Raw genomic sequence first — 132179 nt, forward strand, 5'->3', positions numbered from 1 at the left:
CATAAGTAGTAGTTATATGGAGAGGTAGGACACAGTAATTAAATCATAGGTTTTGAGTTTTGTATCTAGGCTTCATCACTTATCAGTGTTGTGACATTAGGAAAGCTTCTAAACCTTCTCGAATTCATTTCCCTCACCTGTGAAACAGGAATAAGAACTGCTACCTCATTCAATTGTTGTGAAAAGTAGATGAAAAACCATAGACAAAGCACACAACACATAACTCAGATTCTCCAAGCATGTTATTACCTCTGTAAGTGATAAATGTGAAAATAAAACAAGATAACTTACATGATGATAGAACAAAGTCATGACTGAAAACACTTTGAAGGAAAAATGCAAAGCAAAGAGAATGGATGAGAAAAAGAAGCAGACTGACTGAAAGTAAAAATCATTACTTCATTATAATAACTTACTAATTATTTTTGCTATTGAAAATCCATAGTATCATGAACCTAGCCCACTTCACATGAGATAATATAATGGGGAAACAATTGCAAAGGACATGAGAGTGGAGACAAAGAGTTGAGGAGACAGGAAACATACTTCAATTCTTAAAATGCCTTAGTCTTAGAATCATCTAAAGTTATTACAACTCTATATAAGGAAATTTAGCAAGAGGCAAAGACAAGAGAGAAGTTAAAAACACAAGGTTACCAAAGTGTGAGGGAGCAATTTGAGAGGAGTTGGGAAGAAAATGTTGACAATAAATTAAAGCCTTAAAGGAAGGAGATTTACCAAGCAGATTATGCTGATCCATCAAAAACAAGGCGTTACATCCACCACCTCCTTTTACTCTCAGGATCACTATCACTTATTAAAAGTGAGTTGGACATCTTTTACTGTGCAGCTATCTTTGTAGAAAGGTCTTCTCATTCTTTCTTTCCAGGAGAAGGTCAGATCTGTCTCCTGGATTTCTGTACAAGAGATGCTGAGCAGCCTCTGCCTCCTCCTCAAACTTCAAAATGGCCGTTGAGGACTTTTTCAGACTCCGTCCAGGTGGGCAAGATGGTTTTGAGAGGCCAGGGTCATTTTTAAGAACCACAACTCCACTAGTAGCATTATGATGCTTATTTCTCTCCAAGGCCTTTCCGGCACCTGAAGGAATTTTTCATATTAATTTTCTAATGATCTATCTTGGAAAGAGACAGTAGTAGGCTTCCTCTTTTGTACCGTTTCCTTCAAAAAAATGCCAGATAGTTTTAATGTATTAGCATTTCAATAAAACTAATCCTTTCTTTATAATAAATTATAATGATCTTGTAAGAGGCAGCATTGAGATATATATATATATATATATATATCATCAGTTCAGTTCAGTTCAGTCATTCAGTCGTGTCCGACTCTTTGCAACCCCATGAATCGCAGCACGCCAGACCTCCCTGTCCATCACCATCTCCCGGAGTTCACTCAAACTCATGTCCATCGAGTCGGTGATGCCATCCAGACATCTCATCCTCTGTCGTCCCCTTCTCCTAATGCCCCCAATCCCTCCCAGCATCAGAGTCTTTTCCAACGAGTCAACTCTTCGCATCAGGTGGCCAAAGTACTGGAGTTTCAGCTTTAGCATCATTCCTTCCAAAGAAATCCCAGGGCTGATCTCCTTCAGAATGGGCTGGTTGGATCTCCTTGCAGTCCAAGGGACTCTCAAGAGTCTTCTCCAACACCACAGTTCAAAACCATCAATTCTTTGGTGCTCAGCTTTCTTCACAGTCCAACTCTCACATCCATACATGACCACTGGAAAAACCATAGCCTTGACTAGACGAACCTTTGTTGGCAAAGTAATGTCTCTGCTTTTGAATATGCTATCTAGGTTGGTCATAACTTTTCTTCCAAGGAGTAAGCGTCTTTTAATTCCATGGCTGCAATCACCATCTACAGTGATTTTGGAGCTCCAAAAAATAAAGTCTGACACTGTTTCTACTGTTTCCCCATCTATTTTCCATGAAGTGATGGGACCAGATGCCATGATCTTCGTTTTCTGAATGCTGAGCTTTAAGCCAACTTTTTCACTCTCCTCTTTCACTTTCATCATGCACATATATGTGTATGCTACTGCTGCTGCTGCTAAGTCGCTTCAGTCGTGTCCAACTCTGTTCGACCCCATAGATAGCAGCCCACCAGGCTCTCCCATCCCTGGGATTCTCCAGGCAAGAACACTGGAGTGGGTTGCCATTTCCTTCTCCAACGCATGAAAGTGAAAAGTGAAAGTGAAGTTGCTCTGTCGTGTCCGACTGTTTGCAACCCCATGGACTGCAGCCTACCAGGCTCCTCAGTCCATGGGATATTCCAGGCAAGAGTACTGGAGTAGGGTGCCATCGTCTTCTCCGATATATGTGTATATGTGTGTGTATTTGCATTATACTCATGTTCATTATACAAAAAATACAAGCCAAATATAAAAAATAAAACAGAATTAATTGGTTGATTCCCTGACTAATGTGTGTGTGCTCAGTTGTGTCCAACTCTTTGTGACTGCATGGACTGTAGCTCTCCAGGCTCCTCTGTCCATGGAATTCTCTAGGCAAGAACACTGGAGTGGGTTGCCATTTCCTCCTCTAGGGGACCCAGAAATTGAACCTACATCTCCTACATCTCCTGCATTGGCAGGCAGAGGTACAACATAGATATTATGCCTGAAATTAAATTAAATGGCATCTGAGTTTTCAAAGTCAAGGCAAGGGGCCCGTAAGGGTACTTGCCAAAGGGGGTCTGTGAACACTATCTGACTTGGGCAGTCAATGCCATGACTTCAAGTTCTGCTAAAGGGGTCCCTACAATAGCCCCCTAAAGAAGGAAGTGTCCTTAACAGTGGCTGATGTACAAATTTCCATGTCTATAATTTGTAAATCTTCCCACTTGACGGCAACTTGCTGGGCTAAGATAGATACTTCACCAAGATCAGCCAATGTCTAAAATGATTCATAGCCTCTGTGAACTGAAGATGGAAATAGGTGTTCAGCTGAGGAATCAGAAAGGTAAACACAACAAAGCTGAGTTATATTAATGACAAACCATAATCCATGAATCATCCCACGTGGCTGGACAGAAAAATGGCGATTCTTTGAGTTTCTTTATCATCATGAGATTTGGCTGTTACTATGGTTTCTGGTCTTCCCTCAGAGCCTAGTAATTCCATTTCTCATGTATTTAAGAGGCCATATGGCCAAGATTTCTTATTTACATGTGTATCCTCTAACCACTTAGGCCTATTCCTTGGAAAGAAAAAAGCATAGTGAGCACAATGATTCTAAGAGTCTCCTCTTTTTTTTCTCATGGAAACTTTTAATTAGAAAACCTTGACTCTCTCAACACTCAACTAATCCTGCCACAATGACTCTCTGCCCAAACCATGGGTGTTTACCCTGGACTGCCTTCTATTCATCTGTATGCCTTGTCTCCCAAATCAATTATGAGTTTTTGGAGGAGAAAGAACTCTGTCTGGATCTGGTATAAAGTTGACCAGTCATTTTCAAAATGGTCTGGACTAAAGATTGCACTTCATCAACACTTTATTCAGTGGGTAAGCAAACACCCTCTTCCTCCAGGGATAAAAATGACGCAAGCGTGTTCTATTTCTTATCTTTTTTGCTTTTTTTAAATTAATCTCTCCCAGCAAGCCTACATTCCCAAACCATTTGCACAATATATTCAGTATGTTTAAGGGATCAGAAAGCTTCCTAGTCCACTTAGGGGTATGTTGACTGAGACTTGTTCCTGTATACTTCTAGTATATTTTTTAAAAAATCTTATCTTTTTATCTTACGTCTTTGAAAATCTACATTTCTCATGTAGATCTTAAACATGACACATCATCACAGATACTATATTTGAGCATTTTGGTCAAAATTCTCTTTGCTTTTTACCCCATGATTTGTATAACCTCAAATAACTGTGGAATCTGTCATACACTTGTTCCTGTAGGAGAGATAAAAGCCAGTGAAAGCAAACCTCACAGTGACCTCACAGGAATTCAGGGCTCCCCAGCACTCAGCATTCACAAGCTCACTAAGTATATCTCAGCTTGACTTCCAGGTGCAAAACAGCAGATCCAGCTCAGCATTATAAGTCAATTGTTTGTTCACAATATTCACACCTTCCTTGCACAACCAGTATGTGCCAGGTGCTTTCTAGCAACACTATTCCTCCATAAAGAGCACTGGCAGGAATAAAACATTCAAAGCAGATAATACTAGGTTTATAAAATAAATTGCAGCAAAGTACAGGCTAGAAATGGGGCTGTACCTATTTTTTTCCCACTATAACTGTTTATTAAAATATCCTGTTTACAATCAATACTAAAAACAGATTGAGGAAAAGAACTGATACATGTACATGTATAACTGAATCACTTTGCTGTATACCTGAAACTAACACAACACTATTAATTAATTATACACCAATAAAAAATTAAAAAAAAATTTTTAATGCTGAAGATTAAGAAAGATTGAATCCTAATGAAAGGTAATGTAAATATGTGTAGATATATGCTTTATGAGGTTGATTTTTATGTAAGATTGTATAAAAGCTGTGACTTGGATTTAGAGGTGGGTACTTTGCACCATAAAATACTTTTTGATCAATGTAACCCCACTTCTCACTTCTGATAAGTCAGGGGTCTGACTAGAGTCTTCTCTGAACTTAGAGTTTTTTGGGTTTGTTTGTTTGTTTGTTTGCAGAAAGGATACAAGTTTCTCTAGTCACTCTTACCTCATGCACAGCCACTAGCATTATCCAAGAAAACACTGACATTTTATGGTGCTAAGTACCTTGGTCAGTATCCCCACTCCTCTCTTCAACTTTTTACTTTCTTTCCTAACCCCATTCTCCAACCTCCATCTCCATCTTCCCACTCAGCAAAATAATTCTACTTGCATCTTTTTTCCATAAGGATGTGTTTCTCTTATACTTGCATTCTCCTACTGCTTAACGAATCAACTGCAGCTGGCCTTATCAAAAAACATAAGCCACACGCTACACATCAGAATGGTTTAACACAGTGTCAGATTCTGACCTGCGTTTAGCTTTGGCTCTGTAAACTTACCCTCGATGCCAAATGTCACGTTTGACGTAGAAGCAAGTGCTATGCTGTTTAGATGTTCCTGACAGCATCTAAATCCATTACTTCATTGAGATATTTTGCTCAATGTCTTCTTCCTTCTATGGATGAATTAATTGTGCCCAACACTGGCCATCCTCACTCCAGAGCCCAGCCAGCTATGACAACCCAGTCAACAACTCTGGGATTGAGTCCCCCTCCCTCTTGATTTATGGAGGTTCAGACAATCTGTACCAGCAAGAAAAGAAAGTTGCATTGAAGGGAAAGACGACCAGGGTAGATTTTACTCTTTTACTTACGGTAGCTTGACTCATAGGAAAGTGATGTTTTGTCAGTCAAACATGGTCAAACAACAATTTTGTGATTCAGTGCAATGCATAAAACAATGCACTCACAGTTCAACAAAGTCACAAACACTATCGTACTCCATGAGAGTGAAAATGAAAGGGGTCTTAAAAGATCAATGCCTGCTGTTATACATTAAACCCCACAAGTATGGAAATGCTCTTTAAAAGTGTATATGCTTGAAGGCTTAGCCTTCAATGCTTTTATTTTTAAATACTGAACAAGAGTGACAGAACCCCTGCTCCTCATCGGAGGAAATGAAAGCACCACACCCAGACAAGCAAGATGGATGGAAAAACATGAGAATGAAGAACACTTTTCTTATTTTGCTCCAGGATCCAAAGGACTGATTCAAGAGGGTGCTTCACTGCGGTTGATAACTCATCCAAACACGAACCTCAGAGGGGGCACCACCCTCCCACAGGGTATGGGAGGAGAGACTGGCCCAGAGAGGCATGACTAATGCAAGGTCATCCAGGAGTCCGCAGGCTGAACATGTCGTGAACCTCAACGCTACCAATGTCTGGCCTTTGCTTCACCAGGAGCTTCACTTCCTCTTTAAAAGACATCACCAAGGAATACAAAACCAAAGGCCTTCAGTGCCCCAGCCAACCCATTTAAGGAAGAAACACAGACACTCCTTTCAGCAGATCTACTCCTTTGAGAAATCCAGACATTTGATGGGCAATAATACATCTTTCAATTTTTTCCTTCCAAGGTCATCTTCAACTTCATATTCCCCAGAGTTTGCAATGTAAGAGTCTCTCCTATAAAACAACATATGCCTGTAAGCATATACACTAAGTATCTGAGTTCTATCTCAAATATAAGAATCAAGCAAAACTTAAAGCTCAAATATCTGTGGTGAATTAAGGGTACAGTTAAAAAGTTATTCCAATAAATGAAACTTTATTTAGACTATCCAGGGAAAATGCTACTATAAGGTTGTAATTATTATAGCACTGTATACTTTGGTCCCATTATTTCCAGACTTTTGCCCCAAAATATGGGTTTTAAATCAAAATGATATTCAGATTCTTTGAAAAAGAAATTCAGCTTAAATGATGGGCATGCTACACAGATACTGTGTGTGCATATCTGGAAAACATACATGCAAACTGGCCCCCAGAGCTGGGGCTCTATCCTAACAAACTTTTGAAGTTATTTAAATAGCTTACTTCAAATCCATTTAAAAAGAAAAACAAATGGGAACATAGAGTTACCATCTAACCAAATCTCTCACCTCTAAATAAATAGAACAAAAGGATAACATGCATAATTGAAACCCACAGGCTCCCAAATCTTATTTAAGGCACCACTTTTCATATTAATTTTTACCATACTTTGACCAGAACCCCTAAAAATAAGAACCATATGTTCAAATTCTCCTTCTCCACATTTCAAACTTTATTCCACTTAACAAATATTTATTGAGCACCTAGACGATGCACATCACAGGGCTAAATGCTGATGGAAACATAAAAATAAAAGAGGGAATCATCCGCTTCCAGGAAAATAATATCCCAAAGAGAGAAAAATCACAAGACCATTAAGTCAGTTTCTCACCGTGTGCTCCTAACAACACACACTCCTTGATTTAACAGTTTTTATATGAAAAACCAGTTCCACAGCCAAATAGATTTGAGAACTGCAACACTGAGCAAAGTTAAATAATTTTTTGTAGCACCTTTCAGAAGCTTGACTGGGCACATATGAATTATGAAGCTGTAAGACAGGGAGTCTGTAGGACTTCCTGTGTAGCTTGATCATGGGGCCGGTTTTATGTGCATCACCTTCCACCAGGAACATTTGGGGAGACATTGGGCTAAGTGATTCATGGCTTATTGTCTATTCACTTCACTTGGGAAGTCTAGAGGACAAAGACCAGGTGCAGTGTTTGGAGATCTCCTAGGGGAGAGTGAATCCTGAGGTGGACTCTGAGAGAATAGAATTTGGAAAAATAAAAGAGGAAAGGAAAGGAAGGGAAGGAAAGATAGAGATTTCTTAGAAGAGAACACATGAGTCCCACAAAGTCTAGAGCATGAATGAGCATGGCACATTTAGACGTCGACAGAGAGAATGGACTTCCTGGAGAGAAGGGCTCATGGGAAGGAATGAGGAATGGCAGCATAAGAATATAAAGGCTGAATGAATGAATCTGGTGTTAGCTAATTTTTCCAATTCTCCCAACAACCCTGAAAGATAGGCATTATTCCTGTGGTCATTTTACAGATCAGGAAACTGACTTAAGGAGAGTAAGATACTTCCCTAAGGTCTCATAGCCAGTATATAGCCAAGCTGTATTTGATCCCAAGTGCATCTGATCAGTGGAGAAGGCAACGGCACCCCACTCCAGTACTCTTGCCTGGAGAATCCCATGGACAGAGGAGCCTGGTAGGCTACAGTCCACGGGGTCGCTAAGAGTTTAACATGACTGAGAAACTTCACTTTCACTTTTCACTTTCATGCACTGGAGAAGGAAATGGCAACCCACTCCAGTATTCTTCCCTGGAGAATCCCAGGGGCAGGGGAGCCTGGTGGGCTGCCATCTATGGGGTCACACAGAGTCGGACACGACTGACGTGACTTAGCAGCAGCAGCAGCATCTGATCAGAAAAACAGTGGAAATCAGTTGGATAGGACTTCAAAAGCCAAAATGGGATGGAGGTGTATTTTCGTATTAGAGACATTAGAGGTTTCCAAGTACTGCAGATTTCTCAGAAGGGAATTGGCATGAAGCTGGTGTTTTAGAAAGATAAGCTTAACAATGGTGCCCAGGATGGATTAGAGGAGGAAGGAAATCGAATCTGGGATGCCATGTGGAGGTTGTTTCAGTGACTCAACAAAAAGCTGGAGGAGCCTGAGGCAGTGGAAGTGAAGTGAGAGGACCAGTTGCTTGCGAGTGTAGTTTGGCCATTCAGAGTGGGAGAGGGAGAAGGAGCCACATTTGGTGGCTAATTGAATGTAGGTGTCAAAGGAGAGGAAGGAATCTAAAATGATTCCCCCCCTTTCTTGATTCTCTTCACCCCCAAATGAAGGTTTAAACACTGAACAATTGGAAGGATCCCTGAGACAGAAAAAGAATTCTGATATTTGATGGAGCTACACGATAGGAAGTGGGGCTGGGTTATCACAGAGGAACCACATACACAGGTGCATATATGTGTTTCCTTAAACAGCGACTATTAAAAACCAGGACTACTATCCTTCAGAAGTTTTAAACTTTTGAGAGAAAGAGAGACTCTAGCAGGATAGACATTAGAGTCTTATGTAATGTAATCATATACACAGTTGTATACATCTCATCCCTTTGGCAAAAGAGAGTCATAAGTTCCACCCACATTCCAGAGGAGGGGAACACATAAGAGTATAAGCCCAGGAGCTTGGAATTATGGATGCTACCTTAGGAATCTGCCTGCCACAATCCTTAGCCAATTTGGACTATTTTTGCCTGTTTTTGAATTTATGTATTTGGGATCATACACCATGTATTTGTTGTGTCTATTTCACTTTTTCTTCTCTTTTTTGTTTATATGCATACCTACTTTTCTCCAATGATTTACTGTTTTTTAAGATTTATCTGTGTTTTGTATGTGGTTATGATTTACTCATTTTTATTTCTGTGTAATAAAAATGAGTACTTTGGCTACCTCATGCGAAGAATTGACTCGTTGGAAAAGACCCTGGTGCTGGGAGGGATTGGGGGCAGGAGGAGAAGGGGATGACAGAGAATGAGATGGCCGGATGGCATCACTGACTCTATGGACGTGAGTTGAGTGACTCCGGAAGTTGGTGATGGACAGGGAGGCCTGGCGTGCTGCAATTCATCGGGTCACAAAGAGTTGGACATGACTGAGCGACTGAACTGAACTGAACTGATGATTTACTCATTTTTATTTCTGTGTAATAGTCTATTTAATGAAAACCAATAAATTACTTTTTCATCCTAAAAAAAAAAAAAAGAAGACGTTCCAAACTTTCCTTTAAAGGGAGAGTCTTTATTCTCAAACTTGGTTGAGAATCACTTATTTCAAAGTCAAAGGGAGAGTATCCAGAGGTCTAGTTCTAAACTGAGGGACCTTGAGCAAGTTCCTTCAACCTTTTCAACTCCAGTCTCTCATCTCCAAAATGGAAATGATGACTTAAGAAGAGCATTCAAGGCAGTAAATCCTATAATTCTCATAATCAGGACCAAATGACAGGTCTTTGGCTAGAGTTAAATGTCTTTGGGATGAGCTGTTTTCTGGTGCTTCCCACCTCTCTTTTCCAGAGGACCTAGCATATGTGAAAACTTTCATAGTCCTGAGACACAAATCCAGTCTTTATTCTGAGTGGCCTCTGAGCCACACACGTGAAGTGACCAGTGAGAGTTAGATTGTGACCAACAGCTACACTTCCTTCTAACACAAAACGAGTTTTACCAAGTATTTCAGACATCTACTAGATGAACCAGTCTCTACAGAGAAGCCACACCTGTTGCTTTCTTATGGATATATGAATGAACTGAGACCCAACACACAGTAAGCGCCTAAATCTCAATTACAATGCCTCCATCCCACTTGTTTATTAGTTAAAAAAATAAATAAATAAACTTGTCCATGAATGTGTAATGATTGCACTAAAGGCATGTAAATTTTTCATGAAATGGTCAGACAACCATTGAAAACCTCGGTTCAAGTCACATTAATTTCTTTTACTGAGTTCACCTTTCTCCTCGTAAGAGAAACATAAGCCCTTGCTTTTTGATTGGCTACAAACAGAACCTTTTGAGAGTCCCAATGTGGAGCTAATTTCTATCTCTAGGATCCTACCAGCATTTCCAAAATTCTTCATCAGTTTATACCTTCACAAGCCCTTTCAAATAAAAGGTAAAAATGAGATCAAGAAAGCTATAACATGACTACAAAAGGTGAGAAACCTTGCCTGGGGAACCCACAGATTGTGCACAGAATGAGGACCGCCAGAATTATTGAGATGGACACATCTTTCTTGCTGTTTCCTTACATGAGCCCAGCTAGGTGCTGCTTTATGTCAATAGCATGGGTCAACTCCCACAGGCGTCTGCTCACATGGAAAACAGATAATGTACAGACCACATGAGCACTGCTTCACACTGTTTTCTCCCTGGAAATGAGAATGGGACTATGGCCAAGTTGGGGGCTCAATGGAAAGAATGAAAAAGCCCATTTTCTGAAACAGTCAAGGAGACTGGGGTCTGTCAAAATGGAATCCATCACTAACACTCAGTGATGGCATGCACTTTCTTTTGGAGTAAGGATGAAGCTGGAAGGATCCCAGAATCTAAAGTTGGTTTTGCCCAGAACAGATCCCAAGACAATGATTTGAGTGCGAGTAGATAAAAGAGATCCTTGGAAACACGGGAAGGAAAATGGGAAAGTAAGCAAGGGGAAAAAAATAATACAGAGGGAAGACGCTGTGGGTAGCTGAGGCTTAATCCCCCTGGGTACAACTAGGATACAGGATGGACTGCATCCCAGAGTTGTCCCACTGAAGGGTGAGGACACAGGAATATTTATCCTCCACCTCCTTCTTGTCACTGATGAGGACTACTACAGGCACAGTAATTCCCTGGCAAGTCCTGATTGCCCTCACATAAGCCAAGAGAAAGTTCTCAAGCAGGATCACTGTGCCTGCAGGGAACATTTGCTTCCTCAAGCACTGAAAAGACAAGCGCCAAACAGACACAGCGGGGGCTCCGAAAATGTTTGCTAAAGTGTGTTGAAGAACTTTTAGGTATAATTGAAAACCAATAGGAGAGCGTTGAAGAGGTGGCGCACAGAGGATTTTTAGGGCAGTGAAAATATTCTGTAGGATAATATTATAATAGTGGATTTTACATGTTATTATACATTTATTCGGAGAAGGCAATGGCACCCCACTCCAGTACTATTGCCTGGAAAATCCCGGGGATGGAGGAGCCTGGTGAGCTGCTGTCTATGGGGTCACACAGAGTCGGACACGACTGAAGCGACTTAGCAGCAGCAGCAGCAGCAGCAGCATACATTTATTCAGACACATAGAATGTGTAATACCAAGAGTGAACCTTAAGGCGGACTATGGACTTTAGGTGATTACCATGTGTCAATGTAGATTCAATAATTATCACAGAAGTACCTCTGTAATAGGGGATGAACAGGAGAAGCTATGCTCGTGCTGTGGGCTTCCCCGGTGGCTCAGACGGTAGACAACCTGCCTGCAATGCGGGAGACTCGGGTTCACATCTCTGGGTCGGGAAGATCCCCTGGAGAAGGAAATGGCAACTCACTCCAGTATTCTTGCCTGGAAAATCCCATGGATGGAGGAGCCTGGCAGGCTACAGTCCATAGGGTCGCAAAGAGTTGGACACAACTGAGCGACTTAAAAAAAAAAATGCATGTGCTGTACTTGATACCTCTGCATCCTCTTCCAGTTGTACTGTGAGCCTAAAACTTCTCTTAAAAAAATAAAATCTATAAACTAACAAACAAAAACTAATGAGAAGTTTGTGATTCCTTTAAATGTCATCCAGCTCCAGTTAGGATCACCTAATGGAGGGGCATTCTCTTAAAAATATGATGGCTGGAAACAGGGCTGAAACCAGCTGGGTGTGGTTACTGTGTTCCATCCTGTCTGCCTCTACACTTGATTCCTATAGTAGCTGTTTAAAGTGCTTTCCTCCTTCCAGGCCCACCTGCCTCCCACTCTCCCCCCAACACACATGTGCCAAGCCAAGCAAGTGAACACTAGGTTAATAAAGTACATTCCCTTAAATACTTAATTAAATGCAATACAATCATTGTACTCTTAAAATCTTTTGTGAAAGTGAATCTACAAAGCAGAAACAATCCTTTGTCATATCTTACACCCCAATCTGGATGCCACAAATTGTGACCATGCAGTGAAACAATTTCTAGAATATATTGTTAAGATAGAAAACAAACAAACAAACAAAACATAAGCAAACAACAACAAAAAACAAGATACAGACCAGGGTGGAATGTAAGCTGCTGTTTGTGTGAAAGAGGGGGATGGAGAGAGAGAGAGAAATGGACATATGAATGTATATGTCTAGACAGAATATCTCCAAAAGGGTCCACAAGAAACTAGATACAGTGACTGTCTTTGGGAGGGAGATTTTTCATCATTTGCCATTGCATATTATTTGAATTCTTATCATGTGCATGCTTTATTGTTATCTTCAACTTGTATGAGATAGATAAACAGACATTTAAGATGTAAGGTAAAGGAATAACGATAAATATTGTTCCAGTTTCTAGCCTGCACCTTCTGCTCCATCCAGACTTACCTCTGCTGCTGCTGCTGCTGCTGCTGCTAAGTCACTTCAGTCGTGTCCAACTCTGTGCGATCCCATAGACGGCAGCCTGCCTTCAAATGAGCAATATCTAGTACAAATATTTTAAGTCTGTGAGTCTAACAAGTGCTTTCCTCGTCGTGGCTGCTTCTTCATAGTATGTGCAGCTCAAGTGTCACTTGCTGTAAGAAATTTCCCCCTCATAAACCCAGACCAATAGGACCACCCACCCACAACACCAAATCCTACAGCCTTCCTTTATTTCACAGCAAGCACGTTTGATCTGTAGTAAAGAAGTTGCCTTATCAAGGACAGAGTTTGCCAGTCCAAGCAACTTTCAGCTAAACCAGGGAATTCTCGAGCAGTGAGGACCTTCTTAGTATCTTCCAGGTGTCAAAAGCTAACTCTAGACAACATACTACAAAGAGAGGATTGGCACAGGACAGGAGGTAAAGTGGGAAAGACCCCTGGTCTAGACAAGAGAAAAAATGCTGGTGACTCAAAGAAACAGCCCAGAAGTCACCCTCCATTAAGTACCCGCCTCAGCTAAGACATCTCCCAATTTCTGCCCTGGCTGGCCCTCACTGTTCTATCTTTTTCTTCACTTTTTCCATACTTCACATACTGGTGGTGTTACTTCTTTAAAATTCAAAGTCTTAGGATCCCAAATATTCTGCCTTTTGTTTCACTATTAGTGAACATACTTGCTTTTTTTATATAAAAGCAAATCTCAAGCTCAAAGTTCCTTCCTATAGATATAATTATTTTCCCTTCTCAATTACAACAGGCTATTGTTTCCCCTAGCTGGTTTTACAGGATAAAATTGGAATATAATTGAGAGCATTAGTCACAAATCAAAATTTATTTCCATCAAGTTTCATACTATCTAAACATGTCTAGTTTTTCTCTCTCTCTCTTTTCTCTCTCTGCTTTTAAGTTTTCGTTTTGTCCAAATGAAGCAGTTGGTGGCTCAGAAGCTGTTTCATGCTCAATATAAAGTTTACCTCTGTCTAAGTCTTTACTTTTCTGGCCTTGGTACTGGATTCACAGTTTCCGTAGAAAGAAAGCTATCCAACTACTTTTGGAAGAACAATGCCTTTTGGTAATCTACCAGAATGATTCCATGTTAAAGTTATTACAGCTTTTCAGATATCCAACTCCTTACACAAGATAGAGTGGAAAATTAAATAGAAATGTCCCTAGCTTGCCAAAGGCACTCTGTGCACCGTTATAATCATGAAAATAAGATGCCCATTTTAACTTTTGTTGTTTTTGTTTAGCTGCTCAGTCATGTTCAACTCTTCTGCGACTTAATAAACTGTAGCTCGACAGGCTCCTCTGTGCCTGGGATTTCCCAGGCAAGAATACTGGAGTGCGTTGCCATTTCCTTCTCCCTGGGATCTTCCTGACCCAGGGATTGAACCTGCATTTCCTGCATTGTAGGCAAATTCTTTACCACTGAGCCACTTAGGAAGCCACTCATTGAACACATATTGCCAACCGATTCAGTAGTTTTAAAATCTCTTTTGACTTTTCAGTCATCGTCTATCATTTTAGAGCAACACCCATTGTTTACAAAGATTGAAGCTTGAGACTTGTTAGGTTAAAATAAGTAATTTTTGGAATCTAAACAAGAAAATTTTCCAGGGCAACAGAAACAATATAAAATCACTTCTCAGTAATTTCCTTCTTCATCCTGTCAGTGATATTCTGTATAACATCTTCTTCCTTTGTACTATTAATTGAATAACTAGAGATGGGGAATTTTCTCAAGTAATAAAAATAAGAGAACTACAGCCTGGGGAAGTGGGGAAGGGCAGGGGATGTAACTGTCCCTGAAAGCACCGCATTTGGCCAAGTAAACCATCAGTAGTGTTTATTGAATCTAGCACAATGACAAGAAGGTAGAAAAGAACAACATGAGACATTGAATTGAAAAATTAAGAAATAACCACTGCTGAAAAGAACCTAATTGAACATAAGCATGCTCCCTTTCTGTTCTGGTTTCAAAAGTCTTTGAGCAGAAATAGGTCCTAATCCTTTATAGATGATGCTGAGTCCCCATCCCTCAGATCAGTCTGCAATCTCTTCTGGCCAGCAATGGGAGCTGGATGCAAGGCAGAGATAGAATGGCCAATGAGAGGTAATAATGTAGTTAGTGGTAGAATAATGGGACAAAATAGGATGCAGAGAAACTTAGGAGAAGACAAAGGCCTTTGGTTTCCAATTAAAAGATACTCTAGAATCCATGGTCCATTTGGATAAAAATACCCAGTTACTTCACGGCAAATAGATGGGGAAACAGTGAAAACAGTGGCTGACTTTATTTTTCTGGGCTCCAAAATCACTGCAGATGGTGACTGCAGCCATGAAATTAACAGATGCTTACTCCTTGGAAGGAAAGTTATGACCAACCTAGACAGCATGTTAAAAAGCAGAGACATTACTTTGTCAAAAAGGGTCCATCTAGTTAAGGCTATGGTTTTTCCAGTAGTCATGTATGGATGCGAGAGTTGGACTATAAAGAAAGCTGAGCCCTGAAGAATTGATGCTTTTGAACTGTGGTATTGAAGACTCTTGAGAGTCCCTCGGACTGCAAAGAGATCCAACCAGTCCATCCTAGGGGAGATCAGTCTTGGGTGTTCACTGGAAGGACTGATGTTGAACCTGAAACTCCAATATTTTGGCCACCTGATGTGAAGAGCTGACTCACTGGAAAAGACCTTGACATGGGGAAAGATTGAGGGCAGGAGGAGAAGGGGACAACAGAGGATGAGATGGTTGGATGGCATCACCCACTCAATGGACATGAGTTTGGGTAAACTCCGGGAGTTGGTGATGGACAGGGAGGCCTGGCGTGCTGTGGTTTATGGGGTCGCAAAGAGTCGGACACGACTGAGTGACTGAACTGACTCATAAATATTTTTTAAAAATGAAATAAAAATTCTGCATTTTCCACCATTCCTTGATCCCAGACCTGGAGAAGAATAAGTAAGTTCTCCAAATAAGGGCTGAGACTGGGTAGATGAGTGGACACTTAGAGCTCAAGTCTTTCCTTCAGACTCCGGAGAGTTGTAGCCATCCCTGACATATCCTTTGAGTCCTTAGAACAATAAAAACAATAACAAAAATAAAATAGGGAGGGAGGGGATATATGTATACTTATAGCTGATTCCAATAAGTCAATTCTTCGCATGAGGTGGCCAAAGTATTGGAGTTTCAGCCTCAGCATCAGTCCTTCCAATGAACACGCAGGACTGGTCTCCTTTAGGATGGACTGGCTGGATCTCCTTGCAGTCCAAGGGACTCTCAAGAGTCTTCTCCAACACCACAGTTCAAAACCATCAATTCTTTGGCACTCAGCTTTCTTCACAGTCCAACTCTCACATCTATACATGACTACTGGAAAAACCATAGCCTTGACTAGACGGACTTTTGTTGGCAAAGTAATATCTCTGCTTTTGAATATGCTATCTAGGTTGGTCATAACTTTCCTTCCAAGGAGTAAGCATCTTTTAATTTCATGGCTGAAATCACCATCTGCAGTGATTTTGGAGCCCAAAAAAATAAAGTCTGAGAAGGGGATGGTAGAGGATGAGATGGCTGAATGACATCACCGACTCAATGCGCATGAGTCTGGGTGAACTCCGGGAGTTGGTGATGGACAGGGAGGCCTGGCGTGCTGCAATTCATGGGGTCACAAAGAGTCGGACACGACTGAGCAACTGAAGTGAACTGAACTGATGATGATTCATACTGTTGTACAGCAGAAACTAATGCAACATAGTAAAGCAATTATATTCCAATTTTTTAAAAATACATAAATAAATAACAACACATGTACTGAGCATATGTTATGTGCCAGGCACTGGGACAACTACTTCACACGTAAATGCCTATTGAATCCTCCCAACTAGAACTAGGACCTCACTTTATAGATAAGAGCACTAAGATTCAGAGAGGCTCAGCAATTTGCCCAAGGTTATGTTTGTACAGCTACTAAGTGATGAAAGCAGGATTCAAACACAAGCTGGGAGATTTCAGATCGCACTTGACCTTTAATGGCCCCTCCCCACTTCCCGAGACGGGTCACTTGGATTATTCCATTTGACCCCCAAAATATATCTACAGAAGCTCCTCCCCAGGGATAACCAAGCGTCTGTTAGATTTACAAGTGCTCTGAACATCACAGGGAGGGGTCCTCTGAGGAGGGCCCTGGATGATATGGCTTGAGGCAGAGCTGGTGTTCTAACTACTCAGTCACTAGCCGGATGGTCAGTGGGAAAGCACTCTCATGTAGACCTGCAACACTGTCTCGTGATGAAGACTGGAAGGTCGCTGGGGAGGCCACAGGTTTAGAGCATCTTTTAGGCACTCAAACAGTGCCCCTCGGTGCAGGGGCGCTAACCAGGCTGCAGACCCACCTTAGGACAACGCTCTAGAATCAGGCCTCAGGCTTTACTTAGGCAACAGGGATCTATGATCCAGGAAACTTCTTTCTGATACTGGGGTCTCCTCCCATATGTTCTCTGTTCCTTAAGACCGTATCCCTGTTGGGAAGACTCTTCGTTGGAAAGAGATTAGGTTCCCACTACCCTTGAGCAAAAGCATTTGCAATCCTGCATACCTGCTAGAATACCTGGAGACCTTGGTGTTTAAAACCAGAGGGCCCTATTACCCCCCTCTGGATGGAAAGAGAAGCATTTTCATTCTCAAGGCAAGTGAAGGGTACTAGGAGACAAGAAATGAAAGAAAGAGGATTCATATTGAAAGCATAACCATTGCTTAGATTACCTCTCCAATACTCTGACTTTAAACTGATAAGAGCAAGATGAGAACCAAACCTCATCTTCCCATAGTCTGCAGGCATCTCTGTGCTCTCATAGCCCACCTGGCCACCTCCTTCCCAGCATGTACCCCAGGGCACTAGGCCACTAGTGGCCTGTCCGCCACTGTACTGCACAGGAACTGGAGAAAAGTGGACGCTCAGTAAATGTTGTGGAACAAGTGAATGAACGGGCAAGCACGCACATATCACAGAGAAAGAGCAGGAGAATTTCACTTAAATGCCTCACCTGTTGCCTAGAGTCGTTCCTTTCATGCTTGTGCTGCACCTTCCGCTGGATTCCACACCTTCCTCACAAACGTGTAGTCATCAATCCATTCATCCATCCATCCACTGAATAAAAGTTTTGAGTTGCACACCGCTGTGCTAGGCACGGGGAAACAATGGGCAAGTGAAACACGCGTGCTGAGGTTTCCGTAGCAAGCTTTCCCCCTCTATTTTTCACCGTCAAAAGAGAAAAACAAAAAAAAACAATACAGGAAGAAGCTAAATAATGTATTTAACTGTCAGAGGGAACACAAGAGATACACTCAAGACAGAAAGAAATGTCTTTCAAAGGTGATTAGAAAGACATGACACACACACACACACACACACACACAAAAGTCCAAGGAAAGATTAGAGAAAGCAGAGAGGTGTCTGGTAGCCCCTTAGCGGTGAGAAAAACCAAGTTCTCCAACCATTCTTATATGGCTGAGGGGAAAGAAAGGCGACCTGGCTTGCTTGCAGACTCTGAGGAAGTCCAGCTGTTCTCTGGGACAGTAGAATGCCTGCCTCGGGAGCAGAACTGAGCTTTGCAGACCAATTAATAAAACATGCACAGCTAGAGAATAAACACAAAGCTCGAGAATGCCCTGCTGTGTACTTTGTGGTCAGGGCAGTACTGTTGCTCTTCTAAGAAAGCTATCATCTGAAGCTGCTGACTCGTGTTCCTAAACTCTGTAAAAGCCATCCATGTTGTACTGCTCTTCTAAAAAAAAAAGCCATCTGTCCTTCTTGTGGAGGCTTGATTTGAATTTCCTGATAAAATGTTTAATGATACTCAAAGAGATTCTTTATAGAAGACTGGGACATGAAGAACAATTGCTTTTATGACATTCCACTTTTTTTTTTTTTAATAAGCTTTGGCTGATCCATGCATCCGCTGTATACTCCCATCCCTCCAAATCAACCTTCCAAGTTTCAAGCAAAATCGTTCCTTCTAATCCTCTTATCTTAACACTTAACTTAAAAGGAATGAATGCCAACTGGATGGCTTTAAGAGAACTGTTTGTTCCAAAATTCTCATAGTGGGATTCTGATCTGATGAAAAGAACAACAGTGAATGGTGTGTAAGACTGAACACGTGGGATATTTCAGAATGTTCTTCTGGTGTCTAGGTGTAGTGTTAACGTGGTGTGGATCTTGATCCTTAAGTCTTAAGTAAGCCACCTGTCCATGAAAGAGGTCCCTGAAGAGAAAAGAAATAGTGGATACTTTGACTGTTAAATGGTTGATTAACCCTGGATATTCACTGAAGGATGGATGCTGAAGCTGAAGCTCCAATACTTTGGCGAGCTGATTCATTGAAAAAGACCCTGATGCTGGGAAAGACTGAAGGCAAAAGGAGAAGAGGGAAGCAGAGGATGAGATGATTAGATCGCATCACCAATTCAATAGGCATGAGTTTGAATAACCTCCAGGAGATAGTGAAGGACAGAAGAGCCTAGAGTGCTACAGTCCATGGGGTCACAGAGTCAGACACGACTTAATGACTGAACAAAAAACTTTTTCTGTATTAATTAAGACCCATGTGAAAAATAACTGATAATAATAACTAGCATGTGCCTGTGTGTGTGTTAGTTGCTCAGTCATGTCTGACTCTGTGACTCCATGGACTGTAGCCCATCAGGCTCCTCTGTCCATGGGATTTTCTGGGCCAGAATACTGGATTGGGTTGCCATTACCTTCTCCAGGAGATCTTCCTGACCCAGGGATCAAATCCATGTCTCCTGTGTCTCCTGCATTGCAGGCAGATTCTTTAACCCCATAGTGGACTTTGTGCCTATAGTAAGAAGCTAAATGAATTGAATTTTTCTCCTTCTCCTTTCTTAATAGCTAGATTATTTAGTGTAGGTCACAAAATCTCCATGGGAAAGTTAAACTACATTAGGTTCCCTTGGAACACATTTGAAAAGCATCCAAGGATTTAAAAATTGGGAAATTCAACCTAAAATCCCAACCCCAAAATTGGGAAATTCAACCTAGATTTCTGACTTAGATTTAAAAATCTAAAACCCTAGGCCAAGCATTCCCACAGGGGATCCTAATCAGCAAAGGACACATATTCCTAAGTTGACTATCATCCCCATCACTCCCTGTGGTCTCCACCTGCAACACTTTTCTCGATCATGAGAATTTCCTGGTCTCTATAGTCATTTGAATTAAACCTCTTAGTCTATGGAGCTAAACTCCATTCCAGTGTTGACATTTTAAAACTCTACTGGGTATTTAAAAACATAATACGTATGACTTAGCAGAAGACACACAAATATTCACTAGTAACCCAGAAATGTAGTGGAGAAACAGGCCAGTATTATAAAAAAGTATAGAAAGGCATTTGTTAAGCAGAGTTTGCCTAACAACTTAGTAACTCAGCCTAGAATTGCCCAAGATACATTTGTTCAACTTTAATGATAATGTTTGCCTTAAGATTTTCCTTTTAAAAAAATTTTCAGAGTTGGGGAGAATGTTTTATTTGACTACTACTCTGTTATAAAACTTAACATTCCTGAAATAAAACTGAATATATAGAAGGCACAGTGAAAGCTAAAGATTTATATTATGTGACTCTTTAACTAGTATGAACTGGAGACAACCGGCTCTAGCTCAATGGCTTTAAAATAAATACATTGGATGTAGAATGAGAGAAATGGGGCAAGTTAAGAGAATACAGTGTTCAGAGTCACAGGCAAAGTATGTCTGAGTCTCCAAAGACATTTAACCCACACCAAAAACCACACCAAAACCCAAACTAATTCTAATTTGAGAGGGTAGTGCTTCCCCTACCCATTCCTCTCTTTCACCTTATTTTCTGTATATTAAGTTTCTGTTCCAACCTTTATTTAGAAATGTAGCAATCAACATACATTAGTATATAGTATAGATACCATGTAGTGTGTTTGTGCGTGTGTATATATATACTAGGGCTTCCCTGATAGCTCTGTTGGTAAAGAGTCTGCCTGCAATGCAGGAGACCCCAGTTCAAGTCTGGGTCAAGAAGATCCGCTGGAGAAGGGATAGGCTACCCACTCCAGTATTCTTGGGCTTCCCTTGTGGCTCAGCTGGTAAAGAACCCGCCTGCAATGTGGGAAACCTGGGTTTGATCCCTGGATTGGGAAGATCCCCTGGAGAAGGGAAAGGCTACCCACTCCAGTATTCTGGCGTGGAGAATTCCATGGACTGTATAGTCCACGGGGTTGCAAAGAGTAGGACATGACTGAGCAACTTTCGCTTTCACTTTCACATATGCATATGATTTAAAAATATATCTTTTTCTTATGCTACTGTGGCAAGCTCTGTAATCTAGCTATCCAATATTCATTCTCCCCACTCCTCCTTGCTAAAAGTACCTCTGTTTTGTTTGGTATACCTTCCCCAGAAAAGATGACTTTTAATCAAAAGTATTTCTTGAGTTTCCAGCTTCCCTTGCAGACAGGGGTGACCATGTCATGACTAGCAAGTTATGCAGGGAAGTCTGCTGGGGACCTTCTGGGAAATGTTTTATTTTTTCACTTAGGGAAGATGTGGTTGGCACCGCATTTCTAATTCTTCTATTTCTAGGCATCCACAGTTGCCGATCAAACCACCTCAAACATAGTGATAGAAAACAACCATCACTTTATTATGCTCAAAATTAATTCTGTGGGTCAGGAATTTATACAGAACATGGTGTGGATGGCTTATCTTTCCTCCATGAAGTCAGGGTCTTTATCTGGGGATATTTCGAAGGGCCAGGGGCTGGAATCATCTGGAGGCTTCTTCACTTCTTCTCTGCCACCTGGGCTGGGGTGACTCAAAGGCTGGGCTCAGTTGGTACTGAGCCATTGACCATTGACCATTATAGGTCAATCGAAGCACCTATAATGGACTTTCTGTATAGCCTGGGCCTCTCACAGCATGGAATTTGAATTTGGAAAAGGAGAATTCCAAGAATGCCAAAAGGAACATCCAGATAGTAAGTGTTCCATGAGAACGAGGCAGAAGCTACATGACATTGAAGATATACCCTCAAAAGTTACATAATGCCACTTCTACCATACTCTACTGGTTGAAGCAGTCACAAACCCCCTCGAGGTTGGGGGGCGGGGAGCATGGAACCCCTGCTTGAATGGGAGACGCATCAAAAGACTTGAGGCTACATTTTAAAACCATTATACTTGTCAATTTTCTCTTTTGAATAGAGGACTTCGTGCCTGGAACTGAAGCAGCTATCTTGCAATCCTGAAGGAAAAGCCAAGAAAATCAGAGACACACACCCTTTGGAAATGTTGTGCTAACAATCCAATCGGAAAACTGTCACCTCCAGCCTTTTGATAATGTAAGAAAAATTAACTCCTATTTGTTTAAGCCATTTTTAGATTTTTGTTACTTGCAGGCAAAAACCTTTCTAATCAATACACTACCTCTCCCAGAGATAGACTCAGAATGGTATTAATAGATGTGGATTTAGAGCAAGCATGGGTATAGAGTTAAGAAAGCTATATGGAGGTGTTTTGGTCTTTGATTATTATTTTCAAGTTTTCATCTGTTCTGGCTAAGCCTCAGAGTAAAGCATATTTTAATTAGTTGACATAAATTTTGTATATAAAACCCACATGAAAAATGCTTTATCCTTAAAAATTGGGGGAGCACTTAATGACTGCAAAGCATTGTACAGTCTTTATCCCCACAATTTGAATAGGTGGTTTACACTGTTATTCCCAGTCAGGGTCAACCCTCCACAGTGTCGGAAATGGAGATGTTAATCTCTTCCAGAAATTATACCCACAGAAAACAAAGCCTGTTAGAGAGGCAGCAGGGATTCTGAAAGAATGAAGAAAAGTCAAGCATCCTTCCAAATGGAAACTCGAGAAAAGGCATCTTTTCCCTACAGTGGGACCCATCTCTGCTCCGTTGTCTAGATAAGGAAACAGGAATAGAGAGTCCCCTACACACCCAGTCCCTCTAAGAATTATGTCCTGAGCTCACCAATCTGAGTTTGCAGTAGCCTCTTCTTAACTTCGGGGTTGAGAACCTTGCTTCTGACAATGCACGCTCATTTCATGTGGAAATGAAGTTCAGGAAAGTAAATGAGTTTATCTTTCAGACAGCAGCTGTCCCAAGATCAGGCTCCCAGCACTAGATTCTAAGCCTAGGTAGACTCACATCAACAGTTGCTCTAGAGGTTAATGAAGCTCTAATATATGCCATCTGCCTTTGAGACACACCGAAGGCTTTCAGCTTGGTGGTCACAACAATAGAAAATGCAGGAACTGTCCTCAGAGAGGCTTCTGCTTCCCATCAGATCCTGAAATTCATGATCCCCACAGACATGTCAGTGTGTGCTCAGACCTCACACCACACCATCCTCCTGGGGGAAGTTTCCCACATTGAATCAGTGAAAGCGCCGCTTGCAGGTCGTGCCACATCCACAGAGAGGCTCAGCTTTGAGCACATGGACTCTGTCCCAGCAGCCCTCCTTCCCAGCATGCAGCAGGACTGGCAGCTGGCATGTGAGAGACCTCCGGAATGGATCCGCCCAGAAAGCCCTCCTTCCCAGATTCCACAACAAACTACAGCATCCCTTATCAGCCCAAAGGCTAGAGCTGGGATCTTGTATCCCATGGGCTCACTGCAGGCCCTAAAAGACCTTCAAAATTCCTCGGCTCAGGCTCCTAAACCCCCCCCCCCCAACCAACAATTCTGTGTAATTCTTTGGACTCTGTAAACCCTAGGGCTGGTGTCCTGGGCATTCTAACAAAATAGTATGACCCTAATATAAGGCAGAGTCTTGATTTTTGAAAATAAATAGGGAAGCACAATTGCAGTGTTTCCAAAGCTTCCAATTTTCTCAAATTTTCCATTTGTATGGTATGCGTTAAGCCCATCCTTAGTGACCCCAGCTAGTCATTATCATTACTAACAACAAAATATAGCAGATGTTTATTTGGATAATGAAGCTGACTCAGTAGTCTAGAGGGAACACTCTTACAGAGGAAGGAGAAGCAATCAGCACTGTGCATGTGATCAGCATTTGGCCCTGAATGGAGCAGAACTGAGATTCACTGGGGGAATTGTACATGCCCCCATTCTAAGGTGATGCTGAGTGTGTGTGTCTGTGTGTGTTCACTTATGTGCATAGGTAAACACTTGTCATCTGTTCCCTTAAAAGAAATGGACTCTCTTATCTTGTGAGGCATTCTGTTTTGCTGCTTTTCTAATAACACATAAACCTTTCTTATTCTGAGAAAGTCAAGGCATCTTACAGACGTTATTTCAGCAGCCCATGTAAGAGCCTAGCAAAGTTCGCATGCTGCTGCTACTGCTGCTGCTGCTAAGTCGCTTCAGTTGTGTCCGACTCTGTGAGACCCCATAGACGGCAGCCCACCAGGCTCCCCCGTCCCTGGGATTCTCCAGGCAAGAACACTGGAGTGGGTTGCCATTTCCTTCTCTAATGCATGAAAGTGAAGTCCCTCAGTCGTGTCCACTCTTAGCGACCCCATGGACTGTAGCCCACTAGGCTCCTCCATCCATGGGATTTTCCAGGCAAGAGTACTGGAGTGGAGTATTATTAATTCCAGAATCAGTGTCCCGTTGCAGGCCCCCAAAGAGTTCTTGAATGATAACCAAAGCAGCCTCACTACTTCAAAGTTCATGCTTAGACTTGAAGGTGAAAGTTCAAGGAAGGTGGTTTCTTCCTTTCTAATTCCTGCCATCTGGTCTGAATTTGACTCCAGAGAGAAGCAGGCAGGCAGGTGACAGCTTAGAGCATGGCTGGTCTTTACAAATGCCACCCAACCCTCTTCTGCATAATTGGTACCTTAATTTGCATATATATGCATAAATTATACATCCATCAGAATCTTTTCTGTGCCCATTTAGGATTAAAATAAATTTTCTATTTTTACGGTGTCAATTCTAGGTGACTTTTTCTTTTTATAAAGTTGTGTTGCCTATGCCCTCTCTCAGATTTTTATCAGACATCTCTCTAGTAGGGCTCCCCCATAGCAACTGCTCTGTCCATGGCAAAGTCATTCATTCAATAAATATGTGTTGCATACATGAATGAAGTCAAGATCTTGGCTCTTGACCCTAGTTGTTGGTCCTGAGTCAACATCTGAAGGCTTTCTTGGGCTGGAGGGCATCTGAAAGCTTCGCAAGATGTGAGCAGCACAACAAAGGTGGGGACTGCTCACCAAGTGGCCACAGGGAAGACAGCAACTGCGGTGACCCCACGGCACATCTGATGTCCCTGAGCCAGAGGAAGGGAGCATGGTGTGAGGCTTCTCATGAAATTCCTTTCCATGTGCTGGAGCACTTTGAGCTCATTGTCTGTGTGTCTGTCTCCTCCTTTAGGGCTGAGATGGAAGAGTTTGGGAGTGATAAGTGGGATCAAGACAAGGTTGGAATTTGCCCACTGAGAGACAGGCTCCTCCTCCAGTTTTCAGGGGGTCTTGCTGGCAGTCGCTCATGTTGACACTCTGCTCTTTTCTCTGATAACACTGCTTTCTCCTCAGCTTTCTGAAGGCTTCTAGAGAAAAGCAAATCTCCTCAGGCCCACTCTCCCACATGAAAATGAGACTTTGCGTGGTTAGGGAGCTCTTTCTTTCTCCTACGCCTTTGTTGGACATTCTAGAAGATCCTGGCATGGAGCTCACACAGCCCTGTGCTTCCCTAACCTGAACATATATCAGCACCTTTTGGAGAAGCTCTGCCCTCAGAGAGTTAGATTAAATAGGTCTGGAGTGCATTCCAAGAATCCAAACATAGATGTTTCAAAGCACCTCAAGGTGATATTGAAAGGCAGTAGAGCTGAGAACCCCTAACTCAGTCAGTTTGCCCAGGAAGGAAATTTGGTTCAGAGAGATGTGATCTATGGAAAGCCATGCCCTGGAACCAGAACTCTTTCTTGTTTCAAAAGAGGTTCCTGGGTTGCAGTTAAGAGAAATGTGTGTCTGTCTTTAAGGTGATGACATATGGGGTAAAGTGGAGAATGAAGTCTTTCTGAGGTCAAAAGCATGGTCTACTGAGCTTCTACAGAATCTGAAACTGAAGGAGGAAACAGACAGAACAGGCTCCACCTTGAAAGCAGGACTCCATCTTGGGCCGGACTGTGGACTTTGAGCTATATGCCCAGTATCTATGGCAATGACATACCAACTGGAAAACCAGGCCCCCAGGTGGAAGAACCCCAGGGCTCATACCTAGACTCTCTATTGCCTAAAAGAATACCCTAATTATCTGTGTAACCAAATAGAATCATAAATTTTATTGTGCTTATTGGGGTATGACCACAGGCCTATTGATAATTGTCCACTGTTAACTACCTAGGCTTAAGGCATATGAATCACAGGTTAACTTTGATTGTATCTTTTTCTTCCTTTGTTCAGACTTGTTTCAGGGAATTTGGGGAGGTGGGTTTGGGCACATACACTTAGGGTATATAGGGTTTTCACAAAAACTGGTCGGGGTCCTTGGCTAAGAGGAGACTCTGCCTTGGGCCCGCCGGTGTAATAAACTGCACTCCACTATCTGAATTGTCCTTCTGAGTGAGTTTGTTTCCCGGAACATGTGGCTACAACAAAACTAGGCGCTACCAGCAAAGCCTGTTAAAGAAATGAATCCGCTTTGTGACGCAACACCCTGTTCAAGAGCCGTAACCCAGCGCTCCAACCAGGTCTTAGCTTCTCAGCTCAGGTTTCTAGTAGTGTCCGGAGGTAGTATAGGGGAATAAGAAATGAACACTCTTTAATATTAATCTTTCAAGACTTCAAAGGGTTCTTTAGACACTTGACCAGAAGTCACGGGCCCTGAGTCCAAAAGTCATTGGGATCGAAATTTGGCCAAATAGCAGTTTGAACAGCAGTTTGACCTCCTTGAGGCATCTTCTGGGGTCCCTGGGTCATTTTGCAGCCAAAGAATATTAGAGCTTTCATCTAAGACCCTTGGAAATTCTCTCAAAGCTCAAGACATTTTTAGAATACAAGACTGCAATGGTCAAATGAGTCTTCCTGGTTCTCCCTAACTTTGTTTTCCTGAGACTGAAAGCTACCAGAAATATAGTTCCAAAGTCTATGCTACTAAAAAAGTGCATTTTATCTAAAGGCAATTGGGGCATCATGACTGCACCATGCCTGGGCAAATGATGCCCCCGCCTAGACAAATGTGCGGGCTGTATTTACACTGCATGGCTTCCTTTACATTATGCAACATCTGGGTTTTATGTGCTTCCCAACCTAACTCCCACAAAACTACAGTTGAGCACCCATTGTACACACAATGCTTTGAATGTGTTGTATCATCTCATCCACACAGACATCTCTTAAGGTAGGTGTCACCATCCTTTACAGATGATGAACCACCCCTGCCCCTGCCCCCAGATCACTCCCAAAGCAGCAGTGCCAGGATTTAAACTCATATCTGTCCAACTTCAAAGGATCTGACCTTCCCTAATTATGCAATCTCTGCCCAAAAAGGAAAAAAGCTGGGCAACTCTCCTCTGCTCTAGAATAACTGACCTAGCCTTGTGTTTGAAAATATAAGCTGATATTTTTTAAGTCCTTATGATAACAATTCCATTTTGAGCCAACTTGACCACACCATTCTCTATCTCTTTCCATGCTCTCATCTATCTATCTCTGTCTCTCTCTCTTTCCAGCTTTCTATGTCCATAGCTTTTCCTTCAGCCTGCTCTTTCCCATTCTAAAATAACTAGCCTTACTTTACTTCTTTTCCCTTAAAAAAGTGCATTTCCACACCTCAAACTGTTTCTAAGCTAAAAACACAATTTACTTTCCTTGCATACAGGGTTGCAAGAAAAATTTGCAAATATTATTTGTAAATATTACCATTTCTAATGGAGCTTCCCTGGTGGCTAGACAGTAAAGAATCCACTTGCAACACAGAAGATCCAGGAAATACATGTTCGATCCCTGGGTCAGGAAGATCCGCTGGAAAAGGAAATGGCAACCCACTCCAGTATTTTTGTGTGGAAAATCCCATGGACAGAGGAGCCTGGCAGACTACAGTCTATGAGGTCGAAAAGAGCCAGATACATCTAATTAGTTTTAATTACTTTAAAATTCTTAACCCTTAAAAACTTCAATTCCTTTTGAAAATTAAGAAGTCAACTGTTTAAAGAAGCAAACTGTTATGACAACGTTCTTAGATTTGCAAACTTGTGAATACATTTCATAACCTTTAGAAACATATACTCTCTCATGGTTCAATTTTTCTTTTTTGGTAATAAGCTAAAAGAGAATAAACCTCTGTTTAAAAACTAATGTTTCTGTATTTTATTTTATTTGGAAATAATCTAGATATTAAATAAATTTCCATTATTTACTCTTACTTTCAAAGAAAGAAAATACAAGCTGAGCCTCAAATCATAACAGATCCCCCAGAAATAGGGGAAAGGCAGAGTGTATTTCCCGAATTCCCAAGAACTTTGAGGGCTGCCCTGGGACCACAGGCAGCTTTTGCCAGGCAGCTTAAAGATGCACATTTCCAGGAAGAGAGTTCCTTAGTTAAAACCTGCTGTTTTGAATTTCCACAGCTAGGGCTTTGCCTAACTTCCTACAGCAGATGGGTTTCAAGAATTCATCTTGTAGTGGCTTTTGCCATACATTGACATGAATCAGCCATGGGTGTACATGCGTTCCCCATCCTGAACCCCCCTCCCACCGCCCTCCCCATCCCATCCCTCTGGGTTGTCCCAGTGCACCGGCTTTGAGTGCCCTGTTTCATGTACCAAACTTGGACTGGTGATCTATTTCACATATGGTAATATACATGTTTCAATGCTACACAATACTGTAAATAATTAGCCTCCAAGTAAAATAAATTAATCAATAATTTTAAAAAAAAGAATTCATCTTACAAGGCCTGGAAGCTAGGAGCAGACTTGCCTGCTTAAGATGGCTCAGACCGGTTTTGTTTGTTTGGTTTTGAGTCTTTTTTGGTTGTTTTTCTGATTCTGAGGGATGCAAAGCCACAGTGAAACATTTAGTTGTCTTCCAAATAACGTTCTTGCTACAGATTTAAAACATTTGCACGGTAATCATATGTCTTCAGTGTCAGAGAGGGAGTCATTGAACTTCTCATGGAGATATTTCTACACTTATTACCAGTCCACATGCCAACAGGGGCCAGGAATGATTTGTTTTCTCCTGATTTTCTTCCAAACAATTCAAAATTTTATATACCAGCAGAGAGCTTTGAATGGGGTAAGACATCCTCCACGATTGTGTTGAATGAATAAGAGAATGCAAGTCGGGTTGTTCTAAAGTTGAGAACATAAGACCCTCTGGGTAATGGACACTGACCTATGTCAACTGAAAAAAGTGCATGACCTAAAGGCTGAGGCTTATGATTTATTCAGTGAAGTTGCTGAGGACTTAAACCCAGAAGATAGCCTTTCAGACAGCTCTGAGGAACTGACTGAAGAGATAAGGGAGAAGCCAGGATACACAGAGGTTTTTGCAACAAAGACCAGGTAGTTAGAACATAAAAAGATTACCATTAATTAAAGAAAAACTGACATCTCAAGTTATGAATTTAGCTCTTTTCTATATTTGGTGGTTTTGGTTGCTAAGTCATGTCCAACTCTTGCAACCCCATGGACTATAGCCTGCCAGGCTCCTCTCTCCATGGAATTCTCCAGGCAAGAATACTGGAGTGGGTTGCCATTTCCTTCTCCAGGGGATCTTCCCAACCCAAGAATTGAACCCAGGTCTCCTGCATTGCAGGCCAATGATTTATTAACCGAGCTATGAGGGAAGCCCATGATGCAAGAGTCTGAGCTCATTAGAATCATTCCTTTAACGTGGACCTTAAACGTTTAGGGCCAATATCCTGCTTTTCTCAGGGTGTACATTCAGTTGCTGTTGTTGTTGTTGTTTAGTCGCTAAGTCCTGTCCAACTCTTTGTGACCCCATGGACTCCAGCACGTCAGGCTCCTCTGTCCTTTACTACCTCACGGAGGTTGCTCAAATTCATGTCCATTGAGTCGATGATGTTATTTAACCATCTTATCCTCAGCTGCCCCCTTCTCCTTTTGTCTTCAATCTTCACCAGCATCAAGGTCTTTTCCAAAGAATCAACTGTTCACATCACGTGGCCAAACTGTTGGAGCTTCAGACCATCGACACATTCAGGGGCAGCTGCAAAGCCTGATGCCTTGATGGCTGCAACATCCTTTGTTAACTGATAGAGCAGATATTTTTCATCCACACCTATCGAAGGCCCTAAAGCTTGTTGCACTCAGCACCTTCCAGGCAGAAACTCAGTAAACCTTCACCACAACCCTATAAAGTAACAGAATACTTATTACAAATGAGAAAGCTCATGCAGAATGGGCGTAAGCAACGTGCCCTGGTTCTCACAGTTGGCAAGAAGCAGGAGCCAATCCATGCAATCATTCCTACTCAGCCCATCACTTGCTTCCACCCCAAGGCCGTGAGTAGCTGATCTCATTAGGAATGAGATTTTGGTTTTCGGCTTGCTATCAATTAACTGCACTGCAGACTCAGCAAGAGATTCTCCGAGAAAAGTGCTATCACCCCAGAGCAATATGAGTCCTGGCAACTCTGGGATGATTTCTGAGTAATGAAGACTCTCAGCACTGTGCTGGTTTCACTCGCCCACAACAGTGCCAAGCAGATCAGAGGAGGTGGTGACAGATGTGAAACCCAGGGCTTTCTGTTTTACCCCAAACTCTCCTGAAAGACAGATACGTGCTAATCAGCTCCCAGCCTCTCAAGACTTCCTGTTTCCTTTGGTGCCTCTCACATCTGCTGGATTAAGTTTATGGTTCACTGAAAAACAAAGCTAAAGAATTAAGGGTGAGACCACCACAGTGCTCTTTTTTCTCACTATCTAAGGTAATTCCTAGATAAGGCTCTTCCACAGCCTGTTTACAGGGATCCATGCTAAGAGACTCTCCCTGTGAGTTGGGAGAAGTCTCAAGAGAATAACATAAACCATTAGTTAAAATAAAAAAATTGTGACCAAAATGTCACATTTCCACCAGCAGTCACTAACCTCTGTACTTTTTACCATACCCCATATTCCATTCTTCTACAGGATAAATGATTCACTTGTTAATGTGCTGCTGCTGCTAAGTCGCTTCAGTCGTGTCCGACTCTGTACAACCCCATAGACGGCAGCCCACCAGGCTCCCCCGTCCCTGGGATTCTCCAGGCAAGAACACTGGAGTGGGTTGCCATTTCCTTGTCCAATGCAGGAAAGTGAAGAATGAAAGTGAAGTCGCTCAGTCATCTCTGACTCTTAGCGACCCCATGGACTGCAGCCTACCAGGCTCCTGCCTCCATGGGATTTTCCAGGCAAGAGTACTGGAGTGGGGTGCCATTGCCTTCTCCATGTTAATGTGCACTGAAACCCAAACTGAGGTGAAATGAGATGATTTAGCACCTTCTTTCCTTATGTTTATAAGAGCTACTTTTATTATTAAATTCAAACATTTAATTACAAGCAAGACATTAAAAAATTACAATGAAGAGATATGAAACAGTTCTTGGTGAAATTTCTTTTGGGACCCATAATCCTTCATCTTTTGAAATGTATTCTTTGTTGTACTATTTCTGGTCTTTTTGAGCCAAATTAGGCATTTATTTTAGACGAAAACTCTTCTCAGTTATGTTAGTAGGAATCAGTACATAAAATAGAAAACTATATTGAATATCAATATCAGCACTGGAATTTATAAAATGTGAAAAAGAAAACATGTCTATATGGCAGAAGGTGAAGGTTCTATCCTTGGGTCAGGAAGATCCCCTGGAGAAGGAAATAGCAACTCACTCCAGTGTTCTTGGCTGGGAAATTCTACACACAGAGAAACCTGATGGGCTATAGTCCATAGGGTCACAAAAGAGTTGGACATGACTTAGGGACAAAAAAACAAGCAACAAAATGGCTGGTATTATACTTTTTTTTTTCCTTCTAATTTTATGGAGATAATTGACATATAGCACTGTGGAAGTTAAAGATACACAACATAACGATTTGACTTAGGTATTATAGTATATGTTACAGCCTTTTTGCTCATTTCCATGGCATTATGAGGGGCTTCCCAGGTGACTCAGTGCTAAAGAGCCTGCCTTCCAATGCAGGAGACACAGAAAACATGGGCTTGATCCCTGGATCAGGAAGATCCCCTGAAGTAGGAAATGGCAACTCACTCCAGCATTTCCATTTGCCTGGAAACTCATTTCCAGTTGCCTGGAAAATTCCATGGACAACTGAGCCACTCAGCAGAGCAGGACACGGCCTGGCACTATTACAGCCCCAGGTGAGCCATATAAGGTCAAAAACACCCCCTTCCCAATACGTAGGAGGAATCAATGATGGAAAACTCAAAGAATGAGGAAGAAGGTGGTCTTCTCCACCTCCCCACTTTCCCTTTGATTATAAAAATCTAGCCCACTAAGTTCTTGGGGCAGTACTCCCTTGCCTGCTCCCTTGGGTCTCTCACAAGAGTCCTATACAAATAAACTCTCTCCTTACCTCTCTGCCTCTTCCTGAATTCTTCCTGTGCTGAGACAGAAGAACCCGTGCTCTCCTAAGTCCCAAAACTCATTCTGTGGTTTTGTTTTTACCTTTATCCACTTCCCCCTTTCACCACCTCTTATCTCTGGAAACCACAAATCTGATCTCTTTATCTACGAGTTTGTCTGTTTATTTGTTTTTGAAGCATAATTGTCATAAAACACTGATAGAGAACATAGTGATTCAATATTTCTATACATTTCAAAATAATCACTATGCTAAATCTAGTTACCTATGTTACCATACAAAGGTATCAGCTTATTATTCACGACATTCCTTTTGTAATTGAAAGTTTTACCTCTTGATCTCCCTCACTTAATTCTCTCATCCTCCTCTCTGGTGACCACCTGTTTGTTCTCTGTATCTTTGTTTCTGTTTTGTTATATCTGTACATTTGTTTTGTTTTTTAGATTCCACATATAAATGAAATCCTGTGGTATCTGTCTTTCTCTGTCTGACATTTCATTTGTATAATACCCTGTAATTTCATCCATGTAGTAACAAATGGCAAAATTTCATTATATTTTATGCTGAGCAGTATTCCATTGTGTATATATCCCACATCTTCTCTATCCATTCATCTATTGATAGGCACTTAAGTTCCTTTTACAGCTTTCCTATTGTAAATAGTGCTGCAGGAGTACATACATCTTTTTCTTTCCTTTTTTATTGAAGTATAGTTGATTTACAATATTAATTTCAGGTGTACAATATAGAGATTCATTATTTTATAGGTTACACTTCATTTAAACTTATCACAAAATAATGGCTATATTTCTTGGTGCTGTACAATATATCCTTGTTACTTATTTAATTTATACATAATAGTTTGATTTCTTAATCTCCTACTCCTATCTTGCCCCTCCTCCCTTCTTTCTCCACACTGGTAACCACTAGTTTGTTCTCTATATCTTCATCTGTTTTTGCTTTGTTATATTCATTCATTTTATTTTTTAGATTCCACAAATAAGTGATAACAGAGTATTTGCATTTCTCTGTCTGACATTTCACTGAGCATAATATCCTCATGTAATATTTATTTATCCATGTAATATTTTGTACTTAGTGTTGTCACTTTCTCCATATAAATGCTCAGGAGTAGAATTGCTGGATTATATGATAGTTCAGTTCAGTCGCTCAGTCCTGTCCGACTTTTTGTAACCCCATGAACCGCAGCAGACCAGGCCTCCCTGTCCATCATCAACTCCCGGAGTTTACCCAAACTCATGTCCATTTAGTCGGTGATGCCATCCCACCATCTCATCCTCTGTCGTCCCCTTCTCCTCCTGACTTCAATCTTTTCTGGCATCAGGGTCTTTTCAAATGAGTCAGTTCTTCCCATCAGGTGGCCAAAGTACTGGAGTTTGAGCTTTAGCAGTCCTTCCAATGAACACCCAGGACTGATCTCCTTTAGAATGGACTGGTTGGATCTCCTTGCAGTCCAAGGGACTCTCAAGAGTCTTCTCCAACACCACAGTTCAAAAGCATCAATTCTTCGGCACTCAGCTTTCTTCATAGTCCAACTCTCACATTCATACAAGACCACTAGAAAAACCATAGCCTTGACTAGATGGACCTTTGTTGGAAAAGTAATGTCTCTGCTTTTGAATATGCTATCTAGGTTGGTCATAACTTTCCTTCCAAGGAGTAAGCGTCTTTTAATTTCATGGCCGCAGTCACCATCTGCAGTGATTTTGGAGCCCAGAAAAATAAAGTCAGCCACTGTTTCCCCATCTATTTGCCATGAAGTGATGGGACCAGATGCCATGATCTTCATTTTCTGAATGTTGAGCTTTAAGCCAACTTTTTCACTCTCCTCTTTCACTTTCATCAAGAGGCCTTTTAGTTCCTCTTCACTTTCTGCCATAAGGGTGGTGTCATCTGCATATCTGAGGTTATTGAGATTTCTCCCAGCAATCTTGATTCCAGCTTGTGCGTCTTCCAGCCCAGCATTTCTCATGATGTATTCTGCATATAAGTTAAATAAGCTGGGAAACAATATACAGCCTTGATGTACTCCTTTTCCTATTTGGAACCAGTCTGTTGTTCCATGGCCTGTTCTAGCTGTTGCTTCCTGACCTGCATACAGGTTTCTCAAGAGGCAGGTCAGGTGGTTAGTATTCCCATCTCTTTCAGAATTTTCCACAGTTTATTGTGATCCACACAGTCAAAGTCTTTGGCATAGTCAATAAAGCAGAAATAGATGTTTTTCTGGAACTCTCTTGCTTTTTCCATGATCCAGCAGATGTTGGCAATTTGATCTCTGGTTCCTCTGCCTTTTCTAAAACCAGCTTGAACATCTGGAAGTTCACGGTTCACATATTGCTGAAGCCTGGCTTGGAGAATTTTAAGCATTACTTTACTAGCATGTGAGATGAGTGTAATTGTGCAGTAGTTTGAGCATTCTTTGGCATTGCCTTTCTTTGGGATTGGAATGAAAACTGACCTTTTCCATTCCTGTGGCCACTGCTGAGTTTTCCAAATTTGCTGGCATATTGAGTGCAGCACTTTCACAGCGTCATCTTTCAGGATTTGAAATAGCTCAACTGGAGTTCCGTCACCTCCACTAGCTTTGTTTGTGGTGATGCTTCCTAAGGCCCACTTGACTTCACATTCCAGGCTCTAGGTGAGTGATCACACCATCATGATTATCTGGGTCGTGAAGATCTTTTTTGTACAGTTCTTCTGTGTATTCTTGCCATCTCTTCTTAATATCTTCTGCTTCTGTTAGGTCCATACCATTTCTGTCCTTTATTGTGCCCATCTTTGCATGAAATATTCCCTTGGTATCTCTAATTTTCTTGAAGAGATCTCTAGTCTTTCCCATTCTGTTGTTTTCCTCTATTTCTTTGCATTGATCGCTGAGGAAGGCTTTCTTATCTCTCCTTGCTGTTCTTGGGAACTCTGCATTCAGATGGGTTTATCTTTCCTTTTCTCCTTTGCTTTTTGCTTCCCTTCTTTTCAAAGCTATTTGTAAGGCTTCCCCAGACAGCCATTTTGCTTTTTTGCATTTCTTCTTCTTGGGGATGGTCTTGATTCCTGTCTCCTATACAATGTCACAAACCTCCATCCATAGTTCATCAGACACTCTGTCTATCAGATCTAGTCCCTTAAATCTATTTCTCACTTCCACTGTATAGTCATAAGGGATTTGATTTAGGTCATACCTGAATGGTCTAGTGGTTTTCTCCACTTTCTTCAATTTCAGTCTGAATTTGGCAATAAGGAGTTCATGATCTGAGCCACAGTCAGCTCCCAGTCTTGTTTTTGCTGACTGTATAGAGCTTCTCCATCTTTGGCTGCAAAGAATATAATCAATCTGATTTCGGTGTCGACCATTTGCTGATGTCCATATATAGAGTCTTCTCTTGTGTTGTTGGAAGAGGGTGTTTGCTATGACCAGTGTGTTCTCTTGACAGCACTCTATTAGCCTTTGCCGTGCTTCATTCTGTACTCCAAGGCCAAATTTGCCTGTTACTCCAGGTGTTTCTTGACTTCCTACTTTCGCATTCCAGTCCCCTATAATGAAAAGGACATCTTTTTTGGGTGTTAGTTCTAAAAGGTCTTGTAGGTCTTCATAGACCTGTTCAGCTTCGTCAGCGTTACTGGTCGGGTCATAGACTTGGATTTCCATGATACTGAATGGTTTGCCTTGGAAATGAACAGAGATCATTCTGTCATTTTTGAGATTGCATCCAAGTACTGTATTTTGGACTCTTTTGTTGACCATGATGGCTACTGCATTTCTTCTAAGGGATTCCTGCCCACAGTAGTAGATATAATGGTCATCTGAATTAAATTCACCCATTCCAGTCTATCTTAATTCACTCATTCCTAGAATGTCGATATTCATTCTTGTCATCTCCTGTTTGACCACTTCCAATTTGCCTTGATTCATGGACCTAACTTTCCAGATTCCTATGCAATATTGCTCTTTATAGCATCGAACCCTGCTTCCATCACCAGTCCCATTCACAGCTGGGTGTTGTTTTTGCTTTGGCTCCATCCCTTCATTCTTTCTGGAGTTATTTCTCCCCTGATCTCCAGTAGCATATTGGGCACCTACCGACCTGGGGAGTTTATCTTTCAGTGTTCTATCTTTTTGCCCTTTCATACTGTTCATGGGGTTCTCAAGGCAAGAATACTGAAGTGGTTTGCTATTCCGTTCTCCAGTGGACCACATTCTGTCAGACCTCACCACCATGACTTGGCCGTCGGCATGGCTTAGTTTCATTGAGTTAGACACGGCTGTGATCCATGTGATCAGATTGGCTAGTTGTCTGTGACTGTAGTTTCAGTCTGTCTGCCCTCTGATATCCTCTCTCAGTGCCTACCATCTTACTTGGGCTTCTCTTACCTTGGACGTGGGGTCTCTAACAGTATCAATTCAGTTCAGTTCAGTTCAGTCACTTAGTCATGTCCAACTCTTTGCGACCCCATGAATCGCAGCACACCAGGCCTCCCTGTCCATCACCAACTCCTGGAGTTTACTCAGACTCATGTCCATCGAGTCGGTGATGCCATCCAGCCATCTCACCCTCTGCTGTCTCCTTCTCCTCCTGCCCCCAATCCCTCCCAGCATCAGGGTCTTTTCCAATGAGTCAATTCTTCGCATGAGGTTGCCAAAGTATTGGAGTTTCAGCTTTAGCATCAGTCCTTCTAATGAACATCCAGGGCTGATCTCCTTTAGAATGGACTGGCTGGATCTCCGTGTAGTCCAAAGGACTCTCAAGAGTCTTCTCCAACACCACAGTTCAAAAGCATCAATTCTTTGGCTCTCAGCTCTCTTCACAGTCCAACTCTCACATCCATACACGACCACTGGAAAAACCATAGTCTTGATTAGACAGACCTTTGTTGGCAAAGTACTGTCTCTGCTTTTGAATATGCTGTCTAGGTTGATCATAACTTTCCTTCCAAGGAGTAAGCGTCTTTCAATTTCATGGCAGCAATCACCATCTGCAGTGATTTTGGAGCCCCAAAAAATAAAGTCTGACACTCTCCACTATTTCCCCATATAATAGTATATGATAGTACTATTTTTACCTTTCTGAGAATTCTCCATACTGTTTTCCACAGTCTGACAGCATATACACTTCCACCAATACTGCATGAGGGTTCCCTTGTCTCCACATCCTCACCAACACTTGTTATTTGTTGTCTTTTTGAAAATAGCCATTCTGACAGGTGTGAGGTGATCTCTCATTGTGATTTTGATTTGCATTTCCTTGATGATTAGTGATGCTGAGCATCTTTTCATGTGTCCATTGGCCATATGCATATCTTCTGTTGGAAAATGTCTATTCAAGTCCTCTGCCCATTTTTTGACATTATTTGTATGAGGTTTTTTGTGTGGTTTTTTTTTTGCATGTTTTGTATATTAACTCCTCAGTCAATATATCACTTGAAAATACTTTCTCTCATTGAGTAGGTTGTCTTTTTGTTTTGTTGATAGTTTACTTCACTGTGCAAAAGCTTTTTGGTTTAATGTGCTCCCATTTATTTATCTTTGCCTTGTTTTCTCTTCCTTGGAAGACATATCCAAAAATCTACTGTTAAAGTCAGAATCAAGAGCACACTTCCCCTGTTTCCTTCAAGAAAGTTTGTAGTTTCAGGTCTTACTATTATTGTGTTACTGTCAATTTCTCCCTCTGTTGCTATTTACTTAATGTATTTAGGTTCTCTTATGTTAGGTGCATATATATTTACAATTGTTTTATTTTCTTGGATTAATTATTATGTAATGTCCTTCTTCGGAGAAGGCAATGGCACCTCACTCCAGTACTCTTGCCTGGAAAATCCCATGGACGGAGGAGCCTGGTAGACTGTAGTTCATGGGGTCGCTAAGAGTCGGACATGACTAAGCGACTTCACTTTCACTTTTCACTTTCCTGCATTGGAGAAGGAAATGGCAACCCACTCCAGTGTTCTTGCCTGGAGAATCCCAGGGACGGGGGAGCCTGGTGGGCTGCCGTCTATGGGATCGCACAGAGTCGGACACAACTGAAGTGACTTAGCAGCAGTAGCAGCAATGTCCTTCTTTGTCTCTTGTTAGTCTTTGTTTTGAAGTCTATTTTTTCTGTTGTAAGTATTACTGCCCTGGCTTTTTTGTTTACATTTGCATGGCACACATTTTCCTTTCCTTGTTTTCAGTCTTTGTACCTATAAAACTGAAATGAATCTCTTGTAGACAATTTATATATGGGTCTTATTTTTTATCCATTCAGTAAGCATTTAGCTCATTTAGATTTAAAGCAATTAGTGCTAGATATGCACTTACTGCCATTTTGTTCATTGTTTTCTGGGTTGTTTTGTAGTTCTTTTTTGCTCCTTTCTTCTTTCTATCATCTCCTTTGTGATTTGATGACTACCTTTGGTGTTATGTTTGGATTCCTTTCTTTTTTGTGTGTGTATCTACAATATTAATAGATCTTTGGTTTGTGGTTCCATGAGGTTTATATAATATTTCCCCAGTGACTCAGTGGTAAAGAATCCACTTGCCAATGCAAGAGACCTGTGTTTGATTCCTGGGTTGCGAAGATCCCCTGGAGAAGGAAATGACAACCCACTCCAGTATTCTTGCCTGAAGAATTCCATGGACAGAGGAGCCTGATGGGCTACAGTTCATGGAGTCGCAAAGAGTTAGACATGACTTAGAGACTAAAGAACAACAAATATATACATGTGTGTCTGTGTATGCATGACTATTTTAAGTTGCTAATCTCTTAAATTCAAATACATTTTAACAACCCTGAATTTTTACTCACCTCCCCAAGTTTAATGCTTTTAATGTCATAATTTATACATTTTGGGTTTGTATACCTCTTAACTATTTATTGTAGATACAGATAGTTTTCCTACTTTTGTCTTTTCACCTTCCTACTAGTTTTATAAGTGGTTGATCTACTACTACCTTTACCAGTGAAACTTTATGTGCCTTATGAATTCAGAAAGGCAACCGAAAGAAGACCAGCTCATAAACATATATGTATAGTCTCATCTCTTTCTGCGGAAACCAAAAGACCTCTGATTAGTGGAGACTGTGACTTGGGCATTGATTGAGTATCAAGGGAGTTCAGAATGAGAGCTCTCTCCCTTCATGTCAGTGATTGGGCTCAACTCCAAACCACACCCAGGAAACCTAAGCCACACCATCGTAGTCTGTGTCTACAAGAAAATCTCCAAACCTGTTTTTGGTGTCACCTAGCACACATCTCCAAAGATTCTATTACATTCCTTAGAACACTGTTTGATATATTATTTTGATATGACACAATACACACATCAGAATCCCACAGCTTATAATGTAATAATGTACTTCATCAAAGCAAAGAGGACAAGGAAGTGGATAGAGCTAGTTGAAACTAGAAGTTCTTACAAGTTAGGAACTTCTTAAATGCGTAATCAATAGGAGGTAAGTTTTCCCCTCAATATTTACTTCCTTTTAATGAAGACTGTGTACCTGTATATTAGGTCAGTGCACTCACTGTTACACGGATAAGGGTACAAGTTCAAGTACGCTCAGAAAGTTAACACTATACTGCTGCTGCTGCTAGAGGCTGCTCCAAACCTCTTTTTAACTTAGCCTTGTCCTTGAGTCTTACCTTTAGCCTGCCTAACCCATCTTTAGCAATCAGCTAAAGTTAGCTTATCAGCTAAGAATCAGCTAAGTTAGTTTATCTGATCAAATTCCTCATCCTCCAGCCTTGACCTCCAGCCATGAAATTAAAAGACGCTGGCTCCTTAGAAGAAAAGCTATGACCAACCTAGACAGCATAGTAAAAAGCAGAGACATTACTTTGTCAACAAAGGTCCATCTAGTCAAAGCTATGGATTTTCCAGTGGTCATGTACAGATATGAGAGTTGGACTATAAAGAAAGCTGAGTGCAGAAGAATTGATGCTTTTGAACTGTGGTGTTGGAGAAAACTCTTGAGAGTCCCTTGGACTGCAAGGAGATCCAACCAGTCAAGAAAGAAAATCAGTCCTGAATATTCATTGGAAGGATTGATGCTGAAACTGAAACTCCAATACTTTGGCCATCTGATGCAAAAAACTGACTCATTGGAAAAGAGCCTGATGCTGGGAAAGATCGAAGGTAGGAGAAGAATGGGACAACAGAGGATGAGACGGTTGGATGGCATCACTGACTCAATGGACATGAGTTTGAGTGAACTTCAGGAGTTGCTGATGGACAGGGAGGCCTGGTGTGCTGCAGTCCATGGGGTCACAAAGAGTCAGACATGACTGAGTGACTGAACTGAAGTGAACAGCCTTGACATCTTACCACTGACCTGCTTCAGCAAGAATACCCCTGCCATTGATGTCTCTCCTTAGTAATTTTCCATCCACTGGCCCACCCCATGCTGATCATTGACTACAAGTCCCCAGCTGTCTTTTCTGTGTCTAGAGTTGAGCCCAATCTCTCTCTTCTATTGAGATAGTCTTGACATCTATGGCAGCAGTCTTGTAAAAATTCTTCCTTACTATTTTAGCAAGTGTCAGACTAGTTTTTTTTCATTAACAATAGTCAGGCTGTGTTATTTGTCATTATAAACCAAAGCATTTACAATCTCCTCTGAGTTTTACAGTTCAGTTTCAGCCACAGGTATTAAAATATGATCTGCTGTTGGGAACCAAAAGGCTACAAAGCCCTTACTGCAGTTGCACTTAATCCTTTCTCCTTTCCCCGCTCTCTTCCCCACCCTCCCCTCAACCCCTTTGTGGAACAAGAAAAGCTGTGACTTACTTAAAACTGCTGTTAGCATGAAAACATTCCAGAGGACTAGGGCTGGATGCATGGGGAGAGGGCAGCAGCTCGACTTCAGACCATAAAAAGGTAAGTGGGGACTTCGTTTGCCAATATGGGAAGATAATGCTGGTGAATGGGTGGTGCCAGGAAGGTATCACCAGGATAAGGTTTTATGGGTCATTGGAAAGAAAAGTGGGCTAACAGCATCCTTTTTGAGGTGATAGAAGCAGAGTAGAAGAAAGCCTGAAAGACAATAAAGAGAAAAAAAAAATGTTAAGGAAAAAAGCTAAAAGTAGTAGGAGGGGAAGTGGGAGCTTTGAGATTCAGGGTAATTTCCTGGCAGAACTCTAGCAAATGCCTGTGCAAAACCACAGTAATCTGATGATGCTGTCATCCTCGTCTTTTCCTGAAGCCAAAAGGCTGCTCCCCAGGCTTAGGGAAGAGGGAAACTGAAGGCATTGATTTGCCTGTTCAGTAGCTTAAACACATACAAATCAGCCTGAGTTAGTTATTCCAGCTTATTTTGTGGGCTGTTGCTCAGGCACTTGAGTATCACCAGTGGTGGGATATTGGGTAATTTGTTGCAGAATAGTATTCCACTGGTAGTAAATGTAAAGATATCTTTCACAAATTTTCTCTTCCCTTTGCCTTTTAAGTGCATATAGTTGTTAGACCACACATTTGACAGCTGATACAAAGTGTCAGACATGGCTAAAGTGAATTAGCACACACACACAGAGGACCCATAAAACAAAGGCAGCTTTCCTCTGTTCATTCTATGCCTAAAACAGAAACTTCTTCCATGCCAGTTTCCAAGAGCTCTACAAACCCTGCTGACAATTTGGATCCTTGGCTTAAAACAATGTTGAGAGTTGCCTTTGACTTTCTTCTGCGCTAAATATGTGATTCCTGAACAAAACGAAGGTCAGCACTGTGGACTCTGATGAAGACACACGTCATGAGATGTGAGAGTATAAGCAGATCACTGTTCAGTCCGTGCCTTCTCTTTCTTTCATTGTCTTTTAAGATTTATTGAGTATATTAATATACAAAAATTGCAGAAACTTAGTGTACACATTTTGATAGGGATATATGGATGTACTCATGGCAGCATCGGGGCTTTCCCAGTGGTGCCGTGATAAAGAACCTGCCTGCCAACGCAGGAGACGTTAGGAGACATGAGTTTAATCCCTGGGTCGCAAAGATCCCCTGGAGAAAGAAATGGAACCCACTCCAGTATTCTTGCCTGGAGAATCCCACAGACAGAGTCCATGGGCGGGCTACAGTCCATGGGCTCGCAGAGTCGGATGTAACTGAGGACACATCCAATGCGTGACAGCATTACCACAATTAAGGTAATAAACTCGTCCCGCACTTCCAGGAGATTTATTTTGTCCTCTTGCTCTTATTCATGGTAAGAATACTTGGCATGAATTCTACCTTCTTAATAAAATTTTTTAATTGATAGTTGATTAAAAATGCTATATTAATTTCAGATCTACAACACAGTGAGTTGGTATTTTCATAGATTATATACTCAATATAAAGTTATTGTAAAATATTGTCTATATTCCACTGTTCTCTGAAAGGAACTAGTCATCAGAGCAGTGAAGATCACAGCATTGGCCTTTCCATGCAGAGAAGCCCACTGGGCTGGGGGTCCATTGTTTATATCTGTAGATCCACTCCGCACTTTTCCCCCATTCTGTTCCCTGGGAGGCTGCACTCTGGCTAACATCACTCTAGCTCACTTGTCCTCTATCTTCCATTAGATTTGGCCAATGAGAGGGACTGGCAAGAAATCAAAGAGTGAGAGGATGAGTACTTTCAAAAGTGAATTTCCTCCCACACAGCCTCTTCCACCCTCCCTCCTTTCCTCCAAGGATCAGCTTGCAGTGACTGCAGTCTTTAATACAAGACCACTGTTTCTGTCCTCTTTTGTGTGGACCATCTGATTCCTGCTAGAACCTTGACCACTGTACACACATCTTCATTCACTGTTGGGATTTTATACCTATCTCAATTTTTCAATGCATATTTCCAACTTGAAATTTTTTTCACATTTATGAACACTTTTAGACTACACTGGTAAAAAGTAGCTATAAGCTCCACTTCCCCAGTGGCCACATGAAGAGTTCTGAGGACCCATTCCCCAGGGAAACAATCATAACTGATGGAAAATATTTTCTAAAAATATTTACATCTCAAGAAATTGCCCTAAGGCCATATAGAACATTAAAAAAAAAAAAAAGTTTATTCAAGACAGTCTACTAAATTGGGAGAACAGTTAAGTCTGTGGCACTTGAACCTACTAATCCCCACTACCCTCAAGCTCACATGGAGGGAAGCTCCAATCTGAATGAGACTCCCAGAAAGTAAGGCTCCCTCTCCACCTACCTCCCAGTTAAGGGATGTGGTATCTCACTGGAGGTGCAGAGCACCAGCATTGCTTCCCTGATGGCTCAGTGGGTAAAGAATCTGCCTGCCACGCAGGAGACACAGGAGACGTGGGTTCAATCCCTGGGTTGGGAAGATCCCATGGAGAAGGAAATGGCAACCTACTCCAGGATTCTTGTCTGGAAAACCCCATGGACAGAGGAGCCTGGCAGGCTACAGGCCAAAGGGTTGCAAAGAGTCGGACACACGGCAACTTCAGATTGGAAAGGCTAAATTCCTGGTGACTGTGGTTGAGAGGCTGAGGTTCCCCATCTTCTGCTCAGTCTCGTCTAAAAGCACCTCTACAAGGTGTACAAGATGTAGCAAATCAGTACTTGGGATCCGGTTATTATCCCCTCCAGCTCACTTTTCAGATAGAGGCTCCACATCCAGAGAATTAAGTCAAGAAGTGCAGAGGCTCCTACCCGCTGCCCAGCACCCAAAGCAGTGGCTCAGAGGTTTTTGCTCAGGAGGAAAGACAATCCATAAGAAAGGGCTCCAAAACTCTCCCTAGAAGAACTGACTTTATTGTAAACAGAGTGTGGGGGAGTTCACGCCTAAGGGTGCTCTCCAAAAAAATGAACGTTTTGGTGGTGAATAATTAAAAGGAGACTCTGTAAGAATAAAAAACTGAACCACAGGCAAAATAGTTAACAAGAGAAAGCCAAGGAAACAGCCAAGAAGGGCACTGCAGGAGTCAGAAAAAACCTCAAAGATTGACCTCAAAAACTACTCCTACCTGAATTTAATTGGAGGAGACTATGGAGCAAGTTATACACCAGGCATTGTCAAAAGCAATAGAGAAATCATCCAGCAATTGATGAAGCCTAACTTCTTGGTATAGTATCAAATAAGGCAGATAACTTAATAGAGAGCTCAATGAAAGAAAAATGTCAAGTAAACTAGCAGACGTAAGTCCAATTGTAATAATAATAACATGCAATATGAATTTACTAAATAACAAAATAAAAAGGCAGAGATTGTCAAACTGAATAAAAAACCAAGACCAAACAATATGCTATGGATACAAAAACAAGATCCAGCTATATGCTGTCTACAGGAGATATAATTAAATTCAAAGATACAAGTAGGTTAAAAGATAGAAAATATTATATCATATAAACTGCAACTATATGAAAGCTGGAGTAGCTACCCAAATAGCAGACAAAATGGACTTTAAAATAACAACAAAAAAATGTTGCTAGATATAATGAAGGATATATTATAATGATTAAAATGTCAGTCTCTCAAGAAGATATAATTTTAAATACATTTACACCTAAAAACCAAAACTAAAAAAAAAAAAAAGCAAAAACTGACAGAATTGAAGGGAGAAATAGACAGTTCTACAACTATAGTTGGAGACTTGACTTACTCCACTTTTAATAATGAATAGGATGACTAGACTGAAATGAATAAATAGACTGAACAACACCATAAACCAACAAGACTTAACAATCATCCATAAAATAGTCCAATCAACTACAGCAAAATATACTTCTTCATAAGTACACATGGACATTCTCTAGTATAGACTTTATGCTAAGCCATAAAACATCAGTTTAAAAGAATTACAATAATAAGCATTTTCTAACCAAAATGGAGTGAAATTGGAAATTAATTTTTAAAAGTTGGGGAAATTTACAGATATGTGAAAGTTAAATGACACAATGCTAAGTACCCAGTGGATCAAAGAAGAAACTACAAGGAAATTAGAAAATATTTTGAGATGAGTGAAAATGAAGATATAACATATCAAAACATATGGGATGCAGCTAAAACTGTGTTTAGAAGAAATTTTTATAGTTTTATAGTTCTAAAATCTTTTTTTAATAGATCTAAAATCTCTAGATCTATAAGAGCTAGAACTATAAAAGTCTTAAAAGAAACACAGGCATAAATCTTTGTGACACTGGATTAGCAATAGTTGCTTAGTTATGGTATCAAAAGCACAAGGAAAAATAGAAAGCTTGGAGATCATCAAAATTAATTTTTGTAGTGACAAGGACATCATTTAGAAAATTAAAAATATAACCTATAGAATGGGAGAAAATATTTGCAAATCATATATCTTATACTTGAATTAAGAATAAGGTAAAGAACTATTTTAGCTTGATGATAAAAAGACAATCTGATTAAAAATGAGCAAAAGATGTAAATAGAGAGCTCTCCAAAGTAGATATACGAATGAGTAATAAGTACATAAAATGATGCTCAAGATTATTAGCCATCAGAGAAATGCAAATTGAAACCACACCTACTAAGATAGCTATAGTAATTTTTTTTAAAAAACAGGTAGGTATTGGTGAGTATGTGGAGAAACTGGATCCTTCATACATTGCTATTGGGAATATAAGTTTGTATAGCCACTATAGAAAACAACATGACTCAGCAATTACATTCCTAAGTCTATATCCAGAACCCGGGTCTTCCGCATTGTAGACAGACGCTTTACCGTCTGAGCCACCAGGGAAGTCCAATTAAAAATGAGCAAAAGATGTAAATAGAGAGCTCTCCAAAGTAGATATACGAATGACTAATAAGCACATAAAATGATGCTCAACATTATTAGCCATCAGTTCAGTTCAGTTCAGTCACTCAGTTGTGTCCAACTCTTTGAGACTCCATGAATCACAGGACGCCAGGCCTCCCTGTCCATCACCAACTTCTGGAGTTCATTCAAACTCATGTCCATGGAGTGGGTGATGCCATCCAGCCATCTGCTATAAGGAACTTTTTTTAAAAAACAGGTAGGTATTGGTGAGTATGTGGAGAAATTGGATCCTTCATACATTGCTGTTGGGAATATAAATTTGTACAGCCACTATAGAAAACAACATGACTCAGCAATTACACTCCTAAGTCTATATCCAGGAGAAGTGAGAACATACATTCACTCAAACAACATACATTTGAATGTTCATAGCAGTATTATTCCTAAAACCCATGAAGTGGAAACAGCCCAAATATCCATCAATTGATGAGTAAATAAATCAGCTATAGAAAGGAATGAAGTACTGATACATGTTACAATATGGATAAACCTTGAAAACATTACACTAACTTTAAAAAGCCATTTACAGAAGACCACGTGTTATATGATTCCACTTAGAGGATCTATCCAGGCAATACCTAGGCATAGAGACAAAAAGTTGATCAGTTGTTGCCTAAAGCTGGAAAGAGGGAAAATGAGAAGTGACTGCTAATAGATATGGGGCTTCTTTGGGGGCAAATAAAGAGATCTTGTAAAACTGACTGTGGGATATTTGTACAACTCTGTAACTAAACACACAAAAAAATGAACTGTACACTTTAAGTGTACTTTGTAAGGTATGCAAACTGTATCTCAATAAAACTAGGGGGAGAGTGATTACAGTTTCTTTTTCTGGCCTTGGAAAGCAAGCCCAAGCCCAAGTGAAAGTGTTAGATCCTCATTCATGTCCAACTCTTTGCAACACCATGGACTGTAGCCCAACAGGCTCCTCTGTCCATGGGATTTTCCAGGCAAGAATACTGGAATGGGTAGCCATTCCTTTCTCCAGGGGATGTTCCCAAACAGGGATAGAACCCCAGTCTCCTGTACTCAGATTCATCTGAGCCACCAGGGAACTAACCATTAATAAAACCAGCATTTCTTCCAGTTCACATTCACACTCTTCACTTCACTCAAACCAAATTTCTGCTGCGTGAAAAGTCTAGGCAGGATTGTGTAATGGCTGAGAGCCAGCTTCCTGTGTTGGAATCTTGATTTAATCACTCACCCGGTGTGGGATGTTGGAAAAGTTCCTTAATCTCTCTGTGCCTCACTCTCCTTAGCTATAAAATGAAAATAATAATAAATTCTAGTTCAAAACGTTTTTAGAGAATTTTATAATATAATACCTATCAAGCTTTTAGAACAGTGCTTGCTGCTGCTAAATTACTTCAGTAGTGTCCAACTCTGTGCGACCCCATGGACAGCAGCCCACCAGGCTCCCCCGTCCCTGGGATTCTCCAGGCAAGAACACTGGAGTGGGTTGCCATTTCCTTCTCCAATGCATGAACGTGAAAAGGGAAAGTGAAGTCGCGCAGTCGTGTCCAACTCTCAGCGACCCCATGGACGGCAGTGCTTAGCACATAATAAATGTTATACAAGTATTGCTTTATTATTAACCCATTTCCCCTTCCTAACATGACCTTGAGTTTCCCTCACCAGGAAGATAAACTAGTCATCATATTCCATCCCCTTGTCCACAGTGATTGGCCCAGAAGCAGGTACATGAGTTAATCAGGCCAGTCAGGACCAATGAGACTCGATTCTCAGGCCTCGGCTGAGCTGATGGGATAGCAGACTCCCTCCTTTCAACTGGCAACAAAACAAGAAAGTCTTTAGACCCCAGAAGTTCTGGCAGTCTTTAGAGGATCACAGGGGTGAACCCACAGGAAGAAGCAGGCACAGAGGTAACAGTTTAAACATCAGTTTCTCTTGGAAGCTTGTCCCCACTATTGCTACACACAGACCGGATTAAGTGTTACTGCTTCACCATCCCATAATAACCACTAGGGGGTTCCCAGATGGCTCAGTGATAAAGAACCCACCCACCAATGCAGGAAATGCAAGAGATGTGAGTTCAATCCCTGGGTCAGGATGACTCCCTGAAGAAAGAAATGCAACCCAATCCAATATTCTTGCCTGGAAAATTCCATGGACAGAGAAGCCTGGCAGGCTATAGTCCATGAGTCACAAAAAATCAGACAGGACTGAGTGACTGAACATACACACACACAAACACACAATAACCGCTAGAGGCCCTAACCCTAATGTTAGGCACACAGTTTGTCCAAGGCGAAAAAAATAAAAGTGTTAGTTGCTCAGTTGTGTCTGACTCTTTGGGGCCCTATGGACTATAGCCCACCAGGTTCCTCTGTCCATGAATTCTCCAGGCAAGAATACTGGAGTAGGTAGCCATTCCCTTCTCCAAGGCATCTTCCTGACCCAGGGATCAAACCTGGGTCTCCCACATTGAGGGCAGATTCTTTACCATCTGAGCCACCAGGAAAGACCTTTGTCCAAAGTGATCTGAGCTTAAATCTGTTGGCCCAACATAATTACTAAAAAATGCTCTTTTCACCCTCAAAAGAGCTCCAGATGGGATGATCAAGTAGATATGCATCTTCAGTTCAGTTCAGTTCAGTTGCTCAGTCGTATCCAACTCTTTTCGACCCCATGAATCGCAGCACGCCAGGCCTCCCTGTCCATCACCAACTCCCAGAGTTCACTCAAGCTCACATCCATCGAGTCAGTGATGCCATCCAGCCATCTCATCCTCTGTCGTCCCCTTCTCCTCCTACCCCCAATCCCTCCCAGCATCAGAGTCTTTTCCAATGAGTCAACTCTTCACATGAGGTGGCCAAAGTACTGGAGTTTCAGCTTCAGCATCATTCCTTCCAAAGAACACTCAGAGCTGATCTCCTTTAGAATGGACTGGTTGGATCTCCTTGCAGTCCAAGGGACTCTCAAGAGTCTTCTCCAACACCACAGTTCAGAAGCATCAATTCTTTGGCGCTCAGCTTTCTTCACAGTCCAACTTTCACATCCGTACATGACCACTGGAAAAACCATAGCCTTGACTAGATGGACCTTTGTTGGCAAAGTAATGTCTCTGCTTTTGAATATGCTATCTAGGTTGGTCATAACTTTTCTTTCAAGGAGTAAGCATCTTTTAATTTCATGGCTGCAGTCACCATCTGCAGTGATTTTGGAGCCCAAAAAGTAAAGTCTGACACTGTTTCCACTGTTTCCCCATCTATTTCCCATGAAGTGATGGGACCAGATGCCGTGATCTTCGTTTTCTGAATGTTGAGCTATATCACAGTATTTATGCACTATATATTGTTACACGTTTATCTGTCATTGACTACTAAGCCTTATAAAGGGAAAGGTTTATGACCACTTTGACCACTGTTCTATTCACAGTGCCTGGCATAAAATAGGTGTTTAATAATTGCATGCATAATACATGAATAAATGAATAAAATAATTTTTTAAAATTATCACATTTAGTCCTAGCCCAGACATTTTCATCTTTCAAAATTATCACCCTTAACACAGTCTCCAGTATTTCACTTTCTTCTTTTTTAAAATTTTTTATTTTATGTTGGAGTATAGTCAGTTCAAAATGTTGTGATAGTTTCAGGTGGACAGCAAAGGGACTCAGCCATACATGTATCCATTCTCCCCCAAATTCCCCTCCCGTTCAGGCTGTCATGTAACATTAAGCAGAGTTCCATGTGCTATTCAGTAGGTCCTTGTTGGTTATCCATTTTGAATACAACAGTGTAAACATGTTGATTCCAAATTCCCTAACCACCCCTTTCCCCATTCTTCCCCTTAGCATTTCATTTTTAAGCTGATTTCACAATAAATTAAAATATATCAAATGGGCAAGCACATGATAGTCCTATAACCTGTACTCTTTCAAAGCAGCAATGTTTGCTCCTCTGGGAGCTAGTGAATGAAAATATCCTATTTTCTTGCCTTCAAACAAACACGTCCCTGGTGGCTCAGTCTGTAAAGCATCTGGTTACAATGCAGGAGACCCGGGTTCAATCCCTGGGTCGGGAAGATCTCCTGGAGAAGGAAATGGCAACCCACGCCAGTACTCTTGCCTGGAAAATCCCATGGACAGAGACGCCTGGTGGGCTACAATCCATGGGATAGCAAAGAGCCTGACATAACTGGGTGACTTCACTTCAAACAAACATAACACCTGAAAAGTTTAGGACACCAAGTTGAGTAAAACAAAAGTTTTTTTAGTTAAAACTTGGAGCTCAGGATAAAATTCTCTGATGCAGAAAAAAGCCCTACCAGAAGTATTCTCTCATTAAAAAAGAAAGAACTGGAATCTTATAAAGCTTTTGTAGCAAATTTAAGATGTGCAAAAGAGTGCTAAAAATGACTTTCTATTTTCCCCACCTGCTTTGCTGGTCTTCACTGGGCTTCTCTGCCAAGTATCTCAACTTAGGTTCTGCACGTAAAGCTTTCTTGAATCTACAAAGGATCTATTAATAATACCTCCATAATTTTTGCCATGACTTTTTTCATAGCTGTGAGAAATAATTTTCTAAGAAGTTTGAGGACATTTTCCATTTTCAATAGCTGGAATTACAATTCTAACTGCAGGAAGAATGAGGACAAATTTGGAGCATGATCCCCTTACACAAAATCACTGATCTGTTTGATAGAAGGGGATGATGAAAAGAGTAGGGAAAACACACACTTCAGAGTCTTTTTGGCGTTAATTAACCTCACTAACAGTGCCCCAGAGGCAAATGTGGCCAAATCTAAAAGTTTTAGCATATGTTCTAAAGTTAAACTTAATTCAAGTTATTTTTATGCCCCATGGGTGTGCAACCAATGTTCTGAATCTAAAGGCTGGCTCAAGGGAAAGAAAGGAGAGACATGGAAAACATCAAACAAGCAAGTTATATATATTGATACTTAGGAATGGTAGTAAAAACCAAACAAATATTTATTGCGTCAATTCAAACCTTGGCCCATCATTAAAACAAAAATATTTTTAAGCTTTAGTACAAAATAGATTGCTCTTCCCATTGTTCTCTGCACTTCTTTACTGCTGATTCTCAAGATTATAAAAAAGAGAGACTATGCCTCTTGATTAAAACTCTTAGAGTCAGAAGAATCAGTGACCTAATGCAGAGCTACACTACATGAAAAGCCATTCTCTCCCCAAGTGCTTAGCACTGGCTTTGTCATTTCCTTTGTACACTCCAGCCATGGCCAGAAAAAGAATTTTGAGCCATGAATCTTTAGCCAGATGGAGAAGTCTTTTCTTAGCTCTGTCATTTTCTTCCTTCTCATTTAATGCTTTCCCTTCCTTTCCTGTTCTTTAATTTCCCTATGCACCTTCTAGAGAAATTTATTTATTAAACTATTAACTAACTTCCTTTGCAGTGCTATACACTGAACTACATGTGAAAATCCTTTAAGAGTTAGGATGATGACTTCAGAGTTCTGGCTCTTACCTCCAAGATAGATTGGAAGCACTTACTAGGCTATATGTACAAGACGTCTGGACAGTGGTGTCTATGGACTTGTCTTCCTGGTACAATAAAAACCTAGATTAATTCTTTTTTCATTTCTTTACTTTCATTCTCTAAAGGACAAATGGTCACTGTTTTTGTTGTGTTCTGTTTTAAAGACATGTCAGTGTGCCCACTACAGAAAACAAATCTTATGCATCAAAATCTGAACCAAGAAATCATTTAAAATTATTTGCAATTCAAAAGGATTAATCTCTTCATGGAAAGATTCTTCATTGGTTTCTTTTAAATACCACAGTAAGCTTTTTTAATAAATTTAAATTATCTAATTATATTTTAAGATTTATGCACAAGTTTTCAGAGCTTCACATTTTATATTATACAACAAATGTATTATTTTTCCAAGTAGATTGACTATAAATCTCACTATTAGTTTTTTCCATTATACTGTCTACCACTGCATTATTGATATTTCATAGAAATCTCACCCTGTTCAAAATACATATCTCAAATTATTTAATCACTTACCAATTGTTTTTAATGAGTCATTCATGCAACCAAAGGCTTATGAAACATCCATGAGGTTTCAGATCTTTTATCCAGTATACACCATGGCTAACAGCATTTTGTATCTTCCCTGTACTCTGGGCAGCACAGGACCTGCTGAGTCATCCAACTTCAGTTGAAACTTTTAATATTTATTATTTTCAGTAGAGTAAAAACCCTGCAAGGAATACAATCATATATGAAAGCTTAACATATGGTATGACCAATATATCAAATTGGTGGGGAAAAGATAGACATATAACTAAGCAGTATTGGCCTAATTAGATAACTCTTTTAAAGAGAAAAAATGAATCTATTTCTCATATCATAAAATAGGATAAATTCCAAATGTATCAGAAATGTAATCAAATGAAACCATGCAACTGTAAGATGAAAGCTTGAATGAACTGCTGTATTATATGAGAGTACAAAAGTTTTTCATAACCATGACTCAAAATCCAGAAGCAAAAAGAGAAGGGACTAATAAAATTGATGTAAAACTTTATAGAAAGAAAAAAACCTTTACATGTGAAAAGCATTATAAAGAATATAAAAAGATAAGTGACAAACTAGGAAAAATAAGTACAATGTATATTACAAGTGGTAAATATCCTTAGTATATGAATGGCTTTTAAATTTTGAGAAGAAAAGATGAAGGCCCTTATATCATCAAAAGTGATTAAAAAGCAGTTCATAGGCAAATGTAAGTGGCCTACAAGAAACTCATCATTGCTAATGAGAGAAGTATCATTTCAAACTTCATCAGATACCAATTCTTACATACCAGATTGGGAAAATCCCCCAAATTTCACAATACACACTTTTGGCAAGGCTTTGGGAAAATAGACACATGCTTTACTGGTGGGAATGCAGTTAGTTATCTCTCTTAGAGGGAAATTTGCTAATCTCTTCTAGAGGTCCCTTGATAGATACTGACCCAGCAATCACATTTCTAGTAATCTAACTCAATGTTAGAGAGGCAAAAATACAAAAAGGTTCAAGAAGCTATTCACCACAATACAATTTGTAAAGTTAAAGGACTTGGAAGAAACCCAAATGTCTATAAGAGAGGACTGACTGAAGAAACCAACATATAGCCACACGATGGAGCATAAGGCAAGTGTAAAAGGAATGAGGATTATCTCTACACCATTCTGGACTGATCTCCAAATAAATCAAAAGTTAAAAAGGCCGCTATATAAAGATGTGCATCATTAGGAAGGAGGAGAAAGATATGAATGCCTATAAATACTTGTTCATTTAAAAAAAAAGCAGTGGAAGGATTAACGTACTTTTTAAAAACATGGTTACCTATGAGAACTTATTTAAAAAGCAAAGACATCACTAGATATCCAGTAGTCATGTACAGGTGTGAGAGTTGGACCATAAATAAGGCTGAGTGCAGAAAAATTAATGCTTTCAAATTGTGGTGCTGGAGAAGATTCTTGAGAGTCCCTTGGACTGGAAGGAGTTCAAACCAGTCAATCCTAAAGGAAATCAACCCTGAATATTCACTGGAAGTAAAATATTCATTGGAGGGCCGGATGCTGAAGCTTTAGCTCCATTAATTTGGCCACCTGATGTGAAGAGTGGACTCACTGGAAAAGACCTGATGCTGGGAAAGACTGAAGGAAAAAGGAGAAGGGAGCAGCAGAGGATGAGATGGATAGAGAGTGCTCATTGTCTCAATGGACATGAATCTGAGCAAACTCTGGGAGGTAATGAAGGACGGGGGAGCCTGGCGTGCTGTAGTCTATGAGGTCACAAAGAGTCAGGCACGACTCAGCCACTCATCAACAACAAATAAGAAATTATATAGAGGACAGGGGACAAGACAAGACTTCTTGGAATATACCTTGATGTGTAAATTTGAGTTTCGCACAACATAGATATTTTACAGTGTTAGTCACTCAGTCATATCTGACTCTTTGTGATCCCATGGACTATAGCCCACCAGGTTCCTCTGTCCATGGGATTCTTCAGGCAAGAGTACTGGAGTAGGTTGCCATTCCCTTCTCCAGGGGATCTTCCTGACCCCGTATTACATGCAGATTCTTTACCATCTGAGCCATCAAGGAAGTCCGACGTGTTAGCCACTTAGTCATATCTGATTCATTGTGACCACTTGGGCAAATTATATAACAAAATTAAACATAACAAAATGTAATTCTTAAAAATTGAGAGCAACAATTCAAAGACCATAGAATGTTTGCAGTAGGGCTAATGTGCATCACTGTAGCCTATGGAAGGCTTTTTTGGTGTTTATTTTTGTTTTTTTGTTTTGTTTTGCCTGCCCTGGATCTTTGTTGATGAGTGTGGACTGTCTCTAGCTGCAGCTCTCTGGCTGTGGTGTGCAGGCTTCTCATTGCAGTGGCGTCTCTTGTTGCAGAGCACAAGCTCTAGAGTGGTGAGCTCAGTAGTTGCAGAGCAGGGGTTTAGTTGCCCCACAGTAAGCTAGATCTTGGATCAGGGATTGAACCCGTGTCCCCTGCATTGGCAGGCAGATTCTTAACCACTGGACCACCAGGGAAGTCCTGATTTTGTTTTTGGTTTTGCACTTGTGTATATTCTCAGCAAGTGAGAAGTAGTGGTCTTCCATAATAAAACAGATTTTTGGTTAGCACAAAAGTTTTTTTTAATTGAGAGCAAAATTTATCAAGTGAATGAAACTGTGTATCTTGTAGGGGTAAAAATCACACAGCCGAGCTAACTGAAGCACTGTAAATTGACAATATATCCTTATTAGGACAGACCCTGAGGACCAAAAGGACTGCAAACAAATCTTAAACTGCTTTCAGTGATCAAATCTTTGATTCTAGTGGTAGGTATTATTTTCCTGAGTCTATTATGTGTGTATTGTGAGATGAAACAAAATAAGTAATTGTGCTGATGTCGTCGAACATCAGGATTCTTGGCAGGAGGGAAAGGAGGTACAGATGTAAGATTTGTGAGTTAATGCCCTGTTGTCCTAAATTTGAACCAGAACTATCAGCATGAGCTTATGTATTTAATTTTTTAAAAATACGTATTTCTTAGCTCTGTCTTCTGAAAAATTCTGAAAACAATGACCAACCCAAGAGCAATGAGAAGCCTTACGTCTTACACCGCTGTTTCCATAAATAATTTCCAACTTAAAGGAATCATATTCCTTTGGGAAAATAGCTGATTCTAAGTCTGAAAAAGGAAATGGACCATCTTGTCAGATCGTAACACACGGACACTCTCAAGGTTAACAAGATTGCCCAAGAGAATCAGAAAACAACTTGAATATACTCTCACTGCTCGAAAAGGGACATTGGAGCATCAATAAGAATAATGACTGCAGTGACTGAAAACACAACAAACATGCTTATTTCACAACGAACATTTTTAAAATCAATGGGTCATCTTTGAAGGTTGCTAACCAAGTAACGTTTCCTGGTAACTCAGGTGATAAAGAGTCTGCTGCAATGTGGGAGACCCAGGTTCAATCCCTGGGCCAGGAAGACCCCCTGGAGAAGGAAAGGGCAACCCACTCCAGTATTCTTGTCTGGAAAATCCCATGGACAGAGGAACCTGGCAGGCTACAGTCCACTGGGTTGCAAAGAGTCCAACATGACTGAGCAACAAACACTAACCAAGTAATGTTTTTGAAAATCAATTAAGGGGAATAATTAAGTCTTTATCCAAGGTTCACTTATCAAACTGTTCGTTTGATAAGTTTATCAACTAAACTTACATAAACTTTGATAAACTAGTTCGTTTATCAAACTGTACTAGGGTAACCAAACGGTCGATAAGGCTGTTAAATGAAAGTGGGATGACAGAGTTTAGACAGCATCATTTTTCAACCTTTAATAAATTTATAGAGATTGGCAGTAATTATCAGTGGCTGATTATCATTGTACAGTGATTATCATTGTACAAAAAGACTAGTAGATGTATATAACACCACTTAAATTATCTTCTTGTAAGAAAGAAATAAAAAAAACAAAAAGAGAGAAACCTGGATCTGATTAAACCTCAAAATCTAACCACTAGTTTATAAGACATACAAGAATACAGGAACATGTTAGAAAGTCTTTCAGCGATACAATTAGCAAAATCCAGGTTGGAGAACCCATGGGATGAATTACCCAGTTTCTTCAACAAATGCATTACCAAGAAATAATAAGATGGAGATGAAGAAAGAATTTGTAAATCAAAAAACAAAACACTAGAGATCAACCAACTCAAATGTATGGCCTTATTTAAGTCTTATTTTGAAAAAAATATATATATTTTTAAAAAATCTGAGACAACTGGGAAAATTTGAAACTAGACAAATTATTTGTTTATATTGAAAATTATTGATATTCTGGCTTGTGAAGGGAATACTTAACTTTAGGTATTTACATATTAAATCAGAGGAGATTTAGGACTTTATTGAAAATATTTGAGACTGAGGAAACGGTTGGGGTAATAGATGAAATAAGGGTAATATATTAAATTAACTGAGCCACTTGTTTATAACTATTGAAGCTGGATGATAAGCACACATAGTCCTTATACTATTTTATCTAATTTGTATATATTTGAAAATTTACATTAAAAAGTATCTTAAGAAGAATATACAGAGGTCTAGAGGACCCATAAACAAGATATCATACTCCAGATAATAGACAAATCCTATTTTTCCCTTTCTGAGGTTCAGAATTATCTCAAATGTTTTAAGTATACAATTTTGAAGCCGAAAAAACAGTTCAAAGAGATTGGCTTAGATTGATTGTTAGAGGGGAAAGTGGGTTAATGAGAAAGTGACTCAGGAAAATATGTTGAAAGAGAGGAATTGGTTGAAAGCAAGCTTTGGGATAGTGCATGATTCTGAACAATGTGAATAAACCTTCTCAAGGAGAAATGAACCCAGGACAGGTGTGATCTGTTTGCACATTCCCTAGTGAGGAGGCTGGGAATCTTCTGACCTTTGCATTCTTCAGTGCCTGGACCCAGAATTGGGGTCTGAAAATTGGAACATGAGTGAGAAGGCAGATCTATTTGAGACCTGAATCATAGAAGAAGCTGAAGAGCTGCTGTTAACCAAAATCTTTAGAGGGGACCTAAAGTCCCCACTGGAGAAGGCACTGGCAACCCACTCTAGTACTCTTGCCTCGAAACTCCCATGGACAGAGAAGCCTGCTAGGCTGCTGTCCGTGGGGTTGCTAAGAGTCGGACACAACTGAGCGACTTCCCTTTCACTTTCCACCTTCATGTATTGGAGAAGGAAATAGCAACCCACTCCAGTGTTCTTGCCTGGAGAATCCCAGGGACGGAGGAGCCTGATGGGCTGCCATCTATGGGGTCGCACAGAGTTGGACACAACTGAAGCGACCTAGCAGCAGCAGCAGCAGCAGCAAAGTCCCCACTAAGGGAAAAAAGGCCAGGAAGACTAACCTCAGTCTTTACGTTTGTAAGACAGAGTCAGAACTCAAAATGGAAGCTGAAGCCAAGGAAATTTAGACTAGAATTGGAAAGACATCCCTGGTGATTCCCTCAAGTGAATTTTAAATGTCCAATTTGTCTTTCTTGGACACCAGTCCCACAATGCAGAGAAGAGGGGTGGACTGAATGGACTAACTTAGTACCCTTGATGTGTGATGCTTTGACGTAAGTTGTGTGGTTGATGGGCTACCAAGAGCAACACTCAAGTGTGTGTACGTGTGTGTCTGTTCGACTCTGTGACCCCATGGACTGTAGCCCACCAAGCTTCTCTATCCATGGAATTTTCCAGGCAAGAATGCTGGAACAGGTTGCCACTTCCTACTCCAGGGGATCTTCCCAACCCAGGGATCGAATACAAGTCTCTTGTGTCACCTGCATTGGCAGGTGGATTATTTACCACTGCACTACCTAGGCAGCCTGCAACACTCAAGATCAGAGTTTAAAACTGACACAGAGTCATCCTTAAGCTCAGATACAATACCAATCCACTCATTTCTTCAACAAAGACCACACAGCATGGTAGATACTGAGAAATTCACTACAGAGGAAAAGGCCATAGGACCACTGGGCCTCCCGTGCCACCCTCATCCTGCCAGTTCCTTACCCACAAGAACTACTCTTTCTTGAAACAAACAAAAAACTAACCGTGTCATTTCTGTGCCCTCAAATCTCCATTTGGAACACCGAGGTTCACAGCACAACCTCCCACCTACCTAAAAGAACATCAGACCCTTGACAACATGTGACCCAGTGACCTCATACCCTTCTCTGGCCTGAACTAGAGCCGACATCTCTCCTCCACACCTCAGCATCTTTGTGCATAGCGCACCTCCTTCCCCCTTCTCTACCCTGCTTCCCAAACTTCCAAAGCCAGTCTAACTGTTACCTTCTCTGGGCCTCTCCACAGAGTTAGGTTAAGGCTCCTACAGTGTGCACTCATGGTATTATGCTTTATCCCCACGTGTATCATATTTCTTATCATGGCAAATCTAGCTCATTTTTTGCTCTCATGGAAGATAACATTCATCACAACACATCTACAGTGTAAATCTCTTTACTCTGTCACTTTAAGGTAGAAACTAAGGGTAAGTCGTCTCTGTATTTCCCTGCCCTGAAAGTTGCTTGGCAAGTAAAAAGTATTAATAATTCATTTATGTGGGTTGTGTTGGGTATGGGATTCAGGAGCAGTAGGGAAAAGAAAACAAAACCCAGCAGTTAGATTGGGTGGTTGATTTGCAATTTCAACTTGAAAATTTCAGTAACTGTAAATACATGAAAACTCACAAATAATGACAAAATTTGAGTTTACTTTCTCCCACAAACAGAAGGTAGCTTGGGGGGAGGATGAAGTAAAAGGAAGTGGAGAGCAGAACAAGAGGGAGCCATGGAGAGCAGCAGTGGTAGAAAGCTGTGGCAGTCCCCTTGGCTGCTTTGTCTTCTCCTGTGATCCAGATACGCTGCCAGACAGGCACTGTCCCCAGCCCACTCCCCAGCTAGGTGCACTGTGAGTCAACATGCCGATTACATCAACGTGAGAAATGTGTGTGCAAATGGACAAAGACAGGAAGGAAAACACATAGGTGAGCCTATTCTGTTAGAGCAGTACAATTATAGTTATTTACTTTTTTTTGTTTCCTTTGATGTTGTGATTAAAATAGTGGGTTTTTGACTTGACAATAGATATTCTTTTTTTTACTAAGGAACCACATTTGACAATAGATATTCTTAGCAATAGCTCTTAACTGAAAATGGCAAAGCTGCTGATATACAAATTAGCACTAAGATTTAAGTGATTGATAACGATCTTAGGGGGTTGTTCCTCCCAGAATGTTGCTTACGTTGGAATAATAAATCTCTCCTGGTAGATTTCATGAAGAAGCATGAGGATAGGAAAACCACTTTGGGGTAAATTTCTTTCCAAAAACCTCTTGTAATCTCTAGGGAAATGTTTACTCTCCAGTTTTGTAGGAACGTAAAATATAATTTCCCCCCAGTACTTCTGGCAAAAGATGGTAAGCATATTTCAATCAATAGTTAACGGTAAATTACTTGCGGAAAACAATAAAAAAATGGAAATTTTTTCTTAAAAGGAAATGACCGCAATGTTTTAACTTTACTAGTAACCTGACCCTTTTGTAAAGAAAGCACATGAGCTGTGAAGCCGTAGCTGAATCCAGCAGACATTAAAGCAACAAAGTATGAATAATTGAACTATTGCCCAATCTATAACAATTCCGTTCTAGAAAATTCTCTACTTAAAAATAACTAAGTAAATAATCCCATTCATTTTGCAGTTTTCCCATTGTACGTTCTTCTCTGTCTTCAAAAAAATATTATTATACAATAAAACAGATGTGCATATTTAAAAGTTTAAACCTATCTTCAAAGTTCACCAAAGATTCATTCTTGTTTAACTTTCAGTTTTCTACTGAAAGTAAATAATTCAACAATTTTAAATATGTTTATAAAGAAGTACCTAAAGGATCTTATCTGACCCCAAAATGTAAACTAAAAAGAAATTCTCTGTCATCTTTTTGCTAAATGACATCGCTCGAATATCTGACTCACCCACCAAGACACCTGTGCAAAAGCACAGATAGAACGAAGCACAACTTTGTAGGGAGGCTGAAAGAGTGTTCAGCCCTGAAAACGCCCTCCTGTTCAAACAACTGGCCCACCAAATACGTCCGACTGTATCTGGACAAATGAGCAGAGAAGTTCCAAAAAGAAAAAAAATTATTCCCCACTGATCTCCTAAAAAGCCTAAAGAGCCCGACCGTGAAAAATAACTTGGCTTAAGCTACTGCTTCTCGGGGCTTCATTCAAGAATCCTTGACAGAAGAAGTGAAAACAAACTCCAGGAGACCCAGACACTAGCCCAGAGTAGATTACCAAAACTAAAAGTGTCTTGTTTGCTCATGCTTGATTTTTAAGATACGGAGAATTTTGATTTCTACTATAATATATCTCTTTACTTGTGTATGTGTGTATGTGTGTGTGTGTGTGTGTGTTAGTCACTCAATCATGTCTGACTCTTTGTGACCCCATGGACTATATTCCAACAGGCTCCTCTGTCCATAGGATTCTCCAGGCAAGAATACTGGAGTGGGTTGCCATTTCCTCCTCCAGCGGATCTGCCCGACCCAGGGATGAAACCCAGGCCTCCTGCACTACAGGCTGACTCTTTACTGTCTGAGCCACCAGGGAAACCCATCTCTTTACTTGCTTTAATGTAAAAATAAAGTGGGTTCCCTTCCAAAAAAAAATCAAGTTAATGTGAAACTCCAGGAAAATATGGAATGCATATTCTGTGAATTTTTCCCTACACACAAGCCATACTGGCAGGCCTGAACAGAGGAAAGGCATTAAAGATCCCAGTCGGATAAAATGGAAATGGGTTGTTTTTAAGCCGGTGCCTTTTTGCAGTTGGTTTTTATCAGCCATTAACAGCTTGACGTGAACTGATTTATGAGACAAACTGGCCAGTCTTCTAACAAGGCCTTGAAATAATGAAACCCAAAAAGAGCAAGTTTAAACAGTAGAGTTATAAACTGGAAAGCCAGGTAAGAATATTGAACCACCACCTATAGGGTGGTCTAGAAGAAAGGGCAGAGGAGAAACTGAGGCAGTGTGAGAGAAAGCCTGGAGTCTGAAGGGACAGACAGGAAGAGGAGAAAGTTTTCTATAGAGGGAAGGAGGCCTCCGAGATAAACTTTTCCTACATCTTATGTTTATCTAACGCACCCCCAACCATATCGGCAGGAATGAAAACATAAACATGGGCTTAAAGCAAGATCAGCTCACTGAATTGGAAAGGAGCTGGAGAAAGTTCCTTTCATGGATTCTCTGGAGCCTGTGAAGAGTGAACAAGAGATAAAAAGAAACCAACTCCTTCTAGGCCCTAGGCACGCTTTCTCTTCACCGATTCCACCAAACACTGATTTGTAGAGGAAGTCACTTTCTAGGCAGCAAATATATTCTTCGACAAGTCATAAGAGCTCAGTTTTTAAAACAACAACAACAAAAAAATCAAACTCTACAATGGTGATGTCTTTTATGAACAAAAAAATACAAAACAGGGTCACCTATATCGAGCAATTATTTCCCAAACAAAGATAAACCTAGATTCCGGAAAAGCACACCAGTCAATTACAGATGGACTACACCAAAAGATGAGTAAGAGGCGATGCCTGGAATATACATTACAGAATGCCTCTCAAATATCTGAGAAATGTACATTCCAAAGTACCACAAGGACAAAATAAACAAGAAGGTAATACTTAAAAACGGGAGATTTCCCGGACTTTGTATAAAATAGCTTGCTAACTCACTCCAGACTCTCAGGCTATTTATCCTTCTAGGGATAGAAGGAAAGATGATTTTGTTGCCTGCCCTCTCCCTTCTCTCTCCCACTTCTTTTTTAATATGTTTTCCATATTTAAGAGAAGCCTTTTCTGGAAGGGATAGTACTTCCTGACATTAGAAATAGCAGCTTGCTTTGCATTCTTTCTTTTCAAAATTAAATCATCATCTCCTTGAAAGCAAAGGCCACTGTTTACTTCTTTTGTCTGTTCCAGGCAATGCTCTGTATGAGAGTCCAACAATTCCCAGTGGGGTTTGCCACAATACCCAGCATGTCCAGGTGGTTCAGAAGGTGTCACAAAATCCTTAAAACACAACAAAATTAAAAATTAATAAATACAGTAAGTTCCATATTGACATCAAAAATTAATACAGGAAGTTCCATATTGACATCAAAAATAATTGCCTGCCATAAAGAACTATTTTATAGAAAGATGCTAGATGTTATAGAAATCTAAAAACTCATTAATAAAATTGATTTTTCCCTCAAAAAAAAAAATTTGTCCCATTCCAAAAATCTGGGGGAACCACCAAGGTTCAACCTGCTCCACCACAGGCTTCAGCCTGCTTCTATGTGCAGGAACCCCAAGGTAGAGCATGTAATTTAATTCAAGGTCCTCTACATTCAACATCAGGCACAGGTTGCTGCTGTTGCTGCTGCTGCTAAGTCGCTTCAGTCGTGTCCAACTCTGTGCGACCCCAGAGACTACAGCCCACCAGGCTCCCCCGTCCCTGGGATTCTCCAGGCAAGAACACTGGAGTGGGTTGCATGAAAGTGAAAAGTGGACCCAAAAAGGGTGGACCCCAAAAAGTGGACCCCAAAAGGGTCTATCCTAAGTGTGAAAGTGGAAGTCACTTAGTCATGTCCAACCCTTTGCGACCCCATGGACTATACAGTCCATTCTCCAGGACCAGGAATAGTGGACTGTCTGCCATGGCTAGCCATTTCCCTTCTCAGGGACAGGGGATCACCTGGCTCAAGATCCCAGTAACCCGTGGATAATGATCTCCACCAGCTCAACCAAGGGAAAGAGCATCCACTGAGGTGGATCTCAGCCAAACATCCAGTCCTGGGGTCTAGTGTGAAAGTCACTTAGTCATGTCCATGGACTATACAGTCCATGGAATTCTCCAGGCCAGAATACTGGAGTGGGTAGCCTTTCCCTTCTCCAGGGGATCTTCCCAACCCAGGGATCAAACCCAGGTCTCCCACATTGTGGGTGGATTCTTTACCAGCTCAGCCACAAGGGAAGCCCAAGAATACTGGGGTGGGTAGCCTATCCTCTCTCCAGTGGATTTTCCCAACTCAGGAATCAAACCGGGGTCTCCTGCATTGCAGGTGGATTCTTTACCATCTGAGCTATCAGGGAAGCCCTAAGAGTACTACCCAATAATCTTCTTGTACACGAATTCAACAGACTCAATTCCAGGAAACCCAACCCAGGACACTCTCTCTTTTTCTCTGTATTCCTTCTTTGTGAATAAAAATGAACCCTATGGTGGCTGCTTGGTATCTGTAAAACATGGATATCTAAAGAGAGTTTTAAAGTAAAATTATTCTTTAACATATAAAGCCTCTAAATGTCCTGAGAATTTCCTCTCAATAATTCCACAAATCTCTAACTTCCCTCTCATCCTCATAAGATTTAAAAAATGCCATGATAGAAGCCATGTTATATACATAAGAAACTCTTAATTAATTCAGTTATTTTCAATTATAATTAATGGATTTGCAAGCACAATCTTCACTTTTGTATTATAATATTTGATTCTTCTACTGCTTTTCATTACAAATGTATGATATTTCATCAAGGTTTAAATTTAATAGATTTCTACGGGCTGGCTTTTTTTCCTTTTCTCATTACTTTTGATAGAAAACAACTGATTTTGAACTAAACTGTTGGAACCCAACCCACCTGTAAGTGGAAGGTCACTATTACATCAAATAATTGGCTTTGGAAACAGAGAGAAGCTTGACACCATTTCAGGAGCTTGAAACAACCTTCGGGTTTCCTCAGATGAAGCAGGTGTCCAGGGGCCTAACCATATAATAGCAGAAGGGTCCCAGCTAGGCTGTTGCAGTTTGATTGCCTGACTTCAGGTCACTGTTTGGCCCACACCCACACTGACTATCTGAATAGTCTGGCCACTCACAGGGCAATTAGGACAGCCTGGTCACATGTGCAAGTGGGCAATGATTCTTTCCAACACATAGGGTATGTAAGGTCACCTAATGTATCCATCCAAAACATCTCCTCACCCCCTTTATTTTTAGAGATGAAGTAAGGCTAAACATTTCATTCCATTTTTTAGTGAGTTTTAAACTATTTTATCACCAGCACTGTGTGAGAGCCCAGAACTATAATACATATGAACAAGTCCAGAGCTTATTCATTGAGAATAAAGATTCAAATTAACTCAGACACACCAGTCAAACTGAAGGCAATGAAGAAACTGGTATATACAAATATGCCAAAAACAAAGAGAAGGTAAATTTTCAGTTATTAATTGTTACAGAATGAGTAATCAAAGCTGCTTTCTTCAAATGTTCAAAGGATGAACAGCAGAACTAAAGCATCCCATTGGATCAGTCAGTGATATGAAGACCTATTCAGCTGCCGATGGAGCACCAGCTGAAAAGTGGAGGCCACCCCAGCCAAGAGAGAGGCATCCCAAGTGGCACCGGGAGGGGCCTGGAACAGTCTTTCTTCTGGCTTGAGCCGGAGCTGGGAAGAGGTACTCTCTAGTGGGAGGAAGACAGTTGCCCCATCCTGGAGCTAAAGCCTGGAGCCCCAGTCAGCTCACCCTCGGTGGGGACAAAGAAGACTGAAAGAATTCTGGTATATAAGATTAAGTCATATTTCAATGCAGGATACCAGAGGGAAAGGTCAGAGTAGAGACAGATGAGAGCAGAGTGGCCCCATGAGGACACATAGAGAAGCAATTCACCCAGGGCAGAAGGCAGTGCTCCATCACTTCCTCCAGTCCTTTCCACTTAATGTATTTATTGCTCTATCCATAGGAGAATGTTTCTTAGCTATTTTTTTTTATTAGCACTTCCATAAGGGAAAGAAATGAAGTTAAATTTAAATTGTCTCTAGTGAGAGAAATTAAACACTAAATAATAAGATTTTTTTCAGTAGGATTGAGTTTTGATAAGAGCCACAAACCATCTTAACATCTAAGACTTTTTTCCTCCCCTCCCCTACGAACCAATTGTTAGCCCCTTGGAGACGATATAACCCTTGATGATGCATATTCTTGGCTGATATGTCCCAGGGATAAAAGTACTGATGGAGCCACTAAAATATTTAATAGTTTTAGGTTGACTTTAGTAGAATTAACCAAATTTAATTGCATTGTTTTACAATACAGGACAATGAAATTACCAAACATCTCTGGAACGTTTCACAAAAATCATCTGCTCTGTGTTATTGTGATTCGTCATTGTGGTTTGAAAAGTTCTTCTATATCCATTTGAAACATATGGATTTTCCACTATTTGTAAATAGCATGTATTATTTATATTGCACCATCGAGTCATGTTTCTTTGTGTACAAAAAGAAATCTGTTTATATTCTCTCTTGAGAGGCATCCATGAAATAAAGTTTCTGGAGAGGCAAGTGCTAATGTCCCAGCTTCAGTTCAGTTCAGTTGCTCAGTCATGTCCAACTCTTTGTGAACTCATGGACTGCAGCACACCATGCCTCCCTGTCCATCACCAACTCCCAGAGTTTACCCAAACTCATGTCCATAGAGTTGGTGATGCCATCCAACCATCTCGTGTTCTTTCATCCCCTTCTCCTCCTGCCTTCAATCTTTCCCAGCATCAGGGTCTTTTCCAATGAGTCAGCTCTTCGCATCAGGTGATCAAAGTATTGGAGTTTCAGCTTCAGTATCAGTCCCTCCAATGAACACTCAGGACTGATCTCCTTTAGGATGGACTGGACTCCTAGGATGGAGTCCAAGGGACTCTAAAGAGTCTTCTCCAACACCACAGTTAAACACAATGTCCCAGCTTAAACATTTTCTATTTCCTATTATATATCACAATCATACATTGACACAGTGATCAAGCTATGCAGAAAAATATATTGCTACGAAACTTGTAACTAAGTAAAATCATATAAAGACCTCACTTTTGTCTTTAGCTGAAAGTGGTATATAAGCTGGAGTTCTAAGCCACCTCAGGGAGTTACTCATTTTTTTTCCCTTAGGTATCTCCCAGGTATACATGCAGTTTCCATGTTAATAAGCTTTTGTCTGGGTTTTTTTTTTTTTCTTCTTCTTGTTAGTCTTTTATCATAAAGGTCTTAGCCAAGAACTCAGGGGAGTAGAGGGAAAATTAATTTTCTCCCCTACCCTCATGAGTTCATAGCCAGTTCTGTCCCAAACTAGTGGGCATTAAATCATTGCTTCCCTCATAGCTCAGTTGGTAAAGAATTCGCCTGTAAGGAGACCCCGGTTTGATCCCTGGGTTGGGAAGAGCCCCTGGAGAAGGGATAGGCTATCCACTATAGTTTGCTGGCCTGAAGAATTCCATGAACTACAGTCCATGGGGTCGCAAAGAGTCGGACATGACTGACCGACTTTCACTTCACTTTCACTCCCTTATATCAGAGCTGATATTCATTTATTCATTCATTCAACATATATTATTTAGGGCCTGCTATGTGCTGGCATACTGTTTTAAGTGGTAGAGATATAAAGATAGGAAATGGCCCTTGTATTTAAATTTTTTTGAAGCTGCAAATTTATCTCTGTCTTTGTGTTCAACATCATTTTGCCAAGTAGTACTTCAATTAACAGAGTATTAAGAGATTTATAAAATAAAAGATGCATTTATGCCAAATGAAAGTAAATGAGCTCAAGATGCAAAATTTCTCCATAGTTCAAATGAAGACATGGTAGAAGCTTTGGGATCACCATACTGCCTTAACTACACAGGCACGCCAAATTCTAAAGCCTGCACCATGGCTGTCAGGAACATATTCATACTGGGAACAGCACTTTAATTTCAATGAAACTTCATTGCCACATCAGATTAAAGTTGTTAATTTGATTTTCATTGGTTTTAGAGTTTTATTCTTATTTAATTTGTACATTTACTTCAGTTTTATAATTAGAAGCGTCATAAGCATCAAGAATTTATACTTAGTTTTATATTTGCACAAATGTAATGTTGTCATTAATGTTAGATTAATTTAATTTAATAATGACACTGAGGAACACTGTTCCTCAGGTTCATATACACACTGGAAACTGACTTATTATGTGAACTGTGGTTGTTTCTAGGGATGGATTTATTTCAGCTTCTACTGATGGAGTTACCCCCCTTTTTCAATTGTTTAGTTGATTCCAGAGTTGAAAGAAACAGTCCCTTTTTGTTATCTAGAGGCTTAAAGGGACACTTCTGGCCTTCTGTGTGTAGGGATTTGTAATTTCCTTCAAATTTATCAGTAAAAGAAAATGGTCAGTTGAGAGCTGGCAAACATCTGAAAACAATAAAGAGGAAAGGAAAACCCAGTTCTGTCTATTGCCTTAGGGAATGGGGAAAAAGCTGTGCTTTCTGATAACACAGGGAAACTTGCAGAAGATACAGAAGAACAGCTGCAGTCCTCAAAATGGCAATAGCCATTTCTTATATCATTGAAGGTGATATTGAAATATATACCTGGCCATCCTTCTGTTTCCCTATCTTGAAAACACAGGTGAAGAAAGCAATGTTTTGTTCTCCATGGTTCCCAAATGCTTATCCTCAGGCCTCCACTGGCCCATGGCAGTTTTCAACAGTCTTGAACAAAATGAGAAAGATAAGGTGGACTAGTATTTACAAAAGCATGTTGGTGTAAGGTTACCAACTGTCCTTTCCCAGAAAGAACTGCTCTTTGTTCTAAGATGTGACCTTCTTTCTTTTTTGTGGTTGAAATGTCCTGGGATACATTAGCTACACACATGCTCAAAGTAAGATTTCCCTCCAGATAAGGAATAAAACACATTCACAACTTCCTGGCCTTCTAGAAATACAACGTAATATGAAAAATGTTATATGTTAATATTTTAAAATATAATAAACAATTAAACACCATTGCTTTCATAAAACTATATTGAGTAGCTGATTATTTCTTTTAATTTTTATTTTCTATTTATTTGGACATATAAAAAATTGTCAAGTTTATTTTAGTTAAGGATCTTTTGTTTTTGCTTTTTGAAGTTTTGCTGGTTCATGAAATCTAAAAGTTCAAGAATCATTGTGTAGTGACAAGAGCTTGTGACTTAGAAGTAGGGATTTTAAACTGAGCTCCACCTGGCTACAGATCTTGGAAAAGTTGCTTAATCTTCCAAAGCTGCAGAACCCTCATATACAAAATAAAGATGATACATCTTTCTTCATTAAGTCATTTGTGAAAATTAATGAAAAAAACCAAAACATCTGAGAGTTCAATAAATACAAGTTACCATCATTATAAACTATCAGCCATGGCTTTTCATACATTTACTGTAGATACAATGATGACGATGTTTAATTGGGAAGAGTCAACATTCTTTAAAATTAGACGGAACACCAGACCATAATTTCTCACTAGAGTGGTTACTTTATTTTTTTCTAAACTGGACCAGACTCTATATACACAAGTCTCCAAAAAAATTAAAAAGAAATGACAACACTAAATGACTTTTTTTTTTTTTTTTTGCCTAACTAACTAGTCAGTTAAGCTGATGTTTCTGTTTTTGAAGTTAATATGACATCACTTCAGACAACTCCCAACATCTTTCGATGAGAACCTATCTATCCACTATATGCACTGAGACAAAACAATACACCATGTTTTTAGAAGTAAATTCTCAGCATTAAAAAAAAAAAAAAGACTTCTTAGAAAAACAAAGGAAATAGGAATTAGGATACTTGCCCAGAACAACAAGAAGTGCTTATTTACTTAACATCAGATATATTTATGTGATTAAAATTTGATGTGTAAAGCTTACTCATTAAATGAATCATTTGAAAATGCTGTAAAGACACGGTTAATGGGTAGGTAATCTTCACCAATCTTATTTTACTAAGAGTTTTTGTTGTGTTTTCTTTTGTTTTGTTTTAATGACGAATAGGTCTAAAACATAACCTAACTCCTTAAGAAAATATAGATGTTAATAGATTTAAGTTGACACTATGCTCTTCCTTGTTTAAATAATGATCAATGACTGTTTTTGAAGCCATTGGGGAAATAGCTCAATTTTATTCTAAACAGACTCCAACTGAGAAAACAACACAAGACCCTCTTTTGTTTACCTGGGAATTTTGAGAGCTCTGAAAGTTCACGTAGTTTTCGTGACTGAAAGAATCAATACTCCCTCCTTTCACAGACATGTCAAATTGGCTGCTCCCTAAGTCAAAACACAGCATGGTACAAACTGGGGTCTTGAGGTGGCACAATTCGTCTAGGCTTAGAAAGTAAGCCTCTTACCTGTACCCTAACTCTTTCTACTGAGCTGTGTTTTCCTTTCCCCCTGTGATTTGTGGTGACTTGGCAGCTGATAAATGAACACCTGGAAGACTGTGTTCGGTGAAAACTATGGGCTCAGCAGCGAAGGCCAGAGCAATCACAAAACCCCCCAGATACCTTAAAACAAGGGCACTGACGAGCAGAACTGCCTATTCTCCAACGTATAGCCCATTCAATGAGGTTCCAACTACCCCTAATGGGAAGCCACATTGACACCCCATCACTCCCCCAACTGAGCACCAGAGAACTGTCTTGATCTCAAGCATTCCCTTGACATACATCCTGCACATGTATATTCATCCAGAAAAGTAGATCGTTGCCTTGAGCCTATCAGTTTTTTTCCTTCAAAGGTAGTTAGCCAATTTCAGATATAATCTCTAAAATGAAGAGCTGAGACTGTTAACACCTTTTTTTTCTTTTTCAACTTGTTCAACAGCTTTAGTGACCTGTTTTAGTTTTTAAAATCTCGCAGAGATCTGGCTGGAAAATTGCTTTGCCTGATGCTCTTTATTTGCAGAGGCAGAATGTCTCCACATGCACGTTCTCAGTCATCAAAGCACAGATGTTCACGTGTCCTTGGCACCCTAAGGGATGAGCCCTATTGGATGCAGAGAATTCCAGTCTTAAAAATAACAATTCTCACAACTCAGATGGACTTAAATATTTAATTCAGAAGTAAATTTGAAGTGGTGGAATAATTAAAATCCAAAGCAATTCTTCTCTTAATCCCTTTAAGAGTGAAAGATAATAATTGCATATTTTTATCTTATCAAATTCTATGGATCAGTCCTTTTGTATGAAGTGGGTAATAAACTGCAAAGTTACTTCGAGAATTCATTATTAAATTGCTTTCCTTTTATTTCCCCATTTGCAGCAGTTTTCATTCATTTGTTCCACAAATATTTATTGAGTATCTAAATTGTGTCTTCCACTGTGCTTAATATTGGGGATATTAGGATAAGGACAGAGAAGGCAATGGCACCCCACTCAGTACTCTTGCCTGGAAAATCCCAGGGACAAAGGAGCCTGGTAGGCTGCGGTCCATGGGGTCACTGAGAGTCAGACACGACTGAGCGACTTCACTTTAACTTTCCGCTTCCATGCATTGGAGAAGGAAATGGCAACCCACCCCAGTGTTCTTGCCTGGAGAATCCCAGGGACGGGGGAGCCTGGTGGGCTGCCGTCTATGGGGTCGCACGGAGTCAGACACGACTGAAGTGACTTGGCAGCAACTGGAGATTTTAGCAACAAAATTATATGGCCTTTAAAGGGTATCATTCAATACATTACTGGTGGCTGAAAAAGTGTACTAATTAATATTAATAGTGTGGATTCCAGATCCACTTCTTGAATACACTATTTATCTTATCTCTGCCTTGACTTCTAATCAGTAAAATGGGAATAATAACAGTATGTGTCCCAAAAGGGTTTTATGAGCATTGAATAAGTTAATAAATATAAAAAGCTTTAAATGCTGTTGGCATATAATAATGGCCATAAATGGTATATAGATACTAGCTATTTTTTCAAGTCCATGGAGAAAAAAGATGGACTATTAAACAAATGAAATTGGAAAAGATGAACAATCATCTAACTTCCCCTCCCACCAAGATTAGACTATTAAGCAAGGATATAAACATAAAAAACGAAGGTTTCAGAATGGGGGCATAAAATAAGGAACAGAACAGTTAACAGTTAACATTTCACAGAAAGTGAAATGTGAAAGCGTTACTCTCAGTCGTGTCCAACTCTGCAACCCCATGGACTGTAGCCCACCAGGCTCCTCTGTCCATGGAATTAATTCTCCAGGCAAGAATACTGGAGTGGGTTGCCATTTCCTTCTCCAGGGGATCTTCTCAACCAAGGGATTGAACCTGTATCTCCCATATTGAAGGCAGATTCTTTACCATCTGATACCATCTGAGCCACCAGGGAAACCCAGGAACAAGGGAGATTTATTACTCAGTCAGTCAGTTCAGTAGCTCAGTTGTGTCTGACTCTTTGCAACCTCATGGACTGCAGCACACCAGGCTTCCCTGTCCATCACCAACTCCAGGAGTTTACTCAAACTCATGTCCACTGAGTCAGTGATGCCATCCAACCATCTCATCCTCTGTCATCCCCTTCTCCTCCCACCTTCAATCTATCCCCTTCTCCTCCCACCTTCAGTCTATTCCAGCATCAGGGTCTTTTCCAATGAGTCAGTTCTTCACATCAGGTGGCCAAAGTATTGGAGTTTCAGCTTCAGCATCAGTCCTTCCAATGAATATTCAGGACTGATTTCCTTTAGATGGACTGGTTGGATCTCCTTGTAGTCCAAGGGACTCTCAACAGTCTTCTCCAACACCACAGTTCAAAAGCATCAATTCTTCGGCACTCAGCTTTCTTTCTGCACTTACATCCATACATGACTACTGAAAAAACCATAGCTTTGACTAGACAGATCTTTATTGGTAAAGTAATGTCTCTGCTTTTTAATACGCTGTATAGGTTGGTCATAACTTTTCTTCCAAGGAGTAAGCGTCTTTTAATTTCATGCCTGCAGTCACCATCTGCAGTGATTTTAGAGCCCCCCAAAATAAAGTCTGTCACTGTTTCCACTTTTTCCCCATCTACTTGCCATGAAGTGATGGGACCAGATGCCATCATATTAGTTTTCTGAATGTTGAGTTTTAAGCCAAATTTTTCACTCTCCTCTTTCACTTTCACCAAGAGGCTCTTCAGTTCTTCTTCGCTTTCTGCCATAAGGATGGTGTCATATGCATATCTGAGGTTATTGATATTTCTCTCAGCAATCTTGATTCCAGCTTGCGCTTCATCTAGCACAGCATTTCTCATCCTGGGAAATTAGGATGAAGATCTTTAAGTACTAGCTGGAAATCTTGTTGGAATACTCTGATTAATACCTTGAAATAATACCATTCTGGTTGGTAATTAGCTATTTTTTGCTATGCCTCTCTCCCTCAATCAATGTCTTCTTTTCCTTTCCAACCAACTACACACACCTAGACCCTTCCTCCCAGCCTCTAATTCAGTAGTCCATAGGTCCCATCTCCAATGCTCCACCCTTTCCACATGGGCAGAATTGGCCTCCCAGTGGACAGATAATGGGCATCTGTCTGCTTTCCCTTCCCCAAATCGTGATTTCCCAGCAGCCTTTCCCTGCAGTTGTCCTGTGTGGCCATCTGTTAGAACCACATCATCCACTGCTGGCTACCACCATCTGCCTGTTGTCAAATATATGCAATATGTTTATCAAAATATATCACTCAGACTTAAATCTCTCCTGTTTAAGCTAGTATTTGTCCTAGACACACACACACACACACACACTCACACATATATAAGCTAAGCCCATAGATAAAAACCAGGGCCAGATGAGAGCAATTAATATCACCCATGGGAAGAAAAGAAATGAAATAGTTGAAATCCAACCCAGTCTGATTCAAAAGAAAAACACAGTTTTGGTTCTCAAACACAGGGATGCTGAATAATTACATGGGGATTAATAATTAATTAATAATTAAAATACACATTCCCATAAACTGGTGCAGTCATTATGGAAAACAATATGAAGGGTCCTTGAAAAACTGAAAAAGCTGCCATATGATCCAGCAACCCAACTCCTGGGCATATATTCAGACAAAACTATAACTCAAAAAGATACATGCACCCCAATGCTCATAGCAACACTAGTCACAACAGCCAAGACTTGGAAACAACCTAAATGTCCATCAACAGAGAAATGATGAAGATGTGATACACACACACAACAGGATACTATTCAGCCATTAAAAAGAAAGAAAAAGTATCATTTGCAGCGATATGGATGGACCTAGAGATTATCATACTAAGTGAACTAAATCAGGAAGAGAAAGACAAATTCCATATGACATCACTTATATGTGGAAGCTAAACTATGACACAGATGAACTTACCTATGAAACAAAAATAGATTCACAGACATGGTAAACAAGCCTGTGCTTGCCAAAGCAGAGGTGGAGGGGAGGGATAGATTGGGAATTTGGGATTAGAAGATACAAACTGTAATATACAGAATGAATAAACAACAAGATCCGACTGTACAGCACATATATATAGGGAACTATATTCAATATCCTATACTAAACCAGAATTTAAAAAATGAAAAGGAATTATATATATACATGTATAAGGCTTCCCAGATGGTGCAGTGGTAAAGAATCTTCCTGCCCATGCAGGAGACACAAGAGACGTGGGTTCTATCCCTGGGTTGGGAAGATACCCTGGAGTAGGAAATAGCAACCCACTTCAGGATTCCTGCCTGGGAAATTTCATGGACAGAAGAGCTTGGCAGGCTACAATTCATGGGGTCACAGAGTGTCAGATTCGACTGAGCACAACAATAGCAATGTATATATGTAGTAGTGAAATCTCTTTTCTGCACAACAGAAATTAACACAACATTGTAAATCAACTGTATGTCAATAAAATAAGTGTTTTTAAAAATACACATTCCCAGGCCTCCCCAGACTGTCTAAATCAAGATCTCTGAAGGTGGAGCTCAACATCTATGGGTTTAATAAACTCCTCATGGAAAACAGGCTCAGCAGTCTGGAAACTCTGACTTAACCTATAGCTAAAGCAACATTAACCTGTGTGGATTTCTTGACAGTGGTGCCCCTGATCCCACCTTCAGCAGATTTTTTTTTTCTTTGCTGATTGTCACAGCTGCCAAGAGTTGAAGGGAGCTTGGAAGGATGAGAGTTAAAGTAACTATAAATACAAAAACTGAAATAGATGACAAATGAATAAATACTGAGACACAATGGTAAAGAATCCACCTGCCAGTTCAGGAGATGCAAGAGATGTGGGTTTGATCCCTGGGTCAGGAAGATCCCCTGGAGTAGAAAATAGCAACCCACTCCAGTATTCTTGCCTAGAAAATTCCAAGGACAGCAGAGCCTGGAGGGCTACAGTCCATGGGGTCACAAAGAGTCAGACATGACTGAGCATGATGCCCACAAAATGAGAAAAGTTTAGAGCAATTTAATTAATGTCATCTTAATTACTATCTTTAAATTATTTTTAATAGTAAACAAATGTGTAGGTCTGGATTTGGGTGCTTTTTAACAAAGCTAGAAAAAGATGAAATATTATCTTCAAAATGTGCTTTCTTTGCATCTGTGTGACTATTTATTATTCAAGATAACATCATATAAACGAAAAGAAAAAAAGCTGATTGTGAAAAATTATCTGTGAGAATCCTGCTGGGAAAAAAGTCAGTGTGAAGAAAAATTGCAAAGGGTGTAAAGTTTGTGAAGAATCAACTAAAATAATGCTTGGGGCAAAATTTATCTTGAGGTAATAAAAGTTTGTGACCATGTATAATACTGAAAATAAATGGTACAAAACCAACCTAAGCATGCCTGCTTTCCTTCCTTTTGTAGGGAAGTTTGCATTTGTTCTAGTCATTCCCACCACCCCCTACCTGGCCATGGCCTCCTGTTCTCTGCAGCCTCCCTCCTTCCTGCCCTGTCTACCTATACACGCTGCTGTCTAGACTACCCCTCAGGTCAAGCAGTGGCCTGGTGAGGTGGCCGGTACCAAGGGCTGGATTCACAGCACTGGAACTTGAATACAGAGAGAATAAACTTCCAATAAATGAAGTCAACATTCAAATTCGGGAAAATCCCAGTCAAAACACCAAGTCCGAAGAGCTACAGAGCCACAAGTCAGTGATCAGGCCGTCTGTGGGGACATCAGAAAATTTGGGAATGAAAGGAAGTTTTTGGGAGAGTGGCTTTTCAGTGAGTAGGTGGTGACAGCCTCCTGCAAGTTGGAAGCAGGATGGGACACCTATGAAGTCAGTCTTCCCAAATGACAGCATTGACCCTGTTACTTCCCTGATGGAAGACTCAAAGGCTCCTCATTTCCCAACCCCTAAGGGCCCTTCCCTGGTGGCTCAGAGAGTAAAGAATCCACCCATGATGCAGGAGACCTGGGTTCAATCCCTTGGTTGGGCAGATCCCCTGGAGAAGGGCATGGTTATCCATTCCAGTATTCTGGCCTGGAGAATTTCATGGACAGAGAAGCCTGGCAGGCTACAGTCCATAGGGTCTCAAAGAGTTGGACATGACTGAGCGACTTTCACTTTCTCTTTCAAGGGCCCTTCATGTTCTGGTGCCAACATTCCTTTCCTCTCTCATCTCCCATTAGTCATTCAGTCAACACTGGACAAAAGTTAATTCTTACTGTGTGTCATATTCTCTTAAGTGCTGGAATCAGAGACAATTAAAAAGCATTGACTGTTTCCATCTGTCCCAAATTCACAGATGGAGGGCAGGCAGGTCAGAAACCAACCACTTGGATGTCTAATAGGCATCTTGAAATTACATGTTCAAAGTTGACTTGAATTTTCCCCTAAAACCTGTTCTTCCCATAGCCTTCCTCACTTCAGTGAACGGCAATGGTCTTTCTTCCATTTCTGTGAGTCAGAAGTCTTGGAACCATCTTTGGCTTCTCTCTTTCTCTCACATTCCATAGCAGCAAGTATAGTTGGTTTCACCTTCAAAATACATGCAGGATACAGTCACTTCTCAGCAACCTCTCTTGACACCCCCATGACCCAAACCATCTTCTTCTCTTGTCTAGATTATTGCTCTAGCCTCCAAATTAGCTCCCTATTTCCCTCCTTTATGGGTTTCCCTGGTAGTTCAGACAGTAAAGAATCTGCCAGGAATATAGGAGACCTAGGTTTAGTCTTTGGGTAGGGAAGATTCCCCTGGAGAAGGAAATGGCTACCCACTCCAGTATTCTTGCCTGGAGAATTCTATGGTCAGAAGAACCTGGTAGGCTACAGTCCCTGGGGTCACCAAGAGTTGGACATGACTAGTGACTAACACTTTCTATCCTCTATAATAAATTCTCAAATCAGCAAGGAAAGCAATCCTTTATATTTCAATACATCCAGTCATGTCCACAGCCCTCGTGTTCAAAACCTTTCATTGGTCTCCCATCTCATTCAAAATGAAAGTCAAAGACATTAGAGTGGCCACTAGGATTGTGCATCCTCTGGTCCCTACTACTTCCTGCATGCATCTCCTACCACTTACCCTGCTCACTCTGCTCCTGCAGGTGTATTTCTTCGATACCCTTTCACATCCCACCTCAGGAACTTTGCACTGGCTGTTCTATGCCTGGAACACTCTTCTCCAGGATAGCCTTGTGGTTTACTCTCTCACTTCCTCTAGACCTCTGATCAAATAACACTTCTGAGAGGCCTTTCACAATCACCTTACACCAAATGACATCATCCTCCCCAAGGACTCCTTACTCTCATCACTTAACTGCTTTCTTTTTCAACATTATACTTTTTGCTATCTGACACATATGTATCTGTGTTATCTGTTTCTTGCCCATCCTTTGAATTAAGTGCCAGGAGTTCAGGGTCTTTGTCTATTTTCTTCACTGCTGTATCTCCTGTACCTACAACAAGGTCTAGTATGTAGTGTGCTCAATAAATATTTTTTAATTTATTAACTTTTGAATAAAGAACTATTTTCCCTCTGTCTCATTCTAAGTCCTAGAATTGTAATATCCCAGGAGTCTCAGTGATAAAGAATCCACCTGCCAATGCAGGAGCCACAAGAGACACAGGTTCAGTCTCTGGGTCGGGAAGATCCCCCAGAGGAGGAAATGGCAACCCACTCCAGTATTCCTGCCTGGAGAATCCCATGGAAAGAGGAGCGTGGTGGGCTACAGTCCCTGGAGTCACACTGAGCACACACACGCTACTACTACTAATCATCTTTAGTCTCAGCTTAATGTCACCTGTTCCAAAAGCTTTATCTGACCCACCCTAGAGAAGTGGGCTCCTCTGGTGTATGCTCATGAACTTCACCTGCTGAATGAATAAATAAGTGAGAGTGAATAGAATGGTGGTATATCAGCGAGCCTCCATCCACCGTGGCTTCATATTATTACACCTATATTGTTAATCATGGTTCTTCCGGCAGTCAATGATTAAACCAGTTTGCCTTCAAAACATAAGGCTGTACTCCAGTTCTAGGTTCCTGAATCTTCCCCTCCATCCAACCAACCTGAACCACCCAGTACCCCTCCCAGCCCCCAGTACAGTGGATCTTTCCACAGTCCTTTACTCCTTCACCTCATAGTTTCACAGTTTCTCCTCGTACCTCCTGTAGCTCCTTTCCCATGAATATCCTGAATAAAACACAGGCAGGTCATTCTTCACTGTATTTGGCTTGCCTGTTGACATTTTAGGAAACTTTACATCACACGTACGAGGACGGTCACTTAGATATGTAAAACTATGGCATTTGTAGGCTTCCTACAAAATGTTGGATACCACGCTCTTGCCCCCAATACAACCCATTGTAAAATCAAACATGAGTTAACGTTTTTGACTTCCAGTTCCTTTTCCAGAAACATATCACAAATTTAAGAACAGCCAATTAACCTCAAAACCCACCCCCTCAAAAGATTCATCAATCAATATTTAATCAATCAGCATTTAGTATGTGTCCAGTATTGGGCTATGAATTATAGAATAAGAGACAAAATCAATCCATGTGAAACAATGGACGGAGTAGTAGAAATCAGGTGTTCTGTTCTGGCCAGAATCCATTTTCCCGTCTGACTTTCCTTTGGGAAAATACACCTCTCATCTACTTTCAGTCCATTTATTTTGCTTGGAATTGAACAGTAGTCAGTGATCCAAGCCCAGTCAATCAGAGGATTCCTGCTGTGGACACAATAATGGATTCAAAAATAGGCACGTGATCCAAGTCACCCCTCTGGGAGCCAATTCCAACCTAGTGTGGTGGCTGAGCTAGTCAACTCTGGATTCAAATCCCATTGCCACCGTTTACCAGGTGTGGGTATAAACGTTTGGCAAGTTATCTCCTTAATGATGGCTCTAGTTCCTTGCACAGAAAACGGGGACATACTTTCTAGCTCTAGGCTTGGAAGGCAGCTGAAATAACATGATATGTGTCAACCACTCAAAGTCATGCACACATTCAAATTCAACAAATGCTTTACCTCTATTTGGGAACTCTTTGGAAAGAGGATCTCTCTGCTGGGACCCTCTTGCTAACACATGATGAAAGACTCCCTGAATTAGGTAAAACCAGAGGACAGCAGAGCTGAGAGATGAGGAGAAATGGAACATCAACACAGCAATCGAGCCCAAGCACCTAGAAGCCTTATGTCAGCTAATGCCCAGACTTTTCTGTTACGTGAGTCAGTAAATTCTCTTTTTTTAAGGTAGGTTGAGTCGGGGTTTCATTGAGTTAGACAAGGCTGTAGTCCTAGTGTGATTAGATTGACTAGTTTTCTGTGAGTATGGTTTCAGTGTGTCTGCCCTCTGATGCCCTCTTGCAACACCTACCATCTTAATTGGGTTTCTCTTACCTTGGGCGTGGGGTATCTCTTCACGGCTGCTCCAGCAAAGCGCAGCCATTGCGCCTTACCTTGAACGAGGGGTATCTCCTCACCGCCGCCCTTCCTGACCTTCAACGTGGGATAGCTCCTCTAGGCCCTCCTGCGCCCGCGCAGCCACGGCTCCTTGGACGTGGGGTTGGTCCTCCGGGCAGCCGCCCCTGGTCTCGGGCATGGGGTAGGTCCTGCCCCTGGCCTCGGGCGTGGGATAGCTCCTCCCGGCCGCTGCCCCTGACCTCGGACTTGGGTAGCTCCTCTTCTCGGTCGTTCCTGCGCCGTTGCAGCCTGGCACTCTCGGCCTCTGCCTAGACGTTCGGGCATGGGGTCCTCCCGGCTTCTGCCCCTGACCCCGGACGTGGGGGGCGTGGGGGACGTGGGGGGCGTGGAGGGCGTGGGGGACGTGGGGGGGGACCTCTCAGCCGCGCGCCGCCGCGCTTAGTGCGCCGGTCCCATCACTTTATGGCAAATAGATGGGGAAACAGTGGAAACAGGGTCAGACTTAATTTTGGGGGGCTCCAAAATCACTGCAGATGGTGACTGCAGCCATGAAATTAAAAGACGCTTACTCCTTGGAAGGAAAGTTATGACCAACTCAGATAGCATATTGAAAAGCAGAGACATTACTTTGCCAACAAAGGTCCGTCTAGTCAAGGCTATGGTTTTTCCAGTGGTCATGTATGGATGTGAGAGTTGGACTGTGAAGAAGGCTGAGCGCCGAAGAACTGATGCTTTTGAAGTGTGATGTTGGAGAAGACTCTTGAGAGTCCCTTGGACTGCAAGGAGATCCAACCAGTCCATTCTGAAGGAGATCAGCCCTGGGCTCTCTTTGGAGGGAATGATGCTGAAGCTGAAACTCCAGTACTTTGGCCACCTCATGCGAAGAGCTGACTCATTGGAAAAGACTCTGATGGTGGGAGGGATTGGGGGTAGGAGGAGAAGGGGACGACAGAGGATGAGATGGCTGGATGGCATCACTGACTCGATGGACGTGAGTCTGAGTGAACTCTGGGAGTTGGTGATGGACAGGGAGGCCTGGCGTGCTGCGATTCATGGGGTCGCAAAGAGTCGGACACGACTGAGCGACTGAACTGAACTGAGTCAGGGTTTCTATCTCTTTTTTAAAGAGTTCCATCTAACACAGACCAGGGGTCCAGGAGACATATAATTGTTAAATGTCATGTATGAGGAGGACGCAGAGTAAGGTGAGTTCCGTATGAACTATGAAAAGTAGTAAGGATGAGGTCACTTCAATTTCTGCCACCTTTGGCAGTGGTGTCAGAAAATGTCTAGGGAGTCATTTGAGATATCATTGCCCCAGAAGCAGTGTATCGTTAATCAGAGAAAAGTCACCTTCTAGAAGAAAAATGCCGTTTCAGAGCTTTTGAACAAAAAATCTCCCCTCTCATAGCCAAAATCTAGAACTCTATTCTTTGTTGTATGTAAATGACAGCTTCTGAAACTGCAAAAATGATGCTCTCAGACAGAGGAAAGACAAACTCGGTTTACATCTCATAATCAGGTTTATTGTTTAGTCTCCAAGTCTTGTCTGGCCCTTTTGCAACCCCATGAACTGAAACCTACCAGGCTCCTCTGTCCATGGGATTTCCTAGGCAAGAATACTGGAATGGGTTGCCATTTCCTTTTTCAGGGGATCCTCCTGACCCAGGGATCGAACCTACTCCTGCATTGGCAGGCAGATTCTTTACCGCTGAGCACCAGGGAAGCCCGATAATCAAGTTAGCTAGGTCTAACTGGCATTTTCAGAGGGGACAATTTCAAAGGGATTCTCTTCAGGAAACTGGAAGGCGCAGAATTCAGGCTTTATCTGAGTTTTCTATCCTAGGCTCTGCGGGGCTCTTCACCTGGAGTGCAAGGCCCATCCCTCCTCTGGAATACCTCTCAAGCATCTGGAAGGGACCATGCTCACCCTAGAGTTGAATGAGAGGAAATCCATTCAACGCCTCTCTCCATCCTTTTAGCAAATCAGCTTTTCTACCTCTCACCCTTTCCTAGAGGAAATCCAGCTATCTTTCTTTTTCTTCTAAGGTGAAGATAAGAATCTGTCTTTTCACAGTGGAGGGAGCAGGTTATATGCAGCAAGACAAAAGTGTAATTTCATAGGCTTAAGATTTGAAGTTGATAAGTCTTCAGGAAGAAAGGGGATACTGGTCATCTATGAGAGTAGGAGCAAGTGAGTATATGTGAGAGACAGAGGCCAGTCTCGATTCTTCCAAATTAATTCCATTTTTTTTTCCTCACAGAGCAATAAGCAAAGGCAGCTTCATTTAGAAAGTTCATTACACCTTTATTACCTTAAAATTGCCCAACATACACCAACAACAATAATGGAAATATTGGAAGTGGAAACATCCACTACGTTTCTCTTAAGGTTAGTAGTGTCCATTGCCAAATTCACCCTTGCTTCATTAAGGTTATAAGGTTTAGCTTCTGGCTTTGCTAAACAAAATTAAGAGGAAAAGAAAGAAAAACATCAAGAATACTAAAGACGTTTTGGAAAATGTGTCCTGAAATGAGAACATGAAGACGATAGATCAGAGTATCAGAGGTTACTCGGATTTCACTCTTATCAATATTTTTTAAAAAGCAGACTGCAAACCACCTGCATGGTTCTCTACCACTAATACAAACAACATAATGTGGGAGCCGTCAAGGAAGGCTCAAGAAGTAACTCTTCAGTCATCAGTGTCATTGAATTGCTAACATTACTGCCAAGAATGAAGGCCTTGGTCTACTCCTCAGTGCTCACCATTAGAATTTGCTCCCTTCTTCTCCTGACAAGTCCTTTTATATTCAAGGCTATAGCTTTGAATGCAGGTTAAATTTTCTCAATTACTTGCTTTGTATGGGATTAAATGGAAGGGGAAAGAGTCTGTTTGAAGAGTCTGATAAAAAGCCTGTGAGTTCATAAAGTGCTGTTGTACTTACCTGTGACATTCTTGTGGAAGGAGAAAGTCAGTTGTGCACACACACATATACATATACATATTAATATATATTCATTACTGAACCACTTTGCTGTACACTTGTAATTACCACATTGTGTATCAACTACATGTCAATGAAAAAAGAGGAAAGGGAAAGGGGAGAACATTTTAACAAGGAAAAATCAGTAAGACTTAATGAAAGACCAGATATGAGGATAAATGTATAAAGGTATACAAAATCTAGGTATCAATTAGACTAGATCAGATATTGAAAGATGAAACACAAAACCCTTGCTTTCTTTCAATTTTCCTTTACTCAGAACACCTTTAAAAATTAGGGGTTAAACAAATTAGAGATTAAGTTGAAGTGTGGTCTAAACAAAATCTGATCTGAGGACTCAAAGGATTCTGAGCTTTCAGCCAGTCATCTAGTATTTTTAAGTGCCTTGTATGCATAGATCTGAACTGCCTTTGCCCACCTCTACCTCCCCCTGTACTACCATGAAACTGAAAAAAATGCTATTGACTGATTGACTAAGAGCTCTGAATTCATTTTGGTGGAAAAACACTATTCAAAGTTAATTGTAGCTATTGAATAGACTAGCCAACATGTTGATCTACTGCAATTTTCATTTACAATCTAATTGTTTTGGCATTACCTCGTTTACAGCCGTAGACCATCTCAACCTTGCAAATGTGTTCATTACATTTTCTCATTTCTAAGGGCAGAAAGTGAGTGTGTCTACAAAGCTCATGAATATTAATACATGGGATCATACTTCTCCCCCTGAATGCCTCTCGCCCTATAACTATCACTGAACTGCTAATAGGGACACGTACCAATGTGTAATTACTTTTTGTTTTTAAAAGAAAAGCTACCAATTCAGGTGTCTACGCTAGAAGCAACAACCTAAATTATACTTTAGGCTTCTATCACATAGCACCACACATTTATGCAAACAACAAGCTCGAGCTTGCATTTAATAACTCCAAATGAGTTGCCTGGCACCTTTAGATAGGAAATTGGCATGTAAAAGACTCCAAGGACAGAGGAAGGGAAAAACTGTCTATAGATTTTTTTTTCCTCTTCCTCCTTCCTTTCCAGAATAAATGATGGCCTTTTATTTGACTCACTCACCAGTACCACTGCTGCAATAATAAGCTTGTCATTTGTCCTTGAAATGTGTACCCAACCCAGTGATGCTGTTCAGACCAAGGATGAGTCAAAATAGCCTGGAAAGAAATTAGACAATCCCCACTTGCAGTTCTGATACCAACTTCTAAAGCTTCTAAGAGCCCAGGCTGCTGTTTTCAGGAACATGTATCCCTTTATAATATTTCTAGAAATATCACTCATATTGGCTAGAAAATATGCACATGCTTCTATCTCCTGCCCTACATCCTGCTCTACACACTGGTCTCCAAACACAATTTGTAGAAAGAGATTTGGTTACAATGGGAACTATACAAACACCACATTTGCAAAAAACTTAGAAGGGCTTCCCTCGTAGCTGAAAAGGTAAAGAATCTGCCTGCAATGCAGAAGACCTGGGGTCAAACCCTGGGTCGGGAAGATCCTCTGGAAAAGGAAATAGCTACCCACTCCAGTATCCTTGCCTGAAGAATTCCATGGACAGAGGAGCCTGGTGGGCTACAATCCATGGGGTCACAAAGAATCAGACACAACTGAGCAAATAACACTTTCAGTAAGCAGGAAGGTGTTTGCTCTGCTTGCTTTTGCTGAGAAAAGACACATCTACCAAAAGACAAAGTCTCAACCACTGAGACATCTCCTCAGTGGCCACTAGAGCAAGAAAGCACAGTGCATGCTGGGATCTTCCCTCCCGATAAGTGGAGCCGGGATGCTCTCCTGGGTTGAACCATTAGCAGAATGAAATTACTCGTAAAACATCACTCATTCTGTAAGTATAATGGGTCCCCAGTAAGCAGATCTTGCTGATTCTTTTCCTGCCCCACACTTGCACACTTTTGCAGTCTCTCTCCTTCCAGCCCCTTTCCACAAAATCCTCAGCTGGTTTTCAATAAGCTAAATGCTTTTGCACCAGGCTGACCAGCATGCCTGCTGTGGGCAGAGTCACTCCCCAAGTCATTACCTAGGCCATAACATATTAGGAGAATTCATATGTAAGAACAGCACACTCATCCCAGAAGTTTGTCAGCTAGTTAGTTCTCAGACTTTTTTTCCCATCATGACATGCCTGACAGAAAATGTCCACACATCTGTCACATCCTTGTCAGTGACAGTTGTCTGCTCCCCACTGCTTAAATCAGTTAGGATGCCAGCCAGGAACTTTGTGCAATTAATATCCGCTAGCTAGCTCTACCCTTTCTTTCTCACTGACTCAGGAGACCACCAGTGGAAGAGGACAAATAACATCAGAGTATGGTGAACCAGAGTAAGTAAACATATATCCATTATAAACATGGCCACCTTAAATAAACATTAGCAAGTATGGCTACACAAGAAGGATTGGCGCAGAAGGGGGAGGAGATATAAAGGTACAGATGCTTGCTTCAGAAAATCTCAATGAGAAAGAAAAAGGAAATTTATTTATATTGTTAAAGAGAAAAGAATTCCGATGTTTCTTAAAGACACTAAGGAAGACTATTCCAGAAGGGACCACTGTAATAAGGGTCTTGCAGGGAAGGAGAGACCAGCTCAGTTTCGAACACAACAAGCAAAAGTGGGGATTTATAGCTGTCAGCTACCAAGTGGCACTTGCCACGGGCACTTGCCGTCTACCTCTACAAAGATTAAATCCTGTGCTTCTGCAGCAGCTGGTGTTCAACACCCCCTGAAAGGAGTTCAGAGTTTAGAGAAGAAATGAGGCATTCTGTGCTCGGGGGGAAAACTGGCAAGACAGATCTTCGGATAATTAGATGTTTTCAGGAGTCAATCTTATGAGTCCAAATTCTTGTGCCTCCTCTTATCTGCAAAGCACTAAAATCCTTCGTGGTAACGCCTGTCCCTTGTGACCAGCAAGCTTCACAAGACCACCAGAAATCTTCTGGAAAAATATGTACTTGATTGCGTGTATTTTCCCTTCGCCCAAAATCACATATAATCACGTGTATACTGACCTCCCCACACCCATCTCTTTGGGGCAGTTGCTCAGAGATACCTGAGGTGCTGTCTCCAGGTTGCAATCCTCATTTTAATCCCAATAAAACTTTACTTGCAGCTCTCACACTGTGCTGTTTTTTTAAGTCAACATAGCCAAGGAGCAGCATGGGTAACAGTGAAAGAAAATTACCAAGAGGAAACTTCAGAGATGGGGAAGATTTAGACTAAAATCAACTTGACAAGAGTCTTGCTGAAGGCAGGCTGGGGTGGTCAGACATCACCTGGGGAATGGTGGAGGATAAAGACAATAATCAAACATCAAGGGTGAGTGAATATCAAGGGAGGGAGATTCTGATGAAATGGATGTAGCAGGATTCTTGTTCTTGAGGACAAAGCCCAAGGGTGGGAGTCTGACTAAAGTTTGATGAAAGTCTCTGTCAATAACCACCCCTGCCCACCCAGAAAGATTCTTTCTGAAACTCTTTTCCATTTAAAACTTAGAAAGCTTTGTTCTTTGCTTTATTATAAGTTGCTTTATTTTGAAATAAAAATAGGAACAAATAAAAATGTTGGGCTGAAGCTCAACTGTGCAGGGAAGTATTTTTATCACCTATGAATGCTTTGTATTGGACACCCACACTCCCCTTTCCTGAAACTTGGCCCTGAAAAGCTGACAATAGGAGCTCAGCTGTGGCAGTCAAGGAGTTAATGGTACCCTTCTAGGCTAGCCCTCAGAACAGTACACTTAATCAGTCAACTATTTTTCCTGCTTCTACCCGATGCACTAACGGTATCACACACATGTTTCAACTTACTCCACATTGAGTTAACTACTGCAAATGCATCACAACAAAGGGATTTTGTATGAAAATATTTGAAAACTACTTAAAGTAACTGCAAACATATGCATGCTTTTTTGTTGCATTTTCTCCCATTGTTACCCAGGGCCATATCGGGTATGATTTTTTTTCTCCATTGTTTTCCTACTTCGGTTGAGCATTAGAGATAAATTTTTATTGCATTTTGATCTCTTCCTCATCTCGAAACAGAATTGTATTCAGCAGCCCACACTGACAATAACAATGCTTCTCAAAGTATGATCTGTGGAAATGTATGTGGTAAACTTGACATTTTGCACGTATCCATAGTGATTCAGTCTTTAAGACTTTGCCTTCCAAAGCAGGGGCTCTGGGTTTGATCCCTGGTCAGGAGGCTAAGATACCACATGCTTCATGGCCAAAAAACTAAAAATAAAACAGAAGCAATGTTGTAACAAATTCAATAAAGACTTTAAAAATGACCCACATCCAAAAAAAAAAAAAACTTGATTTAGAATAATGAGGCGATTTCCCTGATCTCAGATTAGCATAGACTAACACAGTTTTGCTCATGTACATACTATAAATTATATCTTAGTCTTAAGTAGATCCGCTTATAGGATTTACTCATTTAGATTTATTTCACTACAACAAAAAATTTTCCTTTTAATACAAAATCTGTACCTAACATGTATTTCAAATATGATAGTTTGGCAATATTTAAGAGGTGTTCGGAACAACATTTATACACATATTCTGTCAAAGTAGTCTATTTTCCTTTTTATTCTGTTGATTTCTTTATCACCAATATTTCTCTATAGCTTAGAAAATTAACTTCTTTTCTCATTTTTCCTTTACTTCATTCTCTCTAACTCAGAGTCTGGTTATCACTGTTTGTTCGTGTATTTTCTACCTTTATGATCTCAAATCAGATCCCAAGTTTCTTGAAATATAATTTGCTAGTGAATTCTCTGGGAAGCAGACACTGAGAAGTTAAGGGAACAAAGGGTTTATTGGAAGAGTTAATAAGTTGTCTCTGACTCTTGGTGACCCCATAGACTGTAGCCTGCCAGACTCCTCTGTCCATGGAATTCTCCAGCCAAGAATACTGGAGTGGGTTGCCATTCTCTTCTCCAGGGGATCTTCCTGACCCAGGGATCAAACCCAGGTCTCTCACACTGGAGGCAGATTCTTTACCATCTGAGCCACCAGGGAAGTTCTTATTGGAGAGTAGTCTCCATGAAAGTAAAGAGGAAAGCTTGGACAGAAGTCATCAGACAGTAACAAGGACCTGATAAAACATCTCTCTGCTCAACAAGAAAGAAAGATTGCCCACTAGGGGAGTGCCACTTGGGTGGAAATGGTTAGGGCCTTGGATCACCATCTTGTTGGTTAACTACAGGTTTTCCCAACTGCAGAACCCCAGGGTAAAGCTGTTGTGGGTGCCCAAGGAGTCACGGCTAGAAGTGATCATTAACCACACTTCTCACAGCTGGGCATTGACTCCTTTCTTGAGGTGGGGATCTGAGTGGTCCCTTTCTGTATCTGGAATTCCACCTTACTTTAAAGAAATGACAAATGATCAGATGCAGTATTTTGAAAAGCCAAGGGAAAATTTGAGACTAATAGAGTTAAATATGCATCAAAATACATAGATTTATCAACTGAACTGTAATTATTTAACTTTCTAACACCACACACATGTTTACACACACATACACTTGGCTTGTTAATATTTGTAATCATGCTTTCTTCACATAAGCATTTAAAAATATACAGTGTTAGAAATCCAATAGACGAGGCATGGCATGACCCAAAATGAGTGGAGAAAGAAAAATACAGCTCTTTTCTCAAGAATTAGTTTTATTTTCAAAGGAGGCTTGGAGTCTGTGTAAATATAAAGTATTAAAATAACATATTGGTATTAGAAAGACAGGCAAATATTCACACCTAGTATTGTGCAGATAAAGGAAATTTGGGAAGTGATTTTTTTTTTTGGTGTTCAGTTTATCTTAAACCATTTTATAGAAATTGCATATCTATTTTTAAGGATTTGCCTAATCAATAAATCTTTAAATATATAAATCTTAAGAATATTTTCAAAATTATTTGGGATTATTAAAAATGGTTCAGTCATTTGCACCAGTGTATTATATTTTTTTCTAGGTACTGTGGGGATTGGTGAGCATTAATTATCGGTGGACACCAGCTATTAGAGAACACTTACCATAGTTAATAGTAACATCTGCATTAAAACTACATGTGCCTATTAATTAACCCCCTTTGTATGGAATGTTTATGGTGCATGACATTTTCTACTATTTTCCTTGAGATAATATGAAAGTTAATGAGAACTGCACATGTGCATCAGGAAGAGAATGGAGCCTTTGTCCTAATCTTATTAAGTTTCTCCAGATGTGATAATATTGTCCTGTCTCCAAATGGCTTTTTTTGTTATCACTTTAAAGTAATAATATTTAAAATTAGAAAACAAAGTAACACTAGCAAAGAACTTCCTGAACTTGCATTTATTTTTTATTTTCCTTAATAATCTTAAATTTCCTGTGGCTAAAAGAATGTGTGTAAGTGCAAAGTCAATACACAGCTGATTATAGATCTAGGGGGCATTTTTCTTGCACATAAACCTGAGTTATAAAGCTCAGAGTATTTTCAAATTCAGAAGAGAGTTAGCTACAGATTCAACAGAGCATCTCCTAACCCATTTTAAAACATCATCTGCTGAAGTCCAATTATGTCTCTGTTCAGCAATACATGAACCGTGAAATTCCTGATGTTCAAGCTGGTTTTAGAAAAGGCAGAGGAACCAGAGATCAAATTGCCAACATCCGCTGGATCATGGAAAAAGCAAGAGAGTTCCAGAAAAGCATCTATTTCTGCTTTATTGACTATGCCAAAGCCTTTGACTGTGTGGATCACAATAAACTGTGGACAATTCTGAAAGAGATGGGAATACCAGATCACCTGACCTGCCTCTTGAGAAATCTGTATGCAGGTCAGGAAGCAACAGTTAGAACTGGACATGAAACAACAGACTGGTTCCAAATAGGAAAAGGAGTACATCAAGGCTATATATTGTCACCCTGTTTATTTAACTTATATGCAGAGTACATCATGAGAAATGCTGGACTGGAAGAAACACAAACTGGAATCAAGATTGCCGGGAGAAATCTCAACAACCTCAGATATGCAGATGACACCACCCTTATGGCAGAAAGTGAAGAGGAACTCAAAAGCCTCTTGATGAAAGTAAAAGTGGAGAGTGAAAAAGTTGGCTTAAAGCTCAACATTCAGAAAACGAAGATCATGGCATCTGGTCCCATCACTTCATGGGAAATAGATGGGGAAACAGTGGAAACAGTGTCAGACTTTATTTTTGGGGGCTCCAAAATCACTGCAGATGGTGACTGCAGCCATGAAATCAAAAGATGCTTACTCCTTGGAAGGAAAGTTATGACCAACCTAGATAGCATATTCAAAAGCAGAGACATTACTTTTCCAACAAAGGTCCGTCTAGTCAAGGCTATGGTTTTTCCTGTGGTCATGTATGGATGTGAGAGTTGGCCTGTGAAGAAGGTTGAGCACCGAAGAATTGATGCTTTTGAACAATGGTGTTGGAGAAGACTCTTGAGAGTCGTTTGGACTGCAAGGAGATCCAACCAGTCCATTCTGAAGGAGATCAGCCCTGGGCTTTCTTTGGAAGGAATGAAGCTAAAGCTGAAACTCCAGTACTTTGGCTACCTCATGTGAAGAGTTGACTCATTGGAAAAGACTCTGATGCTGGGAGGGATTGGGGGCAGGAGGTGAAGGGAACGACAGAGGATGAGATGGCTGAATGGCATCACTGACTCAATGGACATGAGTTTGAGTAAACTCCAGGAGTTGGTGATGGACAGGGAGGCCTGGCGTGCTGCGATTCATGGTGTCGCAAAGGGTCGGACATGACTGAGCGACTGAACTGAACTGAACTGAATATGTTGAATGTTTTCACATACACACCACATACATACACTGTCCCACTGAATTAGCTATTTATTCAACACATATTTATTAAGCACCTTCTGTACTAAGCAGTAGGAATACAACAATGAGCAAAACAAGCATATTTATTTTCTGTGTGGATGTTTCAGTGAAGTGGGGGAGACTGATATAATTCCATCTGTCATCAACTGCTGTAAAATAAACTACCCCAAAGCATTTATTATTGTACTCACTCATTAGTATGCAGGTCAGCTGGGGCAACTTGGCTCCACATGCATCTCATTTCTTTGGGACCAGCAAAGAAGACCAAGCACATGTTCTTCTGAAGGCAATGGCAGGGCTACAAGAGAAGAAGACCCACCCTACAAGCACAGTTCAGATCTTGGCTCATGTCATATCCACTGACATCCTATTACATGGCCAAACCTAGAACCAATGAGGTGGGAAGTACACCCTGCCCACGATGGGATTTTGTTGTTTAGTCACTAAGTCAAGTCCAACCCTTTGTGACCCCATGGACTGTAGCATGCCAGGCTTCCCTGTCCTTCTCCATCTCCCAGACTTTGCTCAAACTCATGTCCATTGAAACAGTGATGCCATCCAACCATCTCATCCTGTCATTCCTTCCCCTCCTGCCCTCACTCTTTCCCAGCATCAGTCTTCAGCATCAGTCCTTCCAATGAATATTGAGGGTTGATTTCCTTTAGGATTGACTGTTGTGATCTCCTTGCTGTCCAAGGGACTCTCAAGAGTTTCCTCCAGCACCACAGTTCAAAAACATCAATTTTTCAGCACTCAGCCTTCTTTATGGTCCAACTCTCACATCTGTACATAACTGCTGGCAAAAACATAGCTTTGACTAGCTTTGACTATCTGGACATTTGTAAGCAAAATGATGTCTCTGCTTTTGAATATTCTGTCTAGGTTTGTCATCCTTTTCTTCCAAGGAGCAAGTGTCTTTTAATTTCATGGCTATAGTCACCATCCACACTGATTTTGGAGCTCCAGGAAAGAAAATCTGTCATTGTTAACACTGTTTCCCCATCTGCTTGCCATAAAGTGATGGGAAGAGTTGCCATGATCTTAGTTTTCTGAATGCTGAATTTTAAACCAGCTTTTCACTCTCCTCTTTCACTCTCAGCAAGAGGCTCTTTAGTTCCTCTTCACTTTCTGCCATTAGAGAGGTATCATCTGCGTATCTGAAGTTGTTGATATCAACAGTGGGATGGCAAGGGAAATAAACACTTGCTTAACAATCATCCAAATTATCACAAGAATTAATCACAAATAACTGAATAATATAAAACTCTGGAGTAGGACTTCCCTAGTGTGCCAGTGGCTAAGAATCTGCTTTCTAAGACAAGGTCTGGTCAGGGAACTAAGAGCCCACATGCCATGAGGCAACTAAGCCCATGCACCGAAACTGCTGAGCCCACGCACCACAACTAGAGACTTGACGTGCCCCAGTGGAAGATTCCACCTGATGCGACTAAGACCCAGTGCAGCCAAGTAAAAATAAAATAAACATTTATAAGTAAATCAATAAACTCTGGAGTACCACTGCAGAAGGCTGAGTGTGCTTGGTCATAGGAAAGCTGGATCCCATCTGGGGGTCAAGAAGACTTCTCTGCAGACAAAAGGAAATGAGATGAACTAAGGGCTGAAGGATGGGTCAAAAGGAACAAGGTAAAAAGAAGATATGAAGAATCATCTAAGCAGACAAACACAAATATCATATGGTATCAAATACAAATGAACCTATTTGCAAAACAGAAATAGACTCACATAGTAAACAAATTCATGATTACCAAACTGGGAGGTAGAAGGGGGATAAATTGGAAGATTGTATTTGATATATATACACTACTATATATAACATAGATAACTAATAAAAACCTACTGTATAGCATGGGGAATTCTACTCAATATTGTGTAATGACCTATTTGGGAAAAGAATATTTAAAAAAGTGAATATATATAAATGTATAACTGATTCACTTTCCTGTACACCTGAAACTAATAAAACATTGTAAATCAACTATATGCCAATAAAAGTTTTTTAAAAGAAATGGCCAAAAAAAAAAAAAAGAATCATCCAAGCAGGGAAACAGTATGCAGGCAGCATGGCTATTTCAAGGAACTGGTTCAGGGACTCTGAGAATGTTGTTCAGAGAGTAAGAAGCAGATGCATGATGAACCTGCAGGGGTGAGTAAAGTGATATCATACAGGGCCTTGCAAACTGTGTTCAGGATTTCATTTCTACCTTCAGACCCGATGGCAAGCACTGGAGAGGTTTAAGCGAGAGAGAAACAATCAAATTCAGTTTTGGAAGTTAGTCCTGTTGCAATGAAGTGAACGGTCGAGAGTAGACTTAAAGAAATGAAAGTCATCAGCAGATAGACGGTAAATCAACCTCATGGCATAGTCCACTTTTATAAACAAAGTTTTACTGCAACATAGCCATGCTCATTCATTTATAAATTGTCTAGATGGTGATTGCAGCCATGAAATTAAAAGACGCTTACTCCTTGGAAGGAAAGTTATGACCAACCTAGATAGCATATTCAAAAGCAGAGACATTACTTTGCTAACAAAGGTCCGTCTAGTCAAGGCTATGGTTTTTCCAGTAGTCATGTATGGATGTGAGAGTTGGACTGTGAAGAAGGCTGAGTGCCGAAGAATTGATGCTTTTGAACTGTGGTGTTGGAGAAGACTCTTGAGAGTCCCTTGGACTGCAAGGAGATCCAACCAGTCCATTCTAAAGGAGATCAGTCCTGGGTGTTCTTTGGAAGGACTGATGCTAAAGCTGAAACTCCAGTACTTTGGCCACCTCATGCAAAGAGTTGACTCATTGGAAAAGACTCTGATGCTGGGAGGGATTGAGGGCAGGAGGAGAAGGGGACAACAGAGGATGAGATGGCTGGATGGCATCATTGACTCGATAGACGTGAGTCTGAGTGAACTCCGGGAGATGGTGATGGACAGCGAGGCCTGGCATGCTGCGATTCAAGGAGTCGCAAAGAGTAGGACATGACTGAGTGACTGAACTGAACTGAACTGAGGGCTGCTTTTATGCTACAATGCAGAGTTGAGTAGTTATGACAAAGGCCATATATCCCATGAAGACTGAAATATTTACTACCTGACACTTTACAGAAAATGTTGGCCTGCATAGTTGAGAGAGCTTTAAGAAGTAATCACAGAGAAAGGAGACAAAGAACATAGGACATAACCTGATAGAGAAGAAAATGACAGGATGAGGAAAATGAGGACCAGAAGAAAAACCTGAGGACCCTAATCTGTTTGACAGTTGTTAGCTCCGTTTTACAGATTTAGAAACATAAGTTCTGAATGTGATAGACTGAAACATAGCCACAAATTCCTCCCCTTCTTATAAGCATGTCCCTTTGCCATGTGATGTGGCTGCATCTCCCATCAAAGAGAGTACACTTCTCCATGGCCTTGGTTCTAGGTGGTCCTGGTGACCAACATGGAGCAGTAAAATGTGGCAGAAGTAACTTTGCAGGAGTTCCAAACCTTGGCTTCAAGAGGCCTTACAATTTCTACTTTCATTCTCCTGTCCTGAGACTACATAAGAGGAGGCCTGGACCACAGGAGTCCACGTGGAGACAAGCCCAGCCAACAGCCAGCAATAACCACCAGCCATGTCAGTGAGGCTATGGGATGACCCAGACTCAGGAGGTATCCAGCTGACTACTGTCACCTGAGTGGACCCAAGCAAGCCCAGCAGAAGGGCCACTCGGCTAAGGTCAGTGCAAATAGCCAGCCCATAAAACCACTCAGTGCTGCGATAGTCTCTTAATCGGCAAAGGACAACTAAAACAGAGACATTAAGTGACTTTCTTGAGATCTCAAGAAACCATACAGCTATTAAGTAGCAAAGGCTAGGATTCAAACCTGGTCTAGGACACCAAGTCCATAATGTTATCTGTTCATGTTTAAACATGACAAGTAACAACAAATGTGATATTGGATATTCTGTCTTCCTGATGGTCTGTCTATAGACACTGACTTGGCTGATTCTAGAGTTGGATAGTTTATTGTTATTTAAAGGAGTGTGGGAATCCTCTCTTCTATAAGTGGAAGATGCAGAATTTAGAAATATTGTGCTAGTTTGCTAAGTGTCTGAAAATTTAATTACATGAAACTTTATTAGTTGTTTTTCTTTTTCTTTTTTTGGTTCTCATCTTACTCTAGAAAGCATTTGACTCATCCCTCCCCCATCAGATTTATTGTTTTGATTTAGATTATCCTGATTAGATTGCAAACAATATTCCTGGGAGGAAAGTTAGTAGTCATTAACTCTGCAGGGTCTAAGTTTGCTTATGAATGGTTTCCTACAAGGTGAAGCATAGAATACCCAAGTCTTAAACATCAATACAATGAAGGTAAACAAGGACAGTCATTGCCTGAACACGGTTTAAGAGCGACTGAGAGACAGAGATACCCACTGGGTAAGAGTAGCCAGAGGTGAGATAAAATGACTAGGCAACTGAAGGTTAAGAATTAAGAGTCAGGAGAGAAGAAACTTGGAAGGGCTGAAACCTTCTATCTTAGCTAAGTCAAAGGGCAGCTATTTAATTCTGAGCAAAAAAAAAAAAAAAATCAAAAGGAGTTAAGGAAGAATGAGCAAAGGCTCATCCAGCAGGCTAGAAGAACTCAGGTCCATGCAGAGTCACTTTTGGTACAAATAGTGGAGAAAGTGATGCTCACTGTACTCTATTTACTCCATCTTCCAACCCCTGACTCCTTCCCCGTCTCCACTCCTATCCCCTTCACTGCATCCCTACCTGAAACATCACCTGTCCTGGAACTAGCTCTCTTTTTCCTGTTGTCCACCAAAACCCCCTCTCAGGAAAACAGCTCTTGGATATTTGTGTACTGCTGCTGCTAAGTTGCTTCAGTCGTGTCCGACTCTGTGCAACCCCATAGACGGCAGCCCACCAGGCTCCCCGTCCCTGGGATTCTCCAGGCAAGAACCCTGGAGTGGGTTGCCATTTCCTTCTCCAATACATAAAAGTGAAAAGTGAAAGTGAAGTCGCTCAGTCGTGTCAACTCTTAGCGACCCCATGGACTGCGGCCCACCAGGGTCCTCCGTCCATGGGATTTTCCAGGCAAGAGTACTGGAGTGGGGTGCCATTGCCTTCTCCGATTTGCATACTAACAAGCTTAAATGAGGGCTTCCCAGGTGGCTCTAGTGGTAAGGAACTCTCCTGCCGATGCAGGAGACTTAAGAGAAGCAAGTTCAATCCCTGAGTCAGGAAGATCCCCTGGGGGAGGGCATGGCAACCCACTCCAGAGTTCTTGCCTGGAGAATCCCAAGGACAGAGGAGCCTGGCGGGCTACAGTCCAGAGGGTCACAAAAAGTCGGACACAACTGAAGCAACTGAGCATGAGCTTAAATGAACATGACTATTTATTCCAGAGAAATGACATCTGAGGTCCCATTATAGGAGGAAGATGCTATGTTAGAGGAATTTGCAGGAAAAGTGAACACACGGCAGAAGCTCTTCCTGTAGCTAGAGAAGGTAATGACTGTTCACAGCAGGTCTGGCTTGTACATTGAGGCCAATATATTTAGGAATAACAGTCTCAGTAATCAAAGAAATCAGTCAATGAGAGTGATATGGCAGGCTGGGCGTTTGGTAAGATTGTCCTTTTTATCCAGGTGAAGATAGGGTTTGAAGAAACCCACTTGGACAAAGGAGCCAAAATAATGTTACGTGCCTTGTAGCAAATGAAACAAATGGTTGGGAATAAACTTGGGGATACTGAGATAAAGATGACCAAATCTGGGACTTTTCTGGTGGTCCAGTGGTTAGGAATCCTCCTGCCAATGCAGAAGATATGGGTTTGATGGGTCAGGGAACAAAGATCCCACATGCAGCAGGGCAACTAATCTTGCATGCAGCAACTACTGAGTCTATGTGCCACAATTTGAGAGAAGTCCGTGTGCCACAATGATGACCCAAGGCAGCCAAAGAAATAAGCAAGTATTTTTTTTTTAAAGAGTACCAAAACTATAGCTGTAAGTATAAACTAAGCACAGAGGAAACGAGATGGGGTTAAAAATGATGTAAAAAATAACAGATAGAAGGATGATCATGAAGGGCAAAGGGCATAATTCAGGGAGCATTTGAGTTACACCCATCAGACTAGCTAAAATCAAGACTAACAACACCACATATTGGCAGTGATGAGAGCCAATGCAATTCACAGACATTGCTGATGAGGCTGTCAAATGGCATAACCAATTTGAAGAGCTATTTGGCAGTTTCTTTGAGGTTAAACATTCATCTACCCTGTGACTCAGCAATTCCCTTCCTAGGTATTTACCCAAGAGAAATGAAAACATATGTTCTCCAAAAGACGTGTATAAGAATGTTTAGAGCAGCCCTATTCATAATAGCCCCAAACTGGAAACAGCCCAAATGTCCATCAACAGGAGGATGGATAAATAAACTGTGGTGTCTTCAAACTATAAAGCTAATCCTCAGTAGTAAAAAGAATGAGCAACTAATACATGCAACAACATTGATAAATATAAAAAATATTATGTTAAGCCAAGCATTGGCAAACTACGGTCCACAGGCCAAATCTAGTCCACCATCTGTTTTTATAACTAAGTGTTATTGGAACACAGCCGCACCCATTCATGTCTGACTGTCTATGACCCCTTTGGTGCTATAGCAGCAGAGTAGTTGAGACAGAGACCAAGTGGCACACAAAGCCAAGAGTGTTTACTGTATGATTCTTTATTTTTAATAAGTATTTTAAAAGTTTATCAATCCTTGCATTAAGTGAAAAAAGCCCAGGACAAAAGAATCCGTGCTTGTGCTCAGTCACTCTGTCTGCCTCTTTGTAACCCTAGGAATTATAGCCCACCAGGCTCCTCTTTCCATGGACTTTTCCAAGCAAGAATACTGGAGTGGGTTACCATTTCCTTCTCCAGGGGATCTTCCCGACCCAGGGATCAACCTGTGTCTCCTGCATTGACAGGCAGATTCTTTACCACTGCAGTACCTGGGAAGCCCCCAAAGAATGCATAAAATGTGTAATTCCATGTATAGAAATGTGACCATGAAGATGGGGAGGAGGAGGGAAGAATGGACTGAAAAGGGGCACAAAGAACTTTTTTAAATTGGTTTTGGAGTATAGTTGCTTTGCAGTGTTGTGTTGGTTTCTACTGTATAGCAAAATGAATCAGCCATACAGACACATTTATCCCCTCCCTTTTGGACCTCCAATTCAGGTCACCACAGGGCATTAAGTAGAGTTACTGTGCTTACAGTATGTTCTCATTAGTTATCTATTTTATACATAATATCGATAGTATATATGGTGCTGATCCCAATCTTCCAATTCCTCTCCCACTTTCTCCCTTGGCATCCATATACTTGTTCTCGTGTCACATAAAACTTTTTGAGATGATGAAAATGTTCTGTATCTTGTTTAGTGTGGCAGTTACAAATCTGTAAACAATGATCAAAATCCATCTAAGAAAACACCTAAGATATGGGAATTTTATAAAGAGTTTTTTCTTCGGAAAAAAGTTGGAAATATACCACTAAGAGAACCTTATCTTAGGGGAAAAAGAATTATAGAAGTACAATTTACTTAATTCTAAGAAAGTTAATTTGGAAATTAAGGAAAAAAAAAAGATTGGGTTACAAAAATAATCCCCTCCACAAAATTGAAATAGTGAGAGAAACACCTGATAAGAAATTCAGAGGTCCAGGAGTTCTGGTTTCCAAGAAGAAAGCTTCCACTACTTTGTCACGTGACTTCTGCTGTGGCCCTGACCTCTGCAGGCTTCACTGTGTTTACCTTCAAGCTGCAGGTGCTGGAACTGGCAGTCACTGAGGTCCCTGCCAGCTCCATCTTTCTGCGTTTACTTTTTAAATTTTTATTGGAGTATAGTTGCTTTACAATGTTGTGTTAGTTTCAACTATACAGCAAAGTGAATCAGCTCTATGTATACACACATCCTCTCTTTTTTGGATTTCCTTCCCAGTTAGGTAACCACAGAGCATTGAGTATAGTCCCCTGTGCTATGCAGTATGTTCTATTAGTTATCTATTTTATATATAGCATTAATAGTGTATAGGGGCATCCCTGTGGCTCAGTGGTAAAGAATCTGCCTGCAATGCAGGAGACGCAGGATTGACCCCTGGGGAAGATTCCCTGGAGAAGAAAATGGCAACCCACTCCAGTATTCTTGCCTAGGAAATCCTGTAGACAGAGGAGCCTGTAGCAACCATCCATGGGGTCAGAAAGAGTCAGACATGACTTAACAACTAAACCACATCACCAATAGCATATGTACGCAATCCCAACCTTCCATTACATCCCATCCCCACCCTTTCCCCCGGAATGTTTGTTTGCTACATCTGTGTCTCTCTTTCTGCTTGTAAATCAGATTGCCTATGCCAATTTTTTTAGATTCCACACATACATATGACATTTGTTAATATATGAAATTTGTTTTTCTCCTTCTGACTTACTTCACTTCATGTGACAGTCTCTAAGGCGATCCACGTCTCTAAATGTTTATGTTCACACTGCCAACCATCAGACACTCCTCTCCTGTAGCAAGTGGCACATCCCACACCCCCACACCAAGTTCTTTGCCTTCATTATCCAGCCAGTAATGGAAGCTTGCCGTTCCCTTTGCCAGCCTGATGTCTAGCTTTTGGTTCCAGGTAGGCAAGAATCTAGGATAGAGTTTCAAACAGGACTGTTTGAGGCAAAGTAAGATCTGATTAACTAGAACTGGTGATGAAGACAAGCACTGTCTTTTGACAGCATCAACACAGACAGTGTCAAGGAACATGCTATTTCTACCTTCTTCCCTTGACCCAAAACCATAGAAGGGAGACACATTCTCTAATGTGTTTACTCATAATTCTGTTGTGTAGAAAGCAAAGTGGGTCAGTCATGAAGGGGAATCGGGGACACAAGATGTCATACAGCGGATCCGTACTAGTAGCACGCCATTGGGTTCAGTCTCTCTCAACCCCCTCCCTCAAAAAATACCATGTGGCCACACCTGGGGGAGTCGGCATCAACGTATAAACTAGAAAACCTTGTTTGGCTTATTGACTAGAAGAATCAAGTTAAATTAGGCTGCACCTTTTTTATCAAGTATAGGGTGTAATACATGAGATCTGTCTCATGGAATTTAGAATCTTTTTGGTATAACTGGCCCCAGTTTTACTGCACAGATGGATCATTCCAACAACATCCAGATTCAAGAAGCCGACACCTTATTTCTCCCCCATGTAGTGGCAAAATGCTCTTACCATTTACCCTCTCTATTCATTCCCCCAATCTGAAAAACAGTAACAATTACCATGCATCGGGTTAGACACCATCCCTGCCATCAGGGAAGTCATATCCTGGTGACTTGACTCATTGGTAATTTCACAAGCAAGGTGACCCACCAGTAAAGTAAGGTATCCTGTGCTCATTTTCCTGCTAGACACCCCACAGAGGTTATAGCCTTGGCACTAGTGGTAAAGAACCTGCCTGCCAATGCAGGGGACACAAGAGATGCTGGTTTGATCCCTTGGTCAGGAAGATCCCCTGGAGGAGGAAATGGCAACCCACTCCAGTATTGTTGCCTGGAGAATCCCAAGGACAGAGGAGCCTGGCCGGCTACAGTCCATGGAGTCACAAAGAGTCAGACACAACTGAAGCGACTTAACACAGAGACACCCACGGAAAACGATCCAGCTTCGCCTATTCCCATGGCCTGTTCTTCACCAGGCTGGTAGCCAGAACCTTACTCACAAGATCTAAGCTCTCTGCTTGTCTCATAGAGAAGATAGAGATTTTTTTTTTTCATTATTTCTGGGCTTTAAAAAAAACACACTAGTTATCAGATATCTGGGAAGTCTACACCAGGACTTACAGACTCTCAGATATATAAAGGCCAGAAAGATCAGGTAAATCAGTAAAGTGAACCTGGTGTGAGATGACAAATAATAGCTGACCTTGGCTTCAGTGATGAGAATCCAGTACAGAAAAATGGGGAGAGAAGAGACAAAGAAAGTGAATGCCAGCCATTACTCGCTGCTGAGTTGGCTACTGCCATGGCGAGTAAAAATTCCACCTTTCCAAACCTGCTGAATTTTCAATAAAACATGGGCCTATGCAAATAAGATCCTCATTTGTAAATGATAGCGATTTATTAAACTCTGTGCAGCATGCTGTTGTACACACCAAGAAAAGAAAACAAGAGGGCATGAGGCCAAACAAGGGCCACAGGGTTTGTCTTCCACACCCAATCTAGGAGCATGGAGGGAAATAAGTGTGCTTCAAGAGAGGAAGGGTAAAGAGGGAGGGCAGTGCCAGTTGCCCTGAGCCTGCTTGGGTCCCAGCGACAGGGCTGGAGAATGGAAGGATGCAATTTAGTGGAATGATGAGAACAGAGCTTGCTAAGGCATAGTGCCTGGATGCTGGATTCTTGAATGGAGTCAGGTATATAAGGGACTGAAGGAGCAGCACCAGATGCTTTGTCTCAGGAGCCTCAGGAATGGCTTCGGTGGATGAGCCTGACATGGAAGGAATGAACTTGGTGGTCTAGCCACATGCTTTGAAGGCCACTCCTGGACAATGACCAAGGCCACTCCCCATTTTCCAAGACCATATAATTCCCAAGTTTCTCACAGAGTATAAGAAGTGGAGAGGCAATTCCTTCAGCCCTTCCCCTGCTATACATAATAACAATTACTGACCTCCCAGGAGTACAGAACCAAGTTGGATTAAATTTGATATAGAGAAATAAAGAAACCGACATCTCTTGTACCTCAATTATTATTAAACAGTTCATATGTTGTTGTTTCTTAGTCACAAAGTTATGCCTGACTTTATCTTCATGGCATCTGGTCCCATCACTTCATGGCAAATAGATGGGGAAACAATGGAAACAGTGACAGACTTTATTTTCCTGGGCTCCAAAATCACTGCAGATGGTGACTGCAGCCATGAAATTAAGAAGCGTTTGCTCTTTGGAAGAAAAGCTATGACAAAAGTTTTCAAAAGCAGAGACATCACTTTGCTGACAAAGGTCCATATAGTCAAAGCTATGGTTTTTCTAGTAGTCATGTACAGATGTGAGAGTTGGACCATAAAGAAGACTGAGCACCAAAGGATTGATACTTTTGAACTGTGGTGTTGAAGAAGACTCTTGAGAGTCCCTTGGACAGCAAGGAGATCAAAGCAGACAATCCTAAAGGAAATCAACCCTCAATGTTCATTTGCAGGACTGATGCTGAAGCAGAGGCTCCAATACTTTGGCCACCTGATGTGAAGAACCAACTCACTGATAGAGACCGTGATGCTGGGAAAGATTGAGGTAGGAGAAGAGGTCAACAGAGGATGAGATGGTTGGATAACATTGCCGACTCAAAAGACATGAGTTTGAGCAAGCTCTGGGAGATGGTGAAGGACAGGGAAGCCTGGCATGCATCAGTCCATGGGTCCCAAAGAGCTGGACACAACTGAGTGACTGAAAACAAGACTATAACCAGCAAGGCTCCCCTGTCCATGAGATTTCCCAGGCAAGAATACTGGAGTGGGTTACCAGTTCCTTCTCCAGGGGATCCAAGGCCAAACTATACTACAGCAATTGATAGTACCATGAGATGCTTATTAGCATCTTAGCCATCACTTTGATTATATGACTTTTCATGACATTTTTATAAACCATTTGCATAAATACATTGTTGCTTGAAATGTGGAGAACTTTGAAATGGAAATACAATAAAAAGTGGAACAAATGGATAACTATAATATAAATGTCATCATCTAGATAAAATCTCTCAAAACACGAGGTCTATAGAGGAAAAAATAATAAAATGGGTATTTGGTGATGAAAAAGCCAGGAGCCATTGTTCTGACTCAATCATGGTTATATCATTATAGAAGCAGAGTCTAAGGTTCCATGAAATAAAGTGCCAGTTAATGGGTGATGAAGCCAGGAGGTAAGTCCAAGTAATGACTCCAGCTACAGCTCTTTACTTCCTGCAACTGTGCAATTGTTTTTCCTTTTTTGTTGTTCTGTTGTGTGTGTTTTTTTTTTTTTTTCATTTTTTTCTAAAAAGAATGTGAACATCCAAGTATCTGCTTCCTCACACTCTGAGACGTGCTAAGGACACTCTTCATTAGGAATGTCCCAAAACTCAGCACGACTGGACTGTAGCCCCTAAAGTGATGACCTGTAAGCAAGAGTGGTCAAGATTAATAGCCAATTCATACAAAAACTGGTCTTGCCAGACATTCTGGGTCCAATACACCTAGCAGATGCATTTCCCAGCATGAAAGATTAGTGCCTGGAACTAGCTGGCCTGGATCCCCTGCAGTGTCCAATGTCACTGGTGAGAGAAGAGTTGCAGATTTATTGCTGGACTGCAGTACAATGAAATCATTCTTCAGTCATCATTTCAAACCAACATACAGACTCAACTTTTTTTCCCTCATAAAAGTCCCTTGACACATTTTCCTCCTTCTTTAAGCAACCATTATCTGCACTATAAAAGTGAGATCAAGTAATAAATTTTTATGCAGTCAAGGTAGTCTCCCTGCCTATCCACCATTTAATGATAACATTTGCTCTTTAATTCCTTTCCATTGGAAAAATGCCTCTATTTGTAAACAGCTGCTTAGCAACATTCTTTGTGAATGCTCATATCTCATTTGGAACACCTATCACTTGATTTGGGAAATCCTCGGGGCTTATGCAGAATTCTCAAAACAAGGACAAAAGCAGGAGAAAACATATGAGAAAGTTGAATCATTCCAATTTCCTAACCAGAAAAGGAATTTAATAAATATGAAAAGCTGCCTTTACTTTGGATGAAACTGATGTGATGTTGAGGGGAGAAAGAGATGAAATTAAGACCTGGGGAGGTAAAGAACAGTTTGTCCATCTATGATAGAGCCCATGTCTAGAGCAGATCAAGTCAGGAGTTGGGAGATAGGGATATATAAGAAGATCTGTAACTGCAGATATATCACTATCTGCAGTCTATCATTAGAATCCCTGTGTCTTGGAGCCAAATGCAGCCCTAAATTTTTACAGATAGTGGGAGAGTATCCTACTTCCTAGGAGCTCACTCACTCACATGCTGTGTGTATGTATGGAAAAAGAAATACAGAATCCCAGAGTGTTCATGATCATCCAGACCTGTCCCCATCACAGGGAAAGAAGAATGTAGGTGAAGGGATTTTGCTTGGAGTTGGCAGACTCAGGCCAACAATGGAAAGATCTGATTTCCCTCTTTTAGATTTTTCCTACCCAGTACCATTTCCTCTCTTTTCTTAGTTATCTATATGCCAAGCTCTGCCGAGTAGGTGGAGCTGACACTTGGGATGCAAGAGGCTCTGCAGGAAAAGATCGACGCTCCCTTGTCGAAAGTCATTGACATTGCCTATGAAGATTAATTAAATGGCAGCCCTTCCTCTGCTGTACCCACTCTTGAGTGCTGGGAAAGAAAAAGATACTCAGGAACAAAATAACATATGAAAATAAGACATTCTGTGAAAGACAGAATAAGTGTAGCAGCCAGCCTCCAAGATGGCTTCCTGTGATTCCTATCTCCTGGTGTTCACACATCTTTGTGTAGTTTCTTTCCCCATTGTACCAAGGTGGTCTGGGTGACCAGTGGAATATAGCACAAGAGATGGCATGTTGCTTCCAAGATTACATTCTAAAGATGTTACCGCTTCCATCTTGGTTGTCTCTCATTCTCTGTCTCCCTTGTAACACTTGCTCTTGGAGAAGCCAACTTCCACATCAGAAGGACATTTTAAAAACTTCACGGAGAAACCATATGGAAAGGAACAGAGACCTTCAGCCTGCAGCTGTGTGAGTGAACCTTCTTGAAAATACATCTTCTAGCACCAGTCAAGGCTTCAGCTCATGCGACACAGACCCTGAGCCAGAATCACCCAACTAAGCCATTCCTGGATTCCTGACCATCAGAAACTGTGAGATAATAAATGTTGTCTTAAGCCACTAAATTTGGGGGTTATTTGTTGTATATTAGTGGATAGCAATAAAATAAAGATAGAATGCAGCATTTGAGACATTTAGACCATAAACTCCCTGGTGATAATGTTATATTTATTCTTTTGGGAAAAGAAACATCTGGAAGAGAAACTTTCATTTCTTTGGTAGAATGCGAAATGTATTTTCTAGCCATATGAACCCTGGAGAAGGAAATGGCAACCCACTCCAGTACTCTTGCCTGGAGAATTCCATGGACAGAGGAGCCTGGCGGGCTACAATCCATGGGATCACAAAGAGTCGGACATAACTGTGCAACTAACTTTCACTTTGACTTTCAGCCATGTGAAATTAGATTTTTATTCATTCAGTTATCAAGTAGCTTGTATATACACACTACCAGGATAAAATGGTAGAAATATAAAGACATACCAATATCTTTAAAGTGTTTAAATCAATAGTCCCACACTGACACCTTGCCGCATGTTTTGGTTTCCTCCTTGGTATTTGTTTGTATTTTATTTAATCTGAGTTAGTTGCTATCTATGGGCCTCCCAGGTATCTCAGTGATAAAAAATCTGCCTGCCAATGCAGGAGACTCGAGTTTGATCCCTGGGTCAGGAAGATCCCCTGGAGAAGGAAAAGGCAACCCACTCCAGTATTCTTGCCTGGGAAATCCCATGGACAGAGGAGATTAGCATGCTACCGTCCATGGGGTTGCAAAAGAGTCAGACATGATGTGGTGACGAAACACCAACAATAGCTATCTATGCTGAGTATTTGTCTTTTGACCTTCAAGCTTCGCTCTCCCTCTGTTCCCAGGGCTGGCTTTTGGGGACTGAATCAGCGGGCCACTCTGCCCTCTGGGTTTCTCTTGGTTTCAGCCAATGGAGGATTATGTGATGAGGACTATGCGATGGAAGACTATACAGAAGATCCGAGCGTGAGAGGAGAGGCAGGTGCTTATGCACTTGGCTCCTTCCCTACCATGGATTGGCTACTTCTTCCCATCTAACCATGTTCAGATAGCCCTCTCAGCAATCCCCTCAGCCACAGCTGAGCCCTTTTGATCAAGAAGCGGTAATGTTCCCTGCTCTTGCTAGTCCAGGGTGCTTTACCATTCTTCGATGGATGAAGGAAATCCTGTTCACATCTTTTAAACAATTCCTTTATTTGTCCATGGCCTAATTTGACTGTGACATCTATTCCCTGCCAGGACTGAACAATACATTCACCTTTAAAAAATGGGAGATTTTCCATAGAGGCCAGGATATCCACATCCATCTTTTAAAAAAATCAAAAGACCTGGCAATTCTGAGTTCATTTTCCCAAGCAGCTGCTACCTGTGCCCTTTTTGAGCTCTCATGTTACCCACCAGTCCCCACCACTGTCTATTATGTGACCCACTGGCCAACTTTCAAATATTCATGTGATCTGCTTGTCCCTTTATCCTCATTTGCGTTTGTGAGCTCAGCCTAAATCTGTGGCAGGAAAGAGATAGTCTTGAACACAAATCACTGTTACACAGTGTGGTATGTTGATGCCAAGGAGTGATTAAAACAATAAGAACAATGGCAATTAAGTAGATGGAACTTTCATTTCTGTCTATGTGAAATTTCATGAGGGAACTGGAGCTTGACGTCTTACTTTGAAGAAAAATAGCACACTTGAAGCATGGGATATGAACTAGCTAGGGAGCCTGGTTGTTATTCATACCATTGCTTGCATGGAAAAATAAATTCTGGGATCCAAGAATATGATTTAACAATAAAACTTTTGTGTTATTAACCCTTATTTGTGTCATTAATAACCCTTATAAGTAACTCTAAGTAGTTATTTTAAAGGCAGACGCTTTACCGTCTGAGCCACCAGGGAAGCCCAACACTTTTAAAGGAGGTATGTGCAAATAGAAAGTCTAGGATTAGTGACCTTGATCTAAAAGATTTTAATGGAAAAATCATTTAAGTTGAGGGGGAGGGAGAATGAAGTTCATTACCACCAAAATTATTTAGCCTCATTATAGGGGAACTAACAAAGGCAAGTAGAAAATAAAAATAAATGAGGTGTTAGTATTAGAAAGGAAGAGTCAAAATTATAATTTGCAGTTGATGTGAGTTTACAGACAAGAAAACACAAAGAGCTGACTTAAAAGCTACTAGAAATAATAATAAAGTACGCTGATGAGTTACACAAAGTTTTTTTAATATATAACTTTTCTATATATTCATTCATTCAGAAAATATTTAACAAGCATCTATTATTTGCCAAGCAACATTCTAGGCATTGATGATATCAAACACACCAGATAAAATTATTCTTGTACTCATGAAGCTTATATTCTTTTTTTTTAACTTTTAAAACTTTATTATGGGCTGCTTTGGGTCTTCCTTGCTGCACTTGGGCTTTTTCCAGTTGCACCAAGCAGGAGTTCTGCTCTCCCGTTGTGGTGAGTGGGCTTCTCGTTGTGGTGGCTTCTCCTGTTACAGAGCGTGGACTCTAGAGCGGTTGTGTCACATGGGCTTAGTTGCCCCACAATATGTAGAATCCTGCTGGACCAGGGATCGATCCTGTATCCTCTACATTGGCAGGTGGATTCTTAACCACTGGACCACCAGGGAAGTCCAGACCTTGTATTCTATGAGGAAAGACAGACACTATATAATGCTGGCAAAAAGAAAATTAATTAATAACTCTGAGAACAAAATGGAGAACCTTATTCAAGCCAACCTAAGGATCATAACCTGGGAAACAGTCTCTCAGAAAATTCTGAGGACTGTTCCCAAGAGGAGATGGGGGGAGGCTGGTATACGGCCAGAGTTTGGTGAAAGGGTATGTGCAGTTAAGCTCACATCTTGGTAAAAGGTTACCGCTGCTTGCAAAGAATGGCTATCTTGAATGTTTTAGTGCTTTTCTAACTATGGGGAAAGTGCAAGAAGCTGGATTCATAAAACTTCTCCTGAAAATACCTCACTATCTGAGTACTGGCTCTGCTAGTTTTCCCACAGAACAAAATGCTTCACCCTTAGTGACTACAGAGGCTAAGGACTTGATTCTTGTAGAACTGGATGGTGGGCAATGTCCTTTACTTTACAATCCCTTCCCTTTCAGTCTTAATTTCAACTAATCTTTAGGAAGCGTTTCATGACCAATTTGTAACTCAATGTTAGGAATGCCCATTCCCAGGTCACTTGAAGATTTCACTGACTGGCCATTCCATGTGCTATTACTGGCCTAGGCCGTGTTAACAGTAACAGACCATGTTAACAGTAATCCATTCTTTTTCAAACTTTCTTACTTCTATCTTTAGGACAAATTAATGAATGCCCTTTAAAATAATTATTTTAGTGAATAAGGTTTAGAAGATAAAGCATATCTTGAAGAGTATAATCATTTTGAAAAATTAACTGGCCTCTGGAGTTTTCTTTTGTTGTCTTTAAATAGCTATCAACTGTTAAAATAAATTTGGTTAATTGACATTTATAAAAGTAAAAAAAAAAGTTAGCCAGCCTCTACCAGGATCAATTGTAGACAAATTTGGAAGACAGTTAAGGTTTATCTTGGCACGCTTGCTTCCCCTTTGTGTCTCCTCTCTCTTCCAGCACTGAATGGTTATTCCAGGGGCATTTCTTCTTTCTGTCTCTTAACTACTAGCATTCCCCACTGTGCTATCACTAGGTTTCTCCTACACAGTAGCTATGATTTAAATCAGGGTATAAAAAATGACACTAGAATGCTCCAAAGACATCTTTATTGTGATACAGGGACATCAGACATTGCGTAGTAGGAGAGGCAATTATGCCACTTCAACTCTCAGCACTTGCAAACTTTCTCTATCCCCTCTCCTTCCATTTGCTTCTTTCTTTGCTGCGACAGAAAGGAAAGCACTCTGATTTTATTAAGAATTCAAGAGCAAATTCATGGGCTTCCCTGGTGGCTCAGCTGGTAAAGAACCCGCCTGCAATGTGGGAGACCTGCGTTCAGTCCCTAGGTTGGGAAGATCCCCTGGAGAAGGAAAAGGCTACCCACTCCAGTATTCTGGCCTGGAGAATTCCATGGACTGTACAGTCCATGGGGTTGCAAAGAGTAAGACATGACTGAGTGACTTTCACTTCATTTCTCTTCACTTCAAGAGCAAAAGAGAAAAAAATCAGAGAATTCATCTTTTAAAAAAAGAATACACTCATATTACAACCAGGCAATCAGGATGGCTGTAGAGAAAACGCTCATGACATGGAAATTAAGGCCCACCCCACATTTATCAGGCCCACAGCTGGCAATTAGGAATTTCAAGTGAACTTTGTGACAAATTTTTATATATTTCCACAAATAAACTGTCTCAACTAGACTCACACCATCTTTTTTTTTTTCCTCCTTCCCTTTCCATATGAGAGCTTTTCTATCTCTGTATGTTTTCAAAATAAAGAACTCTTTTCTTTGGCCATTAATAGATATATGCCATGCTGACAATAGCAGATGGAATACAATCTGTTTAGCTTAACTGAAGGCTGGATCTTGATCGTAAGATATCAGAAACTGCTTTATTTACCCTCATAAACATCATCCCTTGCCCACAATTCAAAGTACACTCACTCACAGTGGTTTTTCTGTAGAGCTCTTTCTTTAATGACCTAGAAGAGAAATTTCATGTGGGGGTATAAAAGAGAGGAAAATATTTGGCAAAAGTTTGAAAGCACTTGATAATGACTTCAAAGATTCCAAAGATTAGATTAGGAAGTTTGCGGAATGTTTGAAGAATAAAGCAGTGCATTAATTAAGGGAATTGTAGTTGATTTAAGACAGACTTCTTCATTAAACATGGTTATATAATTGCAGTTTCCAAAGGAGTTGTGCTATGAAATGGAATTTTTGGTCTATTTCATAAAATCTTTGAATATACTTTGCCTCCTAATGACTCTAATGATCCCTCCTTCCTAGTATGCCCCAAGTAATCTCCTCTCCTTGAGTAATTTGCTTCTAATCAACACACTCTCTTTTGCTGGTTTTGATGAAGCAACTGCCATGTCACAAGGAGTACAGTGTTCTTGCCCACATTGCAAGGGATCAAGAGTGGCCTCTGGCCAGGAGTCAACTAGAAACTGAGGCATTCAAGTTCAACAGCCCTTGTGAACTTAACCTGCCCACAACCTCATAAATGAACTTGGAAGTAGGTCCTTCCCCAGTCGCACCTTCAGGTGAGAACTTGGCACTGAGAATCCCTTGACTGCATCCTTGTGAAAGTCCATGAAGCAAAAGACCCCGTTAAACCACGCCAGATTTCTGACCTAAGTAAATTGTGAGGTAACAAACATATGTTGTTGAATGTCATTAAGTGTTAGGATTATTTGTTATGTAGCAATAGATAACTAATACAAGTGGGAAGCCCAATACAAGTATATATTTCCTATTTTGAAAATGTCTGTAATACCTATAATTTCCTATAGACATATTACTGTATACTTATGAAATAACTTACCAAAATTCTCCCTATTTTTATAGTTTAGCTTTAGCTGTGATAAGACCCAGCAAACTAATAATGACCAGAAGAATCCAGCCAAGCTATGAATGCAAAGGAAAAGTTCTTGAAGAATATGAAAGTGTGACTCCAGTGAACACACAAATGATTGAAAGAAAAACAGTCCTGTTGATGATATAGAGAAAATTTAAGTGATTTGGATAGAAGATAAAACCAGTCACACTATTCCCTTAAGCCAAAGTTTAATCCAGAAGAAGGTCCTGCTGCTGCTGCTGCTGCTGCTGCTGCTGCTGCTGCTAAGTCGCTTCAGTTGTGTCCAACTCTGTGCGACCCCATAGACGGCAGCCCACCAGGCTCCCCTGTCCCTGGGATTCTCCAGGCAAGAATTCTGGAGTGGATTGCCATTTCCTCCTCCAATGCATGGAAGTGAAAAGTGAAAGTGAAGTCACTCAGTCGTATCTGACTTGTAGCGACCCCTTGGACTGCAGCCTACCAGGCCCCTCCGTCCATGGGATTTTCCAGGCAAAAGTACTGGAGTGGGGTGCCCTTGCCTTCTCCGGAAGAAGGTCCTAACTCTCTTCAATTCTGTGAAGGTTGAGAAAAGCAAGGAAGCTGCAGAAGAAAAGTCTGATGCCAGTAGAGGTTAGTTCATGAGGTTTAAGGAAAGAAGCCATTTCCATAACATAAAGTAAAAGGTAAAGCTGCAAGTGCTGACATAGAAGCTGCAGCAAGTTATCCAGAAGGTCTAGCTAAAATAATCAATGAAAGCGGCTATACTAAACAACAGATTTTCAAGGTAGTGAAATAGCCTTCTATTGGAAGAAGATGCATCTAAGATTTTCATAGCTAGAGAGGAGAAGTTAAAGCCTGACTTCAGAGGACAGGCTGACTCTCTTATTAGGGATTAATACAGAGGGTGACTTTAATTTGGAGCCAATGTTCATTTAGCATTCCAAAAATCCTAGGGCCCTTAAGAATTTTGCCAGATCTCTGCCTGTGTTCTGTAAATGTAACACAAAGCCTGGATGGCAGTAATTCTGTTTAAAACATGGTTTATTAAATATTTTAACTCCACTACTGAAATCTACTGCTCAGAAAAAAAAGACAGTGTTCAAAACATTACTGCTTATGGACAATGCACCTGGTCACCCAAGAATTATTATTGAGATGTATGAGATTAATATTGTTTTCATGCCTGCTAACACAACATCCATTGTGAGGCCCATGAATCAAGAAGTAATTTCAACTTTCATATCTCATTATTCAAGAAATACATTTTATAAGGCTGTAGCTGTCATAGATAGTGATTCCTCTGATAGCAAAGTAAATTGAAATGTTCTGAAAAGGATTCACAATTTGAAATGCCATTAATAATATTCATGATTCATGGGAAGTGATTAAAATGTCAATATTAACGAGAGTTTGGATGAAGTTGATTCCAACTCTCATGGATGACTTTGATGGGTTCAAGATTTCAGTGGAGTGATAAGTGGTTAATACTCAAAATATACCCCAAAAAAGAAGAAAAAAATCCATATAATTTGACCTTTAAAAAAAAAAATGACTGAAAAATGGGCAGAGCACCTGAACAGACATTTTTCCAAAGGAAACATACAGATGGCTAACAAACACGTGAAAACAGGCTCAATCACTAATCATCAGGAAAATGCAAAGCAAAGCCACAACCTGTCACATCTGCCAGACTGGCAATCATCAAAAAGACCACAAACAGCAAGTGTTGCCAAGGATGCGGAGAAAAAGAAATCCTTGTGCACTGTTGGTAAGAATGCAGATTGATACAGCCACTATGGAAAACAGTGTGGAGGTTCTTCAAACAGTTAAACATACTACTACCACACAGTTCAGCAATTCCACTTCTCCGTATTTTTCCAAACCAAAAAACCCCACTAATTTGAAAAGATATTTGCACTCCTAGGGCTTCCCTCATAGCTCAGTCAGTAAAGAATCTGCCTGTAATGCAAGAGAAATGGCTTCAATTCTTGGGTCAGGAAGACCCCCTGGAGAAGGAAATGGCAACCCACTCCAGTATCCTTGCCTAGAGAATCCCATGGATTCAGAGGAGGCTGGAAGGCTACGGTCCATGGGATTGCAAAAGTTGGACACAACTTAACAACTCAAACACGACCACGCACTCCTATGCTTATTGAAGCATTATTTACAATATTATTTACATCATTTACAATAGCCAAGATAAGAAAGCAACCTAAGTATCCATCAATAGATGAATAGATTAAGATGTGGTGTATACTCACACACATATGTACATACATACACAATAGAATATTACTCAGCCGTGAATAATAATGAATCTTGCTGTTTGTAACAACATGGACGGACTAGAAAGCATTATGCTAAGTGAAATATGTCAAACAGAGAAAGACAAATACCATATGACTTGTGAATCTAAAAAAAAAAGCAAATGAAAAAACATAAAAAGAAAAAGTCATAGATACAGAGAATAGATAGACACGGAGTCATAGATACAGAGAATAGACTGTGGTTGCAGAGGAAATGGGAACAGGGGGATGAGTGAAATATGTGAAGGAGATTAAAATATACAAACTTCCAGTTATAAAATAAGTCAAGGGGTGTAATGTACAGCATAGGGAATATAGTCAGTAATATTGTAATAACTTTTGTGACAGTGGTAACCAGACTTATAGTGGTCTAGTTTTGTAAGGTATAGAAATATAAAATCACTATTTTGTATACCTGACACTAATATAATATTGTAAGTCACTTATACTTTGCTTTTTAAAAAAGACTTTAGTGGAGGAAGTAACTGCAGATGTGGTGGAAATAACAAGAGAACTAGAATTAGAAGTGGAGCCTGAACATGTGACTGAATTGCTGCAATTGCATGAAAAAGCAAGAATGAGGAATTGCTTCTTATGGATGAGAAAAGAAAGTAGCTTCTTGAGATAGAATCTACTTCTAGTGAAGACATCATAACGATTGTTGAAATGACAACAAAGGATTTAGAATATTATATAAACTTAGTTGATAAAGCAATGGCAGGGTTTGAGAGGACCAATTCCAATTTTGAAAGAAGTTCTTTGAAAGAAGTAGATAAAATACTATCAAATAGCATTGTATACTACAGAGAAATTGTTCATGAAAGAAAGAATCAATCCATGCAACAAATTTCATATGGTGACTTATTTTAAGAAATTGCCATAGTCATTCCCATCTTCAATAACCACCATTCTGATTGGTCAGCAGCTACCAACACCAAGACAAGACTCTCCACCAACAAAATGATTATGACTCCCATATGGCTCAGATGGTTAGCAATTTTTTTATTAATGAAGTATTTTTTAATCAAAGTATGTACATTTTAGACATAATGCTTCTGCACACTTAATTACCTACAGTACAGTGTAAATCTATGCACTAGAAAACCAAGCAATTTGCAAAACTCACTTTATTGTAGTGGTCTGGGACCCAACCTACAATATCCTTGCACTATGCCTGCATGCTCTAGTGCAGGCAAGGGAGGAGTCCCGAATTTTGGTACATCCTGACTCATCCACTATGGTCTTCCAGCCCCTAGGGGAATATATGCATTTCCAAGGTCGTGTGTTGAACGTAGAACCACAGCCAAGGGAACTTGATGGTTTTCCATGGCAAATTCCATGACAAATATCCCTCAGACTGTAGGAGTGGGGCTGACCATGACTGCTTCACTAAGTACCTCTTTCTCAGTATATGCTGAAAACCACAAGTTCTTCTCTCATCATGACAAATAAAAACAAACCTCACTTGTTTGGTTTTCTTCTTCTAAACTATATCGAGTCTGACCCCTTCTGTTATACAATTACTTCAGGGAAATCAAACTGAATTAGAGCACCTAGTTTTTTGTGTTAACTGCACTTTAATGTCCTCAGTGAGATATGAAGAGTTCTAGCATCCTGTGAACCATGAGGATGCTGTTGTTTATCCTTCTCTTCAAATTATGGAGTCTCTGGCTCCTGTGGAGTGACTACAGTTTAAGAACCCAAAGAAAGCCAAGCATTTGACCAACACTGTTTTATAGAATAGATGAAAGTACAAAAAAACATTATAGTTTCTCAATAATTCAGTTCAGTTCAGTCGCTCAGTCGTGTCCGACTCTTTGCGACTCCATGGACTGCAGCACGCCAGGCCTCCCTGTCCATCACCAATTGCCAGAGTTTACCCAAACTCATGTCCATTGAGTCGGTGATGCCATCCAACCATCTCATCCTCTGTCATCTCCTTCTCCTCCTGCCCTCAATCTTTGCCAGCATCAGGGGCTTTTCCAATGAGTCAGCTCTTCACATCAGGTGGCCAAAGTATTAGAGTTTCAGCTTCAACATCACTCCTTCCAATGAACACCCAGGACTGATCTCCTTTAGATTGGACTGGTTGGATCTCCTTGCAGTCCAAAAGACTCTCAAGAGTCTTCTCCAACACCACAGCTCAAAAGCATCAATTCTTTGGCACTCAGCTTTCTTTATAGTCCAACTCTCACATCCATACATGACTACTGCAAAAACCATAGCCTTGACTAGATGGACCTTTGTTGGCAAAGTAATGTCTCTTTGCCTGCAGTCACCACCTGCAGTAATTCTGGAGCCCAAAAAATAAAGTCAGCCACTGTTTCCACTGTTTCTCCATCTACTTCCCATGAAGTGATGGGACCAGAAGCCATGATCTTAGTTTTCTGAATGCTGAGCTTTAAGCCAATTTTTTCATTCTCCTCTTTCACTTTCATCAAGAGGCTCTTTAGTTCTTCGCTTTCTGCCTTAAGGGTGGTGTCATCTGCATATCTGAGGTTAGTGAGATTTCTCCCAGCAATCTTGATTCCAGCTTGTGCTTCTTCCAGCCCAGCGTTTCTCATGATGTACTCTGCATATAAGTTAAATAAGCAGGGTGACAATGTACAGTCTTGACGTACTCCTTTTCCTATTTGGAACCAGTCTGTTGTTCCATGTCCAGTTCTAACTGTTGCTTTCTGACCTGCATACTTCTCAAGAGATAGGTCAGGTGGTCTGGTATTCCCATCTCTTTGAGAATTTTCCACAGTTTATTGTGATCCACACAGTCAAAGTCTTTGGCATAGTCAATAAAGCAGAAATAGATGTTTTTCTAGAACTCTCTTGCTTTTTCGATGATCCAGTGGATGTTGGCAATTTGATCTCTGGTTCCTCTGCCTTTTCTAAAACCAGCTTGAACATCTGGAAGTTCATGGTTCACATATTAAATATCTGTTGATTAATTAATGCTTGATCAGTGGTAGGAAAAATGCAATTGTTTTTCAGAGAAAAGTATTTCCTAATAAAGTCCTTCCATAATTAATTCCCTCTGGCTAGTGCCCAAGGCCCTTCTGACACTTAGCAGAGCAAACAGCATTTATTGAGATCCCAAAATGCTTACTCTGCGATAGCTCTGTCCTTCCATACAATTAACAGCTCTGTGCAAGGGTAGTGAGCTAACTATCTGGGTGCCCCTTGGCATTGACAGATTTAAAGGAATACTTTTTTTTCCTTTATTCTAAAATCTTCTGTGATCAAAGAAGACTCAAGGGTGTCAAGAAGAAAAACAAGCTAACACAATTTGTAATGAATTATGAAAAATCTTTCCCTGTAACCATGGGTAACTGGATAAGAAAACACTAAACAAGTCCCCTTGGGGATATTACATGATGGTATTCAATTTTATATCCTGCCTCCTGCATTGGGGATTTTTGTAAGCTACAGACAGACTCTGAGAGACAGACTTATATAAATAGAGCATTGCTCAGTGATGAGGTTACCCTTGGCTATAAAGCAAAATGACTTCTAAACAGATCATGACAAAGAAAAAGAAAGAGGAGATGGAGGGGGAGAGAGGGGAAAGTAAGGAGAGAAAAAGAGAGAGGGAGGGAAGAAAGAAGAAGGAAGAAAGAGAAAAAGGAAGGGAGGGAGAGGGGTTGACTTCTTATGTCAGCACTATAAGAAAAAGCAGTACTTTAAAGGTTACTCATAATGCTCCAAAGAGTCACTTATGAAATTATTTCAGATAAAGCAGGAAATCATGATGATAAATATTCAATTTACTTTCCAACAGAGCAATGAAATTCCCTCCTACACTCTCTCTGCTCACTCTTACTCAGATCTAAGAGCAAAAAAGGGTAGTTTTGATTTCTTGCTTCAAGAGATATGGAAAAGAAACATTACATGATTAGATAAAATTTTCCTTCACTGGTGAGTAAAGCTCCTATGTAACTGTAAAAATCAGAAAGCCCTCTGTTAGCAGACTCTCTACTTAATTAAGGTCTGATGTTCAATGTTGATGTTCAATATGCTAATTATATGCTTAACAACACCCATTATAATTTTTAATCTGTCACTCTGCTAGATATGGTACCTTCTAGATCTATAATTACATACCCAAGGAATCTTAAAATACTCTACAGTTGCCTTTTCCCAGTCGAGTCACATCATTCATGTAGTGAACATAATTTTTGGTTGTGTAACCACAAAAACATATTGGGACTTCTTCCCCATCTATGCTAGAAATTTTCAGGCACATCCCTAACTCTACATCTGAAATATTCATCTCTTTTTGGTTGTTGTTGTTTCACCTAAGGAATTCTTCTTTTTCATCAGGCAGAATAACGTCCTCAGAGACCTCAGAACTGTAAAAAAGAGTTCCTCCTCTGATGAGGGAGGTAGAAGGGAAGACAACTAACTGGAGAGACTAGAGGGTCTTATCTCTAGTCTAAACTGTGACTTCTGGAAATTCTAGGATGCCTTCTGTCACAGTCCCTGGGATTTAAAAACAAGTATAAATGTAAGAATGACACTCAACAGGCTCCACTCCTCCCCCTGCTCCCAGTAATGCATATTTCAGAAAAGCCAGGATCCTTGTATTCATATTAACCATTTCCTATCATCCCCTTTGTGGAGACCATCAATAATACAGCTTTCCACTGGACAAGTCCCCAGCCCATATTCACAGCATCATGTGTCTGGGGAGACAACAGCATAAACCAACAATATAGTCATCTTTCCCTCTGTCACTCTCTGAGGCTTCCAGCCCTGGATGAACATTGCACAAAGGAAAGGAATATTCTTCTGACTCAAACAGACACTGAAGGAGACCAGGCAGCTGATGGAGGCAGAGAAGGCAGCACTACTCACCTCAGGCCTCCCACATCCCTTCTCCCCACATATGTGATGGCAGCCAACCTCCAGGATGGTTCCAACTGAAGCTTCAGAGGGCGAGGGAGTCAGTCAGTCACCAACTGCCTGGCAGGCCACATAGCAAAATGGAGCAAGGATTCAAGGACCCAGCTATGATGCCCCATCCTGGAACTCCCAGAAAGTCTTTGAGAAGAGAAGCCTGTGAGCATAGAAGGCAGAAGAGCCCTTTGAATGGGGCACTGAGCTGAAGGTGGTTGCATTTTTCCTCAGACTGCCAAGACCTGGAGCACCTGGCTCCACAAAACGTGGAATTACAAAACAGCAGAGGGTCTGTAATTGGGATGGGACCCAAACAACCAGGAAACAGAATAAATACATGAGGTAAGGAAAACAGGGGGGTGGGGACTCAGGGAAGAAGTAGTGAGGCTTAAACTAAGGCAAGAAAAGTATGTAAGAATAGTTCATGAGGTTGACTAGGGCAAGCAGATTCCAGGAAGAGAAAACAGCTTCTGCAAAGGCCCAGAAGAACATGACCATGGATGGGTTTGAAGGATGGAAGGTGAGCAAGTATAGCTGAAGCAGTGAAGCCAGAACAGCTGGCTGGTTGGGGGTGGGGGATGCTGAAGTCGTTTAAGAAAACATGGGGTTTTCTGTGAGACACAGGGAGGCATGACTAAGTTTAGGTAGCAACTCAGCCTCTCAAGATTTGCATTTGGGAAAGACTGCAGTGGCAGCTTGGTGGAGGAAAGACTGCAGGAGGACAAGGTTGGAGTCAGGGAGAATGTTAAACCATCCAGGGCAAAGAGGAAGGTGATCTTTGCCAAGGTAGTGACTGCAGGGTTGGGAAAAGGGGCTGTTGAACACTTTCTCCAAGGAAGAGGAACTAGAATGACATCTTACTTTGTTGATGTTGACTTTGTTGGTTTCTGAACTCACATCCAGCTCGTTAATTCTCACAAAACACACTCAGGCAAGAATCACCAATAGAGTTTTACTTCTCTAAAAAGAAATGAAACCCTCCTACAATATGGGTGGGAATGTAAATTGCTAAAACCACTGTAGAAAACTGTATGAAGGTTCCTTGAAAAGCTAAAACTATCATATGACCCAGCAATCCCACTCCTAGGCATGCAGCATGCATATTAAGTTGCTTCAGTCATGTCCAACTCTTTGCAACCCTGTGGACTGTAGCCTGCCAGGCTCCTCTGTCCATGGGATTCTCCAGGCAAGAATACTGGAGTGGGTTGTTATGCCCACCTCCAAGGGATCTAGCTGATCCAAAAATTGAACCTGCATCTCTTACATTTCCTGCATTGGCAGGCAGGTTCTTTACCAGTAGCACTACCTCCTAGGAATATACCCTGAGAAAATCGTAAAGTGAAAAGATATCAGCACCCCAATCTTCATTGCAGCACTCTTTACAATAGCCAGCATTTGGAAGCAACCTTAATGTCCATCAACAGAGGAATGGATAAAGAAGATGTGGTACATATATACAACAGAATATCTCTCAGTCATAAAAAAGAACAAAATAATGCCATTTGCAGCAACAAGGATAGATCTAGAGATTGTTACACTGAGTGAAGTCAGTCAGAAAGACAAGCATAGTATGATATCACTTATATGTAGAATCTAAAAAACAGGATGCAGATGAACTCATTTATAAAACAGAAGTAGAATCATGGTTATAAAAAACAACTTATGGTTCAGTTCGGTTCAGTCGCTCAAGCATGTCTGACTCTTTGCGACCCCATGAATCGCAGCACACCAGGCCTCCCTGACCATCACCAACTCCCGGAGTTCACTCAAACTCACATCCATCAAGTCCATGATGCCATCCAGCCATCTCATCCTCTGTCGTCCCCTTCTCCTCCCGCCCCCAATCCCTCCCAGCATCAGAGTCTTTTCCAATGAGTCAACTCTTCGCATGAGGTGGCCAAAGTACTGGAGTTTCAGCTTTAGCATCATTCCTTCCAAAGAAATCCCAGGACTGATTTCCTTTAGAATGGACTGGTTGGATCTCCTTGCAGTCCAAGGGACTCTCAAGAGTCTTCTCCAACACCACAGTTCAAAAGCATCAATTCTTTGGCGCTCAGCTTTCTTCACAGTCCAACTCTCACATCCATACATGACCACAGGAAAAACCATAGCCTTGACTAGACGGACCTTTGTTGGCAAAGTAATGTCTCTGCTTTTCAATATGCTATATAGGTTGGTCATAACTTTCCTTCCAAGGAGTAAGCGTCTTTTAATTTCATGGCTGCAATCACCATCTTCAGTGATTGTGGAGCCCAGAAAAATAAAGTCTGACACTGTTTCCACTGTTTCCCCATCTATTTCCCACGAAGTGATGGGACCGGATGCCATGATCTTAGTTTTCTGAATGTTGAGCTTTAAGCCAACCTTTTCATTCTCCTCTTTCACTTTCATCAAGAGGAATTTTAGTTCCTCTTCACTTTCTGCCATAAGGGTGGTGTCATCTGCATATCTGAGGTTATTGAGATTTCTCCCAGCAATCTTGATTCCAGCTTGTGCTTCTTTCAGCACAGCATTTCTCATGATGTACTCTGCATATAAGTTAAATAAGCAGGGTGACAGTATATAGCCTTGACATACTCCTTTTCCTATTTGGAACCAGTCTGTTGTCCCATGTCCAGTTCTAACTGTTGCTTCCTGACCTGTATATAGGTTTCTCAAGAGGCAGGTCAGGTGCTCTGGTATTCCCATCTCTTTGAGAATTTTCCACAGTTTCTTGTGATCCACACAGTCAAAGTCTTTGGCATAGTCAATAAAGCAGAAATAGATGTTTTTCTGGAACTCTCTTGCTGTTTCGATGATCCAGCAGATGTTGGCAATTTGATCTCTGGTTCCTCTGCCTTTTCTAAAACCAGCTTGAACATCTGGAAGTTCACGGTTCACATATTGCTGAAGCCTGGCTTGGAGAATTTTGAGCATTACTTTACTAGCGTGTGAGATGAGTGCAATTGTGCAGTAGTTTGAGCATTTTTGGCATTGCCTTTCTTTGGGATTGGAATGAAAACTGACCTTTTCCAGTCCCGTGGCCACTGCTGAGTTTTCCAAATTTGCTGGCATATTGAGTGCAGTGCTTTCACAGCATCATCTTTCAGGATTTGAAATAGTTCAACTGGAATTCCATCACCTCCACTAGCTTTGTTCATAGTGATGCTTTCTAAGGCCCACTTGACTTCACATTCCAGGATGTCTGGCTCTAGGTGAGTGATCATTCCATCATGACTATCTTGATCGTGAAGCTCTTTTTTGTACAGTTCTTCTGTGTATTCTTGCCACCTCTTCTTAATATCTTCTGCTTCTGTTAAATTCATACCTTTTCTGTCCTTTATTGAGCCCATCTTTGCATGAAATGTTCCCTTGGTACTCTAATTTTCTTGAAGAGATCTCTAGTCTTTCCCATTCTGTTGTTTTCCTCTATTTCTTTGCATTGATCGCTGAAGAAGGCTTTCTTATCTCTTCTTGCTATTCTTTGGAACTCTGCATTCAGATGCTTATATCTTTCCTTTTCTCCTTTGCTTTTCGCTTCTCTTCTTTTCACAGCTATTTGTAAGGCCTCCCCAGACAACCATTTTGCTTTTTTTGCATTTCTTTTCCATGGGGATGGTCTTGATCCCTGTCTCCTATACAGTGTCACGAACCTCTGTCCATAGTTCATCAGGCACTCTATCTATCAGATCTAGGCCCTTAAATCTATTTCTCACTTCCACTGTATAATCATAAGGGATTTGATTTAGGTCATACCTGAATGGTCTAGTGGTTTCCCTACTTTCTTCAATTTCAGTCTGAATTTGGCAATAAGGAGTTCATGATCTGTCCCACAGTCAGCTCCCAGTCTTGTTTTTGCTGACTGTATAGAGTTTCTCCATCTTTGGCTGCAAAGAATATAATCAATCTGATTTTGGTGTTGACCATCTGGTGATGTCCATGTGTAGAGTCTTCTCTTATGTTGTTGGAAAAGGGTGTTTGCTATGACCAGTGCATTCTCCTTGGCAAAACTCTATTAGCCTTTGCTCTGCTTCATTCCATATTCCAAGGTCATTTACCTGTTACTCCAGGTGTTTCTTGACTTCCTACTTTTGCATTCCAGTCCCCTATAATGAAAAGGACATCTTTTTTGGGTGTTAGTTCTAGAAGGTCTTGTAGGTCTTCATAGAACCGTTCAACTTCAGCTTCTTCAGCATTATTGGTTGGGGCATAGACTTGGATTACTGTGATATTGAATGGTTTGCCTTAGAAACAGAGATCATTCTGTCATTTTTGAGACTGCATCCAAGTACTGCATTTCAGACTCTTTTGTTGACCATGATGGCTACTCCATTTCTTCTAAGGGATTCCTGCCCGCAGTAGTAGATATAATGGTCATCTGAGGTAAATTCACCCATTCTAGTCCATTTTAGTTTGCCGATTCCTAGAATGTCGATGTTCACTCTTGCCATCTCCTGTTTGACCACTTCCAATTTGCCTTGATTCATGGACCTGACATTCCAGGTTCCTATGCAATATTGCTCTTTACAGCATCGGACCTTGCTTCTATCACCAGTCACATCCACAACTGGGTATTGTTTTTGCTTTGGCTCCATTCCTTCATTCTTTCTGGAGTTATTTCTCCACTGATCTCCAATAGCATATTGGGCACCTACTGACCTGGGGAGTTCATCTTTCAGTATCCTATCATTTTGCCTTTTCATACTGTTCATGGGCTTCTCAAGGCAAGAAAACTGAAGTGGTTTGCCATTCCCTTCTCCAGTAGACCACATTCTGTCAGACCTTTCAACCATGACCCCCCCATCTTGGGTGGCCCCACACGGCATGGCTTAGTTTCATTGAGTTAGACCAGGCTGTGGTCTGTGTGATTAGATTGACTAGTTTTCTGTAATTATGGTTTCAGTGTGTCTGCCCTCTGATGCCCTCTCACAACACTTACCATCTTACTGGGTTTCTCTCACCTTGGACGTGGGGCATCTCTTCACGGCTGCTCCAGCAAAGCGCAGCCACTGCTCCTTATCTTGGACGAGGGGTGTCTCCTCATGGCCACAGGGAACTCTGCTCAATACTCTATAATGCTTTTATGGGGAAAGAATCTAGAAATGATTGGATATATATAAAACTGATTCACTTTGCTGTGCCCCTGAAACTAATACAACATTGTAAATCAACTACACGGCCATCAATTTTTAATAAATAAATAGAATATAATCAAAAGAAATGGACCCCATTTGGTGGATTCAGGTAAGAAGCTGCCTCCCAGGAAGATGGCACATGCCCAGGCCAGGCCTCTCTTCTCTGTACCACAATGCCTGAAACTAATGTGTTTTTTCTTTGAAGCTGCCAACCGTGCTTGGAGAAAATGTATGTGATTTGAGAGAAAGCCCACTGGTAAGGAAACCAAGTTAAGGAAGAGAAATTCTCAAGGAAAAAAAACACTTCTTTCTGTTGTTCAGAAAGCATGACTGCTGTGAGAAACATTTTTAGAAAAATTAAGTAACCAAAGAATTGTATGAGAAGTATTTATCTTGAGAATTTTCCTCAACTTTTTAAAATATTACTTTATATTTTCTTTTCTACATTTCAATAGCTAGGGCTTATTTTTACCCAAATATTTGATCTGAAGAATTATATGTATATCTTTTTGCCCCAAGAACATCTGCTAAATGTATGAAAGCTGAGTTATTCTCTCAGATTCTGTAAGGGGGAAATCACCATAACTGTATCTCTTTGGGACTAGCAATATTAAAATAGCTGAATAAATAAATGGTGTATCTACCTCAAATGTGCATGCTCTGTAATGAAATAGTTCTGTGTTTCACCGGTTAAATGACTGTTTTACTCAGAAAACATCCAGAGACAGTGTGCCAAAGAGGAGTAAACAGTATAGATTTTTATCACAAACAAATGATCTTTGAGAACAAAAGCCCCTACTCCCTTGGCAGTGACCAAAAAGGAAAAGCGTAGGGGTATTTCCTTCAAAGGAGACCTTCAGGTGACTGCTCAAATATAGTTAGCATAGCTTGTTTAATCTTTAAGTGTTATCCAGCTAGAGTGTTTCCTTATCTGTAGTTTGAGATCCTCAAACATAAAACTTATTAGCAGAAGAAAAGCAGAGGACCTAGATAATGGTTGATAAATGGTATCTGTAAGCAGCTGGTTGCTGTCAAAACTAGAACTGAATATAAGACAAATTATTTCCCAAGAAATGACCACGTTCTTTCATCTTGCCACTGTGAAATTGACAATCACAATATACCAAACAATTCTTAATACCCCAGGAAAATCTGTTCTTCCTCTAGTCTTCCCCACTTTCATAAAAGTCACTTTGAGCAGCCTGCTGCTCCTTTCTGCAAGCATTCCTTCATCTCCCTATTTCATCTATTACCAGGTCTCCAAGCCAATCTCAAACCACTTGAATCACCCTAGTTCACTGCACTATGAGAGCCAACCGCAGAGCTGCAAGAACCTCCCTGCTGGTGCCCCACCTCTTCTCTCCCCTCGTCTATCTTTCCCCAGCATAGCAGCTAAAAAGATCTTTACGTGCAAATCAGAGATGACAAGTCCCTCTGAGCTTCCCTTTGCTTCTGAAATGAAACCTGTGGCATGTCCTTGGCTAAGTCATGCATGTGATCTGGCCTCAGCCCTTCTCCAGCTTCACCTCACACTTTTCTCCACTTTATGAATTACTCTCCAGAGACACTATCTTTGATTCCAGAAAGTTCTTAGCTTGTGATATTCCCTTCGTCTGAAATATTCTGGTACCTGGTCTTCATCTGGCTAACTCCTACCTCTTACAGATCTCAACTAAAATATCCAGTTTTTCCCGACCCATCAACCTAAATTATTTTCAATTATGGTATTCTTTCTCAATGCACTTACATACGTCTTAGCACAGCAATCTGAACCTACCGTCTTCATTGTGTGTGTTTGATGTCAATGTCTTCCATTACACCATAATCTCCATGAAAGCAGGAACCAGGTATGTCTCTCTGGTACACCTCTGTTTCCCTACCACAGAGCCTAATACATAACAGGTGTTCAAAAGCTATTTGTTAAACATTGGATGAATAAATGAGCAGAAACCAAGGCTTAGTGATATTTTTGCTCTTCAGAGAGTTTTTACTTAAAAGGCATTTGTATTTATTTCCTTCTTAAATTTTTTATTTTGATTTCATTGACGTATAGTTGATTTCCAAACGTGTGTTAGTTTCAGATGCATAGCAAAGTGATTCAGTTATGCATATAAATATATTCATTCTGTTGTAGATTTTTTCATTCTTTTAAGATTAGCAGAATATACAGAAATATATAGTTGAGTTAAACAGGCTTGTGTTCAAATACTGTTCATACCAATTAACTGCTGTATAACTTGGGGAAGTTTCTTCCCTCTCTGCATCTTGGATTTTTAAACTGTATAACTGGGATAGTATATTCCAGTGATATATATCCAGCATAACAGTGAAATAGAACAGGACTGTATGGGCCTAGACCCCCAAGTCCTCTGCCTGCCTTTTGCCTGTAGAAAATTTTAGACAAATAAGTTTAATCAGGGAAGTGAGAAAATGCAGAGACAAAAGAAAACAGTCAAAAGAAACCAAATAATAATAATATAGTCATTAAGAATAGTCAAAGACCTTTAGTTCCTTCTCAAGAACTATCATATCCTGTGAGCTCTTTTGCAGATACTGAAACCCCCACCAGGTGGGAAAAGTTAACTACATGATGACCAGACATAAGCTGCCACCGAGAACTGGTCTCAAGAAAGGGAAGCAAACTGACCCTGGAACTGAAGATTGTGCTGTAATTAGTCACTCAATCCTGTCCGACTCTTTGTGATACATGGACTGTAGCCCACCAGGCACCTTTGTCCATGGGGATTCTCCAGGCAGGAATACTGGAGTGGGTTGCCATGCTCTCCTCCAGGGGATCTTCCCAACCCAGGGGTCAAAACCAGGTCTCCTGCATTGCAGGTGGATTCTTTATCATCTGAGCCACCAAGAAAGCAAGGAACTGAAGATTAACTGTACTTAAATAAATCAAGATGCCATAGGACAGACCACTGATGACCAATTTCAAAATGACTATCAGAGCCTACTGTGCTATTTCTTCACACAGCCTATCCCTCTCGCCTCCTGGTGGCCAGCATCCAAAATAAAGCAAACTTTCCTTTCTACCAACTTGGCCTGTTTGTTAGCTTTAGAGTGGCAAGCATCCGGACCCCACTTTCACTTACAATAGTAGGTTGAAAATGCTTTCTACTTTTTCTTGCACTTTTATTGCATGTTTCAGTTTTCTTTAATCAGGAAAGAACAATAAGAATAAGAACAACAAGTATTATTTTAGAAAAGGCTGTTTTTGCAAAGTTATTGTGAAAATTACTGTTTCCTACTAATTTATGAATCAGATAGTATATTAATTATCTAGTGCTGAGTAACAACCACCCCCCCCCCCCCCCCCCACGAAACTTAGTAATATAAAACAGTGGGAATATTGCTGATCTGTCTGTGGCTCTGGGATTCGGGAGGGCACAGCTGAGCAGTTATAGCTCAGGTCTCTCATGGAGATGCAGTCAAATACAGCCAGGGCTAAACCATCTGCAGTTGTCAGACTAGAGCTGAAAGATGCACTTCCAAGGAGCCTCACTCATGTGGATTCAAGTGGATATGGCTATTAGTCAGTTTCTCCTTTTCTGGATCTTTCCATGGAACTACTTGAGTGTACTCCCAAGCTGGTGGCTGGCTTCCCTCAGGGCAAGGAATTGATGAGAACAAGTCAGAAGTTACAGTATCTTTTATGACCCAGCCTTGGAAGTCACACACTGTCACCTCCTCCATATTCTATTGGCCACAGAGTCAGCCCTGATTCAGTGTGAGAGACCACATTGGGGCTAGATTACTGGGAAGCATGGACCATGCAAAACATTGAAGGAACTTTTGAACTTTTCTCCCTACAAGATGTCATGAACTCTCATCACTATGTGTATTGCATAATATTGGTAGTTGCTAATTGGGATATGTCTGGATTTTTCTTTTGTAGTGCTAGGCTTTTGTTGCACTACCTCTAGTAAAACAAAATGGGTGTCTTTTGTATATTTTCAAAGACATGTCTGAATCAATTTTATTTACTTTAGAGAATGGTTAATTCTTGGCATGCCACTGTCTCTGTCCATATTAGAACATAATAATTAGAGAAAATTTGTCGTTACTCCTCTTAAATCATCATTCCCTTATTCCAAACCAGACAAAGGTAATTTAACAAATTTGTCCTTCTGCTATTTTGATGTAGAAGTTGGAAGTTCAGTTCATGGGGTCAACTCTGTGACCCCATGCACTGCAGCATTCTAGGCTTCCCTGTCCATCACCAACTCCCGGAGCTTGCTCAAACTCATGTCCATTGAGTCAGGGATGCCATCCAACCATCTCATCCTCTGTCATCCCCTTCTCCTCCCACCTTCAATCTTTCCCAGCATCAGGGTCTTTTCCAATGAATCAGTTCTTCACATCAGGTGGCCAAAGTATTGGAGCTTCAGCTTCAGCATCAGCCCTTCCAATGAATATTCAGGGTTGATTTACTTTAGAATTGACTGGTTTGATCTCCCTGCAGTCCAAGGGACTCTTCAGGAGTCTTCTCTTGAAGTTGAAAAGGGGAATGCAAACACATATAATAGAAAAGTCAACTGCAATTGAAAACCTAATGCCTAATCCCATACCTAATGACATCATTGACTGAAATTGATTGAAATATTTGAGCTCTCTCCTTCTTTTTTATCCCCCTTACTAAATAAAATTGTTAATAACAGTCTTCACTTTGCAAACACAAATAGGAGAATCTGTATGAAACACCAGGTTGCCTCTAAAGATAGGATACAGCCGTCTGGGGAAAAGAAGTGAAAAGTATGCATTTTCACTGCATACTCTTTTGTGGCCTCTGAATTTTGAATTATTGAATGTACTACCTAGTCAACCTCAAAAAAATAAATTTTTAAGAATTATTGGAAGGGACTCCAATATTGAAATATTACACAGGCATTAAAAAGAAATGAATTTGAGTCAGTTCTATTGAGGTGGATGAACTTAAAGGCTGTTATACAGAGTGAAGAAAGTCAGAGAAAAACAAATACCATATATGAACACGTTTATATGGAATCTAGAAAAATGGTAGTGATGAACCTGTTAGCAGGGAAGGAACAAAGATGCAGACGTAGAGAACATACTTGTAGACACAGTATGGGAAGGTGAGGGTGGGATGCATTAATACAGCAGCATTGACGTATATACACTATCAAGGGTAAAAGAGATAGCCAGTAAGCCCCTAGATCCTCTGTAACACAGGAAACCCAGTCTGGTGCTCTGTGATGACTTAGAGGGGTGGGATGGGAGGAGTGAAGGGAGGCTCAAGAGGGAGGGGATAGATATTAGGTTGGTGCAGAAGTAATTGTGGGTTTGCATTGTTGAAATCTGCTGTTTGATATTGGAATACATTCTTAAATAAATGTGGTTATGTTATACATCATATTAATATGCATTTCTCACTTTATTTTTTTGTTAATGACTTATTATTTGCTATCTATTTTGTATTTATTTTAAACTATAGAAGTGATGTTAGGCAAAAAGCAAATTCAAGCAATTTTCATACCCGAGTTCAAAATAGGTCATAAAGTAGTGGAGACAACTTGTCAACATCAACAATGCATTTGGCCCAGGAATTGCTAACAAACGTACAGCGCTTCAAGAAGTTTTGCATAAGAGATGAGAGCCTTGAAGATGAGGAGCTCAGTGGCTGGCCTTTGGAAGTTCTTAACAACCAATTGAGAGGATCATCAAAGCTGATCCTCTAACATCTACATGAGAAGCTGCCAAGAACTCAGTGTCAACCATTTTAAGGTCATTCAGCATTTGAAGCAAATTGGAAAGGTGAAAAAGCTCAGTAAGTGGGTGCCTCATGAGCAGGCCAAAAAATGTTTAAAACCATCATTTTGCAGTGTTATCTTCTCTTATTCTATGCAACAACAAACCATTTTGCAATTGGATTGTGATATGCAATGAAAAGTGGATTTTATACGACAATTAGTGAAGACCAGTTCAGTGGTTGGACCAAGGAGAAGTTTCAAAGCACTTCCCAAAGCCAAACTTGCACCAAAAGGTCCTAGTCAGTGGTAATCTGCTATCCATCCGATCCAGTACAGCTTTCTGAATCCTGGCAAAACCATTACATCTGACAATGCTCAGATGTAATCTCAGCATGTATCGATATGCTCAGCAAATCAATGACATGCACAGAAAATTGCAATGCCTGCAGCCAGCATTGGTCAACAGAAAGGGCCCAATCCTTCTCCACAACAAATCCCAACCACACATCGCACAGCCAACACTACAAAATTTGAATAAATTGGGCTACAGATGCCATATTCATGCGGCTACCTACTCCACGCGACCAGATACTTCTTTAAGCATCTCAACAACTTTCTGTGGGGAAAACACTTCCACAAGCAGCAGGAGGCAGAAAATGCTTTCCAAAAGTTTGTTGAATCCCAAAACATGGATTTTTATGCTACAAAAAGAAACAAACTTATTTCTCATTGGCAAAAATGTGTTAATTGTAATGGTTTATATTTTGATTAATAAGATATAATTAAGCCTAGTTATAATGATTTAAAAATCACAATCTGAAACCACAATTACTTTTTCACCAACCTAAATATTTAATTATGACAGATTCATGTTCTTGTATAGCAGAAACAACACAGCACTGTAAAGCAATTTTCCTCCAATTGTAGTTTTTTTTAATTATTGGAAGGAACTCAACTGTTCATCAATAAGAAACTAGTTAAATAAGACAGAGTCTATTCAGAAAATAATGTCTATTTAGTTCGAAAGGAACAAAGTATATCTTTGTACATAGCTATGAAATGACTTCCAGAATATTTTGTTAAGTGAAAACAGCAAGATATAGAAAAGTATGCTTAGATGAAAGCATTCATCCATATATAGAAAGATGAAACTATATAAATATATAATTATATATAATAGTATTTAAATATATTAAGAAGGTGAGTATACATTTATACATATAAATATCTGTGATAATATTTTAAAATAATCAGTTACCTATGGGGGAGGGAAGACTTGGGGTGAAGGTGGTAGGCATGGAAGCTAGATTTATTTGAAAATTTGTAGATTTGACTTTGAAACCACAAGTATTTTGCATAATTATAAAACAAAATTTAAATGTAGAAAGCAATCCCTGAAACTCTAACATGAAATGGGAAAGTGAGCTTGGCTCTGTGTCCAGTAGGTGGCACCTCACAGTGAGAGCCCTTTCGAGTGTCATCAGGCAGAGGAATCCCCTGAGGGTGCATGGGAGCCAGCCAGCCCGGTCTCACAAGCTGTGCACACGTCTCCCCAAATCTGCATTCAGTGGCCTCAAACAGTCCCCATGGATGTATTTGCACCACATGCTATGCTGTGCCTAGTCACTCAGTCATGTCCAACTCTGTGGCCCCATGGACAGTACCCACCAGTCTCCTCTGTCCATGGAATTTTCCAGGAAACAATACTGGAGTGGGTTGCCATTTCCTACTCCAGGGAATATCCCCAACCCAGGGATTGAACCCACATGTGAGTTTTCTACATTGGCAGGCAGATTCTTTATCACTATTGCCACCTGGGAAGCTCTATTTGCACCATGGAAGTCAGCAAATGCTATAAGTCAGGCTTTGGCTTATTTTGATTTTGTTTTCATGTTTCTTTGTTTTCAGAATATGATTACTGAACACTTACCAGCATATCACTGAATTTAACTGTACCTACCTAGAGACAAAAACAATTACAAAATAAACTCGCCACAAATTAGTTTCACTAACCATAGTGTTTGTAATAGTGTTGGTATTTTATTCTGAGATTGTCTTGTGTGTAGTACAGGATAAACAAATAAGTAATTATATTGCTATTGTTAAGAAGTGGGATTTTGGAGAGTGAGAGAAAGAAGACACAAATATAAGAGATTAAATAAAAACCATTAGTACTGAATTTCAGTTGGAAATATCAGTGTGGACACATAATGAATTTTATTTTTATCTAACATCATCATTGGAGTGGAATCAGCAAAATCCAAACTGTGGCAACTCTAGGACAAACCACAATTTCTTCAACAAAAACGATAAGATAACAACAAAATCACAAGAACAATAAAAAGAAATGGAGGAGGGTATCTGTTGATTAAAAGAGAGAATTAGCCAATCTCATGGTAGGAACATTTTTAGATCCTGATTCATTACCAAAAAAAAGAAAGAAAGAAAAGAGAATGCATTCCTAGGATATTAATTAAGGAAACATAAATACTGACTGAATACCAGATGTTATTAAGGAATTTCTCTTCTGTATGATTGTTGTGCATTATTTTGTGTATTATGATTATGTTTTAAGAGCATAGTCTTTGTCTTTTAGAAACACATTCTAAAGTATTTACATATGAAGTTGTATTACTACATGCCTAGGATTTGCTTCAGAATAATCAGGGGTAGGAATAATGAGGAGAGTTATAGAAAAGTAAGGTTGATCATAAAATGACACTTGTTGAGTTTAGTAATAGATAACAGAAAGTTAACATATTGTCTAATTTTGTATTTGTTGGAAATATTGCTTCAAGTGCTTTTAGAAATATTAAGTTCCTATACTAGGTCTCCTAGATTTTGTCTTTCCCAAGTTTCTTTAAAAATATAAACATACTTTTATTGAGATAAGTTTCTGTGGGTGTGTTTTTACTGTCATCATTTGCTAAAAATTCTTTACTAAGTGCCTCATATGTGGGTCTCAATTTAACAAAATTCACATATCGCCAAACACAGATGTAAAACCATGTTGAATTTGGAAAAACAATTCAACTCAATACAGTCCATTTACAGACCAAAAGACCTTGACAGCTGATAATGAAATGCTTAATTAGGGACCACAAACACTTTCCAAACAATAAGCAATCAGAACTTCTTACAAAATCACACACCTTTAAGGGTTATTGCTGCTGTATAGCATTACATAGGCCCACAGAGAAAGATTCTTAAAAACATCTGGAATCCAAGAACATCTGCTACAGGTGAGCAAACAGAGGCTCCATAAAGCCACAGAACAGACAAAACAAGCTGATTGACCCGAGGGGCACTTTTATGAATAGCCCTTTAGTAGGAGGCAGAGACAACACTTCTACCCACGGTGCACTTCTCAAGAAAATAAAACCACACAGAAGTACAAAGAGGCATCAGCCAAAACCATCCCCATTTGATTCTGGTGTGAAATAACCTTTCCCAGTTCAGACAGACAGCAAATATTTAACAAGGAAAGAAGAGGAGCAGGTGCAGAATTTGGGCCATCACTAAGGATTCCTTGCACCATTTTTAGTCATTTAGTGGGACATTTAGGTCAACGACCTTCAGACACAGATAGTGCTTTTGATGATTGTAAAAAGTAGAAGGTATTTGGAGAAGAGATCCATCCCTGGCCCCTGGCCCCAGAGTTCCAACCAAATACAAAATCCACACACCATGGTAAGTCAGTGGTGAGAAACCTCGGCCATCAGCCAAGGTAAGCAATTCAAGTAAACCTTCAAAGTGACCTGAGGCAGACTTAGGTGAGAATCCACAAGGTGTTGACTTTTGGAGCTCCCGACTGGTGTTCTGAAAGCTTCAAGTCACGAAAGGAGCAGTTTTCTGAGTGACTCCAAGCCAGTGTCCCTGCAGATATGTTTAGTGGGCATCAGAACCACCTTGAAGTGATGCTGAATACACACCCCCTAAATCAGAATGGCAAGCATGACTAAGGAAACTCCACTTTTAACAAGCCCTCTGAGTGGCTTTTCATGACCGTTAAAATTTGAGAACCATTACATTAGACCAGGTTTGATCAGTGAATGGTATTCCAGAGAGCAAAATGCCCAAGAGCAGAAGCAAAGTCTCATCACTTTTCCTTTATGAAACGTATGTGTGATGCCATTTTTAATAACGTATCTCAAAGCCATAAAATTTGGTGAGAGGATGGGAGTAAGGTTATTGGGGGTTATTGGGAGTTATTCAGGGACACAGATCCTCCCTGATTCCCTGACTAGAAGAATGACTTCTTGTCATTCTCCTCTTTGAGTCATCCAGGTTAAGAGTTCATTTTCATTGCAGGACATTCTGACCAATCATTTGTATTAATTATCTATGATAGAGCGTATATTCAAACAAGGATTCAAACATCCAAGAGGGCTTTCGTGTTGCCTAGTATGGACAGACTTGAACCCTAGCTCAGATTAGTGAGACCTAGCAAGAATCTAGAGCAGGACACAAGCTCCACTCCTCAGCTGCGTGGCTTTAGATGGGTCACCTAACCTTTCTGAGTATGTTCTTCATGTTTAAATTGAGAACAAGGAAAATGTTTACCAAGATGTTATGAGGATTAAGTGAGCACTGTGTGGAAAGCCTTTTGAAATCTCCTGAACATCAATTGGGGTTTCCCAGGTGGCGCTGGTGATAAATAACCTGCCTTCCAGTGCAGGAAGCATTAAAGACATAAGTTCGATCTCTAGGTTGGGAAGATCCCCTGCAGGAGGGCATGGCAACCCCCTCCAGTGTTCTTTCCTGGAGAATCCCTTGGACAGAAGAGCCTGATGGGCTACGATCCATAGGGTTGAACAGAGTCAGACACGACTAAAGTGACTTAACATGCACACACAAGTATCAACTGAGCATA

At 40.7% G+C, this 132179-nt stretch overlaps 2 long non-coding RNA genes across 3 annotated transcripts; both read right to left on the minus strand.

The window, feature by feature from the left end:
* Positions 1–16903: 16903 nt before the first annotated feature.
* On the minus strand, positions 16904–52407 carry LOC133228591 (uncharacterized). 2 transcript variants are annotated; one of them, XR_009730281.1, is made up of 3 exons: positions 52129–52407; positions 41119–41364; positions 16904–17999 (listed from the first exon to the last, which is right to left on the minus strand). It is a non-coding gene; the product is annotated as an uncharacterized LOC133228591 (long non-coding RNA). The 2 variants fall into 2 exon arrangements; XR_009730282.1 differs by lacking the exon at positions 16904–17999 and adding an exon at positions 28038–30110.
* A 9589-nt stretch (positions 52408–61996) lies between these two features.
* LOC133228602 (uncharacterized) lies at positions 61997–79263 on the minus strand. The gene is made up of 3 exons (XR_009730286.1): positions 78516–79263; positions 75905–77675; positions 61997–62270 (listed from the first exon to the last, which is right to left on the minus strand). It is a non-coding gene; the product is annotated as an uncharacterized LOC133228602 (long non-coding RNA).
* Positions 79264–132179: the final 52916 nt, after the last annotated feature.

Source organism: Bos javanicus, chromosome 2 (genome assembly GCF_032452875.1).
Source record: "Bos javanicus breed banteng chromosome 2, ARS-OSU_banteng_1.0, whole genome shotgun sequence".
Lineage (NCBI taxonomy): Eukaryota > Metazoa > Chordata > Mammalia > Artiodactyla > Bovidae > Bos > Bos javanicus.